Source organism: Amborella trichopoda, chromosome 5, assembly GCF_054954075.1.
Source record: "Amborella trichopoda isolate Santa Cruz 75 chromosome 5, AtrichopodaSantaCruz75HAP2 v2.0, whole genome shotgun sequence".
Classification (NCBI taxonomy): Eukaryota; Viridiplantae; Streptophyta; class Magnoliopsida; order Amborellales; family Amborellaceae; genus Amborella; species Amborella trichopoda.
Genome location: NC_142340.1, coordinates 7,405,324 through 7,549,502, shown reverse-complemented (window position 1 = coordinate 7,549,502; position 144,179 = coordinate 7,405,324). Strand labels below are relative to the sequence as shown.

The following is a 144,179-nucleotide window of genomic DNA, read 5'->3' as shown; positions in this document are numbered from 1 at the left end:
ATTGAATTCATTTGACATACACAGATATGAAAGAAATAAACCCTATCCATCATACATAAGTGATACTAGTATAGTTATCAATTAAATATAGGAAAATATCTTCATACCTCTCATTTTTAGGTTTCATTTCTCAATAGACCCAAGGTTTTAAAACATATATTGAAGCATAAAAATTGGAGATTTTATTTCTTCTGACCCCATAAGTTAATTTAAACTTTATTTTTAAGGCAAAAAATATCTAAAAAGACATGCCTTTTCTAAAATCCATCATCCCAATTTCTTTTGCATTTTATAGTCTCCTCTCTCAATCTCTACACCTCTCTTCTCTCTCTAGATGCTCAATTCATACTATCTTGTAACAAGGGATTGAGATACGAAACAGTCCACAAAACCAAGATTTCACCCAAACTTTTACTACCAAAATAAAGGAAGGAAACAATAAAATAATTTATTACCCAAAAACAAACAAACAAGAAACTAGGACCAAAATTTACTCACCAGAGCAAGCAAAAAAATAAAAATAAAAAAAGAAGAAGAAGAAGAAGAAGGAAACAAAGAAAAAACCTAAGACTCCCAATATGAGAAATTTCACTTGATTCATAAAAACTAGGATGGAATAAAGCCAAAGAAATTGATATGAAATGAAAGTATATATTGTTTATCAGGTTCAGATGGAAGGTGTATATTGTAATCACTAGGTATGAGAATGATGGATACAATATTGTAATCAAATAGATAGACATGATCGAGTAACATAACAATAGACTCAATCATACAAAAAAAAGTAGGATCGAGTAACGGAGTAAACCGACTTGAGCTTATAGGAATGGACATAATGAAGATGAATCTGGCTTTGAGACCATGTGAAGAGTTTCGGGTTAGCCAAAAAAGTAGAACAATACTTGGCAGAGTCAAGATAATTTATAAGATATAGTATAATTCTTATACCTACTTATTACAATATACGTATTAACCTTAAGGAAAATATCTCCATCGAATCTATTTTTAGGGTTCATTTCTCTATACACCCAAGATTTCAAAGTCATAGAGATTTTATCTATTATATTTTTTAACCCTTTAAATCATCTTTACCCATTTTTTCTCCATATTGACCAAAAGACAATCAAAGAAAATCAAGAAATTATTTTCCAAAATAAAACCAAATAAAATAAAAATAAATTACACCAAAACACATACCAAGAAAATCAAGAAATTATTCACGAAAATAAAAACCAAGAAAATCCATAAATTATGCACCAAAATAAAAACCAAGAAAATAAATAAATTATACACGAAAACCAAAAACCAAGGAAATAGTCTCGCTATTAAAGTAATGTCAACTCACAATACCCAAGATGGAGCTGATATTCATCATGAGATCAATGTTTTTTTTCATCCAACCATCCAATAACCCACAAAAAAGCGATTAAGATTATGGCTTGCACTTCTTTCTTTCTTTTTTATTTTTATTTTTCTTTACTTTTGTCTTTTATTTTATTATAATATAGTACTGATAAGAGGGGGGGTGGGACGTTATGTTGAGGCATCTATGCTTACGATCACCCAATACCCCAACCCCAAATAAGGTTACAACTAGGTGATAAACACTACAAAATAAGTACAAAAAAACGTGCAATACAACATATTAGAAAAGTTCAAGAAGACGAAAAAGATAATATTAGGGAGAGAGAGATAAAGAGAGAAAGAAGAAGAAGAAGATATTACAAAATTTAAGATAACCCTTCTTGATAGGAATAAGAGCAAAGAAAACAAAAAAAGAAAGAACACAAAAAAAATAAAAAATAAAAACTCATATAGAGAAGACTAAAAAAAGAAAGAACACAAAAAAAATAAAACATAAAAACACAGATAGAGAAGAAGAGAAATACAAGTTAGAAAAAAAGAATTAACGTACCTCAAAACTGGCTTACTCCTATTATTCTTCAATGTTGTGATAGTTTTTGAAAATATAAAACTATTGTTTCTTATGTAAAGAGCCGGGGCAAAAATTTGATAAGGTCTACCTGAACCAACTAATAGAAATACGAAAAATTTAAGTTTTAATTAATTTTATTTTAAAATGTCGAACTCCATGAATGGTGAGCAATGTGCAAATTGAAGATAAATTGTTTCTACATTGAAGAAGAGAAGAGAAAAGAAAAGAAAAGAAAAGCAAAGAAAAGAAAAGAAAAAGAACACAAAGAGAAAACAAAGAATACAAGCGGAAAAAAGAAGAACGAACATACCAGAAAAAATATAGATTCTTCTCCTTCTCTTTCTAACCAAAACCTGAATATCGTGCGTGCAGATTTTGTTTAATCTTTAATGTGTGTGGCCTTTTCATTTGATGTATTTATATAATTAGGTGGCCTAAACTCCTACTACAATTAGGACACAAAATCAGTTACCTATTTTATCTCCATCTATCTCAAATAATAGAAAATCATCTCTCTCTCTCATATTCTTACGATGAAACTTATCTCATCTCTATCCATCTCAAACGGATTCTTGGTTCTCTTATGTTCTTACAACGTGTTGTTCTATCTATCGAGAGTCTCCTAGCATAGGGATATTTACTAACTTATTAGAGAGAGAGACGGGAAGTCCGTGTAGTGGGAAATGGAGATATACGCATGGATAAAAGCCAAATTTGTGGAATTATCTTTTTGGTGTATATTTTTACAAATTTCTAGAGAGGTCCTTCTTTTGTGCATTTTTATTTTATATTAAGTTTCGCTATTATAAAAATTGATCGATTTTATTTTATTTATTCTTGGGCATTTATGGGGTAGTTTGATGACTCAGCTGGGTCCAACTCGAAACCCACCGGTCAAACTGGAACAAGGCACTGACCAATTGTGTTTTAGTGGTCAGGATAGGTATTTCAAATAAAAAATAAAAAATATATAAAATCCCAAAGGCTTGAATGTTTTGTATCGTTTTGGTAAAAATTGGGAAGTGTTTTTTTCTATGAAACTTATTTTAACATTTTTCAATATTTTTTACAAAATTTCAAGCATACCCCTGAGCACTATGTTTTAACTTCATTTGGACGTGTTTTGTTTAATCATGCTTTAAAAATACTTTTCATTTTATTTTTTATTTTTTAATATATTTTGGATTGCCTAGGACCTACCGGGTTGGGCCCAATGTTGTTAAATTCACTTCGGAGTCTTCTTTGTTGTGGTAAGAAAAATGAAGCAATTCGGTGTTCCGAACGATTCGAGAAAAGACTTTAGATATTTTTTAATGTAATATAAATATAAAATAGACATTTATATATAAAAATAAAAAAAATTAAATAAAAAATTCCATATATATTAAATATGATTTTCGTACATATCCTATCTTATCATTAATATAAAGATAGATCGTTAGGTGCTGAGATTTTCTTGATTATTTATGAGTTAGATTTCTCCTTAAAAACAAAATCTTTATTACATATGATTTTCGTATATATCCTATCTTGTCAATTCTATACCGAAATATCACACAAGTAACCCAAATCCACCTCCCTCTACAACTCCGCTCTCTCACATTTCAAGTTGACAGCCACGTAGGAAAGCACGGAAATAGTGGTAGTATCAAGAAACATACGAATATGTGAGAGATCGAAATACGCTGCGACCAATAGCCAGCGAGAGAAATACAAATTGTCTAATATTCGTGATGTTGATGTGGCATCACATTATTGGACTCACCCTTTGATTATATATACACTATTTCATTCCAATGACAACCACAAAAAAATAAAATTTTAAAACAAAACTTATAAAGTATTTTTTTAGCACAATTAACATAGCGCGTCTACTTTAGTGAGATGTTTAGATCTAGGTTTTAGAAGGATTGTTTCATTTCTAATTTTATTGGATAGCTTTATTATCATTAGATGAACAATATTAAAAAGGAAAAAAATGATTTTGAGTTTATAAAGGCTAAGATCTTGAAATTCAAACAATGAATGGTCTAGATTCATTTTTGGATGGGACTCATTTTGACCATATCTAAGATTCAAATTGAACTTCTTTTTTTTTGGGGGATCGATTATTTAGATGAGGAGAATGGGTGTTGAAAATTCGAAGTCATACAAATGCCACAAATATGGTTTTCTAGAAGTATCATTGCATTATACTATGATACAACTGTTGTGTTGGATCCTCGCTCATATATATATATATTGGAAAAGATCAAGTCAACCCACAGGCTGACAACTACAGTGTCAACTAACGGCCCAGAATGAATCAGGGCTCAATCCACAACCCTTCAAATTATAAAGCTTCAAGATAAAGAGAGTTGTGAAGGGTGGATTTATTAGTTTTGTTATCTATTTTTTTAAAACAGTTACTTTTGTGAGGCTAATTTGTAAATATTACTACAAGACATAGGGCATTTTTGTCATCTCCATAAAGGGTAAAATTGAAAGTTTAACTAAAGGACTCTAACTTCAAAACTGCCATTGTACTTTTGTGAAAATTTTAAATTTGTCATAACTTAATGGTAAAGTTCCTTATCTAAATAATTTTTTATTAAAAAAATAATGATTGTTTTGATAAATACACCGATCACAACCCCTTCTAACTTGAATATTTGTATTTTGAGGGGCTATAAACTGTAGAAAAACCTTTATATATGTATATATATATATATATATATATATATATATATATATAAGTCTTCTCAACGCCTATAAGTGAAAATGAACAGTGATTTCACCTACCCTTATCATCTTTCAAAGTTGAGCGTACGGTCGAGATTATCCAGTAATGTTTTATTATTTCTTTATTTTTTACAAATCAGAATGATATAAAATTTAGAGCAAGTTGTACATCTTAGTGAGGCACACTTAATAAAAATCTATAAAAAAATTATTTGTGAAACGAATTTACCAAAATACCTTTGAAAGATTTTGGAGGTATTTAATTCAATTTTTTCTTGTAAAATATTTTTTAATATTTTTTCGTATATTCTTCTATTTTTTATAAATAGAAACTCCAAATTATAGATCATTTTGATTTGTAGAAAGAAAATGAAAAATAAAATACTACTGGACAATTGTGGCTGTGCGATGAAGTTTGGATGGTAATGAAGGTAGGGGAAATCACTGTTCATTTTGTCCTATAGATGTTTTGTAGTATATATATATATATATATATATATATATATATATATATATATATATATATATATATATATATATATATATATATATATATATATATATATATATATATATGTTTGAAAAACACTACACAACGCTCGTAGGCGAAAATGAACAGTGATTTCGCCTACCCCCAGCACCATTCGCAATTCATCGTGGGGTCATGATTGTCCGGTAGTATTTCCTTTTTTTTTACAAATTGAAATGACTTAAAATTTGGAAAGTGTATTCATCAAAATTAGGGGAATGTTCGAAAATTATAAAAAAAAATATTTTACATGAAAAACATTGACCAAAATACCCCTAAAAAGTTTCAGGGGTATCTTGGCCAATTTAGTTTTTATAGATAATTTTTTTTATATTTTTATTAGATGCGCCTCAATAAAATGTACATACTTTTTAGATTTCAGGTCATTCCGATTTATAGAAAAAAAAAATGAAAAATAAAACACTACCAGACAATCGTGACCGTGCGATGAAATTTGGACGAAGATGAGGGTAGGCAAAATCACTATTCATTTTCGTTTAAAGGCGTTGGAATGACGTTTCCTATATATATATATATATATATATATATATATATATATATATATATATATATATATATATATATATATATATATATATATATATATATATATATATATATATATATATATATATATATATATATATATAGGAAGATGCTAGTGTGAGCCCACTAGCTCACAGAATAGTGTAAGCCCAATGACCCATATTGAATCAGGGCCGATCTGATGGCTGAGAGCATTTGAATTTTATTTTATTTTTTATAAATTCAAATTACTTGAAATTTTAGGTGAATATTCTTCTCATCAAGCCGCACCTAATTAAAATATAAAAAAAATAATCCGTAAATTTAAAAATAACTAAAATACCCCCAAAACTTTACTGTGGTATTTTGATCACTTTTTTAATGTACAATATGTTTTTAGTATTTTTTAAATATTCTTCTTTTTTTTATCAACATGCATCTGAAATTTCAAATTACTTAGACTTGTAAAAAAAAATTAAAATTCAAAACACTATCAGGCATCCGTGATCATTAGATCAACCCAGATTCAATCAGGGCCATTGGGCTTATTTTTTCTTGTGAGCCCATTGGCTCACAGAAGCATTTTCCATATATATATATATGTATATAGCAATGATTTCATGCAATGGTTGCATCATACTATAATGCAACGACATTTCTAGAAAACCATATTTGTATTATTTGTATGATCCAAAATTTGGCACACACACTCTTTTCATCTCAATTATCAATCCCCCCAAAAAAATGGTTCAATTTGAACCCTAGATATTGTCAAAGCATCTAAGTAGTAAACCCACCCCAAGATGAGTGCTCTCCAATTCTTACTTCCCCAAAGCCTCTGATAGCAAGGACGAGACAGCGACGGGCTCTCTGTCCCTATGGGGATGGAACGACAGACGTATTGAGAATCCAACATAAGGTTAGAGCGAGACGAGCTGTTTACCATCACGATAGGTATCAAGTGGAAGTGCAGTGATGTTTGCAGCTAAGGCATCCTAACAGACCGAGAGATTTGAACCTTGTTCCTCATGACCCGATCAATTCGATCAGTCACCTGATATCTATTTTCATTGTTCAAGTACTTGTGTTTGACAACATGAAAAAACCAAAGGTTCTCCCCTACCTCTCTATCTATCCAAAGGATGGAAGGGCAAAGGGAGGTTCTCTTTGGTGTCCCTTCCAGTCAAGACTTGGGGCCTCACAATCAACAATCACTAGCCAATATGATTTTCTCTCATGCCTTTCTTCGTTCATGGTGCGATATTCTGGGGCCCTAAGCATAGAGGAACCACATCAATCCATCCCGAGCTTGGTGGTTAAACTCTACCGTTGTGACGATACTATGGGGGAGGTCCTGTGGAAAAATAGCTCGACGCCAGGATGATAAAAAGACTAACACCTCTCATTCATTGAAAATGTCGTCTTATTAAAAACCCCAATTATGACATCCTTTCTCTCCCACTTCAACCCCGAAAAGGACTGTTCTTATATAGAGAAACATGCTTCCACATCTTTTTAACTCGAAATGGCTGTGGAGAAGAAATGTTCATTTTTTTTAGGGTACTCCCCGGAACAGGTCCAGTGGAGACGGGTGAGGCCTGTAGCTCAAAGGACTAGAGCACGTCTCTACGAACCACGGTTTCGGGGGTTCGAATCCCTCCTCGCCCACAACAGCCTAAAAAAGGAAGCCCCTTCTTTTACCTCTTGGGTAGGAAAATAAAATAATAATCGGGATAGTGAGCACAAAGCTATGAAACTTGGGGGTGGGTCTTTTGTTTTAAATTTCTAATTTTATGGTTAATCATTGCATATAGTATTCCTGGTTCGAATCAACATATCTGTCTCAATCAACATATTTGTGTTTTACTCCCTGTAAACGAGAGTATTATTGATCAAAATAATTTTTAATCTTTACCATAATGTAAAGAATATTAAAAAATACATTACAAACCAAATTCCTTATTTTTGCGAATTTATATATATATATATATTAGATTTTTATTTTTTTAAATACCGATTGATCACCGAAACTTCCCGAAACCAAAACCAGTCACTGCCAGCGACCAGTTCCAATCTAACGGGGCAGTTAGCGGTTAGATCGTCGGATTTTTTCAACAGTAGTCTAGCCTTAATATTCCTAAATATTCAACAAATATTCTAAAAAAATTTAAAAATTTGTTTGGGCAAATTTTGTCCAGGTATATAATAACGAAAATGTCATTGGTCCCGGATAATAAAAGTGTGGTTTTATTTTATTTTATTTTATTTTTATTTTTTTTTCTGATTAAGTAAAAATTAAAATATATTTTTTATAATTTGCCAAAACAATTTTCTCCCGGGCTTCTTCGAAGTTTCCGACTTTGTTTCACGCCGTACAGGATCTGTACCATTCTCGATTTTCCAGATGTCACGCTCTTACTTGCTTAAACCCTGGCCTAGGAGAAGCCACGTGTGGGAGATTTGTAGATGCACAAAATAATGGTTAAAATTTTGATTAAATTGAGACGGACAACAAAAAGTAGTTAAAACTGTTCAATATTGGAACCGACCAAGGAAAATATCAATGGTCCACTAAAATTTATACTTTTAAATATGTTTTTATAAACGTGTATATCCTTTTCATTGTCATCTTTATGAGGTGTGGTCAAATTAAGGAAATATCAATGGTCCATTAAAATTCATACTTTTTTATATAGAGCCGAGGCTCTAAACAATCAAATGAGAGCCTACATCAAATATTTCACTAGAAGATTTTGTTTTAATTCTTAAATATCCTCAAATTGATCATCTAGACATCAAGATGCATGGACATGAGAAAAAACTGGATTTCAAGTTGTGAAAATAGTGTATTTTGTAATACATATTAGGACCGTCAATTTTCAAGATTTTTGTAAATTTGTTGATTTGTACTATTTTTAAAGCTTTAAACTTTATTAATAAATATGAAAATATATTTTAAAGCTGCTGCAAAGATTTTCACTATTAAAACCACATGTCTTGATACTTTTTAAATGTAGGCTCTAATTTGATTGTATAGAGCCTAAGCTCTATACAAACCGCACCCTTCTTATAAATGTGTATTTCCTTTTCTTTGTCTTACTTATGGCGGTGAGGTCACATAAGTCATTTTGGACGGATATTTTGGTGAACCCACGCTTGGCCATTATTGTAAGAAACACCGATGGACCAAACAGGTGAGAATCAGCCAAATTGCTCGAAGTCCTCCTATCTTTATCCAAAAATCCACTTCATTGCACCTTCCGCACCTATAATCTCATCAAATGCTTTTCTTTTACTCTCTCTCTAGAAACTCTCTCTCAAGAAAGATTTGGTTGCACCTTTCAGCTATAAAAGATCAAGAGTTTGCTGCTAAAGTTCTTCAAAACGTGTGTTCTTGAATTACCTTAGCTCCAAAAGATTTTTGAGATGTGTGAGCAAGACATGGTTGGGGAAGTAAGCGTGGAAGAGATTTGCAGGGTTTTGAGCAGGGCTGGCATTGGCATCAGAGGTGATGAACTGAAGGCCATTGTGGGATCCGAGAGATTGAACTTCGAGGTGTTTGTCAAATTTTGTCTATCGATAGTGAGCACAGAGAAACTCAGACAAGAGAGTGTCACAGACAACGACGAGGAGTGCGATTTGAAGTAGGCCTTCAATGTCTTCGACATTGATCGAGACGGGTTCATATCGAGCGAGGAGATGGAGAAAGTGCTGTGGAGACTTGGGTTGTGGGAGGGGAAGGAGGAGGAGGATTGGAAGATGATGATACAGAAGTTTGATGAGAATTTAGTTGCGCGTTTGGATTTTCAACAGTTCAAGAACATGATGTTGAGGAGAAATGTGCTGGTGAGTTGATTGGAGAGAAAAGTTTGTGTTAGAGTTGATAGAATTTGGGTCCAAGGCTTAGAGCTTCATGAAATGTCTTTAATTTGTATCCCACCTTACCCTCCAAATAGACTGTTATTGCATTCTCTCTCTCTCTTATAATATTCTTTCTACTCTCTCTCCAAATAGACTGCTATTGCATTCTTTATAGGGGGCTGTTTTTATAAGGTTGCAACCATAAACACTCCAATTAAGGTGCACCTTAAAAATTTATCATAAAATATAATTTTGTCGCAAATAATATTTAGTATTATCTTAAAATCTATTTTCATACCTAATTAGAAAATTTTTAAATTTTAAAAATGGTTAAAATCAAGTAGATCTATAAATATATGAAAGTCTTGAAAATGGACGGTCTAGATAATGTGTTGCAAGATGCACTATTTTCAGGACTCAAAAACATTTTTTTTCATATTCATACATCTCGATGTCGAGATGATCGATTAGAGGGTTTTTCTCAACATTAAAACAATATTTCCAATAGATTTTTGCCGTGCATCTGTGATTCTACATTTTAAGATTGCATCCTTATATAAATTTTTCCCATCTTTATACTCTCTCCCCCCAACTGCTATTGCACTTTTTATCAGTTATACTCTCTCTCCCCTCCCCACTCCCCAACAAAAATAAATATAAAAAATATAAAAATTTCGAAAACAGCAATATGTTGTTTAGAAATATATTTTTTTAGATGATTTTGAAAGCCTCCTTGGGCACAACAACAATTTTTCTACAAAGGGGAGATTTTCTATCAATCTAGGGTACCTTGATGGTGAATGGAACCCAAATCCTAGTCTCCTAGTTTCCTGTTTAATAAATTCAGAAAGCCTAGCAAAACCCTATTTGCAATCAAACCTTGAACAACAAATATCAGAAGAAGAACATTCCCCATAATCCTAAGCTCTAGAAGAACTTTTTTAGGAGCAAAAAGCTTCTCTGGTGAATCTAATAGTCTTTTGTCAACAAACCTCAAAAGGAAAAAGGAGCACAAACTCATCCACTTATGTCTAAACCACTTGATATCCCAAATTCCTGACTTCTTTAGGCTTTCTAAAGCTTTCTTTTGGCCTTTATTCAAATTCGTTGTGTGATAGAAATCTCTCCTAAGCTCAAATTTTTTGTGAGATAGAAATCCCTCCTAAGCTCGGTTTCACACATACTGGAAGTTGATTAGACCAATCTGTCTTGATTATGAAAATAACAACTTGGCACATTGATTGGGGCACGATAGACTTTGATTAGTCATTTTCACCTGAATTCTGTATTTAAACAGTTTGGCACCCACCATGAGGTCTTGAAACTTGTTTTTGTGTAAAAATCGGTCAAAAACAACCCTTGAGTTGGATTCTATGGGTTGTTTCTAATAGACCAAAAGCTAAAAATGAGGAGATAGGAAATGACAGTTGGTCTAGAGGGAGACCAGCTAAAGTTATGTGTTGAGCATTGTTAAGGATATAGGGCCTAGTGATGCAATCCGCGTCATTGTTGCTTTTCTTGTTTTGTTTTTTAAAAATAAATTAAATTTAAATATTAATGGACATCCGTGACCGTCAGATCTATCCAGTTTCAATCTGGACCGTTCGGCTCAAATGTTTATATGAGCTAGTAGGCTAATCCAAGCTATATATATATATATATATATATATATATATATATATATATATATATATATATATATATATATATATATATATATATATATATATATATATATATATATATATATATATATATATAGAGAGAGAGAGAGAGAGAGAGACAGAGACAGAGAGAGAGAGACCTTGGAAGGCATAACTATCAATCTGCATGAGGCTTGCGGAAACGCCCAAGGGGTGGTTTTTGTGTCATTTAATTAAGGGTGCAGTTTCTATAAAGTGTCAACCTTTATCAAAGTAAGGCACAACACCATTTTGTGTCGAAAGATGAAGTTCCAGTATTCGAACCCTGCAAAAGTATAAAAATCTATTTTTACCCAAATTATAAAAAATTTAAAAGCTCCAAAACTAGCACATGTCGAGCAGATCTATAACCTAAAAATCTTGAAAATGGAGGGTCATGATGCACTATTTTTATGACTTCAAATCTTTCTTTCTTTTTTCCTATATTCCTACATCTCGAGGTCGAGATGGTCGATTGGAGGGTTTTAAAACATAATATCAACCTTTTCGAGTGTATCTTTTAGATGCGCATTACTTTTTATAGTATAAGGTTGTCAACTTATATAAAAGTTTTCCTTTAAAATAAGGAAAAAGTTTATATAGAACCGAGGCTCTAAACAATCAAATCAGAGCCCATCTCAAAAACTTCACTAGAAGAGGTTGTTTGGATGCCCAATTATCCTCAAATAGATCATCTCGTATCAAGATGCATGGACATGAAAAAAAAATAGATTTGAAGTTTTGAAAATAGTGCATCTTGTAACGCATTTTTGGACCATCAATTTTCAAGATTCTCATATATCTAGTCGATCTACACTATCTTTTAAGCTTTACATTTTTATAATAAAAGATGAAAATATAGTTTAAGGCGATCACAAATATTTCCAGTATTGAAACTACATTTCTCAACACTATTTGAAGGTGCGTTATACTTTGATTGTTTAGCTCTATACAAACTGCACTCTTATTTAGTTGGCGCGGTTTGTATAGAGCCTAGGCTCTAAACAATTAAATTAGAGCCTACCTTCAAATACTGTCGAGAAATGTGGTTTCAATATTGAAAATAGTTGTGATAGCCTTAATATATATGTTCATATTTATTTATAACGTTTAAAGCTTCAAAAAAATCGTAGATCGACATATTTATGAAAACTTAAAAATCTTGAAAATTTATGGTCCACAAATTCATTACAAAATTCACTATTTTCAAAACTTGAAATTCATTTTTTTTCTCACGTATATATATCTTGTTATCTATAAGCTCAATTTGAAGATATTTGGGCAGCAAAACGACCTCTTCTAATGAAATTTTTTATGTAAGCTCAAATTTGGTTGTTTAGAGCCTTGACTCTGCATAAGTTTTTCCCTTATTTAATATACCCATTTTTTTATTTTTGACTTCAAAAGGCATCATCTAAGATGAAAGGGGATGGGAAAAGCATAAAACATCGAATCGTTGAAATTCCAAGTATGTGTTTACAAAATGTGCTTTAAAAAATTGAACATGAGCGTAAAATAAGAAATATAAAAAAATTTTGTTTTTTTCAAAAAACAGGATATTTACGAAAATTTTACTTTTGTTGTGGCCTATTTGTTGTCAACCTAACTTCAAAACACGTAAGAAGGCTAACTAATGCTAGCCCCTAAAACTACCAACTAAACTCAAGTCCAATTTTTTTCTTCCCAAAATTAAAAGACTTGATGGGGTTCTAAAATGAATAAATAGAATTCCAGTGAATAAATATCTGTTTTTTTTATAAAATGAAGAAATTTTTCGCATTTTCATTGAGGAATGTGTCTTAACTATTATAGTGTTTTTAAAAAAATAAATAAGAGTGCTGTTTGTATTGAGTCGAGGCTCCAAACAATAAAATTAGAGCCCACTTTCCAATAGTGTCAAGAAATATAATTTCCATATTGAAATTTTTTGTGATAGCTTAAAAATATTTTTTCATCTTTCATTATAAAATTTAAAGCTTTTAAAATAGTGTATATCGAGTAGATTTATGAAAACTTGAAAATCTTAAATATTGATGGTCTAAAAATATGTTACAAGATGCACTATTTCCAAAACTTGAAATTCATTTTTTTCTCATGTCCATGTATCTTGATGTCGAGATGATCAATTTGATGATATTTGTTTTGTTTAGATGCTAGGCTCTATATAAACGTTTCCTATCAAGTAAAGGGATCGACTAAGTAAAATAAATAATACTAAAAACAATGAAGAAAGAGCGAGAGAAGGGGTTTTGGGAACAAAAATAACTGTCTGACTGCTAGCCAAAGGTGAACTCGAATTGGAGCTCACTGCTCATCGAATGTGAACTCGAACCGGAGCTCATTAGTATCTGGATCGCATCTTCTCCAGATATTTAATTTATCTCCAATATTTAAACTATGTTTCTTGGCCAATTTGATCCAATGCTGGTAGAAAAGATATGACTTGAGCGATTTATCCCAATATTTAAAGTGGGTGCCATTCTCTTCCTCTCTATCTCCAACCCAAGTCCTAACTTATATTCCCTCCTCTGTATTATTCACATCCTCCCATTCCTTCATTGTCAGAAAATTGGAAACATTATCTATAACATGTTTTTTCGGCAGGAGTACGCTACTCAAGTTATCATCTAGGTCACTCCTCGTTAATACTTTCGAAACGAGAAATACTTAACCATTTCTTTCAATCACGGGTGCTATATTGCAGACTGATTCTGGTAATTCAAGAATTTGTTGTTGTGCTAAAACAGCTTGATCGGCCAAGTAGCTTAGACGAAATACTTCAGCATCACCGTACAAGAAGTGCTCCGTACTTCACAAAATATGTCACTATCTCTAACCTTTCTGATTGATGAAGCTGGAAAATATAAGAAAAAGAAAATTACTTCACAGAGACTGTTGCAAATATTTAAAATTGAATTCATTTGACATAGAACGGAAAACAGAGATATGAAAGAAATAGTCCCTATCCATCATACATAAGTGATACTTGTATAGTTATCAATTAAATATAGGGAAAATATCTCAATACCTCTCATTTTTAGGTTTCATTTCTCAATAGATCCAAGGTTTTAAAACATATCTTGGAGCATAAAAATTGTAGATTTTATTTCTTTTAACCCCATAAGCTAATTTAAACTTTGTTTTTAAGGCCAAAAGATCTAAAAAGACATGCCTTTTCTAAATTCCATCCTCCCAAGTTTTTTTGCATTTTATAGTCTCCTCTATCATCGCCACACCTCTTTTATCTCTCTAGATGCTCAATTCATACTATCTTGTAACAATGGATTGAGATACGAAATAGTCCACAAAACCAAGATTTCACCCAAACTTTTACTACCAAAATGAAGGCAGGAAACAATAAAATAATTTATTACCCAAAAAAAAAAAAACAAGAAGCTAAGACAAAAATTTACTCACTAGAGCAAGCAAAAAAAAAAAAAAGAAGTAGAAGAAGAAGGAAACAAAGAAAAAACCTTAAACTCCCAATATGATAAGTTTCACTTGATTCATAAAAACCAAGATGGAATAAAGCCAAAGAAATTGATATGAAATGAAAGTATATATTGTTTATCAGGTTCAGATGGAAGGTGTATATTGTAATCAGTAGATATGAGAATGATGGACACAATATATTGTAATCAAATAGATAGACATGATCGAGTAATAGAACAATAGACTCAATCATACAAAAAAGAGTAGGATCGAGTAACAGAGTAAACCGACTTGATCTTACAGGAATGGACATAATGAAGATGAATCTGGCTTTGAGACCATGTGAAGAGTTTCAGGTTAGCCGAAAAAGTAGAATAACACTTGGCAAAGTCAAGATAATTTATAAGATATAGTACAATTCTTATACCTACTTATTACAATATACGTATTAACCTTAAGGAAAATATCTCCATCGAATCTATTTTTAGGTTTCATTTCTCTATACACCCAAGATTTCAAAGTCATAGAGATTCTATCTATTATATTTTCTAACCCTTTAAATCAACTTTACCCATTTTTTCTCCATCTTGACCAAAAGACAATCAAAGAAAATCAAGAAATTATTTACCAAAATAAAACCAAATAAAATAAAAATAAATTATTCACCAAAACACAAACCAAGAAAATCAAAAAATTATTCTCGAAAATAAAAACCAAGAAAATCCATAAATTATGCACCAAAATAAAAACCAAGAAAATCAATAAATTATTCACGAAAACCGAATACCAAAAAAATAGTATCGCTACTAAGGTAATGTCAACTCACAATACCCAAGATGGAGCTGATATTCATCATGAGATCAATGTTTTTTTCATCCAACCATCCAATAACCCACAAAAAAGCAAATAAGATTATGGCTTTCTCTTCTTTCTTTTTTTTGTATTTTTCTTTTTCTTTACTGTTTTCTTTTATTTTATTTTATTTTATTATAATATAGTACTGATGAGAGTGGGGGGTAGGACGTTATGTCGAAGCATCTGTGCCTACGATCACCCAATACCCCAACCCTAAATAAGGTTACAACTAGGTGATAATTACTACAAAATAAGTACAAAAAAACATGAAATACAACATATTAGAAAAGTTCAAGAAGACGAAAAAGATAATAATAGGGAGAGAGAGAGATACAGAGAGAAAGAAGAAGAACAAGATATTATAAAATTTAAGATAACTCTTCCTGATAGGAATAAGAGCAAAGAAAACTTAAAAAAGAAAGAACACAAAAAAAATAAAAAATAAAAACACATATAGAGAAGACTAAAAAAAGAAAGAAAACAAAAAAAATAAAAAATAAAAACACAGATAGAGAAGAAGAGAAATACCAGTTAGAAAAAAAGAATTAACGTACCTCAAAACTGGCTTACTTCTAGTATTCTTCTCTCTCTCCCTAACCAAGCCCTGAATATGGGGGCGGCAATTAGGTGATCTAATTCTCAACTTGTGATAGGTTTTGAAAATATAAAACTATTGTTTCTTATGTAAAGAACCGGGGCCAAATTTCATAAGATCTACTTGAACCAACTAATAGAAATAAGAAAAATTTAAGTTTTAATTAATTTTATTTTAAAATGTTGAACTCCATGAATGGTGAGCAATGTGCAAATTGAAGATAAATTGTTTCGACATTGAAGAAGAGCAGAGAAGAGAAAAGAATAGCAGAGAAAAGAAAAAGAATAGCAAGAGAAGAAGAAGAATACAAGCTGAAAAAAGAAGAATGAACATACCAGAAAAAATATGGATTCTTCTCTTCTCTTTCTAACCAAAATATGGAATTATCTTTTTGGTGTATATTTTTACAAATTTCTAGGGAGCTCCTTCTTTTGTGCATTTTTATTTTATATTAAGTTTCTCTATTATAAAAATTGAACGATTTTATTGTATTTATTCTTGGGCATTTATGAAGTAGTTTGATGACTCGGCTGGGTCCAACTTGAAACCCGCAGGTCAAACTGGAACAAGGCATTGGCCAATCGTGTTTTAGTGGTCAGGATGGGTATTTCAAATAAAAAATAAAAAATATATAAAATCCCAAAGGTTTGAATGTTTTGTATCGTTTTGGTAAAAATTGGAAACTGTTTTTTTCCATGAAACTTATTTTTGCATTTTTCAATATGTTTTAGAAAATTTCAAGCATACCCCTGGACACAAATCAATGTTTGAAACATCTTTTTTCACTAATTTTCAACTTCATTTGGACATGTTTCATTTAATCATGCTTTAAATATACTTTTCATATATATATATATATATATATATATATATATATATATATATATATATATATATATATATATATATATATATATATATATATATATATATATATATATATATATATATATATATATATATATATATATATATATATATTAATACATTTTGGATTGGTCAGGACCTGTCTGGTTGACCCCAATGTTGTCAAATTCACTTCGGAGTCTTCTTTGGTGTGGTGAGAAAAATGAAGCAATTCGGTATTTCGAACGATTCGAGAAAAGACTTTAGATATTTTTTAATTTAATATAAATATAAAATAGACATTTATATATAAAAATAAAAAAACTTCAATAAAAAATTCCATATATATTACATATGATTTTCGTACATGTTCTATCTTATCGTTAATATAAAGATAGATAGTTATGGTGCTGAGATTTTCTTAGATTATTTATGAGTTAGATTTCTCCTTAAAACTTATAAAATCTTTATTACATATGATTTTCGTACATATCCTATCTTATCAATTCTATCTAAAAATATCACACAAGTATCCCGAATTCCTCCTCCCACTACAATTCCGCTCTCTCACATTTCAAATTAAAAGTGATGTAGGAATGAGGAAACATACGATTGTGAGAGAGATCGAGATACTCTGCTACTATTAGCCAGAGAGGAATCCAAATTGTCTAATATTCTTGATGGTTATGTGTCACGATCCCGTCCCCTGACCCCTACCAGATGACGACAGAGTGCGGGATGGCGACATGATGTACCATCACATTATTGGAACACCCTTCATAACGTATTTAATATTTAAGTTCTTTCTCTCCAATTCAACACGATTCCTTCTCGAAATCTCTACCATCTCTCTCTATCGCTAAACTCTCTCTTTCTAAACTTATACGATCTCCACCTTCTCTCTATCTTTCAAAACTTGCTTAAAGAAAGATAGGAAGAGAAGAGGTTCATTGCTGCAAGGATTGTTTTACAGGTATGAAGCATATTTCATTCTTTTTTCTCTTTGTATTTTCCTTCATGCTTTTTTCAAAAAATTCCTTTTTTTTATGTAACCAACAGTCGGATTAGGACACTGTTGGATTAGGACACGCGAGCAATATACAAACGCACTTTCTTATAGACCCATAGCTTTATTTCATTTTAATTTCATCAACATCTTCCAAAAAAGAGCTAGGCTTTTCTTTGTTTTTTTTTTTTCTCAAATTTCAATAAGATTGCAGAGTCTGTCATGTGCTTCTTCATACCCTATTCTCTTTTCCCATTTCAATAATTCTGCTCCTTATGTATTCCTGTTTCCCATCAATTTTTCTTGGTTTCGCACTATTATCTTTTGATGAAAGAGAGGGAGAGTTTAGTGGGTTTAATTATGAAATTTCTTGTTTTTATGTTATCTTACGGTTTGCGGTTACAGGTGCTCTCCAAGCTTAGACGAGTGCTTCAACAAAACAAGATGGATTGGCTTTCCTTCCCTTCTCACCTCCGCAAACATCCTTGTCGCTATCTTGCCTTAATTCTCCTTGCACTGCTGATCACTATCATAGTCACTCGGGTTGCCGGAAAAGGGATCCATACACCTTTTTCTGACAAAGACAAAATTTCAGGGGACCCATATGCCGTTCTACGGTCATCAACAACACCCTTTACCCGAAACTTTCCTTCAAGACTCTAGTTTCTGAAGCACTGTTTGCCACAACCCGGGGTGAGATCGTGGGGCTTACTATAAAAGAGGCCATTAACTCTTTCGAGGAGCTCCACCGTCAGAATCTGTCTTTCTTGCAACAAGATCAAACGGACTTGCTCCAGCAAAGAGGGGCCTCAAAGACTGTCTCTGCCTCATTGACTATACCTTGTTCCACCTCTACTCTGCTTACCATCAGCTCCACCCTGAAAACGACTTCAACTTGTTAGAAAGCCATTTCTCAACTATGTACCAAGTTTTTCAACTTGTCAGAAAGCCATTTCTCAACTACGTACCAAGTTTTCCCGGCAACGCCATCGAACTTAAAAGCCCTTCTCAGTGCACCCATGAACAATCAAGACCCATACCTCAGTGAGCTTTCACGAGCAAGATTCACAGAAGATCTCACGAGAAAGGCTGGCCAGGAGTTTGTGCCCATAACCCGTACAGCCATGACCAATCAAGACACATGCCTCAGTGGGTTTTCATGAGCAAGATTTACAGAAGATCTCACGAGAAAGGCTGCCCAGGAGCTTGTGCCCATAACCCATATTCTAAGTAACTCTCTCGCTATGATAAAAAATACTACTGAGACCTTCGGAATTTTCCAGCAACCTGAGAGAGGTTTTCCATCAAGGGTCGATAGATAAGACAAATATTATGTTGACGAGGGAGGGAATGGAGAATACTATTATCACAGGGAGCAGGAATGTTGTGGATGGCTTCTCCACCTTCAACTCGTTAACACTATGTAAGTTTCTCCCTCTGTCTCTCTCTGGTTTGTTAGCAATTCTTTCTCGATGGCGTTTTATAAAACAAAAAATAGATCTTGCAACAAAATTCATACTTTTTTCCAGTATACCTCTACTGAATGTACATCTGAATAGTTCTTTGAGAAATACTACTAGAATTAGACGGGCCATCAAATTAAAGGCAGATTGACCTGTCTTAACTTGGTTGTACAAGAAGCTTGATGTTCCAGAAAAACCAAACAAACTAGATTGAAAAATATAATGAACGCTCATTGAAGATTAGAGAAATCAAGGAAAATTGATGAAAAATAATAAAATTGTAAGCTTGAGAATTTGTTTGTGAAAATGATTTACATAATATTCTTTAAGGTTTCACATTTTCCATACTATGAAATGCTGCGTATCTTTACGTTTTCTAATTAGTAGCTTCTTTTCCTACATTATTTTGATGCCCAAATATCCTCAAATTGATCATCTCAACATCAAGATGCATAGAAATGAGAAAAAAATGGATTTCAAGTTTTGAAAATAGTGTATTTTGTAATGCATTTTTGGACCGTCAATTCTCAAGATTTTCAAGTTTTTATAGATATGTCGATTTACACTATTTTTTAAGCTTTAAACTTTATAAATAAAAATGAAACTATATTTTAAGGCTATCTATCACAAAAATTTCCGGTGTTGAAACCACATTTCTCAACACTATTTGAGGGTAGGCTCTAATTTAAATGTTTAAAGCAGATGTTTATTTGAGGGTAGGCTCTAATTTAATTGTTTAGAGCAAGTATTTGAGGGTTTTAAGTCGCAACGGACTCACCTGAGTCGATACGGGAATCTGGCACCCTGTGTTAATTCTTTTGCAAAACCGAGAATCACCCAATCCTGGAGGAGAATCGGCGATTCACTGTTCCTATAGGAGAATCGGTGCCGATCCTAGAGGAGAATCGGCGATTCACTGTTTCTAGAGGAGAATCGGCGTTTTGAACAGTGAATCGCCCGATCCTAGAAGAGAATCGACGATAGTGAATTGCCCAATCCTTGAGGAGAATTGGCGATAGTGAATCGCCCGATCCTAGAGGAGAATCGGCATAGTGAATTGCCCAAGCCTAGAGGAGAATCGACGAGATCCTAGAGGAGAAATCAACGATTTTGAACAGTGAATCGCCCGATCCTAGAGGAGAATCGGCTATTTTTGAATAGTGAATCGCCTAATCCTAGTGGAGAATAGGCGAGATCCTAGAGGAGAATCGACGATTTTGAACAGTGAATCGCCCGATCCTAGAGGAGAATCGGCGATCTTGAACAGTGAATCACCCAATCCTATAGGAGAATCGGCGAGATCCTAGAGGAGAATCAACGATTTTGAACTGTGAATCGCCCAATCATAGAGGAGAATCGACGATTTTAAACAATGAATCACCCGATCCTAGAGGAGAATCGGCGTGATCCTAGAGGAGAATCGGCGATTTTGAACAATGAATCGCTCGATTCTAGAGGAGAATCAGCGATTTTGAACAGTGAATCTTTAGATCCCGATCCTAGAGGAGAATCGGCGAGATCCTAGAGGAGAATCGACGATTTTGAACAGTGAATCGCCCGATCCTAGAGGAGAATTGGCGATTCTCCTCTCGACGATTTTGAACAGCGAATCGCCTGATCCTAGAGAAGAATCAGCGACGATTTTGAACAGTGAATCGCCCGATCCTAGAGGAGAATTGGCGATTCTCCTCTTGGCTATTTTGAACAGTGAATCGCCCGATCTTAGAGGAGAATCGACTATTCCTAGAGAAGAATCGGCAATTTTGAACAGTGAATCGCGCGATCCTAAAGGAGAATCGGCTATTTTGAACAGTGAATCGCCCGATCCTAAAGGAGAATAGGCGATTCAACGATTTTGAACAATGAATCGCCCGATCCTAGAGGAGAATCTCGGCGATTCCTAGAGGAGAATCAATGATTCCTAGAGGAGAATCTCGATCCTAGAGCAGAGTTGGCGATTTCTAGAGGAGAATCGGTGATTCCTAGAGGAGAATCTTTGCGATTTCTAGAGGAGAATCGGCAATTTTGAACATTGAATCACCCGATCCTAGAGGAGAATCAACGATTTTGAACAGTGAATCGCCCAATCCTAGAGGAGAATCGATGATTTTGAATAGTGAATCGCCCAATCCTAGAGGAGAATCTGTGATTTTGAACAGTGAATTGCCCCCTTATTACGTCATAAATAGCGATTCCAGCCGTTACGTCATAAATCACGATTTCGCCCCCTATTACGTTGTCATAAATCGCGGTTTCAGCCGCTACGTCATAAATCGCGATTCTAGTGATGTCACAGGGCGAGTCCTTACTTAAAGACATTTTGGTAGTTTTTCAAAATATCATTTTAGGTTACCTTTTTTCTCCATCACACTGGCATTAAGGCTTTTGTAAAGGTATTTATATCTTATTGACTTTCGATGTGGGACTTTCGCTAAGCGATATTATATTGAAAATTTATACAATATAAGTAATTATTATACAAAACTCTTTAGGAGCATGTGAAGGGGCTGTCGTGGTTAGCAGGAGGATTATAGCTTTGCTAAAATCCTCAAAAGAGTCGAGGATAAAAAAAATATTCAAAAAGAACCATCTATTTCTGAATTAAGGCAAGAAATAAATGAAGTTCGAAATGAACTAATAAGTTTAAAAAATGGAGCACAAGTTTTAGAACTAGCCTCTAACCCTGTAGAATATAGTCCTGCCAATTCAGATGACGAGTTAGAATTTGATAATATTATAAGTAATTATAAAAATCCTCTATCTCTTAGAAACGAGGATTGTCCTCCAATAAAAGACGAACCAGAGTCTTCCAGTTTGGTACAAAATTGTAATTTTGTTAGTCTTCTGACAAAGTAATTACTCAAAAATGGTTCACTATGATAAAAATAATCGTCCATAAAGAATAGAGTTTCCAAACCCTTGCTTTAATAGACTCAGGAGCGGACCTCAATTGTACAAACGAAAGACTTGTTCCCACAAAATATTTTAGTAAAACTAGTCAAATCTTAAATACAGCAGACACCAGTAGGATGATTATAAATTATACACTTTCAAACGCTGCAGTTTGTAACAATGGTAATTGCTTTGAATTCCCTTTTATCATGGTAAAAGGGTTAAGCCAATCTGTAATATTAGGAACTCCATTCTTAAGTATGTTATATCAAATAAGAATTCACAGTACGGGAATTGAAGCCAATGTAGAGGGTCACAACGTAAAATTCGAATTTATTGAGAAACCCAAAATCTAAGAAATAAATACTGTTAAAGAAACAATTTCTAATAAAGAAAAATTCTTATACCAGGTTAAAGAAGAATTAAAATATAAAACAATTGAGAATAAGCTTTCAAACCCTGAAAATAGGAAGCTGATAGAGAATATTAAAAATAATATTAAAAAATAAATCTAACGCTCCTTTTAGTTGAAGGCTTTTTCAGGAGGGTGAACACTATGTATTTTCTCTCCTTTTGTTGTATAGAAGGTTTAATATTGTTTTTCTAAGGTATTTAGGCTAAAATCCGGAATTTCTATTTCTTTTTCTTTCAGGATATATCTTAGCCAGACGAAGAACTTTACATTTTGTTTAGTTTTCTTTATGAATTTATTGAATTTTTTATGGAATGCATCCAATAATTCTTGCAAAAATTCTGCCATATACCAATCTCGTATATCTTTATTCTCTTCAGATATCTTTATTCTCTTCAGATAAGAAATCTTCCTTGATTCCTTCTTTATCTATTCTAAATTTTTCTTCTTTTTGAAGGGTAAGAATGTTAAAGTCTAGATCGGATAGTGTTGGTTCTTTATCTGGGGAGCTAGGTTCATATATTCTATATATTGGTTGTTGTATATGGCTGTTTGTTCTAGTTAACCCATCAATTATAGGTCTTATAGAAGTCTATCCTTGTTCAGTTTGTGGTATAGAAGAAGTAGAGTGTCTTGAAGGTGTAGAGTGTCTTGATGGTATTCGTAAGGAACCTTCTGAAAGGTTTATTCGAGTTCGTCTATTTGAATTAAACTGTATTTCTATATCTCCATCATGATACTCAATTATTTGATCTGGGTCTCTATTTACCAGGATTATGTACTGTTGATTTTCACAATGTAAAAACCATTTATCCGGAAGAGTTATTTGAGACCAGTTTATAGACTTAGGTATAACAGTCTTTCATGTTTCCATATTGGTTTGGAAAAGCACTGTTTGTCCCTTGGTGTCCATCTGGAGCACATTCGGATATAGAGTGCTCATCACTTTATAGCATATTCTATTTACTAGTGTAATATTTTGGGATCCTGGATTCATATCAAATCCCTGAGTTTTTATATTTAGATTGAGAACCTCTAAGAGGTTTAGATCTGTCAAGGAAACCAAAAAATTTGGGAAACAGTTAAAATATATAGATCCATTACACAGACTAGATTCTACTATTCTTAAAAAAGAGTCAGAAAAGTTATTATGACGCCCATCTCTTAAGCATAATAGGACATAGTTATTTAAACCTAGTCAAGTTAGAGGTTTTACTGCAATTTGGATAAGTCCTATATGTAAATATATTCCTTACTTTTATGGTCCTGTATCATTCTATTAGAAAGCAATCGGAAGCTATCTTGTTCATTAGTAATAGATATGCTTTGTTCTACGATTTTAATAGAAAAACTTGATTTAAATTCAAAAGTTCCTTTTTTATAAACATCAGACGCAGGAACCTTAGGAATATTCCAATTTTGTATTTGTTTTTCTATGTTGTCTACAGTTATTTCTTCTCTATTTGTTAACCGTAGTGTACTATTAGAGGAAGAAGTTGTTCTATTGGATAGAGTCCTAATAAAATTTGTCATCTTAGATAATGGTTGAATACTGAGTCAATCGGAAACAGTCCTTGTACCTTTTGCGGCTCTTCCTGGCCTATCGGTAGTTTGAGTCACGACGACTTTTAGTTTCAATTCCTTATTAGCTAAATGGAAAATTTTATTAAGTTTTAACCATTAGATCAATATCTTCAAACTACAGTTCACCACTGTAAGCTCATGGCTCCGATACCAAACACACCAAGATCATACAAAACTTCATAAACTCGTGTACATATTCAAAAACATACAAACGTATGACGATATTGAGTTATCAATGGTACACAAACTTTATAAAGATGAATATTATGAAACAGAGAATACATAAACATGGTGAGATATCAATTACAAACCAGCTTACATATGAAACATTTCTAATTTTTAAACAAACTACTAATTTAACTTGCATAGTAAGGTAGAAAACTTACATATGACACTTGCAATAGCTAGAGAATAATTTCTACTCGTCTAGGCAATAATTAGGCAGATTGTCCCAGTTACAGTTACACGTAACAACTATTTTACTTCTGGGTGGGTAAATACACCACCAGATATACAATAAAGAGAGAGAGAGAGAGAGAGAGAGAGAGAGAGAGAGAGAGAGAGAGAAACGAGTTATAGAGTGGTATGGAGTAGAGACAAAGAGATTGACGATATGTAAAGAGTTAGAAAGATAAAAAGAGATGAAGAGAGCCTGCAGGGATGCAGAGCATAAATACATAGTAGAGGTGCGGAATAGAGGTGTAAAACAGAAGTGCAGGGTAGAGCAGATCAGAGCAGAGCAGAGGTGGAGACTGGGGGAGAGAAACTTATTGCCTCTAATGAGGGAGAGGAACCCCTTTTTATAGCTGGCGGATTCCAAAATTATTAAAAAGGGCATTGGCTGAAATGACTAAAAGTAGGAATACGAAAAGGTGTCATTTGAGATGACTTAAAGGTGTCGGTTGAGATGACCAAAAGTAGGAATAGGAAAAGGTGTCATTTGAGATGACTTCAAGGTGTCGATTGAGGTGACCAAAATTATGAACAGGAAAAGGTGTCGGCTGAACTATTTTGTCGGCAGGACTCGTGTGCTTGATTGAACTGTAGTCGTTCTATCTTGGATAGTTCTGGATAGTATCTTGTGTTTTCATCCCCCCTAGGATAGTCTAAACTCTATGTCTTCATTTTCTTTAGCGTAGTCTTCTTCATTCTACATTGATAGACATTGCTTCTTCTTCTTCATCAAACATTTGCAATAATTTCTTTTTGAGTTCTTCTTTGGTAGCCGTAGGATTTTTCCGCCTCATTTGATTGATATAATCGGTCATATTAACTTCTTCTTTTGGAGGTGTAAGTGGTATTCTTTTCAGCTTCATATTTTCGGGAGCAAGGTTCTTGTTTTCATAGACATCCCACCATTTTACGTATATTTGTCTTCCCAGTTCTGGGATATATTCCCAATTATTCGTATAATCTTCTGTTATTTGATAGGACCATTTCGTAAACCATGGTACTTGATATAGAGCCATGAAATACATATGAAGTTCTATTCTGGTATCATTATGATTATATTCTGTAAATTTCCGTTGAGAGGCATGGATATTAGATGGTAATCTTTCTGTCCCTGAGCCCCACAATTGGAACCAATTTGTAAACCAATTTGGGGATTCTCCCACTATTGATATTTTAATTTGGATGAACCAAGTATGATAGTTATTATTATTTTGAAAGGCGAATACTTTATGCAATGCTTCAATATATTCAAAGTAATGAAAATATCTATTAGAAAATCCTTCTGATTGCATTTTCCTTGGTTTCGAAGGTTCCATTCCCCAATCCTTATATGAAAGTATTCTTCGTATTTGGAATTTAGAGTATGCTATCATATTTATATTTTTCTTATAAAAGTGGACCAATGTAATTGATCATGTTTCAAGGAGTATGGCTTCATACCATTCTTTGGTCTTGCTTCCATTATTTGGATGCATATGGCTATTCATATAAATATTTGCTATTTCATATGGATCATTATCTTTATGGATATTATCTATTACCATGATTGGCATAAATGAGGTTTCGAAAAACCTACTTTTTTCTTCTATTGATGAAGTTATTAGTATTGGTTCAAGTAAAAATGTTATTTCTTGCACTTGTTTCTTAATTATTTGGTTTGGTGAGGTTGAAGCTATTAGGACTTTGCTAGGTATAGGGATTACTTCTATTTTTCCCTTTCCCTTGGTATTTGCTGTTGTTATTGATCAAGGAGCTATGGTACTCAGGAAGAATCTTTCTCTAATAACAAAATCCAAGAAATATAACAAGCTTTCAAAAACGAAAGCCTTGATATAAATAGAATAGATTATGGGAGAAAAGTAAGACCAATTTCTCAAATTAGAATGTATTATCCGAGGCCTACTCCAGTAGATCTTCAGTTTGAAGAAGACCTGATTACTAGTTCTGTATCTTATTCAGGAAGGTCAGTTGTAAATTGGAATATCGACGGGATGTCTAAAAATCAAATGCTGGATTTAATGAAACATATGAGTATGTACGCGACTGCGTGAAAAATAAGTGAAAATCCATACCAAGAAATAGCTAAAGCCATTGTCTGTGGATTTACAGGCTTGCTAAGGGGATAGTGAGATTTCCATATAGAAGAATTTTGGGGGTATTTTGGTCGATATTTTTTGTAAATTATTTTTTTTATATTTTTATTAGATGCGTCTCACTAAGATGTACACACACTCCAAATTTTAGATCATTCTGACTTGTAAAAAAAAATAAAAAATGAAACAATATCAAACAATTGTGACCGTACGATGAACTTTGGACGGTGATGAGAGTAGACAAAATCACTGTTCATTTTTGTCTATAGGTGTTCGGAAGATTTTTCCATATATATATATATATATATATATATATATATATATATATATATATATATATATATATATATATATATATATGTATATATATATATATAGAGAGAGAGAGAGAGAGAATAAGGATCTTATGAGACCCTACCACACACAGGCATGAGACCTCCAATCAAGATCGTTGGATTGAAATCAAATCCCAAGGTGAGATAGATATTTTATCGGCTGACCTATCACACGGGTTAAAGGTTAAGCGCCTCTCTTATCTTAAACCCCCCGCCCTTTCTTCTCTCACTCAAAATACTTTTGAACTCATTGAATCTCCTCTCTCTCTCTCTCTTTAAAACTAAGTATGCCATCAATCCGTCCATACTCTTCCGCAATAAGGACTCTCTTCCTCTTTCTAAACTCATCAAGGCACCCCTTTCCCACATAAACCCACACACTTCTTCCCTCTCTCTTACCTAAATCTAAACAAAGCCTAACCCGCATATCTTACATTCAGCCTCTTACGATCCCTTCTCTTCCATAAAATGCACAAGTTTCTAACTTATAAAACCTAACCTCATTCCCCCCCCCCCCCCCCCCCCCCCCCCGCCCTCCCTCTCCCATCTCTCCCCTAACCTGCAAAAATCGACACATATCTAAATAAGATATTTGGGGTTTTTTAGCAAACATTGCAGGGCACTCAAAGAATGAGAAATTTTGTATTCAGGGAAATCTCTGATTCATATGGCTAATCAAAAAAATGAAAAGACCAACAAATCTAATCTCCAATCGAAGCTGGCAACTTTGAAAATCATGTACGTCTTGGAAAATTAAAAGTTATCTCATTTCCAATATTTTCATGTTTATTTAAGGTTTTTAGCTTCTTATGGTAGTACTCTATTTCGTTGTAAGTGATTTATAGTTTAAAAAGAAAAATAAACTGAAATTGCGGGTGTTTTAGTAATTTATTCAATGATTTATGGTTATTTACAGTGATTTACATCAAAATAAAAGAAAATAAACATTACTAAAAAGAAAAATAAACTGAAATTTTGGCTGATGATTTATGGTTATTTACAGTGATTTACATCAAAATAAAAAAGAAAATCACAGTAATGTTTATTCTAAACTTTTAGGTTTATGGTTTTCTTAAGCTAGAAAGATTTCGGCAATTTGCAATAAATTCTAAAATGTAGGTTGTTTGAGTTGCAGTGATTCACTTGAAAAATTACCAAAATTTTCAAAAGCAGGTTTAATTTTTTGGGGGTTGGTTTCTTGATCTTCCTCGTTGAGAATCCATTAGTCGTATATAAAAAAAAGAGCCACATTCCATAGGAGAAAGAAAATATGTAATTGTTTAGATCTTTGTATTATGAATTTGTTTTTGTATTCACATCCTTGCCACATTCAAAAGCTCATATTGCTATTTCCTTGGAGTAATGTATTCACATGGAATAATGTATTCACATATTTGCTTGTTATGAATCCAAGTGAGCGTACTAAGAAATTCAAGCAAAGAAAAAGCTCATATTGCCAATTTGTTGTAGTAATGGACTCACATCTTTGCTTGGAATGCACCCAAATGAGCACAAGAAGAGGAGGCAGCACTCACATGTTACTGAATAGTCTCTTTATCACATGTGAGTGCTGCCTCTTCTTATGCTCATTTGGGTTCATTCCAAGCAAAGATATGTGAGTCGATTACTACAAGAAATTGGCAATATGAGCTTTTGCTTTGCTTGAATTTCTTAGTACGCTCACTTGGATTCATAACAAGCAAAGATGTGAGTACATTACTCCAAGGAAATAGCAATATGAGCTTTTGAATGTGGCAAGGATGTGAATACAAAAACAAATTTATAATACAAAGATCCAAACAATTATATATTTTATTTCTCCTATGGAATATGGTTTTTTTTATTTATAAGACTAATGGAATCTCAACAAGGACGATCAAGAAACGAACCCCCAAAATATTCAACCTGCTTTTTAAATTTTTGGTAATTTTTCAAGTGAATGACTGCAACTCAAACAACATATTTTTTAGAATTTATTGCAAATTGCCAAAAAATTTCTACCTTAAGAAAACCATAAACCTAAAAGTTTAGATTAAACATTACTGTGGTTTTCTTTTTTTATTTTAAAGTAAATCATGAAAATATCGGAAATGAGATAACACTTAATCTTGCAAGACATACATGACTTTCATGGTTGCAAGCTTCAATTGAAGATTAGATTTGTTGGTCTTTTGATTTTGAGCTTTTGATTAGCCACATGAATTAGAGATTTCCCTTAATCTCAAATTTCTCCTTCTTTGAGTGCCCTTCAATGTTTGCTAAAAAATCCAAAATCTTTGATTTAGATCTGTGCCGAATTTTGCGGGTTAGGGGAGAGATGGGAGAGGAATAAAGTAGGCAGGACAGAGGCTGAGGTTTGCCCTCTTTTCAAATCAGAGGGAGAGGGGGAATGAGGTTAGGTTTTATAAGTTAGAAACTTGTGTATTTTTCGGAAGAGAAGGGATAGTAAGAGGTGTTGGCACGTATGGCCATAAGGCTTAAGAGGGCTTGGTGTGATTTTACGTATAATTGTGGGATGGGAAGCCCACAATTGTGGGAAGAATGCTATGGTTATCAAACGTTCAAATAAACGAATGTCGGATGGATATCCTTAAGATCAAAAAAGACCCTAAGATCAAAAAAGACCCTTCTCATATACCGGTTGGAAGACCCTTCTCAGATACCGGTTTGGAACACCCTTCTCAGATACCAGTTGGAAATATAATCGTTAAAGCCATTTTCTTCTCCCTATAAAAAGGGAAACTAGATAGACGAAGAACGCAGCAGCAAGAAAAAAAACCAAAAAATAAAAATAATTTATTCACTCTCTCTAAAAAAGACAAGAAAAATCTAGGCTCTGTAATCACCAGCCTCACGGCACCTCTTCTGTGATCTCGGATTGGTCTCGCGATCCACCAATTTTCTAACACTGGTATCAAAGAAATCTAGGTTCCATCTTCCTTTTTGTTTTAAATATCAAGATCTATGCACGATATTTTTTCCTCTGATATACATATATTGTTGGCTGCCCTCCATTATAGTGATTTATGTATACGTAGTGTACACTTTTCTATAAAATTCTTTTGAAGCCCTCATATTCATCTAGGGCCTAGGTCAAAGTACATTTATAGAAGATAAGTTCTTTTTTAAACGAGTAAGGGGATTTTATTTTTTTATTTTTTTGGCCCCTTTTGCACTCTATATGCAATTGGCCCTACCTGTGCGCCATTCTTCTTGGCTTAGAAGGGTCACATAGGACTACCAAAGTTTTTTGAACTTTTGATTTCCGTTAGCTTTTTGCCTTCTTCCTGTGCATGGTAAATTCCCTGTGAGGACACCATTGGTACCCGCCTGTGCACACGCCAACAGCCATTGCTGTCGGCCTCCCCCACGAAGTGAACAACCACCGTATGATCCTCCCTACTTAAAGTTCATGTTTATCTTTTTTTTTAAAGCCTCAAAGCAAGTCCCTGTAATTCCGTCATTTTTATCTATATCCTTAAAACCTATCAAGGGTTGCAAAGTAGTAATTATCACAAATAATATTGATCCTTCATCCTGTTTTCACGTGAGCGCCAAGAGAGTAGGCCGAAAAATAGGTATAATCCTCTCTGTAAGGTTTATCACATTACAGATACGCCAAAGCTTTTATCTCTCTGAGTTTAATTGGCATTTTTATTGAGGGGTTTCTCTTGGTCTTTTTGTCTCTCTAAAAAAAATATTTATTTTTAAGTATGCGAAAGTGGCAGTCTCATTCTACCACAAATCGCATAAAAGGATTGCCAGGTTGTTTGGAGGCACTTGGGTAGAATATTTTCTCTCTTCTCACTGTTTTCGACACCTTGAGCAATATATACACAGTATTACGTACTATTTCTCTCTCTATAATAGAAGTTTTATATTACTAAATGTGTGCATTACTGTGTAGTGTTTTCTCTCTCTCTAAATTAGGATACTCCTGAATTCTTTCACAAGGTATATGACATAGTATGAGCATCGATTATCTTTGCATATAATGTGATATCCATGGGATTTATATTTTAACCAAATATTTTTTTTCTACTCATATGATATCCATTGTCTTGAGATAGAGACAAATAGTCAATTGCAAATAGAGGCAGTGACATGATACGTAGAGAATCCTAAGGAAATTTGGTGGAAATAGTAACTTATCATTTATTTATTTATTTTGGTAAGAATAATTAGATTTTATTTTTAAATTGATCTTATCTTGTGGCTTTCTTATTATAACATGACTTGACCACATATTTATTATTCGGGTGGTTTCTATTTAGTTTTTTTTAATTTGGAAATTAATTTTAGGCCCCTCATAAGTAACATAACCAGTCCTATGGCTAGTAGAATTGTTATGGCTGAACTTTTTAGAGTTGAAAAATTGAATGGAACCAATATTGGCATGTGGAAGAGGACAATTGAATATCTCCTCATCCAAGATGGAATAATATATGTACTAAGAGAACATCCACCTGTAGTTGGTGACAGACTGACTGAAGATGAAAGAAAAAAGGCTAGATAATTTTTAGAAGATGTCCTCATAGCAAAAACATCTACGTTGACTTTTATGCAAGATGACCTTATTAAAAATTTAGAGCATCATAAAACATCTAAGAAAATGCTAGAGGCAATAAAACTTAAATATGACTCAACCTCTGAAACACACTTCCAATTGTTATTAGAGCAATATAACTCATTTAAGATGAATGAGGGTAATAATGTAGTGAAACATGTTAACAAGATGCTCGTTATGGCTAAGGACTTAACTATTGGTGAGAATGAAGTCCCCGAGCGTATGCAAGTTTCCACTATCTTAAATAGCCTTCTACCTTCATGGAGTATGGTAACCATTGCACTTAGGTTAAATGCAAAATCTCTTACATTAGGGGACCTATCTATGCAACTAGCCTTAGAGCAAGGGCATATAAACAAAGATAAAAAGAGAGAACTCATGATTGTTCAAGGACATCCCAATTTTAGCCAACCCAAGCCAAATAACCATAAATTTCAAGGGAAGTTTAATAACATGAACAATAGGTTCAAAAACAGAGGAACTAAGCCCTACAACCAAGAAACTAAACAATGATCGCCAAAATGTTTTTTATGTGGTCAGCCAGATCACTTCAAGAGCCGCTGCCCAAAGAATAGAAACCCACAAAATCCAAAGAATAGCGGAAGTGGAAGAAAGATGCATAAAGTGATTTGTGTAGTTTCTGAGTGCCTGATGGCAGATCACGACATCAAAGGATGGTGGGTAGACTCAGTCGTTAATCAACATATTACAACCTCAAAAGATCTCTTCGAGGACTTCAAAGAAATAAGAGCTGGGAAAAAACGCATCTACATGGGAAACAACACCTATTCTGATGGGTTAAGTGTAGGAACTTGTAGGTTTTATGTAGGCACAATCGACCTTATATTGACTGATGTATATTTTGCCATTTGCATGAGACAAAATATTATATCTGTCCCCTTGCTTATTAGAAAGAGTTTTGAAGTTCGTTTCCAATCATTAAAAGTATCAATCGGAAAGCGTGAACAAATTTATACTTGAGGACATTAAGTTGATGACCACAACTTGTTCCTACTTCATGTAAATGAGAAAACTAATAATAAAATTTCATCTTATTCTGGTTATATTGATGTGTTAGGTGTAGGAACTTGTAGGTTATATGTAGGCACAAAATCCAAAGAATAGCGGAAGTGGAAGAAAGATGCGTGAAGTGATTTGTGTAGTTTTTGAGTGCCTGATGGCAGATCACGACATCAAAAGATGGTGGGTAGACTCAGCCGCTAATCGACATATTACAACCTCAAAAGATCTCTTTGAGGACTTCAAAGAAATAAGAGCTGGGAAAAAATGCATCTACATGAGAAACAACGCCTATTCTGATGGGTTAGGTGTAGGAACTTGTAAGTTTTATGTAGGCACAATCAACCTTATATTGACTGATGTATATTTTGCCCTTTGCATGAGACGAAATATTGTATTTGTCCCCTCGCTTATTAGAAAGAGTTTTGAAGTTCGTTTCCAATCATTAAAAGTAGCAATCGGAAAGCGTGAACAAATTTATTCTTGAGGACATTAAATTGATGACCACAACTTGTTCCTACTTCATGTAAATGAGAAAACTGACAATAAAATTTCATCTTATTCTAGTTATATTGATGTGTTAGGTGTAGGAACTTGTAGGTTGTATGTAGGCACAATCGACCTTGTATTGACTGATGTATATTTTGCCTTTTGCATGAGACGAAATATTGTATCTGTCCCCTTGCTTATTAGAAAGAGTTTTGAAGTCCGTTTCCAATCATTAAAAGTATCAATCGGAAAGCATGAACAAATTTATGCTTGGGGACAGTAAGTTAATGACCACAACTTGTTCCTACTTCATGTAAATGAGAAAATTGATAATAAAATTTTATCTTATTCTGGTTATATTGATTGTGTAATGGTTGTTGATGTATATACTTGGCATTTTAGGCTTGGCCACATACAAAAAGACAAAATAAATAGGCTATTAAAAGTGAGTCTTATTCCAAATCTAGGTAATGTGGAATTTCCAACCTATCGTCAGGAAAAATGATTAGGAAATCATTCAATAAAGGGGAGAGAGCTAATGAGTTATTGAATGTAATCCACTCAAACATTTGTGAGCCCCTCAATGTTGAAACTCATAGAAGGATATCATACTTTATTACTTTTATTGATGACTTTTCTATATTTTGATACGTTTATCTAATCACCATAAATCAAAAGCCTTAGAAAAATTTAAAATATATAAAAGGGAAGTAGAAAATCAATTGGGTAGGAACATCAAAGTTCTTAGAACTGATAGAGTAGGTGAATACACATCCAGAGCTTTCAATGCTTATTGATAAGAATATGATATTAAAAGACATACTATTATACCTTATACGCCACAACACAATCAAATAGCTTAAAGACGTAATAGAACCGTCTTATAAATGACTAGATCCATGATTGCTCATGCTAATCTACCCAAGACCTTTTGGGGAGAAGCAATAAACACATCCATATATATTCGTAATAGGATTCCAACTAAGGCAATAGATTCTACCTCTTATGAACTGTGGATAGGTAGAAAACCTGATCTATCAAACTTAAAGAAGTGAGGGTCGACTGCGCGTGTCTTAATTCCATATTACTATAAAAATAAGTTATAAAACAAAACTCTAGTTTGCAATTTTATAGGCTACCCCGAAGGATCAAAGGGATATCAATTTTATTATAAAGATAAGAGGCTCATTGAAAACAGAGATGCTGAGTTTCTAGAAGATTTTATTGAAGAAAACCTACCTGTAGTAGATAATGACAATCCACTTAAAATCATAAATGACTTAGAACCATTACCTACAGTGGATATGGGTAGCTCTGATCAACATGATGATGTTGATGTACACACACACCCCATGTTAAGTGGTTAAAAGACATTTAGAGCTCCTCCATCATACCTTGATGATTTCTATGTCTATATGAGTGAGGAGACATATAACCATATTGACCTAGATGAAATCTTTTGAGTTCAATGATGCTATGAAGTCACAATAATCTTAAAAATGGCTTAATGCTACGAGTGAATAATTATATTCTATAGAGAAAAATAAAATTTGGGATCTATGTGATTTACCATCAGATAAGAAACCTATAAGTTCTAAATGGGTACTTAAAAAGAAATTAAAATTTGATGAATCATTTGATAAATTTGAAGCTAGATTAATAGCAAATGGTTTTACCAAAAGAAAGGAAGTCGACAATGTCGATACTTATTCCCTAGTTACAACGTTCATATCCATTAGAATAATTTTGGCAATCGTTGCATACTATGACCTAGAACTTTACCAAATGGATGTAAAGATTGCCTTCTAGAATGGTGAACTAAAGGAAACCATCTACATGAAGCATCCTGGGGGCTTTATAATTAAAGGCCAATAAAAAGAAGTATATAAATTAAATAAGTATTTATATGGTTTAAAACAATCTTCAAGTCAATGCAACTTAATATTTAATAATGTCATCCTACATATGGGATATGAAGTAAATAAATTGGACCATTGTATGTATGTCTTGAAGAGTGAGAGTAAATTCATAATATTCTTATTATATGTAGATGATATATTGATAGCTAGAAATGACTTAGAAATTATTGATAAAATTAAGTCATGGCTTTCTTTTCAGTTTGAGATGAAAGATATGAGAAAAACATCTTATGTCCTAGACATAAAAATAACTAGAAATAAAAAATAAAAAATGTTGTGCTTGAGCCAAGAGAGATATCTTAACTCTATTCTTATAAGATTTCAAATAGAAAATTGTAAGTCATTGTCTGCTCCTGTTGAAAGTGGAGTAAAGTTGTCTAGGAAGGATTGTCCAGCAGAAAGATAAGAAAAACCTGATGTTCCCTATGCACAAGCTATTGGTAGCTTGGTATATGCAGTAAGATGTACAAGACCAGATTTGAGTTATGACGTAGGACTTGTTAGTAGATATCAAAGTAATCCAGGCACAGCTCATTGGAAAGCAGTAAAAAGAATTTCAATGTACATTAAGGGAACAAAGCATCTAAAATTGTGCTTTCAAGCAAATAAGCTTGAAGTTATAAGTTATTCAGATACAGATTTTGCTAGGAATAAGGACGATAGTAAGTCCACCTCAAGACATATTTTTCTCTTTTGAGGGGCTGTCTTTTTTGGTCTAGCAAGAGATAAGGGTGTGTAGCTAGGTACACATAGGAAGCAGAATACATTACATGTAGTATTTGCTTGTATTTTTTCCGTATAGATAAAGCGCTTCATAAATAACTTGAAGCTGCAAATAATTGACTGACCGATCCAAATATGTTGTGATAATCAAGCTGCAATTAAATTAATTCAAAGTAGAGTAAATAACTCCAAAAGAAGACATATAGATGTCCAATATCACTACATTCAGGATGTAGTTAAGAAAGGTAAAGTAATCATTAGTTACTTGCCCTCATTAGATATGATCGCTGACCCATTAATAAAGGGTCTAAGCGTTGAACTACTGTCTAAGCATACTAGTTTAATGGGACTTAAAAATGTCTAAGTCAGTCATTTTTTTTCATGAGTGACAAAAATCCGCATCAGCGTGAAAATCCCCATGATGGACATTTGTTATGAGAGTTATATCCATTAAAAAGTGAGAAAAACCTTATGATAAAAAATTTTCTTAAAATGTCATACTCAAAAGTGGGAGTATGCATGTGACTGATTATTACGTTCGGCCGTCAAGGCCAAGTGGGAGATATTGGCACGTATAGCCATAAGGCCTCATGTGACTTTACCTACGATTGTGGGATGGGAAGCCTACAATTGTAGGAGGAATGCTATGGTTATCCAACATTCACATAAACCAATGTACGTTGGATGGATATCCCTAAGATCAAGGAAGACCATTCTCAGAGACCCGTTGGAAATATAACCGTTAAAGCCCTTTTCTTCTCCCTATAAAAAGGGAAGCTAAAGAGAGGAAGAACGCAATAACAAGGAAAAATAAAAAATAAAAATAATTTATTCACTCTCTCTCAAAAGGACAAGAAAAATCCGGGTTTTACGATCACCAGCCTCATGACATCTCTTCTTTGATCTCGGGTTGGTCTCGCGCTCCACCAATTTTTGCTAACAAGAGGGTGAGAATAAGATATGCTGGTTGGGCTTTGTTGAGATTCAAGTAAGAAAGAGATAAGAAAGGTGTGGGTTTTGGTGAGAAAGGGGTATCTTAATGAGGTTAGAGAGAGAAAGAGAGTCTAGACTTGGGGAAGAGAATGGACGTATTAATACCGCACCTAGTTTTAGAGAGAGAGAGAGAGAGGAGACACAATGAGTTCAAAAGTATTTTGAATGAGAGAAGAAAAGGCGGGGGTTTTAGGATATGAGAGACACTTAACCTTTGACCTATGTAATAGGTCAGTTGTAAAATATCCATCTCATCTTGGGATTCGATTTTAATCCAACAGTCTTGATTGGGGTCTTATGCCTGTATGTATAGACTTACAAGATCATTACTCAATAATTATATTAATGAGTAATGATCATGTGAGACCTTCACTCACCCCAAGCCTATAAGACCCCAATCTTAAGCCGTCAAATTGCAAATGACTATCAAGTAGATGGATGCTACCTGAGGAGCCTATATGGTACACGATCTAAATGCTTTTTTTCCGTTAGGTTCATTTTTTTGCTTTTTCCCAAGGCTTCCGCCACTCCTACTCTCTCTCTCTCTCTCTCTCTCTCTCTCTCTCTCTCTCTCTCTCTCTCTCTCTCTCTCTCTCTCTCTCTCTCAATGCCAATTCTCCCGACCTCTTTTTCCTACGAGATTCTCACCCATTCTCTCTCTCTCTCAAGCCATTATCTCTCTTCCTGCACCTATGATGACCATCTCTTCCCTTGTTTAAGTAGACTCCAACAGCAAGTGTTTTCTCCATGGATAAAGGCCATTTTTTATGTTTCATCTCTCGCACTTCTCTTCCACTCTCTCCTCTTTTCACAGATATGCCAAGAGAAGATGCTGAAGCATGCCTCTTTCAATTGCCATTCATACCTATAATAATCGAGCTCAATGCTTCCTTTTTAACACCCCTTTTCACCAAATCTATTCGATCCATTCTCAAAACCCTAATTTAAAGGCCTCCAGATGATCCTAGAAATTGAGATTTCTTCCCCTGAAAACAGAAGCAATTCGAGGTTTCCTTTGATTTCTGGAAAAGAAGTCTCTCCCTTAAAACCCCAGTTTCAACCGAACTCGTGATCGTAAAGCTTCAATTTGAGGCCTACAAAATGGAGAAAGAAATCTATTATGAAATTTGAAGCATTCCAAATGAACATCTCACCAAATCTCCCCCACATTATCTTTGATTCACCTAATTAATGTTTTTTTATCCTATTTCGTATTTAAAATTAAAATGGCATGTTAGTGTGTTCCAATTTCTCATAAAATTGAGAAATGTCCAAAAACAAAAACCAAGATTCATTAAAACATCTAGACATTGAACACAAAACAAAATAATAACCAATTAATCCCCATAGAAGGCCATCAAAGAATTATCATTGAGAAATGAATGGAAGAGAAAAAGGGGAAGAGAGAAGTGCAGTAAGGAGGAAAAAACAAGAAGGTTCATTTGTGGGGATTCTAGAGAGAGATGAATCAGGGACGAAAGGACGAGAGGACAGAGGGAGAGGAAAAGAGAAAATATGAGATGAAAAACAAAAAAGTACGGACTAAAGCAAAAACTTTCAGTGTATTGGGCATTGTGCTTACCTGTTTACCGCATCACCTAGTAAATTTTTTAATGAGTTGCGAGCCGATTGAAATCCAACGGCCAATGATGTCGGTCTCATGCCACTGAGGAGTGGGAGGGTCTCACGCGATCATTTCTCAATATCAATATAACATTTGGACCTTTAGTATGGACCGCCTATTAGCATCTATCTTTAAGATGGATGTTTTATATTTTTAGATCGCATGTTGTAAAAATACAGTCCAACTGGCATGAAACTATTGTTTTTCTTTTTTAGGTCGCCCTATAGTTTTGGCTAGTCACAACCAAATTTTAATGTCAAAGTCCTAAAAATACTTGGAAGCCATTTTTTGCGTGAGGGAGCAAACACACATTTTGTTCCCGAGGAGCACATAATCTTTACACATTAGAAAATTCAATTGAACGTTGCCAAATTGCTGACCGTACATGCTGCAGTGATGCTTGGCTCCTGCAAGACCAGGTCGGTTCAACTCGACTTTCACATCGCGTCAAAGTCATGAACATCAAGTCGCGTCAAAATTTACATTAATCTTCGGTTCATCAAGGCCATGTAAGACCTTTAATTGTTTTGTTGATGGTTGACTCATTCCATTCCCTGATTTATCGGGGCGTCTACCGAGGACAAAGAGATAAGAGAAAGCTTCGTACATTTTTTTACGGTATGGAAGTTTTATTTTTTTTTTCCATTTAGCCGTTCAATTTGAACCACTAATTATTTGATTTAGATTTAACGTCTCAAGGTAATTAACTATTGATTTATTCTACAAATTATAGAAATATAAAGTTTAGTAAATGCCGGTTTGTATAGGGCTGAAACTCTAAACAATCAAAGTAAAGTGCAACTTTAAATAGTATTAAAAAATGTGGTTTCAATATTAAAAATCTTTGTGATATCTTTAAAATTTATTTTTTATCTTTAATTATAAAATTTAAAGTTTAAAAAATTTTATAGATTGAGTAGATCTATAAAAACTTGAAAATTAACGATCCAAAAATGCATTACAAGATGCATTATTTTCAAAACTTGAAATCCATTTTTTCTCATGTCCATGCATCTTGAGGTCGAGATGATCAATCTGAGGATTTTTTAGCATAAAAACAGCCTCTTTCTAGTGAAATTTTTGAAGTGCGTCTTAAATTTATTGTTTAGAGCCTCGTACTTATAGAAACTTTTTTCTTATATAAATGGGGCACACCTAAAAAATAATTTAAACGTATGTTTGATAAAATAAAATAACCAAAATAACCTTGAAACTTCCATGGGTATCTTGATCATTTTATTTTATTGAGAATATTGTTTTTATATTTTTTACGAGAGCGAGTTTCATAAAAGAATGGACACCCAATATTTGATGTTAAAATGTTTTGTAAAAACAATTAAAAATAAATCAGTATAGAGGTGTGATATTGTGATTGGATCCATCTCAACCCAACATTCAGATTAGATTGGCTAGATAGGGGGAGTTTATAACTTCTATCCAGTGGGGATAGTGTAGAAAGCCAGATTGGTAACTAAAATAAATGACGATTATAAATGCTGATTCATTGCAATGGTTCACTTCGAGAGAATGGGAAACACATTTGTCACTCGAAAATGTTGGTAACCATATAACATGGCATATGTATTTACAATCTTTGGCACGTGTTAGATATGCAAAGGATAGACGCTTATATCTAACATTTCAAAGAAATACACTTTTTTTAACTTCTCCCAAAATCTTGTCATGCCTGATAGGCACGAAATATCATGGCAGGTCAATTTGGGATTGATCATTTTGATACTCACATCTACAATGAGAATATTACACGGAACGATGATCTAAATCGGAATTGGCTGATCAAAATCGAGATTCGATTAGGTCAATTAGGATTCTATAAAATATCACGAACCAGCAGATTCTCTCTATGAACTAATTGATGGTTATGTCAGGGAGCTAACAAGAATCAATGCCACTTTTATATTTAAGTTTTTTCTATTTTTAAATTTTTTATTAATCGGATCATCGATCGATTAGATTGCCGATTCACCAAACTAGACTAATTTTTTGGATGGGCGATTTGCGTAACCAATCCTTTTTTTTTTAACCTTTCTTTGTACAATGTTTTAAAATCCCATGATTTTCGATATGGATCACTAGCCCGAAAATAAATTGATATAGACCATTTCAGTTTTTAGATGGTATAAGTCCTGGCCAATTTCCTTTAAAAGCACCTTTGTATATATATCTTTTTTCCAAAAAATTTTAAGTTTATATAATATTTTCAACCCTTATTTAACTTTTTATTTTATTTTATTTTTTAATTTCTTTTGGATTACTGATTCGATATGATATAGGCTGGATCTGAATTGCTCATCCAACATTCCACCACAAGTAAATGAGTAAACAGTCCAGCTTTTGAAACACTACCATAATTTTTAATCTTTTATATCCCACGCAACTTTTTGAGTTGGGATCGAAAAAAAAGAAAAATACCGTTATAAATGGAAGCAGCAACGCCCCTTCCTATATCACATGGATGAGCTATGCTCCACCATTTCTTTTTTTTTTTCCGACAAGAATTTTATGTGTTTTTATTAAATCAAATCAACAATTACAAGAATACAATGAGAAACGATTATACAACAATTATAAAAAATAGCAAAAGAAGAAGAAATTCAAAAAACTCCCTACGCCACTCATAAAACTTGTGCCTGCGCACCACATTTCGCCATACCATTTGCCATGGAAGAAAGACCTATGTGATCTTTTATCAAGGAATACATTTTATTTTATCTTCTTTCACCCCTTTCTTTTGGCAAAAGATCACTTACATGTGGTCTCTATTATAATAAGATAAATTTCAAAATAAAATCAACATAACAATAAAACCAAGATCTTAACAACTTGAAGTCATTGAAACAACTATGCACTATGTTTGAGAATAAAAAATAAGTTTGCAAGAAACAAAAGGAAGAGTACCGGAGATTACTTCAACCGGGCTTATTACACCCCACACCGAGTCACCATCATCCGATGGTGCGGGATCAACAGTCTAGCTTCAATCTCGAACCGAAAAAGCAAATTTCGGCTAAGCCACACCAATGGAACATGAATTCCTTTGATCACAAACTCAAACCCTAGTTGAATTCTTTTAGCAACCTAGTTTAAGAGAGATGGATTCTCTTTTTGCTAAACCCTTAGCCATAAATCTATATTTGAGAGATAGGAGATAGAAGATCTTCATAACCTAAACCCTTAGGTTCTTTCACAATGTAGGAGAGAGATATCAAACATGAGAGAGAGAAATAAAAAGATAAGATGTAGAGATTTTGGGTAGAGACAATTCATTTTTATAAGCTTTAAATAAGATTAGGGTTTCTTAGGGTTTTCTTTGGCTTATCTCTTCTTGTGAGATTGAACATTCTTGTGAGATTGAACATTAACAGTCGATCAAGAGTGACTTGTGGGGTGAGAGATCTGAACCATCCATTCAATATGGGCCATCAACATTATGGAAGGTGCATGAACCATTATCCCTCTTTCCTAAACCATTTTCTCATCAAAAAGAAATTAAATAAATTAAATTTAATCAAAATATTGTGCATACCATAAAATAGCATAAATATACTCAATATTTCTACAAAATCTTTCAAAGATATATCAAATCAATATTTAGTCAATATCTTCCAACCATATGGTCACATGTTATGTCACCAAAAAAATAGGAAAGAGAACAAGGGTGGGGCGTGCCACCCAAGGGAGGCACTCATGAGGCCCACCTTCTTAAAATATGGAGGGCTCATGTGCACAATGGGCCCTCATAATATTTTTATATATTTAAAATTAATAAAAATATTTTAGAATATTATTTGAATATTTAAACAATTGTAAGTCATCCATTTCATATGGGCCATCAACATTATGGAAGGTGCATAAACCATTATCCCCCTTTCCTAAACCATTTTCTCATAAAAAAGAAATTAAATAAATTAAATTTAATCAAAATATTGTGCATACCATAAAATAGCATAAATCTACTAAATATTTCTATAAAATCTTTCAAAGATATATCAAATCAATATTTAGTCAATATCTTCCAACCATATGGTCACATGCTATATCACCAAAAAAATAGGAAAGAGAACAAAGGTGGGGCGTGCCACCCAAGGGAGGCACTCATGAGCCCCACCTTCTTAAAATATGGAGGGCTCATGTGCACAATGGGCCCTCATAATATTTTTATATATTTAAAAGTAATAAAAATATTTTAAAATATTATTTGAATATTTAAACATTTGTAAAATCAATATCTTTAATTTTATAAATCCAAAAATTATAAATAAAATATCCAGGAGTTCATAAAAATTTAAATAATAATCTTAAAATAATTTTCATCATAAAACAAACATAGTTAAATTAGTTTTATGGGAAAATGATCCATATAGTTTAGGAATCAACAATCATGGGGCACTCCACCTTCAACTGTGGACTACAGACCACACTTGCTTTATCAGACCTACCCAGTGTTTTCCATGACTCACAGTCCAAGCAGGGCAGGGGCTCATTAACGGGTCACCAAAGTCCGACGATGAGTCAATGGATCGCAATTCCAATATGTGGATTTCAGGTCCTCCTCTAGAAACAAGTCAATGTCACCAAGACCTTATACGACCACAGCTCTATGGTGGACAGGGGTATCTCTCACACATACATACGCTTCACTCTAAAAGGTGGATTTCTAGCTTTCTCGAACGATCTATCGATATGCATGCTATGTGATGATACATAGATGAGGTTTTGGGCCCTGTCTCTGTAGGCCACTATCACACACAAGGATCACACAGTCCCTCGGCTCACTCATCCGGGCATTATTTTCGACCTCATCAAGGGCTAACTCATAAACCCTCATTGGTTTATTTTTCATGCCCAAGTAACATGGGTTTTTCCCAACCGACTAGCCTAGATCGTTAAACACATATCGTTATCAGCAAACCATTGTTTGCTTAGTATGTTCCACGGAGGACCACAGTCCCACTGAGTTCATGTTCCACTGTATTACTTTATATCCTTCAAAACAGTCACCAATCTCCAGTGGACAAGAACATGTCAATACACCAGCTAATCACATTTAAGAAATCCCCTTCAACAACAAATCTCTCTCCCATATCCTATATTAACTTCAAACCTTGTAGCAAATAAGAGAACTTGGTCACATTAGTTATAACGTCGTCCACTAGACCATAATAGTTCTTTAGCACCACACCTTTACTATCCCTTATAACCCCTCCTATACCTCCTACCCCATAATTCTCAATGAACTCCCATCGAATCTCAACTTCAATACCCCTTCATTCAGCGCAACCCATGTACCCACCCTCTTTATCTTTGTGCTACTTACCCTCACAACTTCATCCATTTGATTCATAATACCACCCCCATAGCACCTTGCATCTGGCCGCCCGTTCTGCCATCTCAACCGGAAGCACCTTATTTTAAAATACTCCTATTTCTTGCCTTCCACTACTCCCACACCACTGCTCCTTTGATCATTCTTCCAGTAAATACTCCACTCATACTACCAATCAGCAAATCAACAGCATTATTAGAAAGCTCTATATAAATAGAAATTATAGAGAAAGACAGATGCCATGATACCGAAGCAATGCGTTTTTCAACTAGAATAACAATATCGCATTAGCCCAAGACTCACAACAAAAAAGAAAGAAGAAGAAGAATCAAGATGACATAGAAGAAAAAACTAATTTTTCATTCAAAGATAAAAAATGATATACACAAAGGCTTTTATAATCTTGACACCCAAGATAACCTTAATACATGTGACTCAATTTTCACACCACACACATCTCTTTAAATAGAGGTTTTTTACAACCATATTTACTACAAAAACTACTCATTTGAAAAAACAACTACTAACCATCAAGTTCTTTCATAACTTCCTACTACAAAAACTTACAAGTACAACCTTACTACATCACTCATACTAAAATAATATCAAAACTAATATGATTCCTACAAAATACAATTTAATAATTTTAACACTCTTAGTTTTTTTTTTTTCTACCTCATCTTGACTCTTCTTATTCTTTCTATTTGGTTGTGAGTCTTTGGCAAGTATGACATTGATATACCAATTGAGAAGCAGATTGTTCTGGTATTGTCTCAGCGGTCTTTTTCTACATGGTATCAGAGTCACAAGAATTGTGGTGATATTGTATTGACTCCCTTGGTGAAGAAGATCAATTATCATTTTGAAGATGGATTGGGTACAAGGTCAAATAGTTTTACTGTTGAGTTCGGAACTCAACTCAAGACAGTCGATCTATTTCCCAATTCTTCTTAAAGATCAGTAATACAGTTATTCTATTTCCCAATTCTTCTTAAAAATCAATAATAATTGTTTGGAGATCTCTCGTTGATTCGAAAGAACCTATCTCAATGGCATGAATGAAGCGGTGCATCATTCGTACGTTAAATGAGTATATTCCCAATGTTACCTCTATCCAAGGGTAGGCTATATAACCCTTGTTGGTAGAATTTGAGAATCTCTTTGGTCGCCTGCTAAATGACCAGATTTTTAATTTTGGAAAATGATGGAGATGATCGTGTATGCATGGTATCCTTTCTAAAAAATCACTTTAAGAGTGAGTGTTAAAATGATTAAAGTGTATTTTTTAGAAACCATATTAGTTTTTATGTTATTTTAGTATGAGTGATGTAGTAAGGTTGTACTTGTAAGTTTGTGTAGTAGGAAGTTATGAAACTACTAAGTGGTTAGTAGTTATTGTTGCAAGTGGTAGTTTTTGTAGTAAATATCATTGTAAAAACACTCTATTTAAAGAGACGTGTGTAGTGAGAAAATTAGGTCACATGTATTAAGGTTAATCTTCCGTGTCAAGGTTGTAATGCCTTTGTGTACTCCATTTTCAGTTTTGGTTATGAGTTTTGGGTTAGTGTAGCATTGTTACACGAATTGAGAAGCGGGTTGTTTCGGCATTGTGGCATCCATCTTTCTCTACAATTATTCTATTTTTTTATTTCTTCAGACCGATTCTCACACTAGGGAACTAGTTTAATTGGCCAATTCGGGTCATTGATTCACCACTCCAAACTAGATTTTTGTTGTTTCATATGGCCGATCCAGGTTTTAAAACATTGCAATAAGTATATACGGTCAAACAATATTGAGTTATTAATGGATAATACAGAAACTTCATGGCACTTTTCAGTTTTTTTTTTTTGGTTGATAATTAAGTGGGAAAGACAAACTGTATCCAAGTTTTCAAATACCTTAGGAGTTAGTTTTTTAAAGGTATTATTGAAGTGGTACCATAGGCTAGGGTGGGGGTTGCTACCACCATCACTCTAACCACAAAATCTATAATAGGGACCAAAGATTGACTTCTTTGAAAAAGGCCGTTATAACGATTACTGTGCCCATTATAAGTGTAACTGGTGCGGGTAGACAAATAGCACCTCCAGTTAAGTAAATCAATAAAAAGCCGTTATAACTAGTTCGGTAGCAGTTATTATATGTAGCTTTTTTAATTAAATCAATAAAAAGCCGTTATAACTAGTTCGGTAGCAGTTATTATATGTAGCTTTTTTAATTAAATCAATAAAATTGTGTCAAAAAAATAAAAATTGGAAGTTATTTTTAGAATAACATAAAAAAATCCATCTTTTATGTTATAACGACCATTTACAATACAAATCTCAAATTATTCTTATGGAAATATTTGCGTTTTACATTCTTTGTATTTCACTTTTTTCTTGTTATTTTGCCCTTTTTTATGGTAAAACGCTGTCTTTTCTTATAACGCCCGATACATCTGCACGTTCCATTCTGTTATGAACGTCTTCTAAACCTTGACAGAAAGCCGCATGTAGTTCTCGGGCTCATCTAGTCGTGTAATACAAAGTTTATGGGTATTTTAGTCATTTATTATTGTTTACTCTGCTTATATAGTCAAATACGTCACGTAACACGTGTTACGCCAAGCATCTTCGGCAGACAGCCGCCATTCTTGATGCCTATTGGTTAATCGTCACCTTGTCTCCTCCTTCATTTACTATTTCCATATTTACGAAAATGCCCTCATATTACTTCAAATTTTGAGATCTAGAAAAAAATGTTCCTCGCATAAATGTTGCACAAGATTTTACAGTTTACACCTGCGAGAGCAGCAAATCATTTAACAAAAAATACTACTTCTATTATAGAAAGGACGCGGTTAGCATGCGGTCCTAGCCTGCATATGTAGAAATAAGGGCTTCTTGATAAATTTATTTTTGAAATGGATTTTTAGACTTAATTTTTAAAGATATATAATCTCTAATATGGAGATCATGAATATGAAAAAATAAATAAATTTAAAAAATTAAAAATAATAATTCCATTAAAAATACATTTCGACCGTTAGTTTCAATTTTTGTTAGATGGACCATATATTTGCCTTCATGTTTAAGATGGATGCTTTGTACATTTGGACCGCCTATGTAGAAATGCGGTACAACCGGTATGAAAAAATTTTCGTAAGAGAGAAGGTTGCATGGGGGCATATACTCACTAGGACCAAAACGAATCTGAAAAGGCCAAGGATATTTGGGGCACTTACAAAACATAAGACCATTTTCGAATATAAAGTCAAAATGAAGGTCAATTGTCGACATGAATTATTCTCTTCTTCCCCGCTCTTTCTTCTCTCTAAGGTCCAAAACACAGTATTGAACCCATCTTTCTCTCTCTACAGTCCAAAACCCAAAGTATTGAACCCACCTCTCTCTCTCTCTAAATTCAGCTTCCTTGGATTTGCACAGGGCACCTCTTCATCCCCCTCGCATGTGTCATGCAAATTTCTCTTAAACCCAATTAAAAACCCTAGAATTTGACAATTTCACCTCATCAATGGCTCCCCACCTTCTCTCATTACCATTCCCAGAGAATTAAAACGCCCTCCAACTCAATGGCTCCTCCTCCTCCTCGTCAACTACCTTCTTCTCCTTCTCATTGTATATCTTCTTGTACTGCTACCATTTGCCCTCCCTCTTCTTTCCAATAATGTCAGAAGAGTCCCTTAGGGAAGAAGAGGGGGTGTTGCACCATGTTCCTGTCTTTGCGAAGGAGCTGGTTGCTGGGGGCGTTGCAGGAGGATTCGCAAAGACTGCGGTCGCACCACTCGAACGCATCAAGATCTTGTTTCAGGTCACTTTCTCTCTCTTCTATTTCTTGGAATTCAATTTCGATTTTATTTCTTCTACTTCCATTCCAGGATTAATTGATCTTAGCCAAAAAAAAAAAAAGAAAGATAAAATGTTATTTGATAAATTCTTATTTCAAGTTAATTTGTTTCTTTGATTAAGTGTCATTTGGGGATTGTTTTTTCTTGGTGTCTCTCTCTCTTCTTTTTGTTTGGGGTCTCTGAAAATTGGGAAATTAACAATCCTGAAACTTTCTGTTCGGAAAGAATGTGAAATTTATAACAAAAAACAGCGTTTTCCTTTTATGTCACTAAGAATTTAGAGATAAAAATTTTGAATTTTACTGTATTAGAAAAATGCAAATCTGATTCAAAAAATTAATTCTAATTAGATGTTTTGCCCTTTGTTTTTGGGGTTTTTTATTTTGTACAATGTGTTATTTTTATCGTGCTACTTCTCTTAGCTGGTTTTGATCCAATTTTACATGTTTTTCTTTTTTCTTGTGTTTTTTCCATTACTGTTTCGGTTATGGCTTAGTGGCGTCTTTCTTCAAAGAAAAACTTGTGTGGCACAATCTTCAAAAAGTGACCGAAAATACCCCAAATCTTTGATATATGCCAACTGTATATTTTAAACATGACATTTATGCCCCTCCTCCGTCTTGGCTTTACGCTGAAATGGTCATATTTGATTAGGGCATTTTTAAAAATTGTGAAATTGATTGTGGTGTTTGGTCGGAATTCTTTCCCTGTTGTCGGTAGCGGAGGTGCCCCGTAACAACCCAACAACCCACCAGTAACATCCCTCTAATTTTTTTTTTTCGGAAAAAATTCGTGTATAATACTGATTCTTTAAACTATTTGATGCCGGACCCTTTTTCTGACTATTTTTCGAGAGGCATAAAAAAATACCTGGCAATTTTACCTTACACTTTTATCTCTTATTTTTATCTTTTTAGTAATTTTTTACCATAAAAATTAATTTTAATAAATCTTTTAATATTTTTTATCTCAAAATTTTTATTAATCCTCTTTTTCCCTTTGTATAAATCCTCTTTTGGGCTACAAATTTTATTAATCCTTCCGAATTTTAGTTGAGTAAAATATGGAAAAATATTTGTAATTTTACTTCAAAAATTGAGATTTGGATGAAATTCATACCATAAGTGGTTAAATGATAGCAAAAATACAATTTTCTAACAAATTCCTTTTAGTTTTTTTTTTTTTGTTAAACCAGTGGGAATTTGGAGCCCTCCCCATTTTCATTAATAGGAAAAGAGATGGATGTACAGAGCTTATGTTGCAATCCTTTCATTTTTAGTCCTAATCCCATCCGTATCAGAAGAAATGAGGGAAGATAAAAAATTCAGAGGCTGAACTCCCCAAATTGTTGCCTCAAAGTGGGCTGCAGCTTTTACTTCTTACAAGAATCTTGCTATATATATTTCTTATGATTTTTTATTTTTCTGTACTCGGCTGGGCAAGGAGCCTAGTCTGAGTGGACTTGCGGAGTCTTGAATCATTGCTTGTGAACAAAAAATATATAATTAAGAGGAAAATTCAGTTGTCATTTTGTTATTTGTTGTGCATTTTCATGGCTTTTCTGAAAGGAAATTTATATTGCAGACTAGAAGGGGAGAATTTCGGAGTATTGGGTTATGGGGATCCTTGCAAAGGATTGTGAAAACAGAAGGAATTTTGGGATTTTACCGGTTGGTTCTTTTATTCCCTTTCAATCTTTCTAGATCATTATTCTCTCTCTATTAGCTTCCTTATGTCTCTCCCTAGATTATTATGAGTATGCGTGCCTGTGTTGTATATATACAGAGAGAGAGAGAGAGCAATTCTTGGGATTGGAGCTCTTGGCTTGGTTATTAGGGTGATGAAACCATGGTGTAAAATCAAGGTTCATCTCACTGCTTAATCGCCCCCCAAGAAAAAAGGATGGAGAGAACAAAAGTTTCCTTTCCTTGGTATAGGTGGTTAAAGGGTCTTTATGATGGAACTTTTGGAAATTAAGATCTCATCTTGGTCGCCTTAACTTGATTTGGGCTTCACAGAGGCAACGGAGCAAGTGTTGCGAGAATCGTTCCTTACGCTGCTCTACATTATACGGCATATGAGGAATATCGGAGATGGATCATAGAAGGGTTTCCTGATATTGGAAGGGGTCCACTTCTTGACTTAACAGCAGGATCAATTGCTGGAGGAACCTCTGTTCTTTTCACCTATCCTCTCGATTTAGTTCGGACCAAATTGGCTTATCAGGTGAAGAATTTAATATAAAATAACTCCTGCTTTTATTTGGGGAAAGGAAGAATGTTTACTTTGTTAAGGGCACAGTTTCAAAACTCGTCCAGGAGTACTCGGACTCGGCCAAGTAAGTCAGACTTGCCCATAGGGCAAGGCGAGTGTATCCCGAGTACAATTTACATGATTTATTGTTATGTTATATATAATGATGTAGCGTTTTCTAAAATGAAAATTTAGGTAGCGCACTGGTTTGTGGCTTTCTTCCCTTTTATGACGGTCTAGGTTCGAATCCTCTCATTAAACCTTCTAATATATATATCAAAATCTTGACATTTACACGATGCGGCACCGTAAAGTTCTTGTAAACAAATGTATATCTTTATTTATATAGTTTCTAAGAAAAATAGTATAACAAAAACTCAAATGGAAGCGGTTGAGGATTTTAACCCCAAACATCCCACACACAGACACCCAGAGGGTGACAGTGCGTGCTAACCATCAAACCCTTTCACACTCAATGTTGTAAAAATAAGGCCATAATATATACATATATTAAACTTTGTGTTGATTTTAAAAAAAGAAAAGAAAAACTTGAACTGTACTCGGGCGAGTTACTAGGAGTCGCCCGAGTAATTCGGCTCGGGCAATGGCTGAGTACCTTGGCCGAGTCAAGTTTTTGAACTATGGTTAAAGGTCTATTTAAAACTTCATTGCAATGTATTGTTAACGAGGGGGAACTTGCTCCTCATTGAGCTCATTACAAATGCTTGTTTTAATCTACAGGTTTGTAATTTGTGATGTAGGTTGCAGGGTATCACAACATAGGATCTGGAGCTTCACATGTGGAGCAAGTATATAAGGGCATCTTAGATTGCATTTCGAAGATTTATGGAGAGGCAGGAATAAGAGGTCTCTATCGGGGTGCAGGTAGTTAGAATATTTGAGCTCTTTGTTTATTCCTTCCAATATACTCTTAAGTATTTGCTATTCTTAAGAAGAATGTGATCTGAAAGTTGGAAGTATTCAATATTTTGTGGATTCAAGAAACAAACTAACCCTGTAAATGATCCCACTCCATTCTCTGACATTTCTTTGAGAGAATAATTAAAAGCATCACTCAAGTAATCCTGTTAAAAATATCCCTCAAACATATGTGGCGAATCCAACAAAATCAATTTGTTAACTAAAAAGTGATGCCATGACCTCATCTTGGCATTCATGTGTATGGCTTCCAACTGGTGGCCATATGTAACACATGGAAGAGTGATTTGCCCTTGTGGATAGCTCCCCCAAATGGAAGTAGTAGTCAACGTCAATGTATTTAGCATGATTATGGGCCACTTTATTATGTTTGATTTCATTAGGATTGGTGTTATTTGCACATATTGGGTTCTGCATATAGGAAAACCCTGGTTACTATGAGTCTCAACAGGGAAACATTCACACTTGAGGCAAAAGACATGGCCCTATATTCAGTTTCTATGCTGGAATTCAAGACCATGTCTTTTCACTCTTTAGAGAATATAATGACTAGTCTAAGAAAAACTATAACCTATTTGAAGCATCAATTGTTGGGACCTTTTGCCCAATCAGCATCAACATATGCAACAAACCGACAAGGCTTACAAGGGATGGTGGGAATAGTTGAGAAGCATGATCCTGTCCCAGTCATAGAAAACAATTCAATGCATTGCTGTTAAAGTTGGACATGCTATGGCATTGCCATTGAACTTCTTGTATTTTGACTTTAAGTTTCAATACAGAGTGTCAACTAGCACGTTGTATGCTAGGAAATGCATATCTCAGGTAGTGTGATAGCCATGAAGGGCTTGTCACTCAAATTCATTTTTCGAATCTTTTATCCATTGAGTTTGGAAGATGTTCTTCAAGTGAGTGATTGATCAATTTCTCTAAAACGGTGTCACTCTACATGAACTACCAAAAATAAGCTTGGAATTTATGAAACCAAGTGTATGGAGCTCACTTGAGATGTGTAATGCTCTCTTGAGTTTATTGACAAGTTTTGTCCTAGAAAAGGTATTATCAGGGAGGGTGCTTCAAAGTTGAGACACAAAATTGTTCTTGTGCAAAAGATTTTACCAAATAAAGTTTGGAATATTTTCTCAATAAATGTAACATTTGTACTTAATATATGTTAACATGCAAATATGGTTTGTAAAATAGTGGAATTAATTTAATTATATGAACCATGAACGTCCACTTGATGCTTTAGACATATTATGTTCTTTAATGCACACTATTATTCTGCACTTGTCTTCCCACAGTACGTATCAGAGATGGCAGGTTATAGAAAAATACATCCTAGGGTTTCATAAGGCTTAGAAACTTTACTTCCTAGATGTGGGGATCTTGGGTTGGTGGCATCGATCCCCCCACCTCAGAATCTTGCTTTAGTGATCCCAGAGCTGGAGCATTAGCAGAGCTCTCTCCTCCCATCAAGGGAGCTCGATTTTTAAGGATCTCGGATCTCCTTGTCTCGTCCGGTTAGAGACTCGAGCGATTCCTATGTTCAATCCTTGTTATGGCCCTTCAATCTCATTTCTCTCAAAGTTTTATGGGACTTTTAAGGCTATAAAGTTGTCATTGTGTGTGTGTGCGCGTTTATATATATATATATATATATATATATATATATATATATATATATATAGGAGTGATTTCATGCAGCTGTTGTATTGAAATATAATGAAACAATCTTAAAAAATTATGTTAGGTTCATTTGTTTGACCCAAATTTTTAATGATTCACTCTTTTCATTCTAATGAACAATCACAAAAAAGAAAAATATCAAAACACAACCTAGAAAGTGTTTTTTTAGCCACATTAACATGGGCCGTCCATTTGGGTGAGATGCTTAGATCTAGGCCTTAGAAGGATCTTTTTTCTTTCAAAATTTTTTAGATAACTTTATTGTCATTAGATTAACAATGTTGAAAACGAAAAAATAGAATTTGAATTCATAAAGGCCTAGATCTTGAAATTCACCAAATTGACGGTCTATCTTCATCGTTGGAGGGGACTCAGTTTGACCACATTAGGCGCAAGTTAATTTTTTTTTTTTCGATTGATTATTGAGATGAAGAGTGTGTATACAAAATTTTGGGTCATACAAATACCATGAACATGGTTTTCTAGAAGTGTGATTTCATTATATTATAATAACACGATGACATGACAGTATCAAAAACAAAAAAATGACATGGTGACATGATATCATTTTCCATATATATATATATATATGAGAAATGATCCTATAGGACCCTCCCCCACCCATGTGTGTAGGACCCCAAAGTATCACCATTAAATTTGGTACGAATATATGAAAAAGTCAAGTCCCACATCCATGTGATAACTTTTCTAGAGATCCGTGCCAACTTTAATGGTGATCCTTTGAGGTCCTACACATATGGGTGGGGGAGGGACCTATAGGATCAATATTCTCTCTCTCTCTCTCTCTCTCTATATATATATATATATATATATATATATATATATATATATATATATATATATATATATTTTATTGGTGTTGCTGGAATATTTATGATAGGAGGAATTCTATTGTAAGTAGTAACAGATTTTCTTGCTGGTTCTGGTTCTCGGAAGGAATAAATACTTGAAGTACCTGCGATGGATGCATCATCCATTGGTTGCATAATTCTATTATTTGTAGTGAATTGGATTTCAATATTTCCATCTGTATATTCAATAATTTTATCTGGAATGTTTTGGGTAGATGTTTGTGATGGTTGATTTTCATTATGGATGGACCATGTTTGTGGTAGAACATTATTTGACCATGATATTGTCTTTGGTATAATCGTATTAGATTTTTCCATATTAGTTTGGAAAAATATTGTTTGTCCTTTAGTATCTATTTGAAGTACATTTGGACATAATGTATTCATTACTTTATATATATATATATATATATATATATATATATTGGGTGCAGTTGGCATACAGATGCATCCGTAGCTGTAGAGGTAAGGTGCACCTTCCAATTTTATCATGGTATATAATTTTGATGTAAAATGTTCTTAGGATTATCTCAAAATCTATTTTAATATCTAATTATAAAATTTTAAATTTAAAAAATGGTTAAAATCGAGTAAATCTATAAACATATGAAAATCTTGAAAATGGACGGTGTAGATAATATGTTGTAAAATGCACTATTTCTGAGACTTAAAATCTTTTTATTTTTCATGGTCATACATCTCGATGTCGAGATGATCAATCAAAGGGTATTTCAATATTAAAACTACCTTTTTCGATGGATTTTTGAGGTGCATCTGTAGTTCTACATATAAGGTTGCAACCTTATATAAACTTTTTCCATATATATATATATGACGCCAGATTGAATCTGAACCGATCCAATGGTCACGATTTCATTTCGTATTTTAATTTAAATTTTTTTGTACAAATCCAAATCACTTAAAATTTGGAGCATCCATTCTTTAAAAATACGAGAATCTAATAAAAATATAAAAAACAAATATTAGGTGCGCCTAATGAAATTTTCATTGGTATTTCGATCAATTTGTTTTGTGAAATATGTTTTTAATATTTTTATTGGTGCGCCTTGATGAGAAGAATTGATACCTCAAATTTCATATGATTTGGAATTGTAGAAAATATTAAAATTATACTACGAAATAAAGTCACGGCCGCCATATCAGCTTAGATTTAATTTGGGCCGTTGGACATATACTATTCCATTAGCCCATGGGCAGATAGGATATATATATATATATATATATATATGAGTAATGATCCTATGAGACCCTTACACATATGGGGTGCATAGGACCCCCTTTAATAACCGTCAAATCTTCTCACACATCTCGATGATTTATAAGGTACTAAGTCACCCAGTAATGACATAGAAACCAACCGATTGGAATGGTAAATGGGGTGCTGAGTCACCCAGTAAAGACGTAGAAACTAACCGATTGAAATATGGTAAAAAATAAAAAAGAGAAAAATCTATGCAGCCGCTCTCTCTCTTCCTCTCTGCAACAAGGTAAAAAGCCAACACAAGCCGAGCAGTTGTGTATGTTCACCATTATTGCATCCATGTTTCTCAATCTAAAAACCCCCAAACCCTAACTTTTAACTCGGCAAAATAAAAGTTGGGTCTTGAAGCAGCGAGTGAAAAAAGAGAGATGAAAAGTGTGGGATTAAAGAAAAACAACATTGGTTTCACAAGAAAACTCAAATATGTTTCACAGAAACACACATTGCCTGATATACACACAAATGTTAGGATGTGGATATCTAGGGTTTCCGGCAGGGGTTTTTTGGCAGGGGTTTTTTCGACAGGGGTTTTGAGGAGCTGCGGGATCAGGTTCTGACAGGGATTTTGAGGAGCTGCGGGATCAAGTCCTGGTTTTGTTATCGGTCGGCATCTGATTATTTCTCTGTGGCTTCTTAGGCATTTTCTGAAAAAAAAAATAGTTGTTTCCCGACAATTATGGCTGGACAGAGTCTCTGAACTCTTGATTTTCGGCCAGTTTCTTGCTGGGAAAGGGGCACCATGGAGGGTGATTATAGTGGGTGTAGGCAAGGGGCTCGCGTACCTCCACAACACGGTGCAGCCGACGATATTCCATCGTGATGTGAAGGCAAAAAACATCCTGCTCGATGCCGACATGAACGCGAGGGTCGCAAACTTTGGGCTCACGACGCCGAAAAGATAGGGGCAGTCTCACCTAACTACCCGTGTGGTCGGAATGCACGGGTATCTGGCACTGGCACCTGAATACGCCCTCTACGGGCAATTGACAGAGAAGAGCCATGATTTGGCTTTGAATTTAATATATAGAGAGAAAGAAGGGAAAAGGCACTTGGATGGAGCTGGTATGGTAGTGGCGTAACTTCGATAACGAGATATGAAGTCGAAACTTCTGATTGGAAAATAAAGCCAAGAACGAAGGAGAAATAGGGATGGCTTCAACTCGTTCCACATAGACCACGATCTAGAGAGACGATGCTCTGATGCCATGTTAGAATTCATGGGAGCATACATGCACAGACATTGAATGGAGAATGGAGAGTGAAAAAGTGAGAACACAACATTTATGTGGTTCAGGCCAAAGCCTTACGTCCACGGATCCAAAGCCCAATTGGCTACATCTTCACTAGTTTGGATGAATGTTTACATCAATAAGTACCTCTATATATAGAGACGTTCACACAATTACAAGAAAAAATATGGTATGATTCTTGGAGATAGAGGTAAATAGTGGGAGGCCTTATCATCAAACTAACTTGATGACCAAGTAAGTTTGATTTGGTCTCTTCTTATCTTCTAGATACTTAATCTTATCAAGAGATATACCCACACATCCATAATGATGTATATCAATATGAATCCAAGATATCCGTGTCCACCGAGTCCTGTTTTCGACTCTCTGATTTGTTTCTCTACCGAGTCATGTTTCGACTATCTGATCTGTCTCTGTCGAGTCGTGTTTCGACTCTCTGATGTATTTTGGATTTTGTTGTTCTCAATTCCAACTCTAATGTCCAACTGTTGATCCACTGCTGATTTCTGTTGGCTCTTCCACGGGCCTCCTATGTGACGATTGAATTTCTCAATCCTGGTTGATGATCAAGTTTTCCGTAACTTGATCCCGTTTAATGATGGAGTTTTCCGTTACTCCATCATTTGTGATGATCAAATTTTTCGATCTTGGTTGATGATCAAGTTTTTTGTTACTTGATCCTATTTGATGATGGAGTTTTTCGTTACTCCATCCTATATGATGATCGAGTTTACTAGATCCTATCTGCTTCAGATGCTTATGTTTAATGATTGAGTTTTCTGTTACTCAATCCTGTTTGATGATGGAGTTTTTTATTGCTCCATCCTGAGAGATGATCGAATTTCTTTCTGTTATTCAATCCTATCTATTGTTGAGTTTTTCGTTACACGTTCCCGGATGTTTCTGAGACCGTCTATTATTCTTGAGGCTTGTTGATCAGCTACTGCAATCTGTGCTGTTGTTCAAGCAATCTGAAGATCACTACTCATTTTTGGCAACTTGGTATTGTTCAAACTCCGCTGCTTTGTGTAAAAGCATCTTGAATTTGAGGGGGAGTATTTGGATATGGATATCTCAGGTTCATATTGATATACATCATTATGGATGTATGGGTATATATCTCTTGATAAGATTAGGTATTTAGAAGATAAGAAAAGACCAACTCAAAGTTACTTGGTCATCAAGTTAGTTTGGTGATAAGGCCTTCTACTATTTATCTCTACCTCCAAGAATCATACCATATTTATCTCTTGTAATTGTGTGATTGTCTTCTATATATAGAGGTACTTATTGATGTAAACATTCATCCAAATTAATGAAGATGTAGTCAGTTGGGCTTTGGATTCATGGATGTAAGGCTTTGGCCTGAACCATGTAAATGTTATGTTCTCTCTTCTTCTCTCTCCATTCTTCATTCAATGTCTGTGTATGTATGCTCCTACAAATTCTAACAACAAATACCCCCATCATTCTCAATATGTTTACGTGCCTGCAAATGCATATCCCTACCATTCATTTGCTCACATTCATTTTACACTTCACCGGAAACCCGAAAATTTGGCCGGAAAATTGAGACATCAGCTGAAATTTCCATGGATTTGACATCAGGTTTTGGGGCTTCAACTTTGGGAACAGTCATAGTGTCTTCACCCCATCCACCTTCGCATTCTCACGGAGCCTGAACCTCCTCATAAACTTGCCTTGACTTTCTCTTTCCACTTATCTATAGCACCTTTTCATCTTCTAACTCCACCTTCACCTCCTCTTTCTTGAGTCTAGGGAGATCGGCCTTGAACACAAGGGCGTGGTCAGTCTCTTCGCAATTGAACATCGCATTCAAGAAAGCAGAGGTTGCAAAATCACTGGGATTAAAATCGGAAGAACAGGAAATGGCTTGTGTTAAAAGGAGAAACGAAGAAGCCATCAAAGGGTTCCCAAATTTTAATGGTTCTCTAACAGAGAAAATTGGTTTTCGTTGGTTTTTTTTTATGGAGAAAGAGGTCTTCCTTTCACTATCTATTGCTGCAACTGATGAGAGAGAAATGGAGACGATGGGTTTTAATTAAAGGGAGAGGGAATGTGGAGATTAGAGAGAAAAGGGAGAAAAAGCTCCTGTCAACCCACAGGCTCATGGAATAGTGTAAGCCCAACAGTCCCGATTGAATCTGGTCCGATCCAATGATCACAATTGTATTTCATAATTGAATTTTAATTTTTTTCTACAATTCCAAGTTACTAAAAATTTGGAATGTCTATTCTTCAAGAATAATCGAATCTAATAAAAATATCAAAAAAGTAATTCAAATAAATTAAATTGATCAAAATACCCTCGAAAAGTTCTAGGGGTATTTTGATCAATTTATTTTATGTGAATTATTTTTTTAATATTTTTATTAAGTGCGCCTTGATGAGAAGAGTTTATGCTCCAAATTTCATGCTATTTGGATTTAAAAAAAAAAATATTAAAATTATATTATCGATATACAATCCTAACCGTTAGATTGGCCCATATTCAATCTAGGTCATTAGGCTTACACTGTTCCATGAGCCCATGGGCTCACCCTAGCATCTTCCTATATATATATATATGCACACACACGTATAGGACTATATCAAGATGCTCCTACGGCTGCTTCCTCAACAATGCTCCCAAAGTAGGGAGCTGGAGCCAAGGGTCGATCCCAGGCTTCTGCTCCAGCTCCCACGCCTGCTTAACTCCCAACAACTGTGCTTTACCTACTTAGTTATTCTAATTTTCTGTCCTTCACAGTCATTCAAAGATTTAAAAGGGAATTAGGAAAGCCTTTGTATAAGTCTTTGTTATGCTACATTCTCTATTTTTTGTTATCATTAGTCATCTCTCATATTCTACTTCCTTGGCTGTTAAAGTTGATGCCATGGAATATATAGAAAAATGAATTGTTTCAAGTGATCAAAAGTTTTCATGACGATGTTGATGAATATCTAGTGAACTCTTTTTCTGTTCAGTGTGCAGCCCAAAAAAGTTGTAAAGTTGGAGGGGTCCCCCAAGTTTCCAACTTGGGACCTATTGCAAGGGTATGGCAAAATCTACCACTCTGCCACTGTTTTTCTTTTTTTGGCTAAGCTATTAGCTTGAATGGATTTTTTGGGGAAAAATTCAAGGGTTCTACTGAATCCTGTGCTATAACTTTACCAAACTGAATCCTGACTATCAATCAAAATTTTCAGTAACCTGCTGGGAGTGTCGTGAAGTTTGACCTTCAAACTGCAAACAGGAGAATTCCTTCGTCTTAGATTATTTCTTTATATGAAATCCATCTTAGATGATGTTGCTTCTCTTGGCATCCCAAGGTTGATTTCGACAAGGTTTTGCTCATTCTCAATGGCCATGGAGAAGTTAATAACATGGTCTTTGCTTCCCTGGTCTCTCAAGCAATAATGCTTCCTTTGATAAGCCTTGTTGGGTCGTGATTAATAATGGAGTATGTTCAAGTATCCAATACTGAATAATGCTTCCGCTTTGGCTTTACCATTGGTATCTTATACTGTTTCCATTGGTATCTCATGCTGCTTCCAATGAAGTGAGATTGATATCTTTCATTTTTGCTTCATCTTCCTTTCTCTTGCATATCTCAAATAAGAAAGCCATGAATTAGTTTGGTGCACTCTAGTTGCAGGCAATAGAATGGCAAACCTGATCTAAATTAGTTCTGCAGTTTACTGATTTATCATGACTCCTGAGACTTTGTGCTATTGGCTTGGAACATTTAGATACAAGATTTCCTTGTTTAGTGCAAGTCAGCCAGTCCTTTAGATTTCCTGCATCCTTCTATGTCCTGTTTTGCTTGTTTGCAAGACAGAGAGACAATTAAGGTGACATGAACTGTAAGATTAGTTGACATATTTTTGCTGACATGCTAAAGTTTGAAGTATCCTCCCATGTATACATTCACATTAGCAGTTTAAAGTATCTATTTTATATGTACATGTCATCCCCCATTATTCCTCTCTTATTGTGATATTGTGTTCTCTATCAGCTCCATCGCTTTATGGAATCTTCCCATATGCTGGTTTGAAATTCTACTTCTATGAGAAGATGAAAAGTCAAGTCCCTCAGGAACATAAGAAAGACATCCTTGTGAACCTTGTCTGTGGATCTGTTGCTGGTTTATTGGGACAGACTTTAACTTACCCTCTCGATGTTGTCAGGCGACAAATGCAGGTATTTCTAAAAGTGGATTTTTTTGTTGAGAGAGAGAGAGAGAGAGAGCTGGATATCAACAATTAAGATTTAGTCTCAACAATGAGGTTCAGGCCTGGATTTCTGGTTGTTCACAAAACTAGGAAGTAAAAGAACAAAATTTTCAGGTACAAACACTATCAGATGGTGAGGGGGCAGTAAAGGGAACAATGGAGAGCCTCGTGACCATTGTGCAGAAGCAAGGCTGGAAGCAGCTGTTTTCAGGGTTGAGCATTAACTATATGAAGGCAAGCAAAACCTTTGAACTCTTTTCTCTCTCTCGCAACTGTAAATAACCCACTTTATAATAAGTCGTACTTAACTATTGTTTGCAAAGCCTATATGGTCTATCTAAATAATTTTAAAAGATTGTTATTTCCTCTCTATAGGTTGTTCCATCGGTGGCAATTGGCTTTACTGTGTATGATGGCATGAAGTCATGGATGAGAGTTCCACCACGAGAAGAAAAAACCCACTAAACAGTCTAATAGAGAAGCTGAGGCTCGTCTCTCCACTCATTAACGAGGTTTATCCATTTGCAATTTTCAGAAGGTCTTAGAAGGTCAGCTCAAAATCTGAATAATTTTTGTGGGTTCAGCTTTCTTTGGCATGTACTGATTATTCATTCTGTAAATTCATTCTTAATTCTGCATGTATCTAGATTTATATGGCTTCTATTAAAAAGGAGTTTTCCTACCTTTTTTTAGTCATTGAGAACTAAGCTTCCTTGGTGGCATGATTACCATTATATGCGACAATTCTTACTTGACTTACAAAATATTTGAAATTGAAAATGTAATAAAACAAATGTAGAAACCAGAAAGAGACATGCTAACTCCGATATCCTTATATATCTATTCAAACTTGGGTAATGGCTGGACCACACAATTAACCTGAATTCTTCCTGTCAAGCACAAGATATCATGATAAAGTGAGATTTAGCACAGACTTCAGGCATTTCAATGCGAATTCCAGTATCTTGTTAAACTGTCCCATAGTATTGTAGCTTCTGTTTCTGTCTTGAAACAAATTAGATCCATTTTATTACCAAACAACAAGGGGGAGAAAAAAAATCAGCCTTTCCTTTCTTATTTCATTTGATAGTTGGCTTAAAAGTAAACAACTACTAGAAAACAGAACATAAAGGATGGGAAGAACATTTTGCTGCAGAATAGGAAACATTTCCTAGTATATTTTTCCAAGTTGGGGATGCACCATAGGTGTTATAAAATTATCCATGCATTCCTCTTTGTGCTGCAACGTCTCTTTCAGATGGGAATTTCACTAAAATGGATTAAATTGGCAAAATACATTAGTGCAAATAAGATAATTAAATAGTGTTTAATATTGGAAATAGTGGAGAATGTAGTCCAACCTTCCCCACTTTTCCCTGTTACCATAGCTTTCCCCATTTGAAGGGTGAATTTTACAGTAGTGATTTTTGTCTACTTGCTTTTGCAGAGTGATTTTTGCTTGTTCTATAATTTTGTTTTTCAGTTTACTGATATTGGAGAGTGACTGGTGCTTGTTCCCAGATCAAAGCCATTCAGTTGCTTTTGAAGATTCTCTCTCACACACACTTAATTATTAACCACCTAAAATACCTATCATCATCATAATCATTCCAATGTTTTACTATTTTTAAGGTAGACTCTGTCATCAGATACACTTAGCACCTTTTCGAGTATACACTTAAGTCTCTTTTCGAGTATACACTTAAGTCCATAACCTCCCTGTTATGTAAGTAGACATATAATTTTTACTTTATTAATTTTGAATAAATGAATTAGTACTATTCGATTTTTCTCCCCTTGAACGAGTATTAGTATGATAGATGCCTTTGAAGTTTTGTTCGTACTGATTTCTTTTCTTTTCCAAGGTGGACATCTCTCTGTGTTTCTTTGTTACCATAGCACTTAATGATGGAGGCAAAATTCAAAATTCACTATTTTTGTGAATTTTTTTTTGACAATGTAGATAATGTGAAACACGATTTGTATGTAGCAATAACAACAATGGGTTCCCGATTTGTATATAGCAATAACAACATTGGGTTCCGGCTTTTTTGTCCAAAAGTTATAATGTCTATATATTTAAATATAATAATATATTTTCATAATTTAGAAATGTGGGACCCGGTCCAGGACCCGACCTACCAAGTCCAATTTTTGGACCTATACCCACACCCAGGTTAGGTCTATTATCGGGTCCAGATCCATTGCCACTCCTATCCAAAATGAACTAAATGAGCGTCTTTGTCCTTTGGGATGATCTCAAACCCAACAACAGCCGAGATATAGAGCTAGATAGGAAGAGAATAAACCTAGTGTTGAAAATCTCAGGCGAGACAACTCTACTCACCACCCTTGGCGAGTTTGACAATCCGTGAGTTGGGAGTTGATGATCTTAAAAAAATAGAAAATTCCAAGAAAAAAATGATAAATTTATTTATTATATGTGTTTTTATGTTTGCTATCATTTTATCAAAATTAGAAAATGTTTTCGCCACCATACTTATTTTTACATATTCCCTTTTTTTTTTGGATTTTTATAATGGGTGTGGTTTTTTTAAGGTTGCAACCTTTTTTTGACCAAAGTTATAATATTTTATTACTTAATTAGGCATCGATTACATCATTCGATAAAGAAATATAATCCATAGAAACCCCCCACTTAGCAAGCGCATTAGCTTCAAAATTGCCCTCCCTATATCATGTTGAAAGAAAATAGAAAAAGAAGCTGCCAAATCCATCACTTGACCCCAAAGTGATCTGAGAGACCAAGGAACTCGTTGCTCATTTTTACGCCACCTAATGACATTCAAGGAATTGCCTTCAACCAATATAAAGTTCCCTAGATTTATATTTTTAATGAAACGTAGACCAAAGAGCACTGAGGTAATCTCCACACAATTGGCCGTAACGTGACCAATTGGGCCAGCATAGGCTAACAACAGATGTCCCTGTGAATTCCTCACCACCCCACCAATACCTGCTTCAAGCGGATTACCACAAGAGCTACCATCGAAGTTTAGTTTCAGACAACCACTGTGAGGGGGGCCCAATCACTCTAGATGAAGTACTCCCAGAGAACGCCAAATTTCACAAGTTCCGCCGCTGATCCTTCTCCGATATACTCCTACCTTCATCTATAACTGACAACCAACTCCATGAGGTGTGGAGCACTCGATGCAAAATACCCTCCACTATGTAAGTCATACCATCAAACGTGCATCGATTACGCTCTTTCCACATCTCCCAGCATACTGTCCTTGTTATGATCTGCCAGAGAAAATGGCCTTTCTTAGGTAACCCTAAAAAGACCAATTGAGAGATAATGTCCAGTACATCCCTCGGCAATGGCACACTGAAACCTAATGCTGACAGGAAGTATGACCACATGTGTGAAACAAATTTGCAATGAATAAGAAGATGTGCAATAGACTCCCCATCTTCTTTGCACATGATGCACAGATTAGTTAAAATTTTTACTCTCTTGATCAAGTTATCAATTGTTAAAACCTTGTTTTGAGCAGCTAACCACAGGAAACATTGAACCTTATGAGGTATTCTCCATCTCCAAACCACAACTACACCAGGGGAAGACCATCGAATACAGTCATGGACTAACAGAGAATACATAGCTTTGACAGAAAATAAGCTATTGTTACTATGCTCCCACACCATCTCATCCTCCACAGAAGATAGAATATGGACTCCCTAAAGCTGCTCCATCAGAGTCGTAAACTGCATCAGAAACATATCAGAAACCCTATTATAGGCGAACTCAATCTTCCACACCAATTTTTCCCCACTCATCTGATAGCACTTACATAGCAAAGCATTAGGATTAGACACACTAGCAAACAACCCAGGAAAGGTAGACGTCAAGGGACCATTGCCTAACCACTTGTGATGCCAAAACGGCACCAATGTACCATTCCCCATACACCATCGAATATCCTTGTGAATATAGCCTTTGCATAAAAAAATCTCCTTCCAAACTACCAAGCGGATAGCACTTCCAGATCCCCTTTTAATCCAAACCCCAGACTTATCCATACCATATTTAGCTTGGAGCACCTTACACCACAACTGGTCTTTGAAGTGTAAGTTTCGCCACCACCACTTAGTAAGTAAGGCATGATTCATCAATGATAGCCTCCTAATACCCAATCTTCCCTCACTTTTGGGAGAACACACCCTGTCCCATCTAAGAAGATGGAACTTCTTTGCCTCTTCACGGGATCCCCACAAGAAATTCCTTTTCACCACCCTTGCAGGCATTTTAAGAAGGGACATCTGATAAATAGGTAGGTTCGCCATGCAGGACCGTAGTAGCGTCACTCTACCTCCTAAGAACAGATACTTTGACTTCCATAATATCAGTTTCACTTGTGCTCTTTGTATGACATTATCCCATTCAGATAATGGAAACTTCTTGTCAAAGATTGACACCCCCAAATAAACTATAGGGAAAGAATCAGTTTTAAACCCTATTGAATGAGCCAAAACTTCTATAAACTCCCTATTACAATTGATCCCCACCAACAAAGTCTTATGAAAATTGACCTTGAGGCCAACAGTTATTTCTCAACATTTCAAAAATCTTCCAATATTCTTGATTTGTTCATGATCAGCCTTTGCAAATATAAGTGTGTCATCGGTATATTGGAGATGAGAAATTACTAGTCCTTCTCGACCTACAGAAAACCTAGTAAAGTTGCCCCTCTCTACCACCCTTGTTAGCATCAGACTAAAACATTCAGCATAAATAGTGAATAAGAAAGGTGAAAGAGGGTCTCCCTGATGAAGACCCCTCAAGGCTTTAAAGTATCCCTTCGGGCATCCATCAATAAGGACAGAAAAATATGCTGATGATACACTTCTAAAAATCCATTCCCTCCACTTCAACCTAAATCTCATCCTCTTCATAATCTCCATCAGAATGCTCCACTCCACTCTGTCATAGGCTTTTTCCATATCTAACTTCATCACCACACCTGGCTCTCCACCCATAGCTCTTCAATGAATATATTCTTGAGCTACAAGGATACTATCAGTAATGAGCCTATTATGGATAAAAGCCGCTTGCGGTCCAAAAATAACTAATAGAAGAACCTTATTCAGCCTCAATGCCAATAATTTTGTAATTATTTTATACAAACTTGTCAATAAGCTGATAGGTCTAATGTCTGCAAGACTCTCAATGGTGGTTTTCTTTGAAATAAGGGCTATAAAGGTGGAGTTGATACCTTTGAAAAGCTCACCTCTCTCTAAGAAACTACGAACCATAGCAAGCAGTTCCATAGATATCATGGGCCAAAACCTTTGAAAAATACATTGGGAAACCATCCAGCCCTGGAGGTTTGTCCCCTGATAAGGAGATGACAACAATTTTCAACTCTTCCAAAGATACCTCAGCCTCCAATTGTTCTACCATACCAATCGTGAGTGATTTAAAGGGGATGCGCTCCATTGATGGGGTAACATTAACTTCAGATGTAAATGCCTTGCAAAAATGATCAACAATTGCCCTATCACGCCCTTCATAGTCATCTTAATCCACACCCAGGATTGATAGACCAAAAATGTCATTATGCTTTTATGAGATCTAGCAATAGCGTGAAAAAACTTCGTGTTGAGATCTCCCTCCTTAAGCCACTTGACTTGGGACCTCTGGCTCCACTACACTTCTTCAACTCTTCGAAGATCATTCAAATAATTAACCTTATCCAACCTCAATAGTAAAGTCTTTTCAGATATCCTCCCCTCCCTTTGAATAGACTGATCAATATTCTGAATCTCTTCCACCACCCCATCAATCATAACTTAACTGATATCTATTATCTCTCTTCCACTGAAGCAATTTATGCTTCATATTTAGTAGCTTCTTATGTAGCTGGAAGTCCAACATACCATAGGTAATGGTATTGGTTCAAGTAGTTCGAATGAGATCCCCAACTCCACTTTCACTCAACCACCCAACATCCATACGAAACGGTTTAGGACCAATCAATGATTTACTAGAGCTTAGTAAAATTGGAGTATGGTCAGATTACAATCTCGGAAGAGCTTTTACTAAGGCCAGGGGAAATGATTCTAGGAACTCATTAGAGAATGAATCTATCAATTTTAGATATAATCAACTTATCCTGGCTATTATTAGACCACGTAAATGAAGCCCCTATCAGTGGCAAGTCACAAAGTCTATAATTCTCAATGAATGAGTTGAACCGCCTCATCGAATCATTTATACACCTGCCAGATGAAGACTCCTCAGGCCATCTAGTCAGATTGAAATCTCCAGCAACATAAATCGGCAAATTGCACATAGCAAGAGCATTTGATAAATCAGATAAAAATACTTCCTTCAGGGGCACCGAACTTGGTCCATACACATTCCACAAACCCCAAGAGAAATTAGGTAAGGGTCCATTAAACAGAACCGCGATCTATCTATCACGTTTAAAAATATCAAAACAGTGAAGCACCTGCGGATTCCAAAGAACCCACAAACCACCAGAAGCCCCATTCGGGTCAATACCATCAAAACACATCGATCCAGAATCCCACACCTCCCAAGCCTTAAACACAGTAGGGCTAGGAAGTTTAGTTTCTTGCAGAATTAAGACATCAGGTTTATATTTACGCACCAAAAATAGAACATCCCTCCTCCTACCTACCTCCCCTCCCCAAACCCCTAACATTCCAAGGAAGAACCAACATTAAAACAAGTTAGAGGAGGAACCTAGGCCAAAAGTAATGGGTCCACATAAATGCCACTGTAAATTGTGGGCCAACTCTGAGGACACTGAGCTATGACTCGAACTACTCCCTACCGCATCATCATCACTAGAGTGGCGTTTTCGAATCACCAAATTTGCACTTCTCGCTTTCAATTTGGCTAAGCATCTAGACGGAGCCTCCTTAGCTTTGCCCTTGGCTGTAGCACTCCTCAAAGGGGTCGCCTTCTCCAGTAGGGCACCATCCTGTCCTAACTATTACGCTTTTGATTGCATCTCATATGACTGCTTTCCCGGATACCCTGATTTTTTCATATTATCACCAGTCTCTTTGGAAGCTCTACCATGCGTAGAATGCTCTGTTTCGTATCCATCCATCTTCACAGGTTCACTGTTCATCTTTGCTGGTACACTATTTCCTATAAATGCCTGAAGGACAATAGCAAAGGGGACGTTATGGTCCAGACCCATATCGTCTAGCATATCTCAGAACCAAGCCTCCTCTCCAGGATCAACTCGCACCATGGCTCCATCACCCTCCATGGCTCCATCACCCCCCACAGGGCCCTGGACATCTAAAGGTACAACATCAATGGTAGCGTCGTCCCCCATCTCCCCCATCTCTACCACTGCAGTCATGGGGTTGGTTAGCAGGTTATTAGCCCCTGCAGCATCAGAGCCACGTCCATCCTCCACATCGCAAGCCATAGCAGAAGGAGTTGCCATAGCTCCAACCTCCGACGGATCAAAGGTCCGTGTCGTGGACCAAGATCCATCTTTGTTAATACGCAGCATCCTTCTTTTCCTTTCCACCACCAAAAAGGCTGCCAACAAGGGAACTGATAAAAGATTTCGTCGTAAAAAGACCCACTAGAGAACTTGCAAGACACGCCAGCATTTCGTTTCGATATACTGGAGAAACAAAAGTCTCACCAAAGTACACAACAGCCTGCGGGATCCCCACTGCTCTTTTCCATAGCATAATCAGAAACTTCGCCAGGAGAAAGCACGACGGAAGTTCTCCAAAACCCACCGAAAGTTCCACACCATACACCGGAGAAGTCAACACCTCACCAGAATTCACAAAGGCCCTCGGATTACATTTCCTGATTTTCGCTAACTGTCGATCCACGCGCACCTGACACAACCGAAAATCACGTAACTTTCTATTCATTCCTCTCCCCTCCCGTTGTTGCCAGCGAACAACCGTTGCCTGCCAAATTCCGCGATAGCTGCGGTTTTACCCCCTATCCGCTGACCAACAGGTACACCTTCAAAATCTTCATGTGTTTTAGGTGAACCACCTTTCAACATCATCTTTTTAGGTGAGCCCTTCCGCTCCACATATAGCAATGTGAGACCACTTCCCATCACAATCCCCTTCATTGGTTCATTAACCAGACCGTTAGATTGTTTCTCCACAGAGGCTGACAACAGGCGTCGCACCGGAACCCACACGTTCCGAATTTTGAGCTTCTTCATTTGGCGCTGAAAATTTTGGTGAGAATACTGGGATCTTTCATACCCAATATCCGCACACCTAACGATTCCACCAACCTGAGAATGAAAAGCCATTTTTCCTCTTCTCAGTTTAACCTCAACCCATCCATCTTCAGGGCCCGTCCGTATATGATATGTCCCCTTTTTTACGCCATTAGAACTCTTTGGAAGCTCGACTTCTGGGTGGACCCCTTCTAAACACACATCAATTCGGAACAGATCAAGACCAACCTGTAGAGTGATATCTCTTGGGCAGGGAATTCCCACGAAACGATTAATCTTAACTCTAACAATAGCAACATTTGACCCTTTAAGCATCTTACTATCTATACCACAGAACTCAGCAACATTTGACCCTTTAAGCATCTTACTATCTATACCACAGAACTCCCCAAACGAAGAAACGATCTTCTTGAAGACATCAATGTCCCACACATGCAAGGGGACACCCCAAAGACAGACCCAAGAAGGAGCTTTCTGAATAAACGACGGATGAGCCATAGGACTCTAGTCTACCAGAGTCATAAGCGAATTCCGAACCCTGTAGAATCTTTCTTTACAAGCCATTGCAACATCTCCATCAGATTTCAGGATAAAGGCAACTCGACCTTTCCCCAACAGAAAAACTTCTGGCAAGTCGGACAGGCCCCACCCTCGTCTTGCCCAATCACTAAGACTGAACATATCATCAATGGGACGGCAAAATGAGCTTATGATAGTCTGCCGAGCCCTTTTAGCAATGGATTTCCCCAACTCAATACAAATCTTCCAAGAGTCTCCTACCTCAACGAAGCCTCCACGCACCATCTCTCTCTCTTATTCAAGCAACATCTAATTGATTATTTCGACATCGAGTCAGATTGTATGTAGCAATAACAACAATGGGTTTTGGTCTTTTTGTCTAAAAGTTAAAATATCTATGTATTTAAATATAATAATATATTTTCATAAATTGGGAAATGTAGGACCTAGTCCAGGACCCGACCTACCGAGTCCAATTTTTGAACCTATACCCACATGTTCTGAGTCGGGTCCGGATCCATTGCCACCCCTATCCAAAATGAACTAAATGAGCGTGTTTGTCCTTTGGGATGATCTCGAACCCAACAACAACCGAGATATAAAGCTAGAAAGGAAGAGAATAAACCAAGTGTAGAAAATCTTAGGCGAGACAATTCTAACTCACCATCCTTGGCGAGTTTGAGAATCCTTGAGTTGGGAATTGATGATCTTACAAAAACTAGAAAATTCCAAAAAAAAATGATAAATTTATTTATTATATATGTTTTTATGTTTGCTATCATTTTATCAAAATTAGAAAGTGTTTTGCCATCATACTTATTTTTACATATTCCCTTTTTTTGGATTCTTTGTAATGGATGTGTTTCTTTAAGGTTGCAACGTTAAACAATTCAATTAAGGCTCACTTCCAAATTTTATCATAACATGTAATTTTGGTGTAAAAAATTCTTAGGATTATCTCAAAATCTATTTTCATATTTAATATAAAATTTTAAACTCCAAAAATTGTTAAAATCAAGTAGATCTATAAACATATGAATATTCTGAAAATGGATGGTTTAGATAATGTGTTGCAAGTTGCACTACTTCTAAGACTAAAATTCTTTTTTTTTTTTTTTTCATATTCGTTGAGATGATCAAACAGAGGTTTTTTAACATTAAAATAACCTTTTCTATTGAATTTGTGAGTTGGATATTTACATTTTATAAACCTTTTCCTTACAATCGGTGACCTACGTAACAAATTGGTTTTTCCAAAATCTTCTCTTTTTTTTTTAGCTCATTTGAAGTGTTTTGTTTAGATTTTACTTTAAACATATTTTTCTTATTATTTGGATTTCTTTTTTGTATATTTATTTTTTAAATATTGTTTTTGCTTGGCCGAACTCTTCCCGACTCGGGCAAAGTAATTCAAACTCGGCCCGAGTGACCTAGCTCAATCATGGGCCGAGAGCCATTGTTTTACTCACTAGAAGAAACCAATGAACGAGTAAAACTGATACAACAATGAAACGATGGTTACTTGTCGTTTATTAATTTCAACAAAGAAAAAACAAATGCTAACTTGTCGTTAATCTGATCTAAACAGCTCTTTTTATCTTCTAAATAACATAACATAGATTTGACTAATTTACGGATTAAATTTGGGATTGACCATATCATATCCAAACAATTCTTAAGCCTCTAAATAACATTATATGGATTTGATTAATTTACGGTTTAAATTTGGAAAAGTGATTTACGTCTGCCCCTATTTTTTTTAAAAATGCAAAATACTCTGTTTATAGGCAGAAATTATAAAAAATTATCAAAAAAGTTAATCAACCCACCTTTTTTTATATTTTTTCAAAATTGCCTCTCGATCGAAGGATGGAATCCTCAATGTGCATTTTTTTTAGTTTCTTCGTTAGTAGGATAGTGCCCCAAACTTTTGGGTTGTGCCCCAATAATGACAAAACTAAAAAAAAAAAAAATTCTGTTCTAGAATGTCTCGGACCAAGGGCCAATTTTAAAAAAAATAATAAGAAGGTGGTTTGACCAGCTTTCTTTTGTTATTTCTACCTATAAATAGAATATTTTGTATTTTATTAGGACGTGTACGTAAATCACCCAATTTGCAATGTGGGATTCCCGTATCCACAAGAATACTTTATTAGGTAAACGTTTATGTAGCGAGGCTCTAAATAATCAAATTAGAAACTACCTAAAAAATTTCCCTAGAAGAGATTGTTTTGATATCCAAATATCTTCAAATTGATCATCTCGACATCAAGATGCATGGACATGAGAAAAAAGTGGATTTTAAGTTTTGGAAATAGTGTATTTTGTAATGCAGTTTTAGATCATCAATTTTCAAGATTTTGAAGTTTTCATAGATCTGTCGATCTATACTATTTTTGAAGCATTAAACTTTATAAATAAAGATGAAAATATATTTTAAGACTATCACAAAGATTTCCAATGTTGAAACCACATTTCCCGACACTATTTGAAGGTAGGCTCTAATTTAATTGTTTAGATCCTAGGCTATATATATATATATATATATATATATATCCAACAAACATAGAAAATGTACTATGCATATCCCTACTAAATGTACTTCAATACAAAATCCCAAAAAGCAATACAAAATTTGAAATTCAATATTTAAATTTCAAGTCGAAAATTGTGATAACTTCTAACACTCCCCCTCAAGTTGGAGAGAGTAAAAGTTGAGTACTCCAAACTTGCCTGCAAGAAAATAAAATTGCTCTTTTTTAAGAGCTTTTGTGAATATATCGGCTTGTTGGGATGTAAGCAGTATGGATGAAACATTAGTTCAAGCCTATATATTTACAAAAGCTCTTGGAAAAAACTCCAAAAAAAAGAGCAATTTCAGTTTCTCACAGTAAAGTTGGGCGCGCGTACTCAATGTTTATCCCAACTGGTTCTATATATTCACAACAGCTCTTGAAAAAAAACAATTTTAATTTTTCACAGGCAAGTTCGGCGTACTCAATATTTATACTCCAACTTGAAGGGGAGTTGGGAATAACTACAATTTTCAAACGGAAATTCAAATCATAAATTTTAAAAATTTGACTAGATTTCTAATTTAGTTGGGATTTTGTATTGTTGTACAATTTCTAGTTTAGTAGGATAGAAATTGTATATTTTTCAATTTTGATAGATAAATCCCTACAATTAAGGGCTTGCCACCTCTCGTATTCTTTACCTTTTTGGGTAATACAATTCATTGAAAAATTTGTTACATTCAAATTACTTCAAAAGTTGACATCAACGAACTAGTGATTGCCGGTTATAGGAGGCTAACGACAACCCAGACAGCTACTTGCAAATGGAATTTAAAGTATCTCAGCATTTTGTGACCCACACTAAAGGAGAGTCATCCTTTGCGAGGTGATCCCCAAAGGCATTTAAGTGAACCCCAAAGCCACACTTATTGCAACATGTAATTTTGTTGTAAAAAATATTTAGTATTATCTTAAAATCTATTTTCAAACCTAATTAGAAAAATTTAAATTTTAAAAATAGTTAAAATCAAGTAGATCTATAAATATATGAAAATCTTTAAAATAGTCATCTAGATAATGTGTTGTCATGTACAATTTTCGAGACTAAAAAGCTTTTTTTTTTCATATTCATGTATCTTGATGTCGTGATGATCGATTGGAGGGCTCTTTCAACCTTAAAACAATATTTTCAATAGATTTTTGAGGTGCGTCTATGATTCTACATTTTAAAGTTGTAACCTTATATAAACTTTTCCCTTTTTTAATAATAGATCAGAAACCTACCGTCCATCTTCGTAGTCAAACTATCGATGGACAATGGGCTGTTTTTCAAACAATCTTTTTATTAGCACGTATAGCATGCTCTTGGGAAATATTTTCCACTAACTCCCTTGCACAAAATATTTACTTTGCATTTTTTTTTTTTTTAAATTATTGTGATCTGTCCAAAACTCACTAGATGATTTTTATTTTATTTTATTTTATTTTAAAGGTGGACTTTGTGGTCCCATATGCATGTGGCCATCAAATTCACTTGTAACAAAATTCTTTTTGACCCACAGCAATATCAGCTAAAAAACACAAAAAAGTCGAATTGAGTTAATGCTCATGAAGCACACCACATCAGTCCGCGTACAATATGATATTGATTCCCATGTCTATTTAACAAAAAAAACATGAAGCACACCACATCAACCGTATAATATGATATTGACTCCCATGTCTATTTAATAAAAAAAACATGAAGCACACCACATGAGCCACCAAATTGCCCATGTTTATTTAAGATTGGAAATCTTGAACAAAATTTTTTTAGTAATTTATCCCTAGTGAGTCAAATGATGAAGATACAATTGGTTGTTCAAGGTTATCAACTCGGTTGCCTTTTAAAAATGTCAACAAAATGTTGTAATAATGGATATAAATCTGGTAAAGTGGTAAATAATGGGAAATGTAGGACCCGGTCAAAAACCCGACCTACCAAGTCCAATTTTTGAACCTATACCCACACCCACACCCACACCCAGGTCAGGTTATTGTCGGGTTCTAAGTCGGGTCCGGATCCATTGCCACCCCTATCCAAAATGAGCTAAATGAGTGTCTTTATCCTTTGGGATGATCTCGAACCAAACAATAGCCAAGATATAAAGCTAGATAGGAAAAGAACAAACCAAGTGTGGAAAATCTCACGCGAGACAAGTTTGACTTACCACCCTTGGCGTGTTTGAGAATACTTGAGTTGGGAATTTACAAAAATAGAAAATTCCAAAAAAATATGATAAATTTATTTATTATATGTGTTTTGAGGTTTGCTATCATTTTATCAAAATTAGAAAGTGTTTTCACCATCATACTTATTTTTACATATTCCTTTTTTTTGGATTCTTTATAATGGATGTGTTTCTTAAAGGTTGCAATGTTAAACAATTCAATTATGGCGCACTTCCAAATTTTATCATGACATGTAGTTTTGTGTAAGAAATTCTTATTATTATCTCAAAATCTATTTTCATATTTGAATATAAAATTTTAAACTCCAAAAATGGTTAAAATCAAGTAGATCTATAAACATATAAAAATTTTGAAAATGAATGGTTTAGATAATGTATTGCAAGTTGCACTATTTCAGAGACTAATTTTTTTTGTTTTTTTTCATATTTGTCCATCTTAACGTCGAGATGATCAAGGAGAGGTTTTTTAACATTAAAATAACTTTTTCTATTGAATTTGTGAGGTGGATATTTACATTTTATAAACCTTTTCCTTACAATGGGTGACCTACAATACAAATTGATTTTTCCAAAATCTCCCCTTTTGTTTTTTTTTTTAAGCTCATATGAATTATTTTGTTTAGATTTAACTTTAAACATATTTTTCTTATTAATTGAATTTCTTTTTTGTATATTTATTTTTTAAATATTGTTTTTGCTTGGCCGAACTCTTCTCGACTCGGGCAAAGTAATTCAAACTCGGCCCGAGTGACCTGCCTCAGTCATGGGCCGAGAGCCATTGTTTTACTCACTAGAAGAAACCAATGAACGAGTAAAAACTGATACAACAATGAAACGATGGTTTCTTGTCGTTTATTAATTTCAACGAAGAAAAAACAAATGCTAACTTGTCGTTCATCTTATCTAAACAGCCCTTTTTATCTTCCAAATAACATGACATAGATTTGACGAATTTACGGATTAAATTTGGGATCATATCATATCCAAACAATTCTTAATCCTCTAAATAACATTATTCGTACCTTCAATGCAATTTTTGAATTTTGAGAATCCATATTTTAAACTTAAAGTAAATTTCGGATTTTTTAATATCTAACGATTGCAATTTTTTATTTTATAATATTTGGATTTTCAAAAATTGCAGGATTATCAAAATTTTCAGATTATGATGTAAATTTTCATATTTTGAAAATTCTAAAAATTGTAGTTTTCAGATTTTCATAATCCAAGATATCCAAAATCCTAAAATGTACCTAAATTAAATATTTTTGGATGTTGAACACCCAAAAGTTTTAAAAGGGGTTTTAAAAATCCGAAAGTATTAATATTGAAAAACCAAAAAATTAAATTTCGTGCACAAATATAAATTTTGTATCTTGAAAGTGAAATTGTAACATCGTTAAAGATAACCTATGTATAAGCAAATTCGTTGGATTTTAAGGTTTGCTCATAAAATATTATCATGAGGGGGTTCAGAACAACAAAACTTCCAAGCGCTCCAATCCTTAGAGATAACTCTCCAGACAATAATGTAATATTCCAATCCTTAGAGATAACTCTCTTACACGATAATACCTATCGTTTCTTCAGATAGATACACGATAATATGTTATATATAGTGATGGACCCTACTTCTTGATTCTCTATCTTCGCTGTCTATTGCAGTAAAAGAGAGCAACTTTCTGCTCTTTCTTTCTACCATCTACTCTCGTTCTTTCTACCATCTTTCGACGTCTATTGCATCCAAAAAAAAAAGGAACTTTCTCCTCTTTTTTTCTCAAAAGAGAACTTTCCCCTCTGTTTTTTCTACAAGGATGTGGGAGTTTGTTGGGATCCGTTTCATCAACAAATCCATAGGCGTGAGTATTCTTTATTTTGTCCTAATCCTCTTTATTATTTTTTATGTCTTTGTCTGCCTTCTTTATAGACGGTCGAGAGAGGACAAAGCCATAAACCAACTTATACTGCAGCTGGAAAGCGATCAAGGTAACACTGAAAACCAGATTGAAAACCAGACAGAGCAGCAAGAAGAGCGAAAGGGCCTACTTAATCTTTTTCCAACCTTTCGAATTTCATCAAGAGTTTCTTTGTATGGTAGCATCTGTGTTATATGTTTGGAAAGTTTTATGAGAGACGATGTAGTTAGGGAACTACAACCTTGCCACCATACCTTCCATCAACACTGCATCGACCGATGGTTGGGTAAAAAAAGCAGTTGTCCAATTTGCCGAAGGTGTTTCTTACCTTGAGTTTCGAAGAATCCGACTCGGCAATGTCTCATATGGGAAACAAATTCGAAACATTGCTCCAACTCTGCAATGTTTTATATAGGAAACAATTGCTTGCACCGGCTCGACAATATCTCATATCGGAAACATTGCTCCAACTCGACAATGTCTCAGATGGGTAACTATTACATGACTTCGGCAATGTCTTTGCTGTTTTATTAATTTTTACCTAGATTCAGACATCAAACAGTACCCACCCTATTCCCTTTTATGTCGCATTATAATTTTTTTTTCTTTTTATTTTAGTTTCTTTTTAGCGTTCCAGAAGTTATAGCCTTTCCCTCGTTATTTCTGCAGTGATGAAGGGTAATAGGCTTTTAACTCTCTAGTTTTCCTCTACATTGACGAATTGTAATAGATTTTTAACTCTGTAGTTTTTTCTTCTTGATGTTTAAAGATTGAATAAACGAATGAATTATTATTATTTGATTTTTCTTTTCTTGAATGAGTATTAGTATGATAGTTGCCTAATGTTCTAAAGTTGTGGACGCGTTTTTATTCATAATAATTTCGGTCTCATTTCAATATGGAAATCTCTCTATGTTTACTTGTTGCCATGGCACTTCAAGATGCAAGCAAAATTCATGATTTGTATCCAGTTTTGTTTATCTTTTTTTTTTTTTTTCAGCAAAGAAAGCATGAATATTGTTGAACCCGATATGTATTCAGGATTTGTATGGTGGTTTTTTACACGAAAGAAAGCATGGATAATATGGAAGACGATTTGCATGGAGTTGTAACTACAAGGTGGGTTTCCGGCTTTTCTGTCACAAATTGATTCTTTCAAAGTTCTTTTTTTTTTTTTATTACTTTTTAAATCTCTTGTGAATGTGTCTTTAAATTTTATTTTTGAGTGATTTATAGAGAGACTCTAAATTTTTTTCGAAAGTACAAAATGCATCGTTGATAGATAGAAATTACAAATTCGTGGTTTAAGGTATATTTATTTTTTAAATACTTTTTCTTGCTTAGCCAAACTCTTTCCGACTCGGACAGAGTACTTCGGACTCACACCGAGTGATCCGACTTCTCACCAAAAAAATGTAACTCCTTATCTTCAACTTCCCTATCCTTTTATAAAGGGTTCGGTTTCCACAAGGTTGCAACCTTAAACAATCCAATTATGGCGCACCTTCAAATTTTATCATTCATAATATGTAATTTTAGTGAAAAAATTATCTCAAAATCAATTTTTCATATCTAATTATAAACTTTTAAGCTCCAAAAATGGTTAAAATCGAGTAGATCTATAAACATATAAAAATATTGAAAATAGATAGTCTAGATAATGCATTGCAAGATGAACTATTTTTTGGACTAATTTCTTTTTTCTTTTCATATTCATACATTGCGATGTCGAGATGATCAATTAGAAGTTTCTTCAACAATAAAACAACATTATCCGATGGAGTTTTGAGGTGCATCCTTTATTCTATATTTTAAGGTTGCAACCTTATAAAAACTTTTTCTTATAAAAAATTCCCAAAAAAAAAAAACCCTCACCCTTAAAAGATAAACCTATCGTCCTCTTTATGTTCCAAGCCAACCCAAACTAACCCGTACTTCCCTTTCTTTCAGGGGCACTGTCCTACTAACTAAAAAATGGGACAAGGGCAATTTTAGGGGCATTGCCCAACTAACCAACAAAACAATGGGACCAGGGGCAACTTTAGAAAAAGGATTGTATACAATGAGATCATTTACCATTGATACAAGCCTCACAACCACTTACAACCATTTGCTGTGAAGTTTGATAGCTTGGATAGGTCACAAAGTTGGAGAATTTTTTTTTTGAAGTATGAGCTTGTTCCATGGAATAATTGCAGCTACCTAATTTCACATCCAGTGGTCAAGATTAATGTGACCACCTTATATGTAATCCAATGGTAAACATTAATGTGACCACCTTATAGGGCCTCATTCTTTAGGAAACTAATGTTGGGTTTAATAGTATGCTATCAAATGAGTTGAGCAAAATCTTCTATGTTTGGGTCAAATCTTTTATTTTTTGCCTTAATGCGGTATGGTTTGGCTTACCTAGTACCTCTAGCCTAATGCAGTAGGTTTTTTTTTATTTTTTTATATCTAAGAACTTAAGATGTGTTGTGCATGGAAGCTCTAAACCTCAACTATGATGAAAAAGAAACTGAAAAAATTAATAAAAAATTAAGTAAAAAAACTTTTTGGATATACTTTAACACCCTTAATTTTACATGGGACACCAATTTGTTCACATCCATCTCTAAAATGGACATTACATGCATAAGGGGACGCCATTGTAGAAATACTACCCTTGACACATATCCTACTTTTCCACTTATTAAGGGAAAGCTTTGGGGGAAGTTGATAACATATATTTTAGGCAAAACCCTAAGTACCCTAATTCAGGTGGTTCGATTGAAAATTTCCATCCCTATTTACCCAAATTCAGGCGGTTTGATTGAAATTTTCCATTGTAAGCGAAGTCATGGTGATTGAATCAACAATGGAATTTGATATGGTTGTTTTATGGAATTTGATATGGTGGTTTTATGACGATACTTTGCCGATTGCGAGATAACTTTTATATTTACCCAAATCATGTAATCCTCCCACGATATCATACCCTTTTGGATGTAAATAAGGTAGGATATATATTATAATATTATGTAGACTGTGGTTTCTACTATATAGTTGTGGGTTTGAGTTTTCCATTCAGATCACCTTGAATTCTTTTTACATTTTTTAAAAATTTATTACGCTTTCAGTTTTCGTATTAGGCAAGTTGGTTTTGTAGTATCAGATAAACCATAATAGAGTATGTTGTTTTGAAATAGGACCCGGTTTCTATGCGGTGAAGCCCGCATATGTAGAAGCGCGGGCCTATTAATAAATCTATTTTTGAGATGGATTTTAAGACTTAAGTTTTAAGGACATGTAATCTCTAACATGGAGATCCTGAATATGAAAATAAATAAATTTTAAAAACTAAAAATAATAATTTTAGTAAGAAAACATTTGGGCCGTTAGTTTCTATTGATTTTAGCTAGTTAGACCCTAAACATGTAAATATTAGATTCTGAATAAATACAACAATTTATAATTAAAAAATGAAGGCAAGGTATCAAGCCATTATACAAAAAATAAACCATAACAACGATCATGAAGCAGAGCATACCAGATCTATGGCTAAAAATATAATGATCAAAGTCGTCATGAATGTCGAATTAAAAAGAGACGTGAAAATTAATGCAGTTTGCACTTCTCCCACAATTTTCGAATTGAAATTCAAATATTAAATTTCAAATTTTGTATCGCTTTCTAATTTATTTACGATTTTGTATTGCTATATACTTTCTAGTTTAGTAGGACAGGCGTGGTACACTTTCTATTTTTATTCGATAAAAGGTGCGGTTTGTATAGAGCCTACGCTCTAAACAATCAAATTAGAGCCTACCTTCAAATCGTTTCTAGAAATATGGTTTTAATATTGAAAATATTTGTGATAGACTTAAAATATATTTTCTATATTTATTTATAAAGTTTAAAGCCTCGAAAATAGTGTATATCGACAGATCTATGAAAATACACTATTTCCAAAACTTGAATCCATTTTTTCCTGATGTCCATGCATCTTGATGTCGAGATGATTAATTTGAAGATATTTGGACATCAACCGCTTCTGGTGAAATTTTTGAGGTAGGCTCAAATTGGATTGTTTAAAGCCTTGGCTCTATATAAACTTTTCTCTTAGATAAATCCCTACAAGATTTTATATTGTTGTACCCTTTCTAGTTAAGTACAAGATTTTGTGTGGTTGTAAACTTTCTAATTTAGTAGGATACGGATTGTACATTTTCTATTTTTTTTAGATAAATCCCTACAAGTAACTGTACAATTTCTAGTTTAATAGGATAGACATCGTACATTTTCTATTTTATTCTTTATGCATACCCCACGCTTAGGTGATCGAGGGAAAGACGTGCAAACGTGCTTAGTTGATGGAGGGAAAGAGGGGCAAACGTAAAAGAGAGGTAAAAATGATGCAAACGTAGAGATATGCAAATTTTCTTTGCACGAGAGAGAGATGATGGTTACCGATATAAGAAAAAAAAAAAAGAAAAAAAAAACCAGTAGGAAAACCGGCTTCCAGAAGCTTTTTCAAGGTGAGCACGCAACGGAATTTTTGAGACCTTCGTACCATGTCAAATTTTGGAGTAATTTGAATGAAACAATTTTTCAATGAATTGTATTACCCAAACGTGGGGTATATGTAAAGAATACAAGCTGTTGTCTTCTCTTAATGGTATGGATTTAGCTAACAAACATAGAAAATGTACGATGCATATCCCAACTAAATGTACTTCAATACAAAATCCCAAAAAGCAATGCAAATTTTGAAATTCAATATTTAAATTTCAATTCAAAAATTGTGGTAACTTCTGACACTCCTCAAGTTGGAGAAAGTAAAGGTTGAGTACTCCAAACTTGCCTGCGAGAAAATAAAATTGCTATTTTTCAACAGCTTTTGTGAATATATCGGCTTGTTGGAATGTAAGTAATATGGATGAAAGACTAGATCAAGCCTATATATTTACAAAAGCTCTTGGAAAAAACTCCAAAAAAAAGAGCAATTTCAGTTTCTCACATAAAAGTTGGGCGCGCTTGCTCAATGTTTATCCCAACTGGTTCTATATATTCACAACAACTCTTGAAAAAAAACAATTTTAGTTTTTCACAGGCAAGTTCGGCGTACTCAATGTTTGTACTCCAACTTGAAAGGGAGTGTTGGGAATAACAACAATTTTCAAACAGAAATTCAAATAAAAAATTTTAAAAATTTGACTAGATTTCTAATTTAGTTGGGATTTTGTAATGTCGTACAGTTTCTAGTTTAGTAGGATAGAAATTGTACATTTTCTATTTTTGATAGGTAAATCCCTACAATTAAGGGTTAAAATTTAAATTCTAAAAATGGATAAAATCAAGTAGATCTATAAATATTTGAAAAATTTTAAAATGGTCATCTAGATAATGTATTGCAAGATGTACAATTTTCGAGACTAAATTTTTTATTTTTCATATTCATGCATCTCGAAGTCGAGATGATTGATTGAAGGGCTTTTTCAACATTAAAACAATATTTCTAATAGATTTTTGAGGTGCATTATGATTCTACATTTTAAGGTTGCATTCTTATATATACTTTTCCCTTTTTTAATAATAGATCAGAAACCTACCGTCCATCTTCATAGTCAAACTATCGATGGACTCTGGGCAGTTTTTCAAACAATCTTCGTATTAGCACGGAAATATTTTCCACTAATTCCATTGCACAAAATAATTACTTTGCATTTTTTTTTTTTTGAAATTATTGTGATCTGTTTAAAACTCACTAGATGACTTTTTATTTTATTTTATTTTAAAGGTGGACTTTGTGGTCCCATATGCATGTGGCCATCAAATTCACTTGTAACAAAATTCTTTTTGACCCACAGCAATATCAGCTAAAAAACACAAAAAAGTCGAATTGAGTTAATGCTCATGAAGCACACCACATCAGTCCGCGTATAATATGATATTGATTCCCATGTCTATTTAACAAAAAAAACATGAAGCACACCACATCAACCGTATAATATGATATTGACTCCCATGTCTATTTAATAAAAAAAACATGAAGCACACCACATGAGCCACCAAATTGCCCATGTTTATTTAAGATTTTAAATCTCGAACAAAATTTTTTTAGTAATTTATCCCTAGTGAGTCAAATGATGAAGATACAATTGGTTGTTCAAGGTTATTAAGGGAAAGCTTTGGGGGAAGTTGATAACATATATTTTAGGAAAAACCCTAAGTACCCTAATTCAGGTGGTTCGATTGAAAATTTCCATCCCTATTTACCCTAATTCAGGCGGTTTGATTGAAATTTTCCATTGTAAGCGAAGTCATGGTGATTGAATCAACAATGGAATTGGATATGGTTGTTTTATGGAATTTGATATGGTGGTTTTATGACGATACTTTGCCGATTGCGAGATAACTTTTATATTTACCCAAATCATGTAATCCTCCCACGATATCATACCCTTTTGGATGTAAATAAGGTAGGATATATATTATAATATTATGTAGACTGTGGTTTCTACTATATAGTTGTGGGTTTGAGTTTTCCATTCAGATCACCTTGGATTCTTTTTACATTTTTTATAAATTTATTACGCTTTCAGGTTTCGTATTAGGCAAGTTGGTTTTGTAGTATTAGATAAACCATAATAGAGTATTTTGTTTTGAAATAGGTCCCGGTTTCTATGCGGTGAAGCCCGCATATGTAGAAGTGCGAGCCTATTAATAAATCTATTTTTGAGATGGACTTTAAGACTTAATTTTTAAGGATATGTAACCTCTAACATGGAGATCCTGAATATGAAAAATAAATAAGTTTTAAAAACTAGAAATAATAATAGCAATAAAACATTTGGACCGTTAGTTTCTATTGATTTTAGCTACTTCGACCTTAAACATGTAAATCATGAGATTCTGAATAAATACCACAATTTATAATAAAAAAATGAAGGCAAGGTATCAATCCATTATACAAAAATAAACAATAACAGTGATCATGAAGCAGAGCACACCAGATCTACGGCTAAAAATATAATGATCAAAGTCCTCATGAGGTGAGAATTAAAGCAGATTGCACTTCTCCCACAATTTTCGAATTGAAACTCAAATATTAAATTTCAAATTTTGTATTGCTTTCTAATTTAGTTGGGATTTTGTATTGCTATATACTTTCTAGTTTAGTAGGATAGGCATGGTACATTTTCTATTTTTATTAGATAAAGGGTGCGGTTTGTATAGAGCCTACGCTCTAAACAATCAAATTAGAGCCTACCTTCAAATAGTTTTTGGAAATGTAGTTTCAATATTGGAAATATTTGTGATAGACTTAAAATATAATTTTTATATTTATTTATAAAGTTTAAAGCTTCAAAAATAGTATAGATCGATAGATCTATGAAAACTTGAAAATCTTGAAAGTAGATGTTCAAAAATATGTTACAAAATACACTATTTTCAAAACTTGAATCCATTTTTTTTTGATGTCCATGCATCTTGATGTCGAGATGATTAATTTGAAGATATTTGGGCATCAATCGCTTCTGGTGAAAATTTTGAGGTAGGCTCAAATTGGATTGTTTAGAGCCTTGGCTCTATATAAACTTTTCTCTTAGACAAGTCCCTACAAGATTTTATATTGTTGTACACTTCCTAGTTAAGTACAAGATTTTGTATGGTTGCAAACTTTCTTATTTAGTAGGATACGGATTGTACATTTTCTATTTTTTTTTAGATAAATCCCTCCAAGATTTTGTATTACTATATAATTTTTAGTTTAATAGGATAGGCATTGTACATTTTCTATTTTCATCTTTACGCATACCCCACGCTTAGGTAATGGAGGGAAAGAGCTGCAAACGTTTTTAGATAATGGAGGGAAAGAGGGGCAAACGTAAAAGACAGGTAAAAATGATGCAAACGTAGCGATATGCAAATTTTATTTGCACGAGAGAGAGATGATGGTTACTGATATAAGAAAAAAAAACAAAAAAAACCAGTTGGAAGACCGGCCTCAAAAAGGCTTTTCAAGGTGAGCGCGCAACTGAATTTTTGAGACCTTCGTACCATGTCAAATTTTGGAGTAATTTGAATGGAACAATTTTTCAATGAATTGTATTACTCAAATGTGGGGTGTATGTAAAAAATACAAGAACTTGTATTCCTTTAATGGTAAGGAATTATCTAACAAAAATAGAAAATGTACAATATGCATATCCCTACTAAATGTACTTCAATAAAAAATCCCAAAAAGCAATACAAAATTTGAAATTCAACATTTAAATTTCAATTCGAAAATTGTAGTAACTTCTAACACTCCCCCTCAAGTTGGAACGAGTAAAGGTTGAGTACTCCAAACTTGCCATTGAAAAAATAAAAGTGCTCTTTTTCAAGAGCTTTTGTGAATATATCGGCTTGTTGGGATGTAAGTATTATGAAGGAAACAATAGTTCAAGAAAAAAAGCAATTTCAGTTTCTCCCGGGAAAGTTAGGCGGGCGTACTCAATGTTTATCTCAATTGGTTCTATATATTCACAACAGCTCTTGAAAAAAAACAATTTTAGTTTTTCATAGGCAAGTTTGGCGCACTCAGTGTTTATACTCCAACTTGAAGAGGAGTGTTGGGAATAACTACAAATTTCAAACGGAAATTCAAATCATCAATTTCAAAATTTTGACTAGACTTTTAATTTAGTTGGGATTTTGTATTGTTGTACAGTTTCTAATTTTGTAGGATAGAAATTGTACATTTTCTATTTTTGATAGATAAATCCATACGATTAAAGGGTAGCAACCTCTCGTATTCTTTAACTTTTGGATAATACAATTTATTGAAAAATTTGTTACATTCAAATTACTTTAAAATTTTACATCAGCAAACTAGTGATTGCCAGTTATAGGAGCCTACCAACAACCCGGACAGCTACTTGCAAATGGAATTTAAAGTATCTCAGCATTCTGTGACCCACACTAAACGAGCGTCATCCTTTGCGAGGTGATTCCCAAAGGCATTTAAGTGAATCCCAAAGCCACATTTATTATAACATGTAATTTTGTTGTAAAAAATATTTAGTATTACTTTAAAATCTATTTTCATATCTAATTAGAAAAATTTTAATTTTAAAATCCGTTAAAATCAAGTAGATCTATAAATATATGAAAATCTTTAAAATGGTCATCTAGATAATGTGTTGCAGGATGTGCAATTTTTTAGACTAAAAAACTTTTTTTTTTCATATTCATGCATCTCGATGTCGAGATGATCGATTCGAGGTCTTTTTCAACCTTAAAACAATATTTCCAATAGATTTTTGAGGTCAATCTATAATTCTACATTCTAAAATTGCAACTTTATATAAACTTTTCCCTTTTTTAATAATAAATCAGAAACCTACCGTCCATCCTTTTAGTCAAACTATAGATGGACTATAAGTTGTTTTTCAAACAATCTTCTTATTAGCACGTATAGCATGCTCTTGGGAAATATTTTCCACTAACTCCCTTGCACAAGATAATTACTTTGCATTTTTTTTTTTTTTTTAAATTCTTGTGATCTGTCCAAAACTCACTAGATGATTTTTTATTTTATTTTATTTTATTTTAAAGGTGGACTTTGTTGTCCCATATGCATGTGGCCATCAAATTCACTTGTAACAAAATTCTTTTTGACCCCACCGCAATATCAGCTAAAAAACACAAGAAAGTCGAATTGAGTTAATGCTCATGAAGCACACCACATCAGTCCATGTATAATTTGATATTGGTTACCATGTCTATTTAACAAAAAAAACATGAATCACACCACATCAGCCGTATAATATGATATTGACTCCCATGTCTATTTAATAAAAAAAACATGAAGCACACCACATCAGCCACCAAATTGCCCACGTTTATTTAAGATTGGAAATCTTGAACAAAAAAAATTTAGTTATTTCTAATAGGTACCTCCCAAAAAGAAAAAAAATTTCAAATTACCATCTTCAGCTCTTGGAAAATGAACCAGCATTTCAATAACTTACCCCGAGAGCCCCAATAAAATGATAAAATACCCTTATTTATCCAAAGTTACAAATGCGTTAATTATTCAAAATAAGTGATGAGAAACAATTGGGGCCATTTCTTTATTTATAGAAAAAAGTTTATATAAGGATACAACCTTATAATGTAGAACTACATATGCACTTCAAAAATCCATCCAAAAAGGTAGTTTTAACATTGAAAAACCCTTTTATTAATCATCTTGACATCGAAATGTATGACAATGAAAAATAAAAATATTTTAAGTCTCAGAAATAGTGGATTTTACAACATATTATCTACACCGTCCATTTTCAAGATTTTGATATGTTTATAGATCTACTTGATTTTGACCATTTTTAAAATTTAAAATTTTATAATTAAATATAAAAAAAGATTTTAAGATAATCCTAAGAATATTTTATATTAAAATTATATACCATGATAAAATTTAAATGTGCTCCTTACTTGGAATAAATGTTATTCTATTTGGGGCCTCTTGGGACGTCAAGTTAATAAAATGCTCAAAATTGTTCTTCTTTCCTATCCTGAACAAACACCAATTTGAGAATTTTTAAATTTTCACTTGAAGAGATAGTTAAAGAGCAGTGTTTGAAAACTCGCCGAGTCGAGCCGGACTCGCCCGGTTCGACTCGGGAATCGCCTGCTACCGAGCCGATTCCACGGAAAAACCGGGAATCGCCCGTATCCAGAGAGAACCAGGCGATTCCGAATAGTGAATCGCGAGTCTCACAAAAAAAAAATGGTATTTTTTTGGGTTTACACGTAGAGTGACATGTGGCCACACGTGGTAACTCATCTCACGTTTGCCTCCCTCACGTTTCTACAGCCGCATCAGAAAGTCTAATACACATGACTTTATAGAGAACCAAGCAACACTCATCCTACGATGTGGGATAATTCCCACAAAAAGTCATTAAAGCAATATCATTGAATATATATTATTATAGAAAGTAAAAGAATCACATGTGACGACGTGGCCATGTTAGTTGACAACACCGAATTTTGTGTGTATGTCTTGAGTTCGAACCCCATAGCGAACACCAAAAGATATTTTGAGTTCAAACCCCTTAGCGCACAACAAACTTTTTTTTTTTTTGAGATCGAATCCCTTAGCGCACACCCAAAAAATACAAAAAAAATTTTGTTGTCAAAAAAATAAACAAAGGCAGAAAATACTGTTGTAAAAACATAGAAAAAATATAAAATAAAAAGCTCATCAAGATAAAGATAAATAGGATAATACAACATTTTTTTATTTTTCTTGTAAAAAAAATACAATTTGTTGTCAAAAAAATAAAAACAGGCAAAAAATACTATTGTAAAAAAATAGAAAAAATATAAAATAAAAGGTTTTTCAAGATAAAGATAAAAAATATAATACAATATTTTTTTATTTTTCTTGTAAAAAAAATACAAGGTAATATAACAAGTATTTCTTGCAAAAAAAATAAAACAAAAGGCATAAAAAAATAAAATGTACTTTGGCAGCATCATTTTTTTATTTTTCTTGTAAAAATAAAATAAAAAGTAATACAACAAGCAAAAAAAAATGTAGTACATCTTCTTCTTTTGTCAAAAAAAAAAAACAAAGATAATCAACAAGTATCATATTTTTCTTGTAAAAAAATAAAAAATAACACAATAAGTAATTCTTGTCAAAAAAATAAAAGGTATTTCTTCATACAACCTAGGAATAAATGGTCTAATTATATTTTTTATTTTTATAACAAGATGGTCTTTAACATAAATTTAGTAATATTAATTTAAAAATAGCACTCATACAATGAGACCATTTGAAATCTCTCTCTTTCTACTAACAATCTCTTCCACTAATTTATTCTAGAGACCTAAAAAATTAAAAATAATTGGTACGCATTCTAATAATTTCTACATTGATAACCAAATCTTTTATTTCATTTATTAATTTTTGTATTATAAATCATGTAGTGTACTATTTTCCTTAAAGTTGTCAATAATACATTTTAAATTAGATGATATTATAAATCCGGCTCGACTCGAGAAATGCTTGCTACCAAGCCGGTTCCACGAAAAAACCTGAACAGCCCGTGTCTAGAGAGAACCGAGCGATTCCGAATAGTGAATCACTAGTCTCACAAAAAAAACCGGTATTTTTTTGGGTTTACATGTGGCGTTCCACGAAAAAATCGGGAATCGCTCGTGTTCAGAGAGAACCGGGCGATTCCGAATAGTGAATCGTGAGTCTCACAAAAAAAACAAGTATTTTTTTAAGTTTACACGTGGCAGCCTCACATGAGCGACACGTGGCCACTGTACGAGAGTGACACGTGGCCACACGTGGTAACTCATCTCACGTTTGCCTCCCTTACGTTTCTACAAGCATATCAAAAAGTCTAATACACATGACTTTATAGAGAACCAAGCAACACTCATCATTCGATGTGAGATAATTCCATAAAAAGTCATTAAAGCAATATCATTAAATATATATTATTATGGAAGCTAGAAGAATTGACAACACCGAATTCGGGGTGTATGTCTTGAGTTCGAACCCCATAGCGAACACCAAAAAAAATTTTGAGTTCGAACCCCTTAGCGCACAACAATTTTTTTTTTTTTTTTGAGTTCGAACCCCTTAGTGCATAACCAAAAAATACAAAAAAAGTTTTGTTGTCAAAAAAATAAACAAAGGCATAAAATACTGTTGTAAAAAAATATAAAAAATATAAAATAAAAGGCTTTTCAAGATAAAGATAAAAAAGATAATACAACATTTTTTTATTTTTCTTGTAAAAAAATACAATTTGTTGTCAAAAAAATAAACAAAGGCAAAAAATATTGCTGTAAAAAAATATAAAATAAAAGACTTATCAAGATAAAGATAAAACATATAATACAACATTTTTTTATTTTTCTTGTAAAAAAAATACAAGGTAATATAACAAGAATTTCTTGCAAAAAAAATAAAACAAAAGGCATAAAAAAATAAAATATACTTTGGCAGCATCATTTTTTTTATTTTTCTTGTAAAAATAAAATAAAAAGTAATACAACAAGCAAAAAAAAATGTAGTACATCTTCTTCTTTTGTCAAAAAAAAAAAAAACAAATATAATCAATAAGTATCATATTTTTCTTGTAAACAAAAATAAAAGATAACACAATAAGTATTTCTTGTCAAAAAAATAAAAGGTATTTCTTCATACAACCTAGGAATAAATGGTCTAATTATATTTTTTATTTTTATAACAAGATGGTCTTTAACATAAATTTAGTAATATTAATTTAAAAATAGGATTCATACAATGAGACCATTTGAAATTTCTCTCTTTCTACTAACAATCTCTTCCACTAATTTATTCTAGAAACCTAAAAAATTAAAAATAATTGGTACGCATTCTAATAATTTCTACATCGATAATCAAATCTTTTATTTCATTTATTAATTTTTGTATTATAAATCATGTAGTGTACTATTTTTCTTACAGTTGTCAATAATACATTTTAAATTAGATGATATTATAAAATATTTTGGATTTGTTATTATTTATATAATAAAATAATTATAAAATATTATTGGTATATAATATTATAGTTAGTTAGTTTGTAATAATTTTGGTTTTTTTAGCGGATTAGGGTTTTCCTCCAATTCGAGATTTTAGTGGCCAAAATTTCATCGATTTAGTCAACTCTTTGTTGTAGTCCATATATGATTATATAATTAATCCATGATAATTTTATGATTTCTTTTATGTGATGTAAATTTAATGGTCAACATAAGTTCATACAGGGAAAGAGCATCTCAATATTCACAAATTGATGAAAAAAATAATGTAGTACCCTAATTTCTTATTGGATTCCTAAAAAAAAACATTTATAATGAATTTTAATAATTTTTTCGGATTTTTTTGAAGCTTTAATCTAACCGATTCAGCCGATTCCTGATCCAGATTGCCGGTTCACCTATCCGGATCAGTTTTTGAAGTGCTCGATCCGGGTCACCGATCCACTTTTTAAACCATTGGTTAAAAGAAATGCCAAAAAAAAAAAAAAAAAAAAGAAAAACCTTAAGTATTAATTGTGAACCGTTTGAACCCTTTTAAAGAGGTGTTTCAACCTCTTAATATTTTCGCCAAAATTTACATTGCATCACCCAAGAACAATGGGGGCTTGTCGAGGCTTATCCAACCAACGGATTGGATTGTGGACGGTTGATCCACAGCCTTTGATTTCCGGTGATCATGGGACTACAACAATGGAGAAAAACCTCCACAGTACTTGGACATGTAGCCACGAAGGGGCATCCACGATATTCCCTTCGAAACCAAGTGGCAAATCCCTGCATCACTCTAAAACGGGGTGATATCCCCAACAAAAAATAATGCAAAACCCAAACAGAAGGCAGTCACAGAGCGAAGACTTCCCCTCTCACCATTTCCATGGCCGGAGACGAACCCCCACCTCTCTCGGACTCAGACCCACACCAACATCAAACCCTAAAACCACCATCGCCATTAAACCAGAAAATATCGGCTCAAAAAAGAGGTGAAGATGCAGCAAATGAAGCCATGGATAAAGGAGGAGGTTCATCAGAGTCGGATTCTGAAGAAGGAGGAGAGAGTGGTGGAATTTGGGCCCAAATCAAATACGAAGCCCTCCAAGACGCGGAGGCGGAGCCAGCATTGGCAAGTTATCTATACTCGACTGTGCTCGTCCACCCCACACTGGAAAGGTCCCTCGCATTTCATTTAGGGAACAAGCTCTCCTCTCCATTGCTCCTCCCGTCCTTGCTCTACGACCTCTTTCTCGGGGCGCTTTCTGCTTCTTCCACTCTCCGTGCTGCTGCCCGTGCTGATCTGAGGGCGGTGCGCCTCCGTGACCCGGCCTGCCGCTCCTTCAACCACTGTCTCTTGAATTATAAGGGTTTTTTAGCATGTCAGGCCCACAGGGCGGCCCACCGGCTGTGGTCGCAAGGTCGCCATTCACTGGCACTCGCCCTCTCCTCCCGCGTTTCCGAGGTATTTGCTGTAGACATCCATCCTGCCGCCCGCATTGGCCTGGCCATTTTGTTCGACCACGCGACTTCTGTTGTGATTGGGGAAACCGCTGTTGTGGGCGACCATGTGTCGATTTTGCACCATGTGACGCTTGGCGGGACGGGATTGGAGAAGGGGGAAAGGCACCCGAAGATTGGGGATGGGGTGTTGATAGGTGCAGGAGCGACGGTGTTGGGGAATGTGAGTGTGGGGGCGGGGGCAAAGATCGGGGCAGGGTCGGTAGTGTTGACGGATGTGCCTCCAAGGACAACTGCAGTCGGTAATCCGGCAAAGGTGGTGAGGGGGCGGGACGGGGCAGCATCGAGGCTCAATGATGTGCCGGGGGAGTCCATGGATCACACATCGTTTATATCAGATTGGTCAGATTATGTCATCTAGGAGAATTCTTCAGTAGGTGCTGTCATTCTCTATCATTTCCTTGTGTTTTCTCTCTGTATGTCTCTCCCTCTCTCTTCTCTGCTGCTCTATGTGTCTCTTTTCCAAAACTCTTTCTCTTTCTCTTATTCCTCTCTCTGTGTACAATCTGCATGTGTTAGCTTTCCCCCTGACTCTTCTATGTTTCATGGGAACTTGGTAAAATCTGTGTAATTGTTTACTCAAATGGCTTTCGCTTGTAGTATAAAATCATCTTTGCATGGATAAACTTGGTTAATTAGATGCATAGAAATTCTGAGGCCTCAAAACTTATCGTCTATATTTTTTATTGGATTGAGGTTTCATTCTGTTCGATATTGTGCGAGATGGTTTAAGTGGAATGCCAAAAAAAAAAAAGGCAAGGGTAGGCCGAAAAGGACATGGCTATAGTTCAAGTAGAAGTTCAAGTGGAAGGCTCAAAAAAAAAAGGCAAGGGGTAGGCCAAAAAGGACATGGCTGGAAGTTGTGAGAAAGGATATGGGGACATATGGCCTCCCTGAGGGTATAGTCTTAAAAATCAGGATATAGGGACTTATGGCCTCCTTGAGGGTATGTATGACCCTTAATAGAGCAGGATGTGGGGATTTATGGCTGAGGTTATGATCCTTAATAGAGTAGAATGATGGACTAGGATTCGTGTTGCCGACCCAATTAATTGGGAAAAGATTATGATGTGTAGCCGACCCAATTAATTGGGAAAAGATTATGATGATAATAACTATTGAACATTGTGTAATTTGTTTCCTAAATGAAGTAAAGTAGGTTGGTTCTCTTGTTTACTTTTTAGTGTGAACTGATTTTATCTATGATGACGTGATACGTGGTTTGATTGTAGAAATATTGCATAGAATCTGCTCCTTATTGCTGTTGTTTCATTTGGGAAGAAGAGTGAAGGCTGATGGGTTTTTTCCCCTTTGCATTGTGGCTATAAGCATTGTGTCTTAAACTTTTAAGAACTGTATTCTCCCTTATTTTGGTCTAAATTGAATCACATCCATTGTAAATGAGGGTGTCCATAGGGTTGAGTTTGTCTCTCAACTGAACTCGCTTACATACTAGAAAGTATTAGTCTCTCTTTCTGTCACATAGATTTTTGCCGAAAGTGTGTGGCTTAATTTGGCTTATCCTGCGTTGTCTTGGTTCTCTGTGTCCCAACATCTGTTCATCATCACTATTAGTTTTGGAGATAGATGCTCCTTTTTCTTTTGCATAATTATTTCATATCATATCATGCACCATGGTATTGCAGTAACGATCAGTCAGTCTTTGTAGTTTTTATTTGATTGAATATAGTTCCCACAAAATATATAAATCCTTTCTCATGGTTGTTCTGCTCATGTCGTTACATTGCTCTATGAAACTCTCAAGACAAGATGACTAGTTAGTTTCTTTATTATTTAAAAAACGTTTGTATCGCTTTGTGGTTTGAATCCATTAGCCTTAGTGAAGTAAGCTATTTATCATTGTCTTTTTGCATTTTGTTTTGTTGGATTAATGCTTATGCATGATGGTTATGAAAACCACTTCACGTCAATTAAGCTTGTGAGTTGTGACTAGTGCCAAGAAGTAGAATGGCTTGTGTCTTATTTCTCACTGGTTCTGGATCACAGTTGTCCCCTTATGCACACAATAAAGGCATTTGTGCGTAGTTGCAAGGAAAACAAGTTCTTAGGTGAATGTCTTTGGTGATATTTTGGAGTTTTATTATTGTTAATTTCACGAGAAAAACATACATAGAAATGGTTGTGATCCATCACTACCATTGAGGCATTGCCAATGTGGGCTTTACTTGTATTTTGTCTATTAGAGATGTAACCATGTTCCACATTATCAGGCGGGCTTTTTGTTCAATGTGTAGAGTTTGATTATATTGAAGCAGTTCAAGCAATGGTAGAATTTTTGGGGTCTCGACAAGAATCCTTGGTCATATTATTGGCTAATCATTGTCCAGGATTTAGGAGAATATATTCTTTCTAACAAAAATTTCTAGAAGGAACTTCCAATATTAAATTCTCTATTTTCATAGGTTTTATAATTTATTCAATAGAATTTTGTGCATGTGTATGTATGTATTCATCATTATCTTCTTCTCATTGTAAAAATATGCTAATGTTTTGAAATTATGGAAGTAGTGAGAAGAGATATGGTGACTTGTGGTCTAACTGAGGGTATACTCTTGATAGAGCGGAATTATAGGACAAGATTCATATAGCCAACCCTAAGTAGTTGGTATAAGGCTTGCATGATGATAATGATGATGATTGAGTTTAATTGTTGGCACATTTTGTCCATGCACATTGGTGCTTAAGTAACATTGGATAGGTGTGCTAGAGGTGTATTGCTTGAGTTGAAGAAATTTAAAATAAAAAAAAATAAAAAAAAATAAAAAAAAATCACATAAAAAAATAATTAAGAAATAAAAAAAAAAAATCATTATGAAATATAATCACATAAAACTCAGGATACATTTCTCCACTTCGCCCCCCAACTCAAATTCTATGTGCAACATCTTCCTCAATCTTTTTATTTTCTTGGATTATCCACTCTAAATATTGGAATCAGTCTCTTTTAAGTATTTCTTGACCATCAATCTTAATTGCTTCCTCGTTTTACTCCTATTATTACTAAACTTGCATTTCATATATTCTGTCTTAGTCCTGTTAATTTTTAACCTTTTAGATTCTAGAGCACCCCTCCAATGTTCTAAAATTTGATTGATGCTGCCTCTAGTCTCATCGATCAAAAATATGTCCTCCACGAAAAACATACACCATACTACCTCATCTTGTAGGTGCATGGTTAACTTGTCCATAACCAAAACAAAGAGATATGGGCTTATTGTTGACCCCTGATGTAAGTTCATTGTCACTGAGAATTCACTTCTCTCCACTAGTTGTTTTTACACTAGTTAGCGCTCCTTCGTACATATATATCACTATGTCAATGTAGCCTCTGGTGACTCTTTTCTTTTCCAACACCCGCCAAATTAAATCTATAGGTACCTTATTTTATGCTTTCTCCAAATCAATAAAGATAATGTGGATGTCTTTTCCCTTCGCCCTAAACTTTTCAATGAGTTGACTAAGTAAGAAAATGGCTTTGATAGTTGACATCCCTAGCATAAAACGAAATTGATTTTCTGATACATTTGTTTCATGCCTTAGTCGTTGTTTAACCATTCTCTCCCACAACTTCATAGTGTGGCTCACAATTTTGAATGTCTCCTTGTGAGGAAAGATGTGGTGACTTTTGATCTTAGTGAGGGTATGGTCCTTGATAGAGAAGATTGGAGGATCAAGATTCATGTAGCCAACCCCAAATCATTGGGGTAAGGCTTTGATGATGATGAATGATGGGAATCTTGTCACTAGTGGTCCAAATAAGTGTTTTAAAATTCGTCCATCAGACTCGGGACTTGCTGAGTTCATGGGTGGGCCCTGGGATTTTCGTTGAAAGACCTGGGACTCAGCTGGGTCCGGACTCAAGGCTGAGTATTTTGGCATCCTAACCAAGTTTTATGAAGGCAGTGAATATTTATTAGAATACTTGAGCTTTACAAGATATGACTCATTAGATTTGATTCAGGACGTGGTGATTCGACTCAACTTCAGACTCAGCTGAGTTTGGTTTTTATAAATAGTGGTCCAAATCATGGCACCTTGATCAGAATCTTGGATTACCAATGACTTTGGAGCCTATGACCCTCTTTTCCTGTATTATTGTAGGCAACATTGAAAATTTTGACTTAATGCTTTTGAGCCAAATCTTGTTGACTTGTGACCAAATCATTCTTTGTTTTTCTTACTTTAATTTGTAAAAAATTTAAATATATCTACATGGCCAATATAGATATTTGATATTTAAAATTAGTATATAATATAATAAATTTGCATTTTTATCAAAATGTATAACTTGTACATTAGTAATTGCACACCTACAGACATTCATACTTGAGTTTATGCAATCATTTATTATCTAGCAAATACTAATTCCTTCATCATGTGTACAGGCACATAAATTAGGATTGATTAGAACTTTAAGGCCAGGAAAGTTAAAATTAAGAGTTTTTAGGTCTGCCTTAGAGATATTTTGAATATTTTAGGCCTGTTTCGACATGCTAATAATCTTATCAAAGAAATGGTGCTGTTTACCAATATGGGTAATCCTGAAAACTGTATTTGTTTTTTGTGGGATAGCGGAATTACATGTTTTTGGTGGATTTACATATTTTGTGTTTTCCAGGCTGGGGGGTGTTTTGATGGTGTTCTCTAGGTAAGTATGAACCATAACATAGGTCGCCCCATGAAGAGTGGCAGACCAAGCTAGCACATTTCTCACACTTGAAGAGGTTGACAAAAGAAATGACACCATTCCTAGAATTTCATGTTCCAAATGGGGCCTTTGTTTATACATGAAACCACTTCACCCCATCCATTATTCTTAATTTTGTATAGAATAGACCATCCTGGTAAAGAATTGCACATGCAGTTGGCAGGAGGTCTTGCATAGTACGGAGTAAAATGATGACCTAATTCTTGTTGTCCCCACTGCCCAGGTATTGTAGCATTCATTATTCATTGTATGTTTAAGGTTCTGGAGGCAACCATAGCGTCAACCATGCAGTGTACAACAGACATCAGGCAGGGGTGATTGTTTCTCTCTTTTTCTCAAAAATTTGCCTTCCTTTAGTCGATCTCTAGCAAGGGTACAGTGTTTTTTCCTCTCATTGTTCGACAACCTATTGCTAGCAGTGAGAAACCCTTGTCACATGGCCAACTGCCTTGTTACTACCTGCTAACACATCTCACTCTGACTTATTAGGTTGTGCACTAAAATCCTGAGATGTGTGCCATGGGGGTAAGCTAACTTAAACTAATGCCTTATGGTTTACCCTAGTGAGGCCTAGAACAACTTCATGCATGCAGAATGACCATCTCTGCATTCACTTATGCACGGGTTTAATTCGATACTGTACCTGTCATGGTGGTGGAAATTTGTAACCCTCACCACAAGTCGAGGTGCTTAGGACACTAGCTTGCCTTCATTCAGATCCCACATTTAAAATATGTCATGATGGCCCTTGGCCATTACTGATCCCACATTTAAAATATGTCAAGATGGCCCTTGGCCATTACTGTTAATGGATTTTATGATGCCCCTTGGCCATCACTGTTAATGGATTTTATTATCTGTTATAATGTTTGCTAAAGGACCCAGAGATCACTTGCAAATAATGATGTTATTTGGATTTATATGTGGTGTATTATGTTTTCTTGAATCATGCTCAGTTTATATTTAGCCTACATTATATTTAAAATGGAAGAAATACAAAGTCAACTTTGGGAGAGCTTCAGGAAATTCTGAACCAGACATGCCTAATGGGATACGTGCAAACAAATGTCTAGTGGAGTATCTATCCACACTTCTATGGCAGTTATCAGTCTGTAACCACGAAACTCGGGCCTCGTGGAGTAACTATCCACACTCATATGGAAGTTATCAGTCTGTAACCACGAAACTCGGGCCTCAACTGTCTTGTGGAGTATCTATCCACACTCATATGGAAGTTATAGAAGTTATCAGTCTGTAACCACGAAACTCAGGCCTCAACTGTCTTGTGGAGTATCTATCCACAGTCGTATGGAAGTTATCAGTCTGTAACCACGAGACTCGGGCCTCAACAAAGTGCATGAGATGACCCTGCCTTGAGTTTGCCCATGTAGTGTCGCAGCTCTTTGCCACAAATCCCCTAAAAATGTGGCTGTTGCATTCCATCCAGATCTTCTATAGAACAGAGAGGAGGCGAAACTTCCGGTGAAGTTCAACTCCGATGAATCGTGTTGAGCAACTTGAGGAATAGGTGGAAGAAGAAGCTTGCTAGCTCCATGTCAAGCATCATGTGTTTCCTACAATGCAATCCCGGACCCTAACTAGGCTCATGAAATAGATGCAAAGGAGCCAGGAAGGAATGACTTCGTAAGCCGCCTCATGCAAGAGTCATCACCATACGTGCAGAAATAAATAATCTCTATCAAATTTGAGCTGAGCTCAAATGGATCCCACTAAGTGTGGCTTTGGGGTTCACTTAAATGCCTTTGGGGATCACCTTGCAAAGGATGACTCTCCTTTAGTGTGGGTCACAAAATGCTGAGATACTTTAAATTCCATTTGCAAGTAGCTGTCCGGGTTATTGTTAGCCTCCTATAACCGGGAATCAATGGTTTGCTTATGTCAAATTTTGGAGTAATTTAAATGGAACAATTTTTCAATGAATTGTATTACCCAAACGTGATGTATAGGTAGAGAATACAATAGGTTGCAATCCTCAATGGTAGGGATTTATCTATTAAAAATAGAAAATTTACAATTTCTATCCTACTGAACTAGTAAGTGTATAACAATACAAAATTTCAACTAAATTAGAATGCAAGACAAAATTTGAAATTCATGATTGGAATTTCAATTCTAATTCCCAACACTCCATGGAGCATAAACATTGAGTACATCCAACTTGCATGCGAAAACTGAAATTGCAGTTTTCCAAGAGCTTTTGTGAAAATATTGGCTCGTTGAGAACCATACTTGCCTGCAAAAACTGAAATTGCTTTTTTCTAAGAGCTTTTGTGAAAATATCGGCTCGTTGAGAACCAGTTGGGATAAACATTGAGTATGTCCTACTTGCCTGCGAGAAATTGAAATTGCTCTTTTTCCAAGAGCTTTTGTGAATATATCGGCTCGAATTAGTGTCACATTCCAACTGGTTCTCAACGAGCCGATATGTTCACAAAAGCTCTTGGGAAAGAGCAATTTCATTTTCTCGCAGTAAGTTTGGAGTACTCAATATTTACTCTCTCCAACTTGAGGGATAGTGTTGGAAGTTACCACGATTTTTGAATTGAAATTCAAATCTTGAATTTCAAACTTAGTATTGCTTTTTGGGATTTTGTATTGCCCTTACCTTTAGTAGGGATATGCATTGTACATTTTCTATTTTTGTTAGATAAATCTCTACCATTAAAAAAATACAACCTCTCGTATTCTTTACATATACCCCATGTTTGGTAATGCAATTCATTGGAAATTGTTCTTTCGAAATTACTCCAAAAGACTAATTACGTTGCGCGCTCACCTTGAAAAAGGTTCTTCTTGTTTTTTTTTTTTTCCCAAACCCCTACCCCCACCCCCAAAGAGATTTTGCATATCCCCATTGTATCTCAATGTTTGCATCCTTTTTACCTCGTGCAAATGGCAAATTGGTTTTGCAGCTCCCTCGCTCGTTTACGTTTGCACCTCTTTCCCTCCATTACCTAAGCGTGGCGTATGCGTAAAGAATAAAATAGAAAATGTACAATGCCTATCCTATTAAACTAAAAAGTGCACAGTAATACAAAATCTTGTAGGGATTTATCTAAAAAAATATAGAAAATGTACAATTCGTATCCTACTAAATTAGAAATTGTACAACAATACAAAATCTTGTACTAAACTAGGAAATGTACAACAATATAAAATCTTTTAGGGATTTATCTAAGAGAAAAGTTTATATAGAGCCAATGCTCTAAACAATCAAATTTGAGCCTATCTCAAAAATTTCACTAGAAGCGGTTAAATTAATCATCTCGACATCAAGATGCAAGGACAACAAGAAAAAATGGATTCAAGTTTTGGAAATAGTGTATTTTGTAACATATTTTTTAACATCAATTTTCAAGATTTTCAAGTTTTCATAGATCTATCGATCTACACTATTTTTGAAGCTTTAAACTTTATAAATAAATATAAAAAATATATTTTAAGTCTATCACAAAGATTTCCAATATTGAAACCACATTTCTAAAAACTATTTGAAGGTAGGCTCTAATTTGATTGTTTAGAGCGTAGGCTCTATACAAACCGCACCCTTTATCTAATAAAAATAGAAAATGTACCATGCCTATCCTACTAAATTAGAAAGTATATAGCAATACAAAATCGCAACTAAATTAGAAAGCAATACAAAATTTGAAATTTAATATTTGAATTTCAATTCGAAAATTGTGGGAGAAGTGCAATCTGCATTAATTTTCACCTCTCTTTTGAATTCGACATTCATGAGGACTTTGATCATTATATTTTTAGCCGTAGATCTGGTGTGTTCTGCTTCATGAGCATTGTTATTGTGTATTTTTGTATAATGGATTGATACCTTGCCTTCATTTTTTTAATTATAAATTGTGGTATTTATTCAGAATCTCACGATTTACATGTTTAAGGTCGAAGTAGCTAAAATCAATAGAAACTAACAGTCCAAATATTTTATTGCTATTATAATTTCTAGTTTTTAAAATTTATTTATTTTTCATATTCAGGATCTCCATGTTAGAGATTACATGTCCTTAAAACTTAAGTCTTAAAATCCATCTCAAAAATAAATTTATTAATAGGCCCGCACTTCTACATATGCGGGCTTCACCGCATAGAAACCGGGTCCCATTTCAAAACAACATACTCTATTATGGTTTATCTAATACTATAAAACCAACTTGCCTAATACGAAACCTGAAAGCGTAATAAATTTAAAAAAAATGTAAAAAGAAACCAATGTGATCTGAATGGAAAACTCAAACCCACAACTATATAGTAGAAACCACAGTCTACATAATATTATAATATATATCCTACCTTATTTACATCCAAAAGGGTATGATATCGTGGGAGGATTACATGATTTGGGTAAATATAAAAGTTATCTAGCAATCGGCAAAGTATCGTCATAAAACCACCATATCAAATTCCATAAAACGACCATATCAAATTCCATTGTTGATTCAATCACCATGACTTCGCTTACAATGGAAATTTCAATCAAACCGCCTGAATTAGGGTAAATAGGGATGGAAATTTTCAATCGAACCACCTGAATTAGGGTACTTAGGGTTTTGCCTAAAATATATGTTATCAACTTCCCCCCAAAGCTTTCCCTTAATAAGTGGAACAGTAGGATATGTGTCAAGGGTAGTATTTCTACAATGGCGTCCCCTTATGCATGTAATGTCCATTTTAGAGATGGATGTGAACAAATGGGTGTCCCGTGCAAAATTAATGGTGTTAAAGTATATCCAAAAACTTTTTTTACTTAATTTTTTATTTATTTTTTCAGTTTCTTTTTCATCATAGTTGAGGTTTTGATTCCCTGAAATTTTGAATAAAAAACCCTTCACGAAAATAGATTTTGAAGAGAGGACTCATATAAATAAATGAGGCGGACCATTCATATAAATCTTGTCCTTGGTAAAGAATAATCGACCTTAATGAATATCAAACAGATGCCCTGGCTTTTCCATAATGCAGAGGGTTTGGTTTGATGTCGCAACATCAGACCGGCCTCCAGGCCCTTTCTATGAAGCCTAGAGGCTAGTCTTGACCCTTTCATTTTCCAAAATCTAGAGGGGTTAGTCCGACATTCGCACTATTGGACCCACCTCAAGGCTCTTTTTTTTTGTTTTTTTATATAAAGGCTAGAGGTTGGTTCTATAGTGCGAACATGGGATTGACCAATTGCATGTTCTAGAAAGTAGAGAGATCGATCCAATGTTTGCACTACCAGACTGTAGCCCCTAGGCCTTGTTATTTTCTTTTTGAAGCCGAGAGGAAGTCTTGTGCTTGAAAGATCAGGTAAAAATGCTCTCGGATCTCACAACCACCCTAAAGTTCAAGAAAATAAAACAATCTTGGCAAGATATTTGCAACATCATATCTAGGGCAAAATTAAAAAAAATAAAAAAGTGAAGAACAAGACCACCATGTAAATTTTTAAGAAAATTGGATCATTACGTAATACTGCAAAATTTTTTCCAATCTGCATGTAATTTCCCTAAATTTGTTCGACACTCGTGAAGATTACCTTGAGGGTATGTTTGATTGTTGGAAAGTAAATATTCTTGGGAAACAGTTCTTTTTTCGGAATTAAAATGTTATCTTTATGGAATGATTAGTAACCATGTTTGATAACCAACTTAGAATGTTAAGGAAGTTCTGGGTCCATGCGTTTAATTAACCTTAGATCGTTTGGCTTTTGGAGAGCTGTGAATGAGCCAGTTTCAACTGTTCTTTCATTTTATTTTGGTGATATGGGGCTGATATATCTTGTATGATGAAGTTATTCAAGACATTCATAATCTTCAACAAGACAACAAAATGAAAAGTTCAGACCAAGTGTATAAAGAGTCCATTATGCTCTCTCCCTCTCCCAAACAAAGATGCCTTTAATAGTGTGGCCTTTTTATAAGTATCCAATCTAACATGCAAACAAAAACTCATTGCAAAGATTCCACGTATTCTTTTAAGTGATCGGTGACTTTTGGAAGAGAGAGAGAGATAGTATGGATAGTGAAGCCAATGTTGGCTTCTATAATGTGTAAAAGAGTATTGAGTAATATAATAGAATACATTATTGTTATACAATAAAGTATTCCCTCTTTCATTTTATCATAACTACTCTTTATCTTTGTTATTTTTGTGTGTTTTAGCCCTCTTCTTTTATTTATTGTAACATGTAATCATCTTCAGTAAGCTCTACTTATAGTATCAATATTTCTCCAAGCCTTATATAAATCACAAACTTTGAAAGAGGAAAAACTCATAGAGAAATCCCATGGTCAACGTAATTGCCATGTTTGCTTTTAAGATAGATCTGTGTGTCTATCAGATGTGGATATATGAACAGTGAACATAACTCCTTTGAGAGAGGAACCATGAAAGATATTGTGGTTCATATGAAATATGAATCATACTTAACATTGTATCGTGATTTACAACAAATGCACATTCCACCAAAAACGGTCTCCCTTTCATTGAAATCGTCAAATTAAAATGTCATGGTCTCTCCCCCTCTCCCAAACAAACCCACATCAAACCACAAAACTCATTTTGATTAAAATGAGTCAACTCATATAACCAACTGCCCTCTGGTCATGCATGTTTGGTTGATTCCCTTGACTTAGAGCAGATTACTGATGGGTTTTTTAATAGGGAGTGCAAAGGAGGCAGGTTGCACATCTTGTTGGATTTTGTGCCATCCAAAAACACCTACATAAGAAAATCTTGTATTATGTGGGATTGAGATTGATATTGATAAGTTTCAAAAGAAATAGAAATCTAAAAAGAGTAGGACTGTTGATATAACTATTGGTTTTGAGATATATATAAAATCTACATAAAGTTTCTTATTTAGTGTGGATTCCTAATCTTATATATATGAGATGAAAATATAGAGAATTTGTGTGTCTTATTTTAGGTCACCATATGGAAATTGGGGTTTCTTTTAGAGAGGGAGGAGAGCCTCATGTGCATAAAAGGAAGTTTCGTCTAGAGAGAGGGGGAGAGCCTCCTGTGCATAAGAGGAAGTTTCGTCTAGAGAGAGGGAGGAGAGCCTCCTATGCATAAGATAAAATTTCATCTTAGAGGGAAGAGAACTTCTAATGGAGAGAAATATTGTGATTGCGCCTACTGAAGATTCTTGAAGGTTGAGAAGCTTGTTTCGAAACGGTTCCCATAGAGATTTTGGGTTGTTTTTGCTTGTAGTTAGAGAGAATGTTAGTTTATCTCTAACTAAAAGGAAGGGAGAGCCCTTTAAAAGGATATGCTCCACTGTATTTTTGTCGAGGTTTGCTTGACTGTGTTTTTATTGATGTTTGTTTCAAAATCTTTGATGTAACTTTCATTGGTATAGTGGATTTCAATTTACCGTGCCCAATGTAGCCCTTCTGAACCACATAAATATTTGTGTTTTGGGGTGAACCACATAAATAATTGTATTCTTGTAGTATGTATTTCATGCTTTATTTCTTATACTTTATTTGTTAAAAATCAATCCATCAGGTTTAATGCTTCCATGTACAACACATCTTAAGTTCTTAGATATAAAAACATAAATAAAACTTACTGCATTAGGCTAGAGGTACTAGGTAAGCCAAACCATACCGCATTAAGGCAAAAAATAAAAGATTAGACCCAAAAATAGAAGATTTTGCTCAACACATTTGCTAGCATACTATTAAACCCAACATTAGTTTTCCTAAAGAATGAGGCCCTATAAGGTGGTCACATTAATCTTTACTCTTGGATTACATATAAGGTGGTCACATTAATCTTGACCACCGGATATGAAATTAAGTAGCTGCAATTATTCTATTGAACAAGCTCATACTTCAAAAAAAAAATTCTCCAACTTTGTGACCTATTCAAGCTATCAAACTTCCATCAAATGGTTGTAAGTGGTTGTGAGGCTTGTATCAATGGTAAATGATCTCATTGTATACAATCCCTTTTCTAAAATTGCCCCTGGTCCCATTTTTTAGGTAGTAGGGCAGTGCCCCTGAAAGAAAGGGAAGTATGGGTTAGTTTGGGTTGGCTTGGAACGTAAAGAGGACGATAGGTTTATCTTTTAAGGTTGGGGTTTTTTTCTTGGGAATTTTTTAAAAGGAAAAAGGTTTTATAAGGTTGCAACCTTAAAATGTAGAATTAAGGATGCGCCACAAAACTCCATCGGAAAATGTTATTTTAATGTTGGAAAAACCTCTAATTGATCATCTCGACATCGAAATGTATGAATATGAAAAGATAAAAAAATTAATCCAAAAAATAGTGCATCTTGCAATGCATTATCTAGACTGTCCATTTTCAATATTTCATATGTTTATAGATCTACTTGATTTTAACCATTTTTGGAGTTTAAAATTTTATAATTAGATATGAAAATTGATTTTGAGCTAATTCTAAGAATGTTTTTCACTAAAATTACATATTATGAATGATAAAATTTGAAGGTGCGCTTTAATTGGATTGTTTAAGGTTGCAACCTTATGGAAACCGCACCCTTTATAAAATGATAAGGAAGTTGAAGATAAGGAGATACCTTTTTTGGTGAGAAGTCGGATCACTCGGTGTGAGTCCGAATTGCTCTGTCCGAGTCAGAAAGAGTTCGGCCAAGCAAGAAAAAGTATTCAAAAAATAAATATAACCTAAACTACAATTTTGTAATTTCCATCTATCAACGGAGCATTTCGTACTTTGTAAAAAAATTTAGAGTCTCTATATAAATCAGTCTAAAATAAAATTTAAACAAAACACATTCACAAAGAGATTTAAAAAGTAATAAAAAAAAAAAAAAATTGAAGGAGAAAAGCCGGAAACCCACCTTGTTGTTACAACTCCATGCAAATCGTCTTCTATATTATCCATGCTTTCTTTTGTGTAAAAAACCTCCATACAAATCCTGAATACAAATCGGGTTCAACAATATTCATGCTTTTTTTTCTCAAAAAAAAAAAGCAAAACAAAACTCAATACAAATCGTGAATTTTGCTTGCAGCTTGAGGTGCCATGGCAACAAGTAAACATAGACAGATTTCCATATTGAAAAATTCTTGTGTGTAAAAAACCTCCACACAAATCCTGAATACAAATCGTGTTCAACCATATTTATGCTTTCTTTTCTGAAAGCAAAAAAAACAAGCAAAACAAAACTCGATACAAATCGTGAATTTTGCTTGCATCTTGAAGTGCCATGGCAACAAGTAAACACAGAAAGATTTCCATATTGAAAAATTCTTTTATGTAAAAAACCTCCATACAAATCCTGAATACAAATCATGTTCAACGATATTTATGCTTTCTTTTCTGAAAGAAAAACAAAAAGCAAAACAAAACTCGATACAAATCGTGAATTTTGCTTGCATCTTGAAGTGCTATGGCAACAAGTAAACACAGAGAGATTTCTGTATTGAAAAAGAGACTGAAATTATTATGAATAAAAACGCCTTCACAACTTTTGAACATTAGGGATCTATCATACTAATACTCATTCAAGAAGAGGAAAATCAAATAATAATAATTCATTCATTTATTCAATCTTCAAACATCAAGAAGAAGAAACTACAGAGTTAAAAACCTATTACAATTTATCAATGTAGAGGAAAACTACAAACTTAAAAACTTATTACATTTCATCAATGTAGAAATAACGCGAGAAAGGCTATTACTTCTAGAAGAGCGAACAAGAAACTAAAATAAAAAAAGAAAATTATAGTATGATATAAAAGTGAATTGGGTGGGTATCTGAATCTATCTAAATAATAATAAAACATAATAAAACGGCAAGATATTGCCTAGCCCGTGTAATAGTTACCCATCTGAGACATTGTCGAGTCTCAGCAATGTTTGATTTGAGATATTGCTGAGCCGGTGCAAGCAATTGTTTCCCATATGAAACACTGCCGAGTTGGAGCAATGTTTGCCTAGTTGGAGCAATGTTTCCGATATGCTTACTATGAGACATTGCCGAGTCGGAAGAGACACTTTCGGCAAATTGGACAACTGCTTTCTTTAGCCAACCATCGGTCGATGCAGTGTTGATGGAAGGTATGGTGGCAAGGTTGTAGTTCCCTAACTACATCATCTCTCATAAAACGTTCCAAACATATAACACAAATGCTACCATAGGAAGAAGATCTTGATGAAATTCGAAAGGATCATAAAACGTTCCAAACATATAACACAAATAAAGTCTTGATGAAATTCGAAAGGTTAGGTTGGAAAAAGATTAAGTAGGCCTGTAGCTCCTCTTGCTGCTCTGTCTGGTTTTCAATGTTACCTTGATCGCCTTCCAACTGCCGTATAAGTTGGTTTATTGCTTTCTCTTCTCTCGACCGTCTATATAGAAGGCAGGTAAAGACCTACAAAATGATAAAGAGGATTAGGACAAAATAGAGAATGCTCACGCCTATGGATTTGTTGATGAAACGGATCCCAACAAACTCCTACATCCTTGTAGAAAAAAATTGGAGAAAGTTCTTTTTTTAGAAAAAAAAGGAGAAAGTTATTTTTTTGCTGCAATAGACGTCGAAAGATGGTAGATAGAAAGAGAGTAGACGGTAAAAAGAAAGATGGTAGATAGAAAGATGGTAGATAGAAAGAGAGTAGACGGTAAAAAGAAAGATGGTAGATAGAAAGATGGTAGATAGAAAGAGAGTAGACGGTAAAAAGATGGTAGATAGAAAGATGGTAGATAGAAAGAAAGTAGATGGTAAAAAGAAAGATGGTAGATAGAAAGAGAGTAGACGGTAAAAAAAAAAAGCAAGAAAGTAACTCTCTTTTACTGCAACAGACGGAGAAGACAGAGAATCAAGAAATAGGGTCCATCATTATATATAACATATTATCGTGTATCTATTTGAAGAAACGATAGGTATTATCGTATAAGAGAGTTATCTCTAAGGATTGGAATATTACATTATCGTGTAGAGAGTTATCTCTAAGGATTGTAGCGCTTGGAAGTTTTGTTGTTCGGATTGGAGCGCTTGAAATTTTTGTTGTTCTGAACCCCCTCAGGATAAGTTTTATGAGCAAACCTTAGAATCCAACGAATTTGGATATACATATGTTATCTTTAACGATATTACCATTTCACTTTCAAGATACAAAATTTATATTTGTGCACGAAATTGAATTTTTTGGTTTTTCAATATTAATAGTTTCGAATTTTCAAAACCCCTTCTAAAACTTTTGGGTGTTCAACATCCAAAAATGTTTAATTTAAGTACATTTTAGGATTTTGGATATCTTGGATTATGAAAATCTGAAAACTGCAATTTTAAGAATTTTCAAAATATGAAAATTTACATCAGAATCTGAAAATTTTGACAAATCCTGCAATTTTTTAAAATCCAAAAAATTATAAAATAAAAAATTTCAATCGTTAGATTTTAAAAAATCCGAAATTTACTTCAAGTGTAAAATATGGATTCTCAAAATTTAAAAATTGCATTGAAGGTACGAATAATGTTATTTAGAGGATTAAGAATTGTTTGGATATGATATGATCCCAAAGTAATCTGTAAATTCGTCAAATCTATGTCATGTTATTTAGAAGATAAAAAGAGCTGTTTAGATAAATTTAACGACAAGTTAGCATTTGTTTTTTCTTTGTTGAAATTAATAAACGACAAGCAACCATCGTTTCATTGTTGTATCAGTTTTTACTCGTTCATTGGTTTCTTCTAGTGAGTCAAACAATGGCTCTCGGCCCATGACTGAGCTAGGTCACTCGGGCCGAGTTTGAATTACTTTGCCCGAGTCGGGAAGAGTTCGGCAAAGCCAAAACAATATTTAAAAAATAAATATACAAAAAGAAATCCAAATAATAAGAAAAATATGTTTAAAGTAAAATCTAAACAAAACGCTTCATATGAGCTAAAAAAAGAAAAAAAAAGAAAAAAAAAAAGAGAAGATTTTGGAAAAATCAATTTGTAATGTAGGTCACCCATTGTAAGGAAAAGGTTTATAAAATGTAAATATCCACCTAACAAATTCAATAGAAAAGGTTATTTTAATGTTAAAAAACGTCTCCTTGATCATCTAGACGCTAAGATGTATGAATATGAAAAAAAAAAAAATTTAGGCTCAGAAATAGTGCAACTTGCTACACATTATCTAAACCATCCACTTTCAAAATTTTCATATGTATATAGATCTACTTGATTTTAACCATTTTTGGAGTTTAAACTTTTATATTTAAATATGAAAATAGATTTTGAGATAATCCGAAGAATTTCTTACACCAAAATTACATGTTATGATAAAATTTGGAAATGCGCCTTAATTAAATTGTTTAACGTTGCAACCTTAAAGAAACACATCCATTATAAAGAATCCAACAATAAGGAATATGTAAAAATAAGTATGATGGCGAAAACACTTTCTAATTTTGATAAAATGATAGCAAACATAAAAACACATATAATGAATAAATTTATCATTTTTTTTTTTGAAATTTTCTATTTTTGTATTTTTTGTAAGATCATCAATTCCCAACTCAAGTATTCTCAAACTCGCCAAGGGTAGTGAGTCAGAGTTGTCTCGCCTGAGATTTTCCACATTTGGTTTATTCTCTTCCTATCTAGCTTTATATCTCGGCTGTTGTTGGGTTCGAGATCATCCCAAAGGACAAAGACACTCATTTAGTTCATTTTGGATAGGGGTGGGAATGGATGCGGACCCGATTCAAAACCCGACAACAACCTGACCTGGGTGTAGGTATAGGTTCAACAACCTGACCGGGTCCTACATTTCCCAATTTATGAAAATATATTATTACATTTAAATATATAGACATTTTAAGTTTTAGACAAAATGGCCGGAACCCATTATTGTTATTGCTACATACAAATCGTGTTCCACATTATCTATATTGTCAAAAAAAAAATTTACAGTGACTTTTGCTTCCATCGTTAAGAGCTATGGTATAACAAATAAACAGAGAGAGATGTCTATCTTGGAAAAGAAAAGAAATCAGTATGAACAAAACTTCAAAAGGCATCAAAGAGAAAAATCGTTTAAAGAGAGAAAAATCGAATAGTATTAATTCATTTATTCAAAATTAATAAATTAAAAATTATAACCTCTACTTATAGAGGTTATGGATTTAAGTGTATACTCGAAGGTCTTAAGTCTATCTGATGTTAGAGTCTACCTTAAAAATAGTAAAATATTGGAAACACTGTGATCGCAAAAAAAATGTCCTAAGTTTATCTAATGTCCGAGTATAGTTTAAAAATAGTAAAACATTAGAAACATTCGGGCCGGAATTGTTTTTTTTATATGGGATACTTTTTATTTGGCCCAGGTGCTGTCTAAACATCGTTGTCAAAGTGGGCAACACCTTTCTTCTTTCTTCGACAGCCATTGATCCATGCCCAAACACTAGATAAATGACACTAAAGAAAAGACATTTTGGGAGGGTGTGTAACCCTTCTCTATAATCAGCCATTTAATTGATACCCGAACACTAGATAAAAGGTATTAGAGGAAAGATACCTTTGGCATAGTGGAAAACAGCTTTCTATCGCCAGCGATTTGATCGATACATCGATGCTGTCTTTATGAAACGTATGGTAGCAAAGTTGCAACTCCTTAACCGCATTATCAAGTATGGTAGCAAAGTTACAGCTCCTTAACCGCATTATCTTTCATAAAACAATCCAAACATACATGACCCTGTAGATAAAGTATACATGAAGATAAAAAGGATTATGATAATAAAAAGATTACCCCAAAAGTTTTGTTGATACAAAACCGCCCGAAATAATCTTAACAAATAAACCTTAGAATATAAGAACTTTACCAAGAAAGTAAAGGAAAATATTTGAAAACAATATGCCGAAAATATTTGAAAACAACATCCCACCCTCGGTAAACAACACCCCACTCTGGGTGAAAGTTATATGTAAATATATTATCTTTAAGGATATTACAATATCACTTAAAATTTCCTATTATTTACCACTTTACCAGTTTTATATCCATTATTACAACATTTCGTTGACAATTTTAAAAGGTAACCGAGCTGCCCTTTTTAGATTTTAAAGATACAAAGTTTATATTTGCGCCAATTGACAGATTTGAACTCTTCGGTTTATCAATATTGTTATTTTCGGATTTTCAAAATCTATTTAAAAATTTTGGGTGTTCATCACGAAAAAGTTCATTTTAGAGTCCCCCAGCAATTTTCTATTTTGGAAATCTTAAATTTGTTTGAAAATAAAAGTTTCGGATTTAGAAAATTCAAAAATTGCAATTTTCTGAATTTTAAAATCTAACAATTGCAGTTTTTGGATTTTATAATTTTAAGATTTTGAAATTCAAAAAAATTTAGTTTTTGCTACATTAAATTTAAATTTTTGGATTTTCAAAATTCAAAAATTGCATTGAAGATTATTATTATTATTGTTGGGATCCTGAGGCGGTCCCAATTAAAAAAAATAAAGTTTTGGGTTCTTAAAATTGATATACATGTAATATATGAAAAAAATGAATATAATAAGTGAAAATTTTAGGTCATTGTCAAATACAGTAAGGTGGCACACAAATAGAAGATTGAAATGTATCACTTCCGTCAAAGTACTATAACAATTTCCCTCAAACAGGCACGCACCTTACAACATTAGGTCCAAAAATAGACGATTGAAATGTCTCACTTGGGTCAAACAATAAAAGATAGAAATGTATCTTTTCGGTCAAACGCATGGGTGCTATAATGCTTTCCCTTAATCAAATACGCCCTTAAAGGATCCATCAGTTGATGAAAATGCCGCATTACTATTCTAGAATTCTACATTTATTTAATGTTTTCTAATTGTTTTACATTGAAAGTTTTCACTTAAGTATTTAATATTTGAAAATTTTATTATTGTTTTTAATATTTTCTAATTGTATCACAGTAAAAAACACTAATCTTGTTGCTGGACTTATAATTTCTGCGTTGAATGTGGTGAATCTATCCTTTTTAACCTTGTTTTCTTTAAAGAAATTTTTATATTGTAACTCTATTTCTCTCTCCCCTTTAGCTTAAAGTCTCGATAATAACTTCATGGAGTGAAAGACAAGTTTTTCTTTCTTCTCAAAAGTTACTGTCTTATTCAGCTTTCGGTATTCCATAACTCTTTTTTCTTTCATTTTAAACAATGAGCAAACTCCTCAAATTCCACTCTCCATCCTAATTTCTTTTTTGCTCTAGTCGATAAATCTATTTCTAATAGTCTAATGCGCATTCTTTAAGAATGAATGCTTTAAGAATCAAAAGGAAATATGGAATTAATTTAAATTTAAAATACAAAAATAAAAAAATTAATAAAGATCTCTATCAAACAATCTCTCCCGCTAAAGTAATTAAATTAAAATATTGAATAAAAATTTTCAAAGCTAAAAAATATCGCTATATTTTTAATCAAAATAAAGACATACTATAAATCCTTGATTTCTCTTTAACTCTAACTAAGATATTTTAAAATCACATTGCAAAATTGGAATAACTTAAATTATATTTCTTCAAAAAAAAAAAAAAAAAAATTCTGAATAAAAAATAATGAAGAATTACTTGAAATTGATAGATCTCTTCAATCTCCACCAATATCTCAACGTATTACACAACACAATGAAAAAAAGAAAAATGAGAACATTCAAGCCGAACAATAGTCAAACAAAAAACAATAGAAAAATAAACTTTATCACAAACATTTATTCCTAAGTCATATGATGTTTTTTGGGTGACTTTGATGTTGAAAGCATGAAAAAAGCATGAAAGTGAGGGCTGGATGCACAGTGGTCACGTGGGTCACACTTGACAATTTGTTTGGCGTCCCACCCATTAGAGATTTTTCTTTTATTTAAAAGTATTCATATCGTCTTTGATATAAATGATGATGATAATGATAAAGGAAAATATCATAGGAAAGGTCAAATTACCTTTAAAAATAATTAAAGTATCAATTTATCTTAGTTAAAATTACACAAAGTTACTTTTTAAGTTTTATTGTGCTTAGGTACCTATCAAAAAACAATGGAAATGACCAAATTCCTCTTATTTAAGATTGGGAATTAGAAAAATTAAGAGTATTTTGGTCATTCTCCTGAGAAAATACTACAGATACCCATCATTATTCAAGGTCAGTAACATAAAACTTCCGAATTATAAAAATATCCCAATTGTTCAGTATTTCAATTTAAATGCATATTTTATGTTGATAACATTGAACAACCAATTGTATTTTCATCATTTGACTCACTAGGGAGCCGATAGTATTAAAGGTAAGGTAGGCTCTAATTTGATTGTTTATGGCAGCCGATACTATTAAAGGTAAGGTAGGCTCTAATTGGATTGTTTAGTGCCTCGGCTATGTACAAACCGCACCCCTGTAAAAGAGGAAGGAAGGTCGCCAAAAGCCTGTGACTATTTATACTCACCCACGTATTTCGCTTCACACTACCTCGGAATATGGCTCTCGTCTGCAATCTCCAAGTCCAAGGTACTCTCTCTCTCTAACTCTTTCTCTCTCTATTTTGTTACTGTGATTTTTAATGATGTTCTTCAAATGTTGTTCTGATTTTCAGTTATTTTTTGGATGGAGCTTCTGTGATTGTTCAAGTTTTGTTCTGACTGTTTAAGTTTTGTTGGGAGTGTGCATGCGTATTGATTTATGTGCCTCTCTCTCTCATGCATTCAGCCAACAATGTTTGATCTTGTTTCCTGTGCCTCCCTCTCTCTCTCTTTTTCCTCTGCCTCCCTCTCTTTCTCTCTCTCTTTCAGTATCTTTCTCTCTGATACACCTGCCAAAGACGTTGGGTCATGTATCTGGTGCCTCTTTCTCTCTGACATGAAGTTCAGTCATGGTTTCTTCCTTCTCTCTCTCTCTCTTTCTCTCTGATACACCTGCCAAAGAGGTTGGGTCGTGTATCTGGTGCCTCTCTCTCTCTCTGACATGAAGTTCGGTCATGGTTTCTTCCTTCTGTCTCTCTCTCTCTCATTCTCTGTGATAGACCTGCCCAAAGAGGTTGGGTCATGTTTCTAGTGCCTCTCTCTCTTTCTCTCTGACACAAAGTTCACTCTTGGTTTCTTCCTTCTCTCTCTCCTGCATGCAGATAGCTCTTCTGTGCATGTTATTTCTTCAGATTTCTGATGCTCTATGAGTGGTTTTTGGATTTCGATTCTTGGCCTGTTTCCTGCTGCTTCTGTGGTGAAATTTTTTCTTATAACTTTTGCATTAAATTTTTTTTGTTGTGTTGATCCTTTATGTGCAACTTGTTTGATAGCTGTTTCAAATTTATTGAAACTTAATTATGTAGAATAATTTTGATCCTCTTTTTAGGACATTCCATTCAAAATGTTTTTACCCACGATTAATCTTTCTCTCTCTTTAGAAATGCCACACATCTGTGTTTTGTTTGTGTTTGTGTTTGTGTTTGTGTGTGAGTTAATGTTTCTGCATTGAGGTTCTGCTATTTCTCTACACCACTGTTTTTCAGAAAACGACGGTTTAGAGAGAGAGAGAGTTCACAAAAGGGTAGAAACACTTTTCCTTAAAAAAAATCCTTTTGGGTGTGATTTCTATAAAAGGTTGCAACCTTAAACAATCCAATTAAAACGCACCTTCAAATTTTATTATAATGTGTAATGTTGGTGTAAAAAGGATTAGGATTGTCTTAAAATCTATTTTCATATCTAATTATAAAATTTTAAACTTCAAAAATGGTTAAAATCAAAGAGATCTAGAAATATATAAAAATCTTGAACATGGACGGTTTAGATAATGTGTTACAAAATGCATTATTTTTTATATCTCAAAATCGTTTTTCTTTTGATATTCATACATCTCAATATCAAGATGATCAATTGGAGAGTTTTTTAATATTAAAACAATATTTTACGATAGATTTTTGAGGTGCATACCGTAATTCTACGGTTTAAGGTTGCAATCTTATATAAACTTTTTGTGCTTTTACCCCTTTAAAGACTCTCTCTCTCTCGTGTCTCTACGATGTAAGGTTTGTCCACCGTACCTTATACTATTAAAGCAAGCAAGATGCACCTCAAAATTTTTTTATAAAATAGTGATATAAAATAGTGTTTAGATGTTTGAAAACCTTTTAATTTGATCATTGTGCTTTATTGATAATAATAAATAAAAAATAATTTTAAGTTTTAAAAATATTATATTTTGCAACAAATTATTTGGGAAGTCTATTTCAAGATTTTTTTTAGTGTTTATAGATATGTTCAACTCGCTTTTTAATTTTTTATTTTATAAATAAGAATAAAAATCGATTATCGTTTAATTAGAAAATTTTTAACCAAGTAAATATGTCTCCAATAAAATTTAGAGATGCATATTACTTCTACCGTATAACCTTAAAAGGAGGGTACCTTGTACAAACCTCACCCACAGTAAAATGATGCATTACATTTCTCCTCTCTCCATTTGTCATGTGCCTTCCCTAGTAATTATAAAATTAAAAGTTTCAAATGGTAATGATCAAGCACATGTAAAAACATTTGAAAAATTTAAAACATGAATGGTCCAGATAATGTGTTAGAAAATGAACTATGTTTAGGATTAGAGATCCACTCTTTTCATGTCTAAGAATATGGAGGTCGTGATGATGGATTTGAGGGTTTCTTCTCTAGTAGGCTTTTTAGGTGCACCTTACTTTAATGGGTTTTTTAGGTGCATCTTACTCTTATAGTATAAAGATGACACTTTATATAAACTTTTCCATATGAAAAATAAGGAAATATTTAGAATCGCTCATGAGATATGAACTACTTAGCATTTAACCCATTTGTTTGATACCCATCAAAAGACATGTGATCAAGAGTAAGAATAGTTACATATGTGTAAAATGTTGAATATTTTATCTCTTATATATAATTTGATAAAACTAAAAAACAAAGGGATTTGGGTGGTTTGGAAGTTAAGAGTTTCATGTTTCTAAAACACTTGTATTCTTCATTTCTATTTTAGTTCGTTTGATAGTTGGAATCTCAAATCGCCTAAATCCATCATTTTTTGTGTTCCGGGAGGTTCAAAGTTTAGACTTTTAAAGCCCTCAAAACCACCCTACACATTTTTTTATTTTTTTGGGGGGCCAGTTCCAAAAGGTAGAATGGGAATACCCAGAAAAAGAAAAAAAAAGAAATCTAGCCATGAAATATAAACCAAGGTTTTTTTAAAAAAAGTCTAGATCGAAACCAACTTATTCAGATTGAGAACCAGTTAGGTCATCCTAGTTCTTATAACATATTGAGAACTGGTTGCTTCCCTCTATGAACTGGTGGGTTCAGAGAATCGGCCAGAACTCGCCTCACTTTTATTTTTAATTTTTTATTTTTTTAATTTCTTATGGGTGGTACACTTTGGTGGATCGTTGATCCTAACCACCGATCCATCGAACTAGATCACTTTTTTTGGATGGCCGATCCAGGTCACTATTCCGTTGTTTTAAATCTTATGGACCATGCAATTATAGTGTATGTTTTTTCTGGTCCCAACATAAATTTCTCCATTAATGAACATCATGATTGCAAAGACATGCTTACTATGAGATCATGTAGAAATGAGTCCTCTCTTAAAAATTTACTTATGCAATGGATTTTTTGACCCGATTTTTAAGGACATATATTCTCTAATATGGAGATCATGAATATGAAAAATAGATAAAATTTTAAAATAAAAAATAATAATTTTATAAACAAAACATTGGGACGTTAATTTCAGTTGCTTTTATTGCATTTTACCTCAGGGGACGCCTATGTAGAAATGTGTCCCCCGACTCATGAAACAATTTTCCTGATTGTAATTTTTTTATAAGGAAAAGTATAGTGTGGGTCAGCCGTTCAAAAGGCGTAAGAGCCCGCTCATTGGCAAACGTCCATCCTAAAGATCGACGTTGTGCAACATAAGTACATAAGTAATGTATGGACAGTTGTCAAAATTATGCCAAAAATATATTTTTAATTTAAAAATTTTATTTTTCTTTTCATATTGATGATCACCTTGGCTAGATGATGAATTTATGAAAAACTAGTTAAAAAATCTATCTTTAAAATGGATTTGAGAAGGGGGTCGCATGTGTACATATGAGTCAGATGACTCATAAAAACCTCACCCTTTTTCATAACTAGCGAATCATTTGCACTAGTCAGCACCTTTGGAGTAAAAAAAGGAACAAATTACAGGTCACGTGATCCCAAAGGATCACATGTGATTTCTTTATGGGTTATATCTTTTCTTATGGGTTATATCGTTTTTAGGCGCTTGCTTCCTGTTAACGAAATTCTTATTTTTGCATCTAGAGTACAGTATTCTCCATCGTACACCCATCATATAGGATCCATAATCAGGATTTCGCATCATCTACGATATGCTGTACAGTTGGGCTATTAAATTTTGGGATTCTTCACTATAAGACCGTTTTTTTTTTTTTTTACCAGGTTTCTATGCGGCCAAGCGCACACATGTAGAAATGCATAAATGCTGCCAAGCCCTCACAAGAGAAATTTTGTTTATTGTTTTGCATATTGTGCATAATCAACGTCACATTCTCAACTACTCGATTTTACATCTAGCAATCAATAGTAGTGACCAGTGTTGGAAAAAATCCGGCGATCTAACTAGTAACTGCCCGATGTGGCCGGTTTCAATTTTGGTGACTGTCTTGGTATTTTTTAAAAAAATTCAAAAAAAAATATTAATCCCAAAATAAGGGATTTTGTTTGTAATGTAATTTTTAATGTTTTCCATCATTATGGCAAAGATTGGAAATCACTTATACTTATTTTACATTTTTCCATCTTTTTTAAAAATTTAAAAAAATACCCCTTAGTACAAATCGGTTCTTTAAAATCCTTTTTTCATCAATTTCCAACTTTGTTTGGATGTGCTTTGTTTAATCATTATTTAAATATATTTTTCATATTTTATTAGATTATATATATATATATATATATATATATATATATATATATATATGTATTTATTTATTTATATATATATTTTAACCGACCGGGACTTGTTGGTTAGAACGGTTGAATCGGCTGGTTTACCGGTTAGGTCGATTGAACCGCTTTCAGGCCCATGTTCAGTTAACGATTTCGATTCGAGTTTTCCTACATTGGTTGTGAGCTCCTACGCACATAGGTGTGGGAGGGTTTCATTAGGATCATTACTATATATATATATATATATATCTAGTTGCAACTTTAAAATGTAGAATCACATATGCACCTAAAAAATATATCGGAAATGTTGTTTTAATGTTGACAAAACACTCTAGTCGATCATCTTGACATTGAAATGTATGAATATGAAAAAAAAATAATTTTGAGTCTCGAAAATAGTGCATCTTACAACAATTATCTAGACCGTCCATTTTCAAGATTTTCATATATTTCTAGATCTACTTGATTTTAACCATTTTTGGAATTTAGAATTTTCTAATTAGGTATGAAAATAGATTTGAAGATAATATTAAGAATTTTTTACAACAAAATTACATGTTATGATAAAATTTTAAGGTGCACTCTAATTGGATCGCTTAAGGTTGCAACCTTATAGAAACCGCACCTATATATATATATATATATATATATATATTATTTTGAGAGCTATAAAGCTCAATTTCACATCTAATAGGAAACATCTAATGGTCAATAGTAATTGTGAATAGAAAACATCTAATGGGCAATAGTAACTGTGACTTACATAATGTTTACTCAATTGTACCTTATATGATCTACTAGAGGGTCATTTGACGTCCATTATGAAGGATGGATGATGGAGATTAATTGTAGTACCCTTGTAAATTAGCGGACATACATCTAAACTGCCATCCATCACCAGCATCCATCTTAGAGGACGATGATGTTGGACAATAAATGACTGATGTGTATATGCAATGATTCAATATAAAAACCATGGCCAAAGGATATTATACTCCCTTGGGGGTAATACTATCCATCTACTCACCTTGGAATAATTTTAGGACCCCAAGCTTTGGAGATATAACATGTTCAACCCATAGATTAACTAACCTCAAAAAAAAAAATTTATCCGAATTGCACCCTCTGCGCCCTTGAAAAAAAAAAAAATGTCTCAAGATTGAAGAGAAACCATCCAATTTTTAGAGTGTGAGATCTAAGTGTTAGAAAACTTGAATTTCAATTTTTTTCTTCTACTTTTAGGAATGCATGTGCCTTCCCCCACCTCCAATGATTTTGATACACACTAGTAACGCCAACAGTTTATATTTTTGTATCCACACCCCCACCCATAAAAAAGAAAAAAAAAAAGAAGCAAAAAGTTGACTTTTTATGAACCAAAATACCCTTTCAAGAAAATCTCTCTTTCTGTCTCTCTCTAAAGGAAAAAGTTATACAAGCTTGATACCTTGACTTGTTGAATTAAGGTGCATCTCAAAAATCATAAGAAAATGTTGTTTTACAGCTGGAAAACTATTGAATTGATATGGATATGGAAAAAAAGAAAATGATTTCAAGTTTCAAAAATAGTGTATCTTGTAATACATTATCTGGACTATCCATTTCAAGATTTTCATGCATTTATGGGTGTGTTGTCAAATTCGCTTTGGAGCTAGTCGGAGAAATAAAGTAATTTGGTACTTTGGTCAATTCGGAGGAAGACCTCAAAATTTTTAAATTTTTTAATATAAATAAAGTATATAAAATATATTAAAATATAAATTTTAAAAATAAAAAATTCAACGAAAATAAAAAAAGAAGAAGACAATTTTGTGATTGGGCTGAAGAGGCCAATTAGACCAAAGCAGACATAAGTCTTCTTAAAAGACAATTATGTGCTTCAGCTGAATAGGCCGAATCATACTGAGGTTGATGCATTGGAGCTTCACTTCGCTTTCGGTTTATGCCAAAAATCCAAAGACTTTGGCCGGTTTGGCTGAAGTGAAGAGAATACGATAACATTGGATTTACTTGATTTAAACTATTTTTTAGTTTAAAATTTTATAATTAAAGATGAAAATAGATTATAAGGCTGTCCTAAAAGTTTTAGACACCAAAATTGCATTTTATGACTTAGTGTGGAGGTGCGCCCATTTCCAAACCTCACCCTTTTAGAAAACTTGGTTTTTCTTCCATCAGATAGGTCCCACATGTGGCCTATCTCTCTCTCTCTCTTTTATGTCATGCGGACCATAATAAGCAATTATCTATGCTGATATTTCCTGGAGTTTAAAATTTTGAAAACCATACAGTTGGGGTCTCTGTCTTTGCCTGTGTTGGGTCACTTGTCTTGCAGTTTGGTAATGTATTCTTTTCTGCATTTTAGTCGTTCAATCAGTACTCTCTCTCTCTCTCACTCAGAGCATGTGTTTGTTATCTGCATTTTCATTGATTTTATCCCTTCTAACTCTTTCCCACCCCCTTCTCTCTCTTTACAAGTTTTGGAGTGCTCATTTGATCCGGCGTTTTCTTTATTTTATCAATCCCTTATTGACACAATCTTAATTTTTGTCTCCTTCTCCCTCAATTTCGTTTGATATGCCTGCTCTCGATGAATATCTGCTCTGTTTTATCTTTGCCTCGTTTCGATCTTTGCATAACTTGCTTTTCTATTTATTCTGAAATTTTCAGGTGAGCTTTCATGGAAATGTGCCGTCGAACTAGATACTGGTTCAACCTGTATTTACAGAGGTGTAACAGATGGTATAAATCTCTTGTTTGTCACTGTTCTCTCTCTAATTTGGTTGTTTTCAATTTTTCAAAGGCGATCAATCCATGGGGATGTACCCAAATCTCCCTTCTTCGTAGTGGTTTCAGCACTATGCTCTATTATAGCCATTGCTTATTTTGTCTTCGCGTTATGGCCTTTGGTATGGAAAGACAATGCACCCATGAATTTGAATTGGGTTGTTTTATTATTGAGAGGATTGGTTTGGGTGGTTTTAGCACTCTCTCTCTGCATTCAGAGGCTTAAATGGGCGAGAATTCTGAGTTTGGTTTGGTGGGTCTGTTTCTCTCTTCTTGTTTCGTCTCTAAACCTGATGCTCTTGGCGAAAAGACAGAGAATTCCAGTCTTGGAATTGGTTTCATGGCCTATAAACTTTTTGATTCTCATTTGTGCTTCGAAGCTCATCAGGCACTTTCTCTCTCATAAAACAGTAGACCAGAGCTTATCACAATCTCTACTGAGCAAAAATGACCAAAAAGAAACAAACCCAAGTGGTGGAATTGGCTTTTTAAGCTGGCTAACATTTTCTTGGGTCGATCCTCTGCTGCTTTTAGGCTACTCGAAACCTTTAGCTCTTGAAGATGTTCCCCCTCTAGAATCAGAAGATGAAGCTATTCTAGCATATGAGGCCTTTGCTAAGTCATGGGAGTCTCATAAGGAAGGGAAAAACACCGAGAATTCAGTCTTCAGAGTGTTAGCTACCTGTTATACTAGAGAGATGTTGGTAATTGGATTCTATGCCTTTCTTCGAGCCACCACTACTTCAGCTTCGCCCCTCTTACTCTATGCCTTTGTGGAATTCATGAGTGAAGAGAAGCATCATCCTTATGACAAGTACTACTTAGTAGGAGGCTTAGTTTTGGTGAAATTGGTTGAGTCTCTTTCGCAAAGACACTGGTTTTTCAATTCGAGAAGGGTGGGTATGAGGATGAGATCAGCTTTAATGGCTGCTGTTCTCCGAAAACAGCTTAAGCTCTCTAGCTTCGGTAGGAGGAGACATTCAACAGGGGAAGTAGTGAATTATATTTCAGTGGATGCTTATAGACTTGGTGAATTTCCATGGTGGTTCCACATGGCTTGGAGTTCACTTCTCCGACTGTTCTTTGCATTGTTGATTCTCTTTCAAACTGTAGGTTGGGGGGCACTACCTGGCTTGGTTCCAATCTTCATTCTTTCTCTACTAAACATACCCATTGCTAAGATACTCAAAAACTGCCAATCCCACTTCATGCAAGCCCAAGATGAAAGGTTGAGAGCCACGTCTGAGGTCTTAAACAACATGAAAATAATCAAATTGCAAGCTTGGGAGGATAAGTTCAGGGGCCTAATTGAGTCTCTAAGGGATGAAGAATTCAAGTGGTTGGCTTCAGCTCAAATCAAGAAAACTTTTGGCGTTATTTTGTATTGGATGGTGCCTATGCTTGTTTCAGCTGTGGTATTTACAGGCTGTGTTTTACTGGGGTCAGCGCCATTGAATGTTAGCACTATTTTCACTGTTTTAGCAACTGTTAGGATTATGTCGGAGCCCTTGAGAATTCTTCCTGAGTCTTTTTCTCTCTTAATTCAAGTTAAGGTCTCATTGGATCGACTCAACCGCTTCTTACTAGATGATGAACTTAGAGTAGTGGGTGTTAGGGGGCACCCAGTTCAGAGTTCTAACTACCATTTGAAGATACAAGGGGGGATTTTTAGTTGGGATCCAGAGGCTGCTAATCCTACATTAAAAGGCATTAATTTTGAGGTCATGAGAGGGCAGAAGATTGCTGTTTGTGGATCTGTTGGTGCCGGGAAGTCTGCACTTCTATATGCAATACTTGGAGAAATACCCAAGATAGCTGGAGTGGTAAGCCTTTAAAAACTTTTCCTTTGGTTTTTCTTTATAAGCAATATGTTGTTCAGGAATAAAGTTTTATGCAATGGTATACAGTGTTTATTTGTCAAATCATTTATTTGGTTGGCAATCCTAGCATATCTTCTGGGAATAGTTTCTCAAGTAAGATACATTGCTATTTGTTTTCAATGATACTAAACAATTTGAGAGCCATATACTTGCTTTTATGGGATAGATATTCTGATTCATTTCTTGTCACTCACTTGAGGAAAAAAGCTACCAACTTCAAGAGTCCGTGTACCATAGTTTAAGCCCTTCTAATGGTGAATTTAGAAAGTGCATTCTACCTTTTGGTCATAGATGCTGACATCGATGTGCTTTGAGTAGCTTTAACTCAAATTGAGCTATGATGCATTATAAATGGCTTTTCTTGTCAAAAAATGTGAACATGTTCTCTAAGTTCAACATTAGACTGGTGCAAGATAGAAAATCCCAAACTCCACAAGACACCATGGGTAGATAAATCCGATGCACATGCACCTTGGGATAATCACTGTGCCTGGGTAAAGGCATCATCTGGAAAGTCTTAAGCATTTACATGATGTGGTGCCAAGGGTTTAGAACCCACTGATCCAGATCGGGAATTGCTAATCCTGATAAGGAATTGGAGGGGCCGAACTGGTTAGGGGGAAGTATCAGTACTGGTTTGCTTCCCCCCCACCAAACCCATCCACCAAAAAAAAAAAAAACCTATTTTATTATTTTATTTTACTTTTTCTAGTATTTTTCTGGATAGCCGATTCGTACCTATCTAGATTGGCAGTCTGGCGGTTCGACACAGTTGTGAGATGGATGATCCAACCCACTGATTCGGGTTTAAAACACTGTGTGGTAACCATACATAATGGTTTCATTATCTTGGATAAGCTTATCAGTAAAAATAAATGATAAGCTCCAATTGATATTAAATTGACCATTTGGCTGTTTCCCTCTATAGACTTGAATTACGGACTGTGTTTTTTGTGTAAAATTGTAGGTTGAGGTCTATGGATCTATTGCTTATGTTGCTCAAACAGCTTGGATACAAAGTGGAACTATTCGCGATAATATACTCTATGGGAAGCCAATGAATAAGACCAGTTATGAGAATGCCATAAGAGCCTGTGCTTTGGATAAGGATCTTGAAAATTTTGATCATGGCGACCTCACAGAGATTGGAGAGAGAGGACTCAACTTGAGTGGGGGTCAGAAACAAAGGATTCAGCTTGCCAGAGCAGTGTATAACGATGCTGATATCTACCTTCTTGATGATCCTTTCAGTGCAGTCGATGCCCACACAGCGGCCATCCTTTTCAACGTAAGAAAACCAGTTCCCTCAGCGACAAGTATTCCTTTATTTTTTATTTGGTGGAGTCATTGGGTTTATAATGATCCATACATGTGCTTCTTTTCATTAAAAAACTTTTGCAATTAGGTACAAATAATGATCATGCCATATCAAACCGGTCAAATATAACACAGTAGATGAACTATATACTCATAGACATAGTCCATTAGGGTGATCAACATCAAATGAATTGATAAATGCTTATGGAGAGAATGGGATCAAACAAAGCTGGACATTATACCAATTGTGATTTCCACTCTCGCTCTCTATAACTGTATCATTTCATTTGAAGGTGATTACCCCCACTGGATTAGGGCCTTCTTGAGTTATTGCATTATAGAGTACAATCTTCTCTTCTTTCATTTGTTACATGTGGTGGTATTTGTATGAGTCACATAAGCTACTGCAGGATTGCGTCAAAAAGGCCTTGGAAAAGAAAACTGTGATTCTCGTGACTCACCAAGTCGAGTTCCTGGCAGAAGTTGATGAAATTATGGTAATCTTTCATTCCTTATCACTCTAATTTTACTAGTAAATGTTTTCAAGAGTTTGCTTACGGTAATTTAATAAAATGCAATATTTAAGTATTAACAAGTCTATCCCATAATTTATGACTAGAATTTCATCAGTTAAAATTGATTATTGTGTTTGAGACTTTCCTTAGTTATGATGTCGTGGCTTAGATTTATTATTAAGTTTGTCAACTTTGAATATAAAAAATTGCATTTACTAGTAACTATATTCCAAGCTCTGCAAGTATACTTTATTGATTTTCAAACTGCCATAAGGTTTTGGAAGGTGGAAGAATCGCACAGTCTGGAAGCGACAATGATCTCCTGAGGAAAGGGATGGCATACGAACTGCTTGTAAATGCTCATCATGAAGCCATGACAGCCTTGGTAAATCCAAATGAACAAGATTTGCTTGAAACACATAAGCAAGGATTGGACTCACCCAATTTCTTCCCAACTTCACTAGGAAACAGTGAAGTGGAAATTAAAACTAATGCATGCTCACCTATCCAACTGACCAATGAAGAAGAGAAGGAGATTGGAGATGTGGGGTGGACGCCTTATATAAGTTATATAAGAGTTGCCAAGGGGTCTCTTCTTATTTCTCTTGTTATAGTTCTTCAAAGTGGTTTTCTTCTATTGCAGTCCATAGCAACTTACTGGCTGGCAGTAGCTGTTACCCTTCCCCAGATTACAAATGTAATTTTAATTGGAGTATACGCTGGGCTGTCAAGTTTGAGCATTGTCTTTGTTTACTTCAGATCTTGGTTCACAACACATCTAGGATTATGGGCCTCAAGGGCCTTTTTCTCTGGTTTCATGGACTCAGTGTTTAAAGCTCCCATGCTATTCTTTGACTCCACACCTATTGGGAGGATATTAACACGGGTAAGGAGTCCCTCACCTTGTGAATTGTTGTTTTGTGTTTGTGAGCATGTGTGCATGTCTTTTGATTTTGTGATCTAATCGATAATCTGGCTAGTTTCTTAGTAAATCATTAATTGCATAAAAATAATCTCCTTGACTTTGCAGGCATCCTCTGACATGAGCTTGATAGACTTTGACATACCATATGCCATTGGTTTCTCTGTGTGCACTTTGCTTGAGCTGATATCGGTACTTATCATAATGTGTATTGTGACATGGCAAGTTCTGGTCGTGGCTATTCCCGTCATGTTACTTACATACTATCTTCAAGTAATCTCTCTCTCTCTCTCTCTCTCTCTCTCTCTCTCTCTCTCTCTCCCCCCCCCCCCCCCCCCCCCTTAATTTTCCTCTTTTCTTTTTGTGAGCGGGTATCTTGGATTTTCGATGGCCATCCAAGCATTAATGTGTGGGGGGAAGTGAGATAGGTATAGAATTAGTGATGAATAAACGTCGTCTATCGAGAAAACCAAACCAATGCAAGATTAACATTACAGCAAAATTGTTTGGAGCTTATTTTATTATACCTAGGTTTGCTGGTTTGATTCCTGAACTCACTAGCAGAATGAAAATATCATCAAGCAGTTAGTTACTTGAAACTTATTTTTGGGAAAGTTGAATTTTGAGTTTTCTTATTGCCCAATCTAAATCTCAATTTAACTTGGATTTACTTAGTATAAAATCTGATTTGGAAAATCAATTTATCATATACGTCAATTCGGTCAAGCTTAATTTTGAGATTGCTTATTGTGCAGTCTTCAGCATAGTTTCAAGACTAGGCCAAGTCAACTGAAGACTTGGCTGAGTTCACTTGAGACTTGGCCTAGTTATGGCTGAAACTGAATTGGCCCGAGTTTATGTACAACTCGGGGTGCATAAAAATATTTAAAAATAACCCCAAAAAATATAGAAAAGTATGGGATTCTTGTACTAAATGTTTATATATGATTCGGATCTCTGTTGGCAAAGTTTGGTGAGATTGTTTTTGCTATATTCCCCATTTTTTATTTTCCTTTTTTTTGGGGATTATTTACTTGTAATCTTTTTCTTTTCTTTTTTTTTCATGGATTTTTGGCCGTGTACAGTACTTGGTTGCTTGGACTCACTTGAGAAACTCGCCGCGGGCTAGGACTGAGTACCTGGCCTGAGGCGAGTTTGGAAACACTGGTCCTTAGTTGATGAAGTGAAAATTTTTATTTGTACATAGCTAAGCTTTTTAATTTTGCAAAATCTATACTAAGCTTTTTATTTTTGCTAATGAAGAGGTACTACCTATCATCTGCAAGAGAACTAGTAAGGCTTAATGGTACAACAAAGGCACCTGTTATGAACTGTGCAGCAGAGACGTCTTTGGGTGTGGTTACAATAAGAGCATTTTCAGTCATGGAAAGGTTCATCCTGCAAAATCTGAATCTTATAGATACAGATGCAAGGGTCTTCTTTTATACAAATGCTATCATGGAGTGGTTGCTTTTAAGAGTGGAACTACTACAGAATGTCACCTTATTCACTGCCACAATTCTCCTTGTTTCACTCCCGAAGGGTTCCATAACTCCTGGTATGCTCTCTACTCTGTGATATGTTTCTACATTTGCATGCGTGAGAGAGAGAGAGAGAGAGAGAGAGAGAGAGAGAGAGATATCTATTATAGCTCCTTTCATGCTTCTTGTGGTGAATTAGGAGTGATTTCTAATTACATTTTTGCTTTCATTTTACTTTTGTATATACGTTATTTTGGCTTTTATTTTGGACCCATTAGAGGTTGGTGGGCTCGTGTTTACAGGATTTGTGGGTCTCTCTCTCTCTTACTCACTGAGTCTGAACACTTGCCAAACTTTCCTAACTAGATGGCAATGCACGCTCGCCAACTATATCATCTCAGTTGAGCGTCTAAAGCAATTCATGAACCTTCCTTCTGAACCAGCAGCAATTGTAGATGATCACAGGCCACCACATTTGTGGCCTGCCAAAGGGAGGATAGACTTCCAGGACCTCAAGGTGATGAAAACCTTTTGCCAAGTCCTGTATTAAGCACATTCCTAATCAAAATCTTCTTTTCTCTCAAATTCTTGTCATGTGCATTGGCTGTTGTTTACTCTCGTATCCTGACTCGCTTTGCCAAAGATAAAGTAGTTTCATCAAAAATCATTTCAATGATATTTCTTGCAAACATTGTAAATGTTTCTCTTTTTTAAATTCCTTTTATGGCCGCTCATTAACACGTGACTAATGTTCTCTGCCATCGTCTAGCTTTCTTTGCTAAGTAAACAATAATTCTGATTTAAATTTGTAAACAGCCTAGACATGGGAAATCTTGACACGGAACCACCATTATGTTTCTATGTTTGCTATCCATTTTATGATAATTGTGTTATGTATTCATTTGTCTACTTTCTCACAGATAAAGTATCGACGTGATTCTCCACTAGTTCTTAAAGGGATTACATGTGCATTTGAGGCTTGCAAAAGAGTGGGAGTGGTTGGAAGAACAGGTAGCGGAAAAACAACACTGATAAGTGCCCTATTTCGTCTGGTTGAACCGGCAAGTGGGAAGATCCTTATAGATGGACTGGACATTTGCTCCATTGGTCTTAGGGATCTAAGAAATAAGCTTAGCATTATACCCCAAGAGCCAACTCTTTTCAAGGGTACTATAAGGAGTAACTTGGACCCTCTAGGCGTCTACAGAGACCATGAGATATGGGAGGTGAGTTTAAAGATCTGCTGGCTTAGATACCAATCCTGTTCTGGAAAAAAATCTCAACATCGTATTCAAGCTGTTTCATTAAATCGAAGAGGATAATTTTCCGTATAATATTTATGCAATTCTGTTGCATATTAATAAAATAAATAGAAACAGACCTTCAATGGTTCGATGTACAGGACCATGATCAGACTCAAGCTTGCAAATTTAGACGCGCCTTTACATCTCAATCTCCAAGCTAAAATTTAAAAATCTTATGCATTGCCCAAGTGATGTAACTTGTATACTTCTCCAAGCTGCTCTTTCACTCTGCACATATATCTAAGGTGACACACACAAACACACCACGGTTGAAAACACATGCGCACACACACACATGCCCGCCAGTCAACAATCACTGGAGACCCTTAGAGGTGTTATTTTGGAAAGGACTATCTCGACTCAGAAGATGTGTTTCTGTACAGTCTTAACTGATGAATTTGAATTCATCATAGTATAGGAGTGAGTACAATCAGCACCAAATATGGCTGATTTTCAGTTTTTCAGGATATATTTATGTGTGTACCAACATTGGACGATGTGTTCATTTAGTATTTAATTGTAGATAGTTGAACTTATCATGTATAACTCTGCTGGTATGATTTGTTTCAGGCCATCGAGAAGTGCCAACTGAAGACCACAATCCAGGGCCTCCCAAACTTGCTCGATTCAACTGGTACGGTAATTTTTCGATGGGATCATGTGGTTCTTTTTTCTTTTTAGCTAGAGAAATGCTAAGACCTTGAACTTGAGATATACCCTTTGGGCCCTTTGCTTTTGATATTGATAGTGAGCGATGAAGGAGGGAATTGGAGTGCAGGGCAGAGGCAGCTCTTTTGCCTTGGAAGGGTCCTTCTAAGAAAGAATAGGATATTGGTTCTTGATGAGGCAACTGCATCCATTGATTCTGCCACTGATGCTGTTCTTCAAAAGGTCATAAGAAAGGAATTCTCAAACTGTACGGTGATAACAGTGGCGCATAGGATCCCCACAGTCACTGATAGTGATCTCGTCATGGTTCTTTCTTATGGTATGCTCTCTAGTATTCTTTTCCTGTATATTTCACACGCATACACACACATAGATAGATAGATACATATCAATATTGGTTTAACATGCTTTTAATTATGCGAAGTATTCTGACCTTTACCAAAGATTTGGATGGCAGCTACCATTCCCCTTCAATGCAAATAAAAATTTGTTAATTTACCTATGCAAGTGTAAAGAACACATTATAAAGTCTGATGAATAGGTCCTTGGTCTGCTTGCTAAGGGTGGCAGAGCCACATTTTGGCATCAGGAGTTCCATTCCTACTCCATTAAAATGCACCAAAAAACCTATATACACAAGGAGTAAGCACACACTTTCGCACAAAAAATGTTAGCTAGTCAGATGAGTTATTGGAACTTACAAGATAAAAACCTATGAGAATCATGTTATTTAATGTACTAGCAATCAGATATAACATAATGTGCCAGTAATCAGTTATAACATGTTGACATCCATGTATTATATTACTTCGGAGAGTTGGCACCTCAAATTATGAAACAGTACAAAGTCCTATAGTCACGCCAAAATGGTTCATTCATGAAAATTGTAAGATAATGATGGAATTGGATTGGCCTGTTCCCAAGTTTTCACTTGTTATCTAGTTAGTTTTTCAGAATGAACTGATATTTACTTGAGTATCCAATTTGATCCATATTGTGTTGAATTGGCGGCCCTCATCCAGTTTTTATAACATTAATTTGGTCATCATAGTAATGTTCTTACACAAATATAGCCACTCCCTATTCTATTCAAGGGATGCATGTTATTGATTTATTTGTTGAGAGTTTTTGGGGTGAATTTCTTGCATGAAAATGAGTCAAATTTTGACAGTAACAAAAAGTTGTAATCTGTCATTCATTTGAAATATACTCAAAAGTGTCTAAATTTCGCTGGAAATGAGGGTTCGATCAAATTTAGTGGAAATTCATTTAAATTTTTGGATTGGAATATCTCTTCCTAAATTGGAGGTAGAATTATTGGTAGGGTTTCCCCAGTTTCCCACAACACAGCCTACCAATATTTTCAGAAATTTGGAACCTTGAGCTTGCTTTCAAAAGTACGATCATGTACGAAATAGAGCTGTTAACAAGCCCAAGAAAAATGTTTTTTTTTTTTTCAAAATAAGTTGGGGCAGATTTGTTATTTTCCTTTTTCTTTTATTTTTAATTTTATGGTTTCTCTATTTGCATAAAACTATTATGCTTGGTTGATAAGGACGACATAAACCCAGGTTTTTATAACTAAGTTTTGCATGACTTGTGTTGACAGGTAAGCTCTTGGAATATGATAAGCCGTCAAGACTCATGGAAACCAACTCTTCCTTTGCCAAGCTTGTGGCTGAATACTGGGCCAATTGTAATACAACCACCCATTAGAGAGAGAGTAGTATGTGAAGAGAGAGAGAGAGAGAGAGAGAGAGAGAGAGTAGTGTGTAAGTTTGGTGAGGGAGAGAGAGGGAGAGAGGTGCATTTGGAAGTTTGATGCATGCCATCGCGGGGATGCATTGTAGAATTAGGGTAGCGCAGGGTCTTAATAATCATAGTGTAGGATAATAGGGAGGTAATTATAGTGTTGGGTGACCTAAGTTAGAAGCCTCTCTTGGCTTGTGTATTGGCCATGAGCGGTAGGAAAAATTCTCATAGAAAGAATGGGTTTGTTTAGCATTTACAGGGTTGATATAATGTAGATAGCACTTGGCATGCTTCACTTGCCTCGAACCATCGCCTTTATTTCAAATATAATTCAATAGAACGTGCTCTCTCCAAATTTTGATATCAGTTGACTATATACTTTCTGCAACGTAATGTTCTTGAACCCCTTACCCCTCTCCCGCCCCCTCCCCCTTTCCGTTTAGGTTGGGCAATAGAGGAAGACTTGAACTGGGACCCGCCGGGTATATCCGACACAAGTTTGGGTATGGGCCCAATAATTGAATCTGGTAGGTTGGGTCCAGGTCCAAAACTTGTAGTTTGGGTCCGGTTGGATCCGATCGGTGCCTGTAAACTTTTGGAGATAAAATACTTCAAGCTTTATTTGTTTGAACGTATTGAGGATCTTATACAATAAGAAGGTATAATCATCTTTAGCAATTAAATGACAAATAAGATGGCTTGAAAGCAAATGGTGGATGATTGTTATGTTGCCAATAATTTGGGCATATGATGGTAAAGAAAGGGCCAAAAAATAAAAAAAATTCATGGTGAGGGTGGTAATGGTCTCAAGCACTAGGACCTGTCGGGTATGGGTATGGTTCTGGACCCTACGGGTCAGGTCTAGGTCTAAAACTTGGACTCGAATACATTCGGGTTTGGGTCCGAGTCAAGGTCCAGCCGGTCTGACTCATGCTTGACTTGTTGCCACCCCTACTTGTCTCCCCAACTTTTTTTTTTGTTTTTTTTTGGATGAGTGCATTTACAATAGAATAAAAGAAGAAAGCTATCAAAGAAGAACACCATCACGGTAGTTAAAATATAGTGATGCATCATATGGTCATCATGGTATTTTAAGTATCGTGGTGCTTTTACGGTCATATGACTATCGTGAAGGTTATTTTTTAAAAAAATTTGTGAAAAAAATAAAAAAGAAAAAGGTATGGTGGAGGTTTAGAAAAGTATGAGGTTTTTTTTTTTTTTTTCTAATAAACCAATAAGTAAAAAATTAAGCAATATTTTTAAAACTCTTCCCAACGTTTATAGGTAAAATAAACAGTGATTTTGTCTACTCTCATTACCATTCAAATTTTATCGTACGATCATAGTTGTTCGTTAGTGTTTCAATTTTCATTTTTTTTTTTTACAAATTTAAATTATTTGAAATTTGTAGCGTGAGTACATCTTAGTAAGACGTACTTAATAAAAATATTAAAAATATAATTCACAAAATATAATTTGATCAAAATACTCATTAAAATTTTCTGAGGTATTTTGGTTAATTTATATTTTACGAATTATTTGTTTTATATTTTATTAGATGTGTCTCACTAAGATGTACACACGTTCCAAATTTCAAATCATTCTGATTAGTAAAAAAAGAAACAAAAATTAAAACACTACCAGACAGTTGTGACCATGCAATGAAGTTTGGATAGTGATGAGGGTAGACGAAATCAGTGTTCATTTTCGCCTATAGGCGTTTGTAGTATATATATATATATATATATATATATATATATATATATATATATATATATATATAAATGGGTGTGGTTTCCATAAGGTTGCAACCTTAAACAATGCAATTAAGGCGCACTAATATATCATAACATGTAATTTTGGTGAAGAAAATTATTAGGTTTATCACATAATCTGTTTTCGTATCTAATTATAAAATTTTAAACTCCAAAAATGGTTAAAATCAAGTAGATCTATAAACATATGAAAATCTTGAAAATGGATCGTCTAGATAATGTATTTCAAGATGCACTATTTTTGGGACTCAAAATCCTTTATATATATATATATATATATATATATATATATATATATATATATATATATATATATATATATATGTGAAAGCTTTCTATGTTCCCCCTAACAACATAGAAATTCAATGTTCCCCCTGCCATCCAGCCGTTTATTTTTTATCAAAAGAGCACTCACCGTTTGATCTTAGATCCGACGTCTCAAAAGTTTTTTTTTTTTTTTTAATACAATTTTTTTGAATATGAAATTTGGTACGTGCCATCTTCTCATTGAGGCGCACCTATAAAAAATATTAACAATATTTTTTCGATAAAATAAAATGACCAAAATACCCCTTGAAACTTTCAGGGGTATTTTGATCATTTTATTTTATTGAAAATATTTTTTTTATATTTTTCGTTAGTGAGAGTTTAATATAGGAATGAACGTCCAAAATTTGGTGTCAAAACAGTTTATAGAAAAAAATTAAAAATAAAACAGTGTAAGACGTGGCATTGTGATTGGGGCAATCTTAGCCTTCTATTAAAAAATGGACGGTTGGATAAAGGAACATAGAACTTCTGTGTTGTAGGGAGAACATAGAAAGCTTTCATATATATATATATATATATAATCAAGTAGATCTTTAAACATATGAAAATATTGAAAATGGACAGTCTAAATAATGTATTGCAAGATGCACTATTTTTGGGACTCAAAATCCTTCAACCATTTGATGTGAAATTTGATAGATTGGATGTGTCACAAAGTTCATTTTTTTTTTTTTTTAAGTTTGAGCTTGGTCAATAATAATTGCACCCACCCAATTTCACATCCAATGGTCAAGATTAGACCATCTTGTATCAAAGATGAATAGTCTCATTCTATACTTTCCCTAAAAAAAAAAGAGTTAGAAAAAGAAAATACCAACATACCCTTAAAACATGCATAAGTATTTGGTTAGTTTATTTTTTTACAAATTATTTTTTTTGTATATTTATGTACATCAAAGTATGGCACGAAAACCTTCGCAGTTTCATACTAAAAAGTAAAAAAAAATGAAAATGAAAATACTGCATTTGATCATGACCATCTATTTTTTTTTTCCTTTTAGTCTAAACAGTTAAATAGTTTTTGTGCACCATTTAATTGTCCACATCATATAAGGGTAGGAATGGCCTGGGCTAGCCTTGGCCCTAGCTTGGCCCTTGCCCCCATCGGGATGGCCTAGGACAAAAACAAATGAAAAAAAAAAAATGAAAAAAAGACAGCCAAGACGGGCCAAACTAGGCCATCATCCCTAACCCGCCCCTCAATAGTTTGTGGGCCCAAGCCTACTCTTTTAGGGCCGGGCTGCGTGACAAAGCACAATGCCATCTCATCATGTGGACACTACACCATCTTTGAAAAACAAAAATTCCCCAAAAAGCATGAATGCTTTTTTTACTTTTAAACTATATTATAGAAAACAAAATTGTCCCAAAAAATTTGGCCTTTTCTTAAGGCTCATTCTTCTCAAAATGTAACAAATTCCAAGGGGTTTTAGTTTTGTCAAGTACTTGAGGTAAAGTAAGGATAATCTATGGAAAGTCAAATTTTCAGGTTCCCATGTCTTTTATGGCGCTTAAGCAATACGATTTTATGAATTTCAAGAAAAGATATTACTCTTATATATTAATTTTTAGGGAAAGTATCTCTATATCCTATATTTTTAAGTTTCATTTCTTGATAAACTCAATATTTCAAAAGATATCTTTTAACCCCCTATCACTTTAAACCAATTTTTTAACCTAAACAAATATGAGAAAGACATGCTCTTTCGAAACCCAATCTTTCTCTTTCTTCACTTATATACCTGAAACTTATCATTTTCTCTCTCTTCGTGCATCTCACACTCTCTCTCTTTCTGTATTTCTCCAAACACCTCTCTCTCTCTCTCTCTCTCTCTCTCCTATTGATAACCTCTTACCTCTGTGAAATCCAACCCAATCATTTTTCTCTCTTCATTTATATATCCCAAGATAAGTGAAATATTTACCAATTACCACCAGAGAGAGGGGGAGAGAGAAGTGTTGAAATCTTTTTGTCTTAATTCATATGATAATTGGGTTTCTTTTCCACAAGACAGAGAAAGAATCTTGAAAAATCTTCCTCTCTGCAGACAAATGGGAAATGGATTAGAGAGAGAGGTGTTGGCAAATCTGGGAATTGTGGGAATTGGGTTTTCTTCGCACCGGAGAGAAAGATTGGGGTGTCTCTATGTATACGATGTATTTGGGAGGAGAGAGAGGAGATAAATAGGAAACATGGAGAGAGAGAACATGGGAGAGATGGGAAACATGGAGAGAGAGAGAGAGCGGGAGGAGAGAGAGATGGAAACATGGAGAGAACGGGAGGAGAGAGAATGAGGGAGAATGGTAGGAGAGAATGAGGGGAGAGAGATGGGAAATATGGAGAGAGAGAAAGCATGCGGGGAGGGAGGAGAGAGGGGAAGAGATGGGAAACATGCAGAATGAGAGTGGGAGGAGAGAGTGAAGGGAGAGAGATGGGAAAGATAGAGAGAGAAGGGGTGTAGGGAGGGAGGAGAGAGGAAGGAGAGATGGAAAACATGTAGAGCTAGAATGGGAGGAGAGAGTGAAAAAGTTTGGGGCGTCTCTCTGTATATTATGTATTTGAGAGGAGAGAGAGGAGGAGAGAGATGGAAAATATAGAGAGAATAGGAGGAGAGAGAGATGGGAAATATATAGAGAGAACAGGGAGGAGAGAGAGTGAGGGAGAGAGATGGGAAATATAGAGAGAGTGACCCGGAGGAGAGAGAAATGGAAAATATGGAGAGAGAGAACTGGAGTATACTGTATATTTGGGAGGAGAAAGAAAGGGGAGAGAGATGGGAAACATGGAGAGAGAGAATGGGAGGAGAAGAGATAATATGGAGGAGAGAGTGAGGGGAGAGAGATTGGAAATATGGAGAGAGAGAACGGGAGATGAGAGAACAGGGAGGAGAGAGAGTGAGGGGAGAGAGATAGAAAACATGGAGAGAGAGAATAGGAGGAGAGAGAGTGAGGGGAGAGAGATGGGAGAGACAGAGAGAGAAAGGGTGTGGGGAGATAGAGAAAGAGAGAAGTTTGGGATGATGGTTTTAAGAAAATGTATGTTTTTTTAGATTTGGGGTTTTTTTAGATTTGGTTGGCTCAAAAAAACAGACTTTAAGCTATTTTTTAAAACCTTGGGTCTATTGTGAAATAAAATCTAAAAATTGAGGGTATGGAGATATTTTTTTTAATTTTATAGCCTTCACAATTTTCTTATCGGTGAATCCACTTTTTGTCCATTAACAGGAGACAAGAGTTTGCAAAAAATATCTTATGGATAACAGTATTGGATTTTGAATTATTATTATCTTTTTTTTCAAATCGAGAAGCATTGGCCCCTCAATCAATCCAACTTGTGTGCTTATATGTTAGGGTAATGAGTCAGCAAATTAATGATTTTCTTTTATGGTGTCTATTATTTTTTAAATATTTTTTTTTTGTGAACATTGCTTTTCAAAAATTTTTATGTAGTTAGTTTTATTACTAAGCCAAATAACCTCCCAGGAAACCTCCATCTTTCTTCTCCTCTAGATAATTATTCTACTCAAGATTTTTTTTTTTTTTTGGGTAATTTGTTTTTGGGTAATTCAGTGGAAAGATATGCTGCTATCTGTTTTTTCAAATAGATTAGGATTAACTTTTTTAAAGTATTAAATGGTGTCAGTAGGATTAGAAGCCACAATGTGATAATTAAATATAAGGATGCTGCCACCACGACCTAGCCCTTTTCCACTCAAGATTTGTTCGGCAGCTGTTAACTTAGAAACAATAACTTATAGAAAAAAAGTCAAATTTATGTTTTTTTAATTATTAATACTTGACCAACACAAGGGAAATTACAGCCTGTTCATATTACATGGTGATGAAATGAAATGGTCAGGGGTGCCAAATTATAAGCGTTGATAATATTGAAATGCTGATGCATTCACGTGATTCTTCACATGGTTTAATTTACACAAAAAGTCAAAATTTCTGATTTTATATTTAAGAAGGTTCTTCAACGAAAGCCACAGTACAGTATATGATTGTATTATATAAACATAGAAAAGCTATGGTCAAAGGTTCTATCACCGTCTGATCAAGGGATAGACCGTGATAATACAAAAATATTAGGACCTATCAAATGTTTTTTATTAGAATTATTATTTTTAATTTTTAAATTTTTATTTTATTTTTTCATATTCATGATCTCCATGTTAGATATTACATGTCCTTAAAAATTTAGTCTTAAAATCCATCTTAAAAATAAATTTATTAATGGGCCCTCATTTCTACATATGCAGGCTTGTCCGCATGGAAACAGGGTCCTTTAAAAACTGTAGAGCTGAACTCAAAATCTTGCGGTAGCAGTTTTTGCGTATTAAGTTATGTAATTTTATTATTTTAACATCGACAATTATGGATGTAAAAAAAGATATATTTCAAGTCATAAGATACTATAATATAAAAAGAAACAACTTGCAAAATAATTTGTCTTGTAGGACAATCATAAGCTTTAAATTTCATAATATTGGGTAGAATTAATTTTTATACCATGGTTTTCGCATCAAAAGTGCTTTTTCCTTTGTATTTTGGATGTATGGGAGCATTTCTTTTTTGGGTTTTCTAAGAGACTCCATCTCATGGGTTATTTTTATTTTTCTAACCTATTCAACATTCTCTATACACTGGCTACATTTGTTTTTAAATATAAAGATCTTTTGAGTTTAAGAAGATCTATTGAGTATTAGACTTTTTACTTTTTAGAAGAGGGCAATATCATTTTATTAGTTGTTAAAAATGAATTAATGCCCCATATAATTATGTTGCATCCCAAGTGATAATGTCACATTTATATGAGTTGTACGAGTGATGTCACTTCACACAATACATAATAGATATCTTTATTTGATTAATGTATTATTATCTTAATAGTGTGCATTGGTGGAGTTGTCGGACAAGACCTATATTTCACAAAATACTAAGGACGAGATAATATGGGAGATCGAAAGTGATAGTGTTTTTTTTGTCAAATCGTGTTATAATCTTCTCTTTCACGACCACCGGAGATAGTATTGTTCTCATATTGCTCAAATTTGGAAATGGCCAATTCCCCACAAAGTTCAAATTTTTGGTTCGTTGCACAGAATAAAGTTTTGATTGTTGATAACTTGACTAAAAGGTAAAAAGTTATGCCAAATGTTTGCTTTTTTGCAAATTTGATGGTGAAACTAGTGCTCACCTATTTATCCATTACCCATTTACTGTGAGAATTTGGCATTGGCTGTCTGGTGTTTTAAGGATAAATATGGTGCTTCCTCAACCTGTGGAGGGGATAGTTTCGCAATTGGCTCTACCTCATTTGCATAAAACGGGTAATGTAATTTAGAAGATAGCAAAAAGTGTTATCCTTTGGGAGGTTGGAAAGAGAGAAATATAAAGTCTTTTGATGAGAATTCTATTTCTTTTGATAGACTAATTCATATCATAAAACTTTCTATTTGCGTGGTTATCAATTACAAAAGAGGAATGGGGTATCTCTCTGGTAGATGTCATGGTTAATCTCAATAATCTTTTCCTTCTTGGTATTGCTAGCAATAGACTGAGATGTATATGGAATGCGCATTGTCTTGGAAGTTTAAAGCTCAATTTCGATGGAAGCTCTTTTGATAACCTTGGTTTTGTTGGGATTGATGGCATGCTGTGTGACTGTTTTGAAATTATTTTATTTACCTATGTGGGTCCGATAGGTAATAGAACCGCTAACTTTGTCGAGCTTGGTGCATTGCTTAGTGGGTTCAACATTTTCATTGATAGAAATCTTGGTAATAGCTACTGGATTTAAGGAGATTCTATGAATGTGATTAGATGATATAATAAGGAGTAGAGAGTTCTCATGGAACTTCGGTCGTTATGGTTGCAAATTATGGATTTTGTAGCTACTTTGTCAGTCTCAATTTCCCATGTTTTATCATGAAGCGAACAATGTGGTTGATGCTTTGGGTAACAGTGGAGCCTCTTTACCTTCCTTGATGTCTCTAATGAAATAATTTATTTTTGTACATATCAATAAATATAGAAATATTTGTCAAAAAAAAGAAGAAAAAAAGATATTTTTATTTCTAGGAAAAAAGAATACTTTTCTCTTGATAAATAGGTAGAATACCCCAAAAGAAATTACTATATTAACAATAGGGCCGGCAATAGGCCGGAGTGGTCGTGTTAGGGCCATGACATTAATTATATATGTTTTATTTTTCACTTTTGAATCTATTAGGCCGGGTCAAGGTCGTGCTTGGGCTAGGGCACCTTTGGCCTAGCTTGCGCTAGGGCACCTTCGGCCTAGCCTACACAAGGCGGGCTTGAACTAGCTTAATAAGGACGAATGATGGATTTGAGCTAGGGCTGGCTCAGGCCAAAGTTGTCCCGTTGCTAGCTCTAAGAAAGGGAAAAGTATTTTATTAGTCTAAGCCAGTGTAGGAAAAATCGAACTGAAAGGATTGATCGGAAATAGGGCCAGAAGCGGTTCACCTGGCCTAATCAGTAAACTGGCTGTTCAACCGGCCTAATCAGGTTCCGGGCAGTCAAAAACGTGTTAAAAAAATATATAAAAAGTATATGTAAAGTATGATTAAACAAATCACATCCAAATCAAGTTGAAAATCAATGAAAAAATAAAGAATTGATTTGTGCCGAGAGGTATTTTTAAAAATTTATTTAAAAGATGGAAAAAATATAAAAATAAAGTATTAATAGGCAAAACAATTTCCAATATTTTCCAAACTGATGAAACACATTAAAAAATATATTACAAACAAAATCCCTTATTTTTTTGGACTTTATATAAAGTTTTTTAAATTTTTTTAAATTACCTGACCAGTTCACCAAAACTGACCGAAATCAGAACTAGCCAGGTTAGATCTAATTGAGCGGTTTTGATTTGAATTGTCTAACTTTTCCTGGTCTAAACTGTTTGATAGCATCTCTTGTCACATCAAACATTCCTTTACTGCTTTTAAAATTTATCTTTTGTGTTGATGAAAACTATCGTTCCGATTACAACTCTTGAAATTTTGGATTGAAAAACAAAGAACACATGTAAATGAATGAGTTGGTTGCCTCAAACCATAATAATCTTGATAAATAACGTTTTCAAGTTTTTAATATATTGGGCAGGTTAAATAAATGAGATTGTATAAAATCAGATCATTTATCTCTAGTACAAGGAGGTCAAATTTGATAAATTGCGTGTATCACAAAATTTAAAAAAATTTCTTTTAAACTTTGAGTTCTGTCAACAGAATAAATACAACCATCTAATTTCACATTCACTAGTCAACATCAATTGCGACCACTTTATACCAAAAAAAAAAGATGTCATTGCATATTTTTTCTAAATTATTGCACTAAAAGGAGTTTCCTAGCAACGCTCTCATTTTATTAACATAATTGAGCTCTATTTCTTGTGATTTTGCTAATAGAGCCTCGGCTCTAAACAATCAAATTAGAGCCAACCTTATAGTGTCGAAAAATGCAGTTTTAATAGTGGAAATCTTTGTGGTAGACTTAAAATATATTTTCATTTTTATTTGTAAGGTTTAAAGCTTAAAAAATAGTGTAGATTGACATATCTATGAAAACTTGAAAAGTGACGGTTCAAATATGCGTTTAGAAATACACTATTTCCCAAACTTGAAATCCATTTTTTTCTTATGCCTATGCATCTTGATATCGAGATGATCAATTTGAAGATATTTGAACATCAAAACAACATAGTGAAAGTTTTGAGGTAGGCTCTGTATTAAACTTTTCCCAAAAAAAAATATCATAGGTAGAGTTAGAGAAGAGAGAGAAAGAGAGATCTAATGAATACATCTCTCTTCTTTTTCTCTCTCATCGTGTTAAGTATACAATATTTCGTTAATTTTTTCTCTCCTGGTGTTAACTATAAAATATTTTGTCAACTTTTCTCTCTCCTCATGTCCCTCGTGTAAATTACAATATTTTTTTTCTCTCCTCGCGTCCCTCGTGTTGACCGTTATCGAGTTTTCTCTTTTCCAATCCACACACGTTTGGAGTAAAGTCTTTTTAAGGGACACATTAATCTTGACTATTGGATGTGAAATTGGGTAGATGCAATTATTACATTGATCAAGCTCAAACTTTGAACTTAATTTTTTCGAACTTTGTGATACATCCAAGCTATCAAACTTCACATGGTATGATTGTAAATAATTGTTGACCATCTTGTATTAAAGGTAAATGGTCTCATTGTATACAATTCCAATAAAATAAAGGTGCGGTTTGTATAGAGCTTAGGCTTTGAACAATCAAATTAGAGCCTACCTTCAAATAGTATCGAGAAACAAAACAACTTTTTCTGGTGAAAGTTTTGAGATAAGTTCAAATTTGATTGTTTAGAGCCTCGGCTATATATAAACTTTTCCCTAATTTTAAACAATCAAAGTAAGACAACTTTGAATTTTTGTCCACAAAAAAGAAGAAGAAGAAGACATCTTTGAATTATTTTCGAAAATACAATATGGGGTTTGACGATATGTAAGCTGTCTTTTCCCTCTTAATTTATTTATAAGATACTCTAATTTCAAAACTTCAAGTGATACTGTTGATCGAGCACATCTATGAACATAAGAAAACCTTTAAATAGATGTTTCTGATAATTTATTTATAAAATACTCTCTAAATATTATATGACCATGCAAGGTCGAAAGCAGCATTGGTAAACTCAACCGGTCCAATTGGAAACCGGAACCAGGCACTGCCCGATTTGGTTTTGGCCCGATTGGATATATTTTTAAAATAAAATAAAAATATAAAGTGTCCATAAAAACAAAGAGTTGTTTGTAATGTGTTTTTACGTGTTTTTTATAATTTTAGCAAAAATTGGAAACTGCCTTGCCGTGAAGACTTATTTTTATATTTTTCTGTCTATTTTGAATTCTTTGAAAGAACCTCTAGGCATAAATCGATTTTTTAAATCCATTTTCTCACTACTTTAAACTTCATTTGGATATGCTTTATTTAATCATGCTTTAAACATACTTTTCATTTTTTTTTTAGATTTTTTATTTTTTAACACTTTTAAGACCGCCCGAGACCTGCCTGGTTAGGCCGGTTGGAATGACCGGTTTACCGATTACTTGGACCCAGCCCTTAAGCGGTTTTCAAGGCTGGTTTGATTTTTCGAACACTAGTCGAGATAATGAATTACTAATTTTTCTTAGTGGACTTTAGAGGTTTTATAATACAAAATTGGCTCTTAATCTTTAGGGTATGTTTGCTACATGTGAAAATATTTTCATAAAAATATCTTCATATATAATCGGGTCAGTAAATTTTTTCTCACCAATTGATGTGAAAAATACGTTAGGGTCAATTGATATGGAAAACAAATCCCCCACCAAATCACAAATAGAGGAGTTATTTTAAGTGAAAATACTTTCACAATAAATTTTGGTTTTTTGGTAAGTCAGCGGGGGAGAAGACCCTTTACCATTTTTATTATTAAGCAAAAATATCCCCTACTTGTTTTTCATTATAAAGAGAAAATAAAAAAATCTTATAACTCAAATGTTTTTTTTTTTTTTTTAAATGTATGTAGGAGTGGAAGCCACAATGATATACAAACTACAAGGAGTAATACCACCATTCCCGCAGGCAAGACTCTTTGTTCCACATGGTTGTACGTTTGTGCTCTACTCTCCCTGTAAAATGCTAATATTTTATGGGATGCGGTTAGCATACGGACTTAACAATAAATATATTTTTTAAATGTAATTTGATCATATTTTTTAGGGTTTATATAATCTTTAACATGTAGATGATGAATATGATTAAAATTTTCTTTTTGTATGGGTACAGTCTAATGACAATAACTCCACAGACTCTCTCTTCTCCCTACTTGTGATGGTGAATGGACGTTGCAGGCAGCTGCCGCAGGCATACCCTACTTATACTCTTACCATCTTCTCTGCTTCACACAACATGGCTCTCACCAACAATCTTCAAGGTACTCCCTCTCTCTCTCTTTCTCTCCCTAATTTGCTCATGTGATTATCAATAATAATGATGTTCTTCAAATGTGTTTCTGGTTTTGAGTTATTGTTTGGATGGAGCTTGTGTGCTTCCTTAATTTTTGTTGGGTATTGATCTCTGTGCCTCTATCTCTCTCTCTCACTGATACACTCACCCAACGACATTGGATCTTCTTTCCTGTTCCTCTCTCTCTCTCTTTCTCTCTCTCCTTCATACATATAGCTCTTCTGTGCATGCTAGTTCTTCGGTTTTCTGATGTACTACTTGTTGAGTTATGAGTGGTTTTTGGATTTGGATTCTTCGTCTGTTTCCTGCTTCTTCTGTTGTCGATTTTTTTTTTTCGAACCTTCTGTTGTCTCGCTATTTATTATTTGATACTGCAACGAGTAAAGAGTCAAATGTTTGGCAACTCCTCATCTGGGGATGAATTCATATGATTTTGAATCAGTACGGTATGAATCCATATGATTTTGAATAAAAGCTCTTAAGTCTTTCTTTCTCCTTCGTAGCAACAAAATCAGCAACTTATTTCAGTAGCTGTTTCCAATTTGAGAAAACTTAGTTAGCTAGAATCATTTTAGGAGTGATTTACATACGTTCCTAAAAAATTACTAAAAATACAAAATGGCTTGGCCTGATTATAAAAAAAAATGATAAAAAAAGTAGGTCTTTTTTTTTCTCAAAATTACCTCTCGGCCCAAAAAGTCCATACTTGAACCAAAATTTGGCCTTTTCATTTTATTTTTATTTTTTAATTAGGGTAGTGCCTCAAGCTTTTGGAACAATGCCCAGACGGTCCAAAGTTAGAGGCTTCTAAACTGAGCAGGCCTTAGTTCCTAAGCGGTCCGAGGCCCCCAGCCACTGGTTTCCTAAAAAACTAACAAATACAGTGCGGTTTGAAGATGGGGACCTCGAACCGCCCTACGTGCTGTCCTCTTTCTCTTGGTTCGTCTCTCGCTCAACCCTCTACCTCTTCAAACCCTCGAGTGCCCAAGCATCAACCTGAGAAATTCCGGTTGCATTTTTTTTCATATTTTTCGATATTGATTAAATTTGTGAAATGAATAGTAAGTTTTAAACTAGAGTTTTTCGGAGTTGCATCTTTATAAGTTGGATTTCATTTTAAAGGTGATTTGGGCAGTTCACTATTCCCTGTTGTCTTAAATCGGTATGGACCATGCAATTATAGTGCATCAGTTTCCTGGTAAACTTTTTGGAGTCAAATAGGTACAAATCACCGTTCATTTGATCTGGAAAGATCACTTGTGTATTCTACGTGCTTGCTTCCTTGTGAACGAAATTCTAAATTTTTTCATCTCATTGCGCATCGTACACGCATCTATAGGATCCTTATTCAAAATTTCGAGATTCTACACTATAAGATCCATTCATTCTTTCTTTTCTTTATTTATTTTTATTTTTTTTATTTTTATTATAAAGCCAGTACTCACTCCCAAACAGTGTTCGAAAAATCAGGCGGTTTGAATTCTAGCTGCCTGGTTACTTAGACTTGATTAGATCGGAGCCGGCTAGCTGGTTTCGGTCGGTTTTGGCGAACCAACCGGTTATTTTAGAAAGAATTCAATTTTTTAAAAAAATATTATATCAAATCTCAAAAAATAAAGGATTTTATTTGCAATACATTTTTTAATAATTTTTTTTATCATTTGGCAAAGAATGGATATGATAAAATTCAAGGTTCCATTATTATTATTATTATATTTTATTTATTTACTTTATTTTTTTTGAACTTTGAGAGTTATAAAGACTAATTTCATGTCTAATAGTCATCGAACGTCCATTCGTGACTTGTACTATTTTTGCCCAATTATATCATGCACTATACGATATACTGGAGGGTCATTGAGCGTCTATTCTGAAGGACAGATGGTGGAGATTAATTATGGTAGCTTTGAAATTTAGCGGACATTGATTTCAACTGCTGTCCATCTTAGAGGCCATTGATGTTGGGCAATAGATGTCTGATGTGTATGCGCAATGATACAGCATAAAATCCATAGCCTAAGGATATTATATTCCCTCGGGGGCATTGCTGTCCATTTACTTCCTCGGTTTTATCCACCTAGGATTAATTTTTGTGGCTCAAGTCTTGGAGATATAATATCTTCAACTAGAACGGTTATAGGCAAAATTGAATAGTATTTCATCTCCCTACGGACATGCTGTATCCGTGGCAGTTTTTTCTTAAAGACCGCCACGGATCTGTAGGTGCCGTACCTGTTTTTTGTGTTCTTTTGCATGAAAAAATACCGTTATGGACATGCTATGTTTGTTAAGATCCCGCAGCGGACATAGTAGGTCCATTACGGTCTTTTAATCCACGCCATCCAATTGAACCTTTTACGCATGTGACAAAAATAATCTCTCAAGATTGAATAGAGACTGTCCAATTTTTAGATTGAGGCCTAATTGTTAGAAAGCTTAAATTTGAAATTTTTACTTTTGAGAATGATCATCTAGTGATTTCAACTGTTGTCCATCTTAGAAGCCATTGTTGTTGGGCATTAGATCTCTGGTGTGTATGCGCAATGATACAACATAAAATCCATAGCCAAAGGATATTATATTGCCTCGGAGGTAATGTTGTCCATTTACTTCCTCAGGTTTTTATCAACCTAGGATTAATTTTAGTGGCCTAAGTCTTGGAGATATAACATTTTCAACTATAATGGTTATAAGCAAAATTGAATAGTATTTCGTCTCGCCACAGATATGTTATGTCCGTGGCAGTGTTTCCTTAAAGACCGTTACGGATCTACGGATGCCGTGGCGATTTCCTATGTTCTTTTGTATGAAAAAATACCATTACGGACATGCTATGTCTGTTGCGGTACTACAGCGGATATAGTAAGTCCATTGCGGCCTTTTAATCCACGCCATCCAATTGCACCTTCTATGTATGTGAAAACAATAATCTCTCAAGATTGAATAGAGACCGTCCA

The 144,179-nt window shown here is 34.3% G+C and overlaps 3 protein-coding genes and 1 long non-coding RNA gene across 18 annotated transcripts; 3 read left to right on the top strand and 1 right to left on the bottom strand.

Moving 5' to 3' along the window:
- The first annotated feature begins 47,482 nt into the window (after nucleotides 1–47,482).
- Nucleotides 47,483–76,975, top strand: LOC18427172 (mitochondrial carrier protein CoAc2). 7 transcript variants are annotated; one of them, XR_016055836.1, is made up of 9 exons: nucleotides 47,483–47,718; nucleotides 49,340–49,425; nucleotides 49,774–49,981; nucleotides 50,770–50,893; nucleotides 60,060–60,244; nucleotides 60,391–60,510; nucleotides 60,652–60,824; nucleotides 75,704–76,182; nucleotides 76,693–76,975. XR_016055836.1 is itself a non-coding variant. In XM_006836224.4 (7 exons), exons 1-7 carry the CDS (start codon nucleotides 47,575–47,577, stop codon nucleotides 60,739–60,741), a joined length of 957 nt encoding a protein of 318 aa, XP_006836287.1. In that variant the 5' UTR covers nucleotides 47,483–47,574; the 3' UTR covers nucleotides 60,742–60,972. The 7 variants fall into 7 exon arrangements, 2 of the variants coding, with proteins under 2 accessions (XP_006836287.1, XP_088723424.1); XR_016055838.1 differs by lacking the exons at nucleotides 75,704–76,182; nucleotides 76,693–76,975 and adding exons at nucleotides 59,029–59,097; nucleotides 62,142–62,337; XR_016055835.1 differs by lacking the exon at nucleotides 76,693–76,975 and having other exon boundaries at nucleotides 75,704–76,493.
- A 13,115-nt stretch (nucleotides 76,976–90,090) lies between these two features.
- SERAT1;1 (serine acetyltransferase 1;1) lies at nucleotides 90,091–91,940 on the top strand. Its single transcript, XM_006836225.4, has one exon. The coding sequence runs from the start codon at nucleotides 90,130–90,132 to the stop codon at nucleotides 91,123–91,125; it is 996 nt and encodes a 331-aa protein (XP_006836288.1). The 5' UTR covers nucleotides 90,091–90,129; the 3' UTR covers nucleotides 91,126–91,940.
- Nucleotides 91,941–105,020: 13,080 nt separating this feature from the next.
- LOC148781915 (uncharacterized) lies at nucleotides 105,021–111,150 on the bottom strand. 2 transcript variants are annotated; one of them, XR_016055833.1, is made up of 3 exons: nucleotides 111,074–111,150; nucleotides 109,015–109,194; nucleotides 105,021–105,875 (listed from the first exon to the last, which is right to left on the bottom strand). It is a non-coding gene; the product is annotated as an uncharacterized LOC148781915 (long non-coding RNA). The 2 variants fall into 2 exon arrangements; XR_016055834.1 differs by lacking the exons at nucleotides 109,015–109,194; nucleotides 111,074–111,150 and adding an exon at nucleotides 106,432–106,680.
- A 709-nt stretch (nucleotides 111,151–111,859) lies between these two features.
- LOC18443568 (ABC transporter C family member 8) lies at nucleotides 111,860–129,452 on the top strand. 8 transcript variants are annotated; one of them, XM_088867294.1, is made up of 12 exons: nucleotides 111,860–112,001; nucleotides 119,141–121,080; nucleotides 122,105–122,425; nucleotides 122,865–122,951; nucleotides 123,244–123,855; nucleotides 124,000–124,164; nucleotides 125,155–125,449; nucleotides 125,675–125,889; nucleotides 126,293–126,598; nucleotides 127,247–127,310; nucleotides 127,425–127,664; nucleotides 128,955–129,452. In XM_088867294.1, the coding sequence occupies exons 1-12, from the start codon at nucleotides 111,971–111,973 to the stop codon at nucleotides 129,059–129,061; spliced, it is 4,383 nt and encodes a 1,460-aa protein (XP_088723420.1). In that variant the 5' UTR covers nucleotides 111,860–111,970; the 3' UTR covers nucleotides 129,062–129,452. The 8 variants fall into 8 exon arrangements, 5 of the variants coding, with proteins under 5 accessions (XP_088723420.1, XP_088723418.1, XP_088723422.1 ...); XM_088867292.1 differs by lacking the exon at nucleotides 111,860–112,001 and adding an exon at nucleotides 112,505–112,709; XR_016055830.1 differs by lacking the exon at nucleotides 111,860–112,001 and adding an exon at nucleotides 112,506–112,709 and having other exon boundaries at nucleotides 125,739–125,889.
- The last annotated feature ends 14,727 nt before the right edge of the window (nucleotides 129,453–144,179 follow it).

Bases quoted from the DNA above. Each gene is read 5' to 3' on its own strand.
- LOC18427172 (XM_006836224.4), top strand. From the start codon at position 47,575: ATGTCAGAAGAGTCCCTTAGGGAAGAAGAGGGGGTGTTGCACCATGTT. The intron at 47,719-49,339 runs GTCACTTTCTCT...TTTATATTGCAG, and splicing joins GCATCAAGATCTTGTTTCAG to ACTAGAAGGGGAGAATTTCG. The intron at 49,982-50,769 runs GTGAAGAATTTA...TTTGTGATGTAG, and splicing joins GGACCAAATTGGCTTATCAG to GTTGCAGGGTATCACAACAT.
- LOC18443568 (XM_088867292.1), top strand. From the start codon at position 112,652: ATGCTCTATGAGTGGTTTTTGGATTTCGATTCTTGGCCTGTTTCCTGC. The intron at 124,165-125,154 runs GTAATCTCTCTC...TTGCTAATGAAG, and splicing joins TACTTACATACTATCTTCAA to AGGTACTACCTATCATCTGC. The intron at 127,311-127,424 runs GTACGGTAATTT...TGATATTGATAG, and splicing joins AAACTTGCTCGATTCAACTG to TGAGCGATGAAGGAGGGAAT.